The 144179-nt window shown below is 39.5% G+C and overlaps 1 long non-coding RNA gene across 1 annotated transcript; it reads left to right on the top strand.

Moving 5' to 3' along the window:
- The first annotated feature begins 47065 nt into the window (after window positions 1-47065).
- On the top strand, window positions 47066-142709 carry LOC143382608 (uncharacterized). Its single transcript, XR_013089028.2, has 3 exons — window positions 47066-47520; window positions 120238-120334; window positions 142637-142709. It is a non-coding gene; the product is annotated as an uncharacterized LOC143382608 (long non-coding RNA).
- The last annotated feature ends 1470 nt before the right edge of the window (window positions 142710-144179 follow it).

Below are 144179 nucleotides of genomic sequence, written 5' to 3'. Positions count from 1 at the left end.
ACAAGCTGGAAATAAGGGAAATTAAGAGAGTGGTTGTCAGAAAAAAAGAAATAGATTTAAGTGTCAGTATGAAGATCTGGTGCCCTGTCATCTGTCCCCTCAGAATGAGCCCAGCAGGAAGACATAATAGATCCCTTTATTTAAATTTAGGGACTCATTAAAAAGAAAGTCTTCTGATGGGGCAAGGCTGGAAGACATCTGACGGCATAACCTGGAGACATACACACATTCTCTCACACACACTCTCACACCAACCACCATCATTCAGAAGAAGCTGCAGGTGAAACTGGTGGTGTGGTTCACATTCAAGTGACAGCTAGAAAAAATTCTCCTAGTGTCCTGTGGCTGGAGAGGTGAGAGGTGTGTGGAGTATCTGAAGGCTTCCATGATCCTCCACTTGGGGACCAGCATTGTCTAAGAGAAGGGTATTCTAGGACATTCAGCTCGAGGGAACCTCTCATATGAGGATTCCATGTGGACAGCCTTGGCTCCTGGTGCCCACTATCCCACAGGTCCGTAAAAGACAAACAAGTGGAGTAATCTTGGGAACAGTCTCCACCATGTGCAGAGAAAGTTAAAGCCAAAGTAGCCACCCTTCACCTTCCTTCTCCTCCACCCCATCTGAACTAAAGGAATTCAAAATCCCAAGAAAGCACAAAATTGGACTTATTTTACCTAGAAGTGACTAGAGCACATTTTCTGCAGGAAACAGAATAGAAACTTAGTACCAGAAATTTAAATCAATTCTAGTACAGTGATGAGTTCTGTTTGTGTGGTGATGGTACACTTGAGTAGGGCCTTTAAAATTTCTACCTGCTGCCCTCATGTGACCAAAATATCTTTTTAATAAGTTCCTCTTGTCCATATTACATATTGCTGCCAAATTAACCATACTAAATGCATTAATAATGCATTTAATGGCTCCCTGTTGGTCTCACAATGAAGTCCAAACTCCTCATCCCTGAGGCATCGTGGAAGGTCCTGCACATCTGCTCCCCAACTATTTTTTTTTTTTTGAGAGAGAGAGAGAGAGAGAGAGAGAGAGAGAGAGAGAGAGAATTTTAATATTTATTTTTTAGTTATCGGTGGATACAACATCTTTGTTTTTGTATGTGGTGCTGAGGATCGAACCCAGGCCGCACGCATGCCAGGCGAGCGCACTACCGCTTGACCCACATCCTCAACCCCCCAACTACTTTTGAACATTTTACCTTCTGCCATTTTCAATATGAATCATCTGTTTCCAGAAAGTCAGTCTGGAAATAGAAGACTCATATTCTCTGACTTCCAGTCTATATGCCTTTGTTCATCTTCTCTAATCATCTTTACCATATCTAAAATGTTCTTCTTCTTCTTTCTTTGATATATAAATCTTAACTCACCTGTCATCCAAAAATTGTGTTTTAAGTACATCCTTGCTGTTTTCTAGAAATAACTGTCTGCCACAGTCTGGCTGGGCACAAATCACGAGCCACTGAAGCAGGAACAAACTTTATTTTTGAACTCCACCAGCAACTCCTCCCGAACGCCACATGGCTCCTCCAGGAACCAGCCACCGGAAATATCTCCTCCGGAAATCCCTCCTCCTGCACTTCTCCAACCAATGGGAACTCCCAGGGAATCCCCGGGAATCCCCACGAGAACTCCAAAGTAGCTCCAGAACTCAAAAGTAGAGCCAAGGCGGATAGTAATGCCTCGCCTGTCAACTAATACTGTTGGCAAAGTGCCAGGGGCCATACAGACTCGGCCATGGCTCTCAGCATCTCCCCCCTTCTGTTTAATTAAACAACAAGCAATGTGGCTTAGGGACTGTGCCTGTTAGGTTGTCCAATACAACATATGGTTCTTACCCGTCATCGGATGAGCTGACCTCTAGGCCTCAGCCTCCTGTCTTAGGTTGGTACCACTGCAATTGGATCATACCCGTCACTGACTACCAGTCCAGCATACAGCCATACTTGTGGATAGGCATTTGCACCAGTGGGGGGGATGAGGTTCTTTGCCTCACCTCTGTTGGCCCCCAAATTTTAGATCATCACTAGTAGAATGGAGGAGGATGCAAAAACGCCACAACACTAAGCCAATTGAGGGCTCCTTTGAAAAATTGTACCACCGGTGACACCATCAGCAAAGATACTCCAGCACTACCACAATTTGTTGCACCAACATATGTTCACAATGCATACAAGTGATACATAGTCCAGGCAAGTTCTGCAAGCAGTTTAAAGCAGAGGAATCCATCAACATGTCCATTTCCTCCCATAGTAAATCGACTTCTTGATTGAGCATCACTTGTTAAGTTATTATTCATTGATGCATCAGTTTATACAGTTTATTGTGATAACTATTGAAGAAGCTATAGTTTGGTTTTATCTTTGTCTTCAGTGGCACTGGGATGAAGATAGGAATTCTGGTAATGATGCTAAAAAAAATTATGTAACATTGCAACAGGTACTAAGAAAACAATTTTCTGAACAATTTACATTATCCTGAACAAAATTATTAAATATGATGAAAAGGAAAGGTGAAAGTAAACAAACAGATCTGTTAACCTCCTTATTTGTTCACATATTAAAACAATCCTCAACAGCTGTTTACCCAATTTAAATTAAACCACTAAAATCACGTAAATAAAAAAAATTCAGATCCATTTTTTCATGAGCGCTCCTCATATATGATATATGGACATACGCACACACAGACATACAACACCAAACACAAGTGTGCACACAAACGTACAACACATAAGACAATAGTAAAAGCCTTGTAGCTTTACACAGGTGAAATCTCCATTGCAATGTTTAAAACTCCACAGTAAAAAAATAAAACTGATCAGAAAAACATTAACCTAGGTCTGTATGAGCTCAAAAAATAAAATAGAACTTTATGATGTGGGAAAAGGCAATAATAAAATAGATATTGAAAAAAGCATCCTGGTTAATCACTGTCACAGATGTAAAAATAGCCAAGCTGGAGCTCTGGATATCAGCTGTTATGGATTTGAGTCAAATCATCTTCTTTTTGGTCTGTAGCAATCGCTTTGATTAGTCTCTCTGGAATCCAAATCGGCTGTTGTTCTCCCTGTGGAAACACACAAACAGAACCCTGACTCCAGACAATCACTGGGTCAGGACCTTTCCATTGTCCTGTTAGAATATCCTTCCAAAGTACCTTAGGCTTATGTACATTTTTTGGACACATATGCCTTTCTGCAGCACTAAGCCCTGATGAATCCAAATTTAAAAAGTTTAGAGTAAAAAGGTTTATTTTAAGTTTATCTTTGGGGGATATATACCCCTTTCCAATTCCCTCTTTTTGCTTTAATAAGTACATTTTAATAGTTTGATGAGCTCTTTCAACTATGCCTTGTCCCCGAGGATTGTATGAGATTCCTGTTATATGAGTAATGCCAAATGATGAGCAAAATTGTTTAAAAGAGGTAGAAGTATAACCAGGACCATTATCTGTTTTTAACTGTTTTGGAATGCCCACAGTGGCAAAATTTTGTAAGCAATGAGCTATAATAACTTTAGTTTTTTCTCCAACATGAAGGGAGCCCATCAAAAATCTGGAAGAAGTATCAACAGTAAGATGCAAATATTTTAATTTTCCAAATTCTGGCAAGTGTGTGACATCCATCTGCCAAATATGGTTAGGTATCAATCCTCTAGGATTGACTCCAAGATTAACTTGTGGTAAAAAGGTCACACAATTTGACATTGTTTTTATTATTTTTCTAGCTTGTTCCTTAGTTATTTTAAAACACTTTTGTAAAGTATAACATTGACATGGAACCTTTTGTGAAAATTTGTTGCTTCTTCTGGTGTAGAGAAAATATGTATGTCATGTGTAGTTTTATCTGCTAAATCATTGCCCAAACTAAGGGCTCCAGGAAATCCTGTATGTGCTCTGATATGTCCTATAAAGAATGGATCTTTTCTGTCCCAGATTAGACTTTGTATAGTGGAAAACAAAGAGAAAACAGTAGGGGAAGAAGAAATCCTACCAGTATCTTCAAGGGATACTATAGCATTAACTATATACTGACTATCAGAAAATAAATTAAATAAAAAATAAATTAAATCTTTAAACATCACAAAAGCTTGTAAAACTGCATTAAGCTCTACCTTTTGAGCTGATTCTTTGGGTACTAAAAATGTAAAAGTTTGATCAGGGGTAACTACTGCTGCTGTACCATTATTTGACCCATCAGTGAATATATTTGGAGCATTCATGATAGGGGTTTTTCCTGTCATTTTTGGAAAAACTACAGGATGTGAAGACCAAAAAGACAACAAAGGATTCGATGGTAAGTGATTATCAAATGAAACATTAGATTTACACATGATTATTGCCTAAGTATTTAACTCATTAGCTAACTCATCAATTTGATCCATAGTATATGGAGTAATAATTTTATTGGGAGAAATCCCAAACACTCCCTTTGCTGATCTTATTCCTTTGAGTATTATTTGTTCTACAGCCTCAGGATACCTAGTAAGAATAGTGTTAGGAGAATAAAATAAATGTATCCACAATAATGGACCTTCTTGCCAAAATACTCCTGTAGGAATATTTTTGTTGGTAGTACAATAAATAAGAAAGCAAACTTATATCAATTCTATCCAAATGCATTTTTTCCATATATGTTTTAATAATTTTTAATGCCTTTCTTGCTTCAGGTGTTAACATTCAGGGTGAATTTGGATCTGATGGACCATTTAGGATATCAAATAAAGGTCCCAACTCTCTTGTTGGTATGCCTAGATAAGGCCTTATCCAATTTATGTCTCCTAATAACTTCTGAAAGTCGTTAAGTGATTTGAGTTGATCTACTCGTATTTGAATTTTTGGTGGACAGATCATGGTTGAGGATAATAGAATTCCTAAATAATTAATTGGAAAATTTAAATGTACTTTATCTATTGCTATCTCTAGATTATAATGTTTTAATAAATTTGTAAGTGTGGCATAACATTCTAGCAATGTGTTTTTATCTTTGTGTGCTAACAATACATCATCCATATAGTGAAATACTTGTAGTTCAGGATTTTGATTTCTAAGTGGCTGGATTGCTTTGTTAACATAAATTTGACACATAGTTGGACTGTTAGCCATCCCCTGAGGGAGTACTTTCCATTCATATCTCTGATCAGGACCTTCATGATTCAGTGCAGGGATAGTAAATGCAAAACGTGGACTATGCTCAGGATGAATTGGAATTGAAAAAAAAAAACAATCTTTAATATCTATAACTACAACGTACCAGGTTTTTGGCAAAGCAGACAATTGAGGAATCCCCGATTGAGCAGGTCCCATAATAACCATCTCATTATTAATGGCTCTTAAATCTTGCAATAATATCCATTTACCAGATTTCTTTTTAAGACAAAAATGGGAGTCTTATAGGGAGATACGGAAGGTTGTATATGTCCCTCCGCTAATTGTTGTTTGACCAGGTCATGGGCTGCTTGTATCTTTTCTTTAGTCAGGGGCCACTGAGGAACCCATACTGGTCTTTCTGATTTCCAAGTAATTTTTATTGCCTCAGTGACCCTTTCTGAAAACCCAGCCCATGTCTTTTTATTCCTTGATCTATTTGAATTGGTGCTGCTATACCTTGTTCTCCTAATCTTTTTTCTTTCCTGAAACCTTGTCTAGCCCTAATAGTGAGCGCATTTGGATTGATGTTATTTGTTAATGTCAAACCTAATTGATCTAGAACATCTCGTCCCCATAAATTTATAGGAAGGTGATCCAATACATATGGCTGTATAGTTCCATCACATCCTTCAGAATCCTTCCAATCTAATACTTTATGGGGATTAGTTGCCACTCCTAGGCCTCAAAGCATTTGAGTAGCTTGTTGTAACGGCCAATGTTTTGGCCATTTTTGATGAGATATGATGCAAAGGTCTGTACCTGTATCCAGTAGCCCATTAAATTCATGTCCTTGAATATTTATTTTTAGCATTGGGCAAGAATCTAAATTTAAAGACAGCATAGCCCAATCTACCTACACCTGTGGAGCCTAATCCCCTGGAACCTCTTTCTATACTACTACTGGAAAATTTATCATGCAGGCTGGGTATTATTAATAACTGTGCTATTCTATCTCCTGGTGAAATTATTGATATACCCTTTGAAGAACTAGCTATAACTTTTATTTTGCCTTCATAATCGGGATCAATTACCCTGGGACTTATCATAAGTCCTTTTAGAGTAGAAGAACTGCGTCCTAACAATAAGCCTACTGTTCCTTGGGGAAGGGGTCCTTTTACTCGTGTGGGAATGATTTGAACTCCCATCTCTGGAGTTAGTACTGCTCTGGCGGAGGTGCAGATGTCCAACCCTGTGCTCCCTCTCGTTTGTCTGATGAGAGATCTGATGGATAATGCATCCTGGGCACTACCCTGATGGTGTTGTTGGGTTCCTCCAGTGCCCCGTATATTTGTGGTCGTGGGCCCCGGAGCATTGGGCCCCCCTGTCTGATTTTTGGCAATGGAGCCTGATGCCTTTCTCCATGATATTGTGGGTAAACACCTGGTCCTTGTCCGTTTTTTGATAACAGAGTACCTTCTATGGTGGTTTGAGAATGGCATTCATTAGCCCAATGTCTCCCTCTATGGCATCGTGGGCAAATACCCAGTATTCTACTCCTTTGATGCCTAGCTTTGTTAAACCCTCCTCCTATGGGGCAATTCCTTTTAAAAAGTCCTGTTTGTTCACAACTGTAGCATGTTTTTGGCCTGGCATCTAAAGCCTGTTGTACTGCAGCTGCCAAGACTTGCCCTTGTTCATTAATGTCTCTACATAATTTAATATATGTGTATAAATCTCCATGTTTCCATTATCTAATGACCTCTCTGCACCAACGATTTGCTTGCTCATAAGCCAGTTGTTTAATTAATGGCATTGCTTGTTCTGTATCCCCAAAAACTCTGGTAGCTGTTTGAATAAGCCTATCTACAAATTCATTCATTAGCTCCCTGTATTACTTTAGATAATTGACCTTGTAAATCTCCATGTCCTTGTAAAGTCTTCCATGCCCTAAGTGCATCTGCAGCAATTTGTGCATATATAGCAGGATGATATTCAATTTGTTGCCATTGACCCTCATAAGGTCCTTTCCCTAACAACATATCTAGATTTCTTTGAGGGTAACTGGCTGCTGCATTTTGCCTAGCTGTCTCCATGCAAAATTCCTCATTGGCAACCTTCCATAACAAATATTGTCCTCCATTTAGCACAGATTTACACATACTAGGCCAATCTGCTGGTGTTATGTCCATGTTGGTAATGGATTTGACCATGCTTACAGTGAAGGGTGCGTGAGGACCATAGGTTGTTACAGCCTCCTTTAACTGCTTCACTGTTTTGAAATCTAAAGCATGGTGAATTCGCTGCCCTCCTGCCTGCTCAAGTACAGGGCATGCTAATCTTTGAGGTCCTTTCTCAGGATCCCATCTATCAACTACGGGGGTTGAGGGCCACTCAGCTGTCTCCATAGGTGGAGCTGTTGGTTGAATTATGCCCTCTGGTGATAGAACGGTGTTAGTAGCAGCCTTCTGTTGTAGCTTTTCCCCTAATAGCTGTTTCTCCTCTAAGCTCTCTTCCTTTAAATTTTCTTCCTCTGTCTGACTAGCTCGAGAGGCCTTCTCTTTTGCTTGATCTAAAATGTCTTTCTCCATGGTCTGAACCTCTAACAATTTACTTAACACTCTTTCAGTTTGTTTTTTACTAATTTCTAATCTATTATAAAGATAACGCAACCCAATAACACAAAACCAAACCAAAACAGAATGAAACAAAAACAGAACAAAAATTTGTTGTATCAATTTTCCTATTTTCTTGACATGTACATTTGTGATCTATTTCTATCTCTTCTTCAGGGGTGAACAACTTCAAACCTTGAGCCAACCATTTTTCCCAGTTTTCCTGAGAAAGTTCTAGGGATAGGCAGCTTGAAACAAAAACAAAACAAATCAAAACAAGAACACATTGTTTTTTAAAATGGTCACCCATTCTCTCGCCTTTCCTTAGGGGTGAGCAATTTCACTTACCCCCAAGCTTCAGGCACTCCCCGCACAGGCTGCCAAATGCCACAGTCTGGCTGGGCACAAATCACAAGCCACTGAAGCAGGAACAAATTTTATTTTTGAACTCCACCAGCAACTCCTCCCGAACGCCATGCGGCTCCTCCAGGAACCAGCCACCGGAAATATCTCCTCCGGAAATCCCTCCTCCTGCACTTCTCCAACCAATGGGAACTCCTGGGGAATCCCCGGAAATCCCCACGAGAACTCCAAAGTAGCAAGAGAACTCAAAAGTAGCAGCCAAGGCGGATAGTAATGCCTCGCCTGTCAATCAATACTGTTGGCAAAATGCCAGGGGCCATACAGACTCGGCCATGGCTCTCAGCACTGTCCATTTCCCTGCTTCTGTATCATATACAAGTAGCAATGAATCAAGAGAGATGAGCAGAAAGGCAGATTATCTCAAAATAGGACTGTCTGACAGGCACAGAGACGCAGACCTATAATCCCAGAGACACAGGAGGATTGCAAATTCAAGGCCAGCCTCAGAAACTTTGTGAGGCCCTGTCTCAGAGTAAAGAATAAAAATATCTGGTGATGTGGCTTAATGGTATAGCACCCCTGGGTTCAATCACCAGTACCACTGCCTAAGTTCCAAAAGAGATAGGATCCCAAGAGAGCTTTCCGAAAAGTATAAATGTTGCCAGGCCATAAAGGTGGACAAGATTTAAGCATACAAAGATGATAAGGGAGGAGAGAAGGAGTCTACAAGGAAGAGATAAAATTATGAACAAAGGAGTCACCCTCATATTGGGATTGCTGAATGGTTGAAGAAGGCACAAGCTAAGTCCCCATTTTCTTAACTCCTAAATATTTTGAATTTTTTATATTTTTTATATTCTTGAATTTTTATTTTCTGACCTCTAACTTTTCTTGTGATTGACACCTGTATCTGTTCCATATCATCTCTCCATGTGCACCACTTTACCTTAATTATCTATCAGCCTACCTATTGAAATGATTCACATACATGACTTAATTGTCCATGAAGAAAAATCTAACATGAGTGAGGGTGGCATGTCTTAAAGATCACAGACAACTCCTGACTTCTCAGCAACATGTTTATTAACAATAATATGTGCAAAGTTGGATTCTGGAGATTGGCACTGACTTCTCTGTGAAGCGAAGTGACATTTATTTCTCATTAGGGTTGCTAAGGAATTACATATCTAAGGCAACAGATGTATAGATGTCAAGAATCAACAATGACAATTCAGAATCACAATATAATAAAAGCAACAAGAGAAAAGGTAATAAACATGGAAGAGAGAACAAGAGGATCCAACATGGAGACAACTGGTATACCTGCTACAGAGAACTAAAACAAAACCAAGAGAGGGTTCAACCATATTCTGTTGAACAGACCTCATACATGCTAGGCAAGCACTCTACCATTGAGCTATCCCCCCAAAACTAAGATTTTTTTATTTTCTTTTTGGTACTGGGGATTTAACTCATGACACTTAACCACTGAGCAACATGCCCGGCCCTTTTTAAAAAAATTATTTTTTAAAATTTATATATGACAGTGGAATGCATTACAATTCTTATTACACATATGGAGCACAATTTTTCATAGCTCTGGTTGTATGCAAAGTATATTCATACCAATTCATGTCTTCATACATGTACTTTAGATAATAATGATCATCACATTCCACCATCATTTATAACCCCATGCCCCCTCCCTTCCCTTCCTACCCCTCTGCCCTATCTAGAGTTCATCTATTCCTCCTATGCTCCCCTTCCCTATCCCACTATGAATCAGCCTCCTTATATCAAAGAAAACATTTGGCATTTGGTTTTTGGGGATTGGGCTAATTCCACTTAGCATTATCTTCTCTAACTCCATTCATTTACCTGCAAATGCCATTATTTTATTCTCTTTTATTACTGAGTTATATTCCATTGTGTATATATGCCATATTTTTTTTATCCATTCATCTATTGAAGGGCATCTAGGTTGGTTCCACAGTTTAGCTATTGTGAATTGTGCTGCTATAAACATTGATGTGGCTGTGTCGCTGTAGTCCTTTGGGTATAGACTGAGGAAAGGGATAGCTGGATCAAATGGTGGTTCCATTCCCAGATTTCCAAGGAATCTCCATACTGCTTTCCATATTGGCTGCACCAATTTGCAGTCCCACCAGCAATGTATGAGTGTACCTTTTTCTCCACATCCTCGCCAACACTTATTGTTTTTGTCTTCATAATAGCTGCCATTCTGACTGAAGTGAGAAGAAATATTAGAGTAGATTTGATTTGCTTTTCTCTAATTTCCCAGTCCTTTTAAAACACACACACACACACACACACACACACACACACACACACACATTTTATTTAGATATAGGGTCTTGCTGAATTGCTTAGGGCCTTGCTAAGTAGCTTAGATTGGCTTTGAACCCTCAATTTTCCTGCCTCAGCCTCCTGAGCAGCTGGAATTCCAGGGTTGTGCCATCATACCTGGCAACACTAAGATACTTTAAATACAATTATTCAATTAAATGATATTCTTGTAGATGGACACAACACTTTTATTTTATTTTATTGATTTATTGATTTAATGTGGTGTGGAGGATCAAACTCTGTTCCTTACACATGCTAGGCAAGCACTTCACCACTGAGCTCCAACCCCAGCCCCTTAAGTGACATTCTTAATATCACTGCTTCTAGGTAGGACATTGAGTTTCTAACCTCAGAAGTTGGAAAACTTGAGTCTCTTTTTATAGAGATAAAATAAATAACATTTAAATACACTTAAATTCTTTTAAGATTAGTTCTAGTAAATTTTGAGTTACATGAGACTTCATGGGTGGGATTAGGTACAGAGTCAAGGTTTTTAATATTGTTTCTATGTGGGAATATGCTCTGAGTGACAAACTAACTTGGAAGTAAACTTCTAGAACAAACATCAGCTTTTAATTCAGGAACTATTTGTATTTCTTTTGTATTAGCTTCAGAGCCTAGCAGAGCAGGAGTTAACAAATAAGTGATGGGGGAAAATGAATGCATGCAGGTGTTTAATTCTGAGCTTGTTGTATAAGAAAGTAATAGTTTGTGTGCTGGACAGGAAATGTTCATATTATACAAGTGTTAATCACAAGCATAAAACAGTTACTGCCCACTAAAACTGATAATAAATATTATCACCAAAAGGCAGAGAGGATGGTTCCATCATTTAATTGTATCATCTTGGAAGTCACTGATGGGACCAAACTGAAACAAAGTAAAACAAAATAATCAAAGGACCTTAGAGATACAATAGATTTATGATTCCATGTCTCTTTTTGGAAAAGTGGATAACACTTTCTGCTCTGAAATCATATTTAATTCATTTATTTATTCATTTACTGAAATTTAAGGGCTTATTTATTTATTCAGCCAATGAATTAATTTCCTACCACTACAGTAACTGATAACCACAAATTTAGCAGTTGAAATAATACAAATGCCTTGTCTCCTGTATGTTGTTCTAGAACAGGTAGACATCAACATGGCAGCTCTTATCTGGAGCTCTGGAAAGAATCCACTTGGAAGTCCATTCAAGCTGTTAGTAGAATATGACTGACATCCTCATTTACTTTCTGGCTGCCACCGGGGGTCTGCCCTGAGCTTCTAGGTGCTAGTGCTTGCCTGTGGGTTTCTACACAGAGGGGGCAAATAAAGAGCATGAATCCTTTTTGCATTGGGACTCCTTCTGACTTCCTGCTACCCAGATAATTCTTAGGTTAGATAATATCTTAACCTAACCTATAATTAAGGTACCTAAATTTAATTATATCTGTAAATTCTAATTTGCCATTTGATGTAACATATTCACAGAATCCAATAACCAGTACATGAATTTCACTGGGGAGCCCTCTGCCTACCAGCTAGTAATAGTTATTGTTGTTACAGAACTTCTTTTAAAAAATTCTGTTCTCAATGCATAGTATGAAAAAAAGCTGATCATTGACCTTGTTGAGTGATCACCTGATAAGAGATGAACTTAGTCATATTTTTCTTGAATCATCTCATTTATAAACTTAAAAAAAATCATTACAACCCTTAACCATATTACTGGTTCTCCATCAGTTATTTACAAACGATCAAGCATATTTTTATTATGGAATCATCAATAGTGTATGCAAATACACAACAAGGATGTCACCTCTGTAAGTAATTTATTCTAGGTGCAAGGAAATGAGAATTCTCATGCACTTCTGGTGAGAGGTTAACTGTTACATTAGCAATATATAGAAAAGCCTTAAAATATGCATATTGTTTGACACATAAATTGCCCTTCTATGAATTTCTCTTAAAGATACAGATCAGCATGAAGTTTAATTACAAAGATATTCAAGATAGTATGACATAAAATAGTAAAAGATTAATGCCATTTAAATATACAAAAGAATAGTTAAATAAATTATGTTTCTTTCAGCCAACAAAATAGAGTTCTGTGAGGTCTACTCAAAGGGGAACCCCTGGCCCTCAAACAGAACCAAGCCTGGAGGAGCTGGAAATATCTCAGTTTGTCTCCATGCAGGAATAGGAAACAATAACAACAACAAAACATCTGCATGGAAAATGCAGCCACAATCCCAGAGAGCCAGCCACCATGGGGGAGCAGTGTTTTTTTCTGTCTGGGGTACAGCAGTTACAGTTTCTGCTCAAAAATCATATTTAATTCATTTATTTATTCATTTACTTAAATTTAAAGGTTCATTTATTTATTTATTCAGCCACAACTGCAGAGCAACACAAAGACTGTGTGGTCAGAATTCCTTATGGTTCAGAAACTGAGAACCTGGCAGATAGGAGAGAAAAATCTACTTAAGCTCCCTGGAACTTTTAGATGCCAGACCAGAGTGGAGGAAAATAATGCATTGACAGTGTTTTTGCTACCAAGAGAAATAAAAATTAAGCTGAATGATGGAAAATAAAATACATTTCTTGCATATTTGAAATTTCTACAAATAACATATGAATAGAGATTGAAATGGATAATAGTGGCTATCTCTCTAAAAGTTATCATTACATATAATAATAACTCTGAAATTTCCTCTAATTCCCATTTGTTAAAATAATGGAGCAGGTATAAGTCTCCTATGTGGGAAAAATATTGTAAATCTGTATTTTCTGCTACTTACCTTAGCAGAGACTCTAAGCATCTGCCTTGTCCAGCATTAAGGTGTGTGTGTGTGTGTGTGTGTGTGTGTGTGTGTGTGTGTATACAGAGGACAATTAAGAGGATAGTTCCTGTTTTTAGTAATTATCAATCCACACTTGTTTGCATCCATTGTCACTCACTCCGTGGTCCCTGTGGCATATAGTGCTTCATGTTATTCCCTTGTAACCTTTTTTATTTCTGCAAGTACAGTAGCAATAAATCCTATTTTATTCCTAATTTTGGTGATTTAAAACTTATTTTCTCTTTAGACAAAGTTTTACCAATTTTGTTAAACTTTTCAAAAAAACAAATTTCTCATTTTGTTTTCTCTTTTTTTTTTTCCAATTTTCTGCTTCATTTGTTTTCTGCTCTAATTTTTGTTATTTTCTTCTTCAAATTGCTTTGGGTTTCTTTTTTCTTTCTTTTTCTAGTTTCTTGGGGTTAACGCTTAGGTTATTGATTTGAAATCTTTCTTTTGTTTAAAATATACTTGTTTATAGAATACTTTTCTCTTTAAGCACTGTCTTACGTGCACATCACAAGTTTTGGATGTTGTGATTTCCTTCAACTAAAAATATTTTCTAATTTATCATGTGATTTCTTCCTTGACACATTGATTATTTAGGAATATATTCTTTAATTTTCATGTATTTATGAATTTCCCAGATTTCCTTCTACTATTGATTTTGGATATAATTTCATTGCATGCACAAGCTCTCTCTCATCTAGTGAGGAGGTCCATGGAACAGGGTAGAGGAGAGTGTGGCTGCAGAGTCACTAATTAAGAACTCCAAGGACCAAACAGGAAGCAGGTCTGATTTTATTGTGCAGTTACCATGTTTGCATACTCAGGCAGTAGGTAGGCAGATTACAGGCAGCCACCAATACAATTTCTTGCTAACTGTCCTTGCAGTGACCAATCAAGGAGCTGTCTGTGAACCAAGTGCAGGGACTGTAACACATGGCCTCTTGCCCAGGGCTATGCCTACAGGGTAAGCAGTCTGCCACTCATGCGCCTAGCATGAGGAATTTGGCCTGCCACTCAGACACCCTTAACATATGCCATGTATGCAGTACTCCATGCACTTGTCCCCACAATTTTAATTGATGAATATATCATGTATGATTTCAATCCTTTTAAATGTATTGAAACTTGTTTTAAGGCCTAACGTATCATCTATCCTGGAGAATGTTCTGTGTATATTTAAGAAAAATGTGTACCCTACTATCGATGTCTTTTAAGTCTAGTTGAGAGGCAAGCACTCTATAACTGAGCTACATCCCTAGCCCAAATATTTTTTTTTCTTTTTTTTTTTGGTGGTAGTGGAGATTAGAACTCAGGGCCTTGCGTGTGAGAGGCAAGCACTTTACCAACTAAGCTACATCCCCAGCCCGAGTCTAGTTGATTTATAATATTGCTCAAGTCTTATATTTCCTTGCTATTCTTCAGTCTAATTTTTCTATTATTATAAGTGAATTATTGAAATGTGCAATCCTTGTTATTGCATCATCTACTTCACTCTTCAATTATGCCAGTTTTGCTTGAGGTATTTTAGGTCTCTGTTTTAGGTACATATATACTTATCATTGTTATTATTCCTCATCTTCCTTATATGGTACTCATCATTATAAAGCAAACTGTTTTTGAAACCGCTGTTGACCGGTGACGAGTTCTTGCTTCCCCAATGTTGAAGAATAACACCAGAAAGCACACGCCGAGGCAAGGTCAGAGTAGAAATTAGAAATTTATTAAAGGACAGCAGAAAAGACTTCTCCCAGAGGAAGAAGGGGACCCAAGAGGTGGAATCCGTGGAAGTGCGGTTGTTTCCCCTTTTTATAGTTTTGGTGATGGAATGTAGGTTGGAAGAGGGGTGGGACACAGGTGGGCCAAAGAAGTAATCTGGTCAAGAAGGACTTCTGAGTCAGCACCTTTTGGGATGGGCTATCTCCAAGTCTGTTGGGGCTGTTTTCTGAGCTCCATTAACATTTCTTTGAGGTGGACTTTGGCCTAGGGCCTTTTCAGGACTTCATTAACATTCCATGAGTTGTCCTGCCTTTTCCCTGAGTCATTCCCAGCATGGCCTCCATTTTAGATTTCACTCGGTATTAGACCCGATTTACCTAACTACACTGACTACCTAACTTTAAATCTGGCTTCATTTTCACTCAAACAGTTTTTATATGAAAGTTATTCTGTGTAATAGTAGTATAAACAGACACTTTAACAATTATTCATTCTTGTTTGCCTGGGTTTTTATTCTTTAGCATTCAGCTTATTTATGATTTTGAACTCTGGGTTGGTTGGTTTGCATAAATAATTTGCATATATGTACCACAGGTGAGTTGTTCACTATCTCCAGGAATTGGTAGTCCTGGGTGTCAGCAAGGTATCAAAATATCAACAATGTAGAATAAAAGAAAGCATGATTAATATACACTTTCTGTGATTTCCAAGTCACTACTGAGAAGCAGAAGTTTGTGGCCACCCCTCACTATATGTATCATATGGCTTCTCTGGAATCCTATTACCTTCCCAAGAAGTCTCCAGGGCATAGGAAGTGGGTCCTCTTTGACCTGGGACTCTTCGGTCTGTTTCCTCCTCTAGTTAGAGGATGCTCAGCCCTTTCCCCAGAACACAGGCTTTCCCCAGCCCTTCCTGGTCAGCTTTTGCAGCATGTTTGGTGGCTCGTTATATCCAGAGCATGAGTCATTACAGTCCCTGAAACCAGTTTCCCTTTCCTCAAAAGGCAGGGATTTAATTTGCTATAAGAGGAAGGGAAATTTTCCATTTCATGTTTAGAGTGCAGGAAAAAAAAAAAGGAAGAAAGAAACAGAACAGTTCAGTTTTTATATTTAAAATCTTGCCATTTGTATTCTGTAACATATGTACACATACGTTGTGTATATATTTAATGTTAACATTAGACTGACACAAAGATATGTAGTAATTTAAATATCCCCCATCCATGTTAAGACCTACCTCAATTGTCAGCTTTTGGTTTTCTTATTAATTCTGTCCTACCTCCATCAATTTTTATTTCTCCTTCTTTTTGATTAATTGTGTTCATCATGTTTCCTTCATATCACTTTTCATTCTGAATTATTGTTATTTGTAAAAGCATTATCCTTGTGTCTTGTGCTAGAATGTTTATCTATATTTAAAAACTCAATTATTTGCACTTACAGCAAAATTAAAAAGAAGGGATCAGGGCTGGGGTTGTAACTCAGTGGTAGAGCACTTGCCTAGCATGTGTGAGGTACTGAGTTCAATCCTCAGCACCACATAAAAATAAATAAGTAAATAATGGCATTGCATTCATCTACGGTGCTATCATCTCAAAAAAGTCAAAACATTCCATAATATGATAAAAAGAAACCCTTATGGGGCTGGGGTTGTGGCTCAGCAGTAGAGTGCTTGCCTAGCACGTGTGATGCCCTGGGTTCAAACCTAAGCACCACATAAAATAAATAAATAAAATAAAGGCATTGTGTCCAATTACAACTAAAAAATAAATATTAAAAAAAAACCCTTCTTATTTAGTCTTTTGGATTGTCTGAGGGTTTTGAAGTTTTATTAAAAATAAAAAGTCTGTCCCTTGGAAGCAATCACATGATTAATAAAAGAGGAGGGGGGCTAGGGCTGGGGCTCAGTGGTAGAGCGCTTGCCTAGCACGGGTGAGGCACTGGGTTCAATTCCCAGCACCACATAAAAATAAATAAATTTTAAAAATGAAAAAAGAAAGTAATCACTTAGTAGGAGACAGTCAGAAACACCCCTGGAAATGAGGTCTAAATCTAGTTATGCTTACTATGTAAAAGTTTATTCAGATCTAGTAGAAGAGGGGAGAAAGGAAAGGAAGTAAAGAACTGTCAATATCAAACTTGAGAAAAATACAGGTAGGAAGAAGCTGATATATGAAGTGGCAGATTTTTCTCTGTTACTCATACCTGAAACAGGCCCTGAAGATGTATGTCCTTGTCCTTAAGGAGACATCAGCCAGTAGCTGGAGGTACCCGTAAGAGTTCTCAAATCTGTTCTCAGTAAGAGAAAAAGACCCTTTGAAAAGCCAGTCCTATAATCCTGCGCCTATTTCAGTAACAAAAAATGACTTAAAACCACAAAAGATAACTTAAAACAGAAGTGTGTCTTTTATAGGCAAAGTAGCTGCAGAAGCTCAGTTTAATCTCTTTTAATATTTAAACTGAATAGAGGCTTCTTTTGGAACCATGACCACACTCGGGAATTTTTCTTTACATTGCAATGAACTTGTGTCACATATGAGGTCTCCTGGTTTGTAGCTCTGATGGAGTGGTAAGGAATAGATTCTGAGTTAGGGGGTAAAGGCTGCAAGAACAACATAAAGAACAACTGGAGTGAGTTAAAATTCCGGTGCCATTCTCTTCAAGCCTGGGCCTTTTAGTTTTGATTAAAAAGATCACAGAGAATGAATTACTTAGATCCCTTCCTAAGGGGCTTGCTGGCTTAGAGACTGTGCTGATAAAACAAGAAAGATTAACTACACTCTGCTTCTGATATGTGGCCCTGACTCACTCTGGGTGAATGATGAGGCCTGGCTTTGGTGACACAGATCACTGATTAGATTTTTCAGGTGGGGACAACTAGAGAAAGACAAGAATACACTGTTGATGTATCTGATTTTGATCTTTCTTTATGCATATTATTCTATGAAAATAATGACATAAATATTTATATCTATCTTGAATTTCTTTGTGTAAAATGAAATAAAATATAAGAAATATTTAAAAAATACTTATTACTAAATCAAAGTAAAGTTTATAAACTGTGACTTCTATCCACACATCTAAAATAACTTTAATTTTACATCAGGGTGAAGCAGGAAATACACATTCTGCTAAGTATGAGCCCCCATTATGCTCGGTAACTTTTTGGTTCTGTTGGCTCAGTGTGCATAGTGTTTGAAGACTTCAGGAGATAGGGTATAAACATTTGACACTTGGGTCTATTCTGCTGGCTTTAATTGCCATGGATAGGTTCTTATCTGTGCCCTGCAACTGGAAGATCCAGTCCCTCCAGTTACACTCCTGGATTCCCAGGGAACAGATTTCCGTCCAAGATCCTGGCAATCCTCTACCCGCTAAAAAGACAACAACCCAAGGAAACCTCTCCATGGATCAGTCACACAAGTGTATCATCCATTCAGGAGACCTGGACTTGACCATGAAAGATGCTTTGTTAAATCCTGAGGTCTCACATTTTGCAATATTTGCAATACTTCACACAATCGTTTTCTACCCAAAGGAAGTCTTGCCTTTTCAAAAAATATATTATTAGAACTATAATATTATTATCCAAACTCAGAGATAAAATACTTCTGAATATTCTACTCTCTCAAATTCACATGAGATGTGAATTCCAAACACTTCCAGCTATATTTTGAATGTTTTGACCTTCACAACAGAATTCTACTTCATTTAAAAACCCTTGTGTCTAGGTCTCAAGGTGGTCATTAGCAATGTCAGACTCTGAGTATAGCCAAGTGAATACGTAAATGGGTTTTCTTTTAATAAACATCATTGTTGTTCTCATTACATCCCTCCTATCTCAGCTCTGGACTGCAATAATTTTTGGCTAAGACTGGGAATTGACTTAAAATAATAGATTGTTAGCCAAATAATGGGGAAAAAATTAGATTATTGGAAAAATTGGTATCGATTTTTAAAGTGTTATTTCCACAACTCCTCCACCACCAAATGCAAATGTCTATTAAATAAGGGGAAGTTGCATTATACTATATAGATCTGAAATTTTAATTAAACAATTTTGTTATTAGATATATTCCCAGGTTTAACTTGTTAAAAATAATACTATGATATATATTCACAACTATTGCTTCTTAAAAGTTATTTCTTTTTAAATTATTAATCAAAATATTTCATATTATGTATATGATATCTTTTAAACATTGAGGTTTTAGGAGATTTGCCCAAGAAAAAAAGAAGAAAGAAAGATTGTTCATAATCCCATCCGTTTTGAAATTTGGGGTTTTGGCACACAGAATGTATGTGTAGGATGGGTGAGAACTTGTGATATTTGATATGGTGTAAATTATGGATATAAGATGGATAAAAGTCTTCATTAAATAATAAACTTCCTTTATTTAAGTGTTAGCAAACATGTAAATTACATCCATAAAAGTCATCTCTCTGTATTTCATCTCCCTAAGTACCTGAGGCCTAGTTAATATTTATTTTAGATAGGGTTTATAATGTTTGGAATGGTGACTGCCTTGAATAGAATCAGATTTTCCTTAAATAACAAAGGCTGGTAATTAAATGCTCATGAAGGCCCTGCAACTGAGTTCTAGAATTTTCTGGGTAAAGATGGAGTAATATAAACTCCCCAAACCTGTCTAACCTGGTCCTGGATTTCTCAAACATCTCTGGGGGACCCAGAATTGTTGTGGCTTTTCAAGAGGTCCAAGGATTGCTCAGTGATAGAGACTGGCTCACAGGAGCTCCAGGCTCTGCCCATCATGAGGGGCTATTCCCTATAGAAAAAATGATGCTTGCTTTCCTCTTCCCTTCAGCAAAATGCCCGTTAAGGAAAATTATGATTAACTTATATATTAGGGTTTTTTAGACTAAATAATGAAAATACTAAGGGAGAACTAATACATCCAATTAATTTGAAACTTTAGAATAAAATCTGACAGTTTTTCAACCAAGGAAAAGGAGTCATCTCAGGTTGGGGAGGTGGGTGGCACTATTTGGTCATATCAAAGATGCTTATCTTATAAGCATCAAAACTAGTTTTGGAATACATGAGCCAGACACTGATCTTATTTTAAATCAGACAAAGATTCAAGAAGAGGGAGAACATGCTAAAACATCCCATGTGCCCTTGACATCAGGCTCTTCAGCAAACCAACATGGTAAGTCAATTGGAAACTATATGTGGATCTTTTGAAGCAAAAACACATCATTGGAAGAGCTTTGGTGTAGAAAAGAATACAAATGAAGGAATAGTGAGGTAAACTGTGCTTACTGGCTTATGGGTTCATAATGGAACATAATCAGCATCTTTATGCTATGCATTCCTGATAAATGCTTTCACACCTTTTTTTTTTCTTTTTTTTTGTGCTAGGGATTGAACCCAGGGCCTTGTGCATGGGAGACAAGCACTCTACCAACTGAACCATATCCTCAGCCCACTTTCACACATTTTTTTTAGATAATCCTCAAATGGTGTGAAATTATTTGTCCTCATTTTACATATGAAGAAACTGACATTTGGAAGGTATAACTTACTCAAGGTCAGAAAGCCCATAAAAGGCAGAGGTATCCTTGAAAATAATCATCATAAACTACCCACTTAAAATCCAAGAACAGATACTAAAAAATTCACTCTGGCCTAGTTCTTACTGCATCAAGCATTGTTAATACAAGTATTTTTGACATAATTAGAAATATTAGGAAGTATATACCAACTGTTATCCTCTCCTAAGATCTTTGTACATTTATATTTGGATGAATATGTGTGATTGTTATATTTGGATGAATATGTGTGATCGTTGCCATAGTCTGGCTGGGCACAATTCAGGAGCCACTTGTCAAAAGAAACAAACTTTATTTTTAGAACCACACACCAAACCACACAGCTCCTCAGGAAAAAACCTTCAGAGCCCAACTGCCACCACCAGCTTCCCACAAGCCTCTCTACCTCCCCCACTACTCCTGCTCTTGAGGCTGATTGGCTGGGTCACGTGGGCAGAGCCAAAAAAAGTCCCCCAATGAGCAGCTCCGTGGTCTGAAAGGGTGGGGAAACAGCCCAATGAGCATCACCGCAGAGGAACCAATCAGTTGGCAGCTAGAAGTTTGCTGGGGCCGCTGTGAGCCAATCATCAACTGGCAGCTGGAAGTTTGCTGGCAGCTGGAAGTTTGCTGGGGCCCCTTTGGCTGTGGCTCTCAACAATTGTAATACATCGCTCTCCCCACCCCCATAAGTGAGAGATGCATTTGTGACAGCGAAACTAGCACAAATATCTTTTTCCTTCTTCACAATCACAAGGGTAGAAGATGGATTTTTACCAAATATCTTAGAGATCTCAGCATGTGATTTTTTTCTTTTATTGTTATTATTATTTTTTATCAGTTTTATTTATTTATTCATTATATGGTTCTGAGGATTGAACTCAGTACCTCACATGTGCTAGGCAAGCACTCTATCACTGAGCCACAATCCCAGCCCTCTTTTATTATTAAGTAGCAAACTTTTGCCTTTTTACTTAAAGCCTGCACTTTACAGCTTCTCTCTGGCATATCCACATTGCCAGCATCACTACTCTTGCATGTTGGGTCCATTTTTAAATAAATATGGTTACTTGAACTCAAGTACTGCAATACCACGACAGTCTAACTGATAATCAAGATGGCTATTAGATGATTAATGTGTGGGTATCATATACTGTGTGGATACCTAGACAACCCAGGCAGAGCCAGGTGACCAAATTTCATCATACTACTCAAAATGGCATGCATTTTAAAACCTATGACTTGTTTATTTTAAGAATTGTCCATTTAATATTTTTGGACCACGGTTGCCTGTGGGAAACTGAAATCCTAGAAAATGAAACCTGTGACAAGTTGGGAAGGGGACTGCCATGTGCAATATTCTGCACTAACAACCTATCTGCTCTTACCAAATGGTCTCTGTTTTTCCCAGTGTATGCTGATAATATGCTGCTTAACAACACCAACAGAGCTACAAAAAAAAAAAAAAAAAAAGCTCAAGTGCACCAATATTACAATATACTTGCATAAAACTGTTAACTTTACACCTCTCTTCTTTGTTCTTTAGAATAGAAAATGAAATGTATGCAGTTGTTTTGCCCCTTCATCTCACCAGTTACTATTTCCAGTTATTCTTCCCTTTTTGGGGTCTTTCTCCTCCTACTCTAACCCAATCCAGCTACTCAGTGTGCCGTGATTGATTCAGAGTTAACCATGTGACTCAGATTTCGTCAAATCAGTGATCCACATTACCTACTGTATTCATTTCCTGTGACTATTGTAACAAATTACCAGGAACCTGAAGGCATAAAACAACTGAAACGTATTCTCTTACAGTTCTGGAGGACAGAAGTCTCACTGAGCCAAAATCAAGGTGTCAGCAGGACCATGTTCCCTCCAGAGGCTCTAGGGGTGAATGCATTCCTTGCCTCTTCCAGATTCTGGTGGCTTGTGGCTTTCTTTGTCTTGTGGCTGCATCACTCTTATCTCTGCCTCAGTGTGAAGTCTTTCTCTTTTGTGAGGACACTTGTGAGTGTATTTGCTGCAACCTTCAATATCCAGGATAATCTCCCACAACAAGATTCTTAAAGTAATTACAGCTTCAAACAACTTTTGTTCCTTAGAAAGCATTTGCTGCTTCCAGAGTTTAGGACAATATCTTTAGTTCTTCAATTTTCCACACCTGGGCTGATTTAATAAAAGGAAACATTGTTTCATTTATTCTGGACTCCAACTCTGAACGTAGGAAAAAATCTTGCCATGAATACAATACCTGGCTGAGAATGGGACCCCCAGAAGAAAGTGGTTCAGAATGACAGAAAGAGAGTTCCTAGGACATCGTTTTAGGATACAGCCAGGCCCAAAGTTAGGCCACCTTCTGGATTATAAATTATTTGTTAATAAGTTCCCTTTTCCTTAAGCCAATTTTTTACTTCTTTTTTTTTCAGCAGAAAGTCTAGTATAATTACTCTTCCTTCATTAGAAAATAACTTCTAGAAAAGCCTCTCATACTGGGTCCACACGTTAGGGACTTTGGAAACATTTTACTTCAATCCAATGCTCTGGAATACTCCTGTGTACATTCTGTGATCATTTACTTTGAGTGGAAGGTAAAGTCAAGTTGTTCCTGGGAATTCTTGTTCAGATTGTTTCCTTTTTCTATTATCCAGAGATGTTTCTTCGCCTGGCCTTTCATGTTTTTTCTTTCAGTGTCACCTGACTCCCACTCTATTTCTTTTTCTTTCTCACCTCAAAGGTCTCCTAACTGAAATGTGTCAAAGCAATTGAAATGTGGTACCTCCGTGAATTACTGTCAGACATTTCTGCCTCCAGACCAACAAAAATATTGTCATGAAGGCGATGGTGCATGTTGGTGGAAGTTTTGACAAAACAATCATAAGAAATTTCACCTTGGTAAAGATGTTTCTTGAGAAAATTTGAGAAAAAAAGTTTTAAAATGGGGAATCCATCTATTTATAACTAAAGTTTTATATAAAATATTTTGAGCATGTAAAATACACGTTGCACTTACAGAGATTTGGGGTGATGTGAAACAATGTAGGCTTTTAGATTTAATTTCAAGAAATCAGCTTTTAAAGTATTTTTTTCTGGAGTTTCTATTAGTGATCTGGACAGACCTGGGTTGAGCAGTTGGACACGTATGACCAGAGAAAAAAACAGTTTAAAGGGGGTGATAACCAATGTACATGCAGAAGGAGGTCTTGAGATCTGCCCAGGGCTCTCTTTGATGTAACATGTTTATTAATAACTTCAATAAGGCCAGAAGTAGCTTGTTTATCACATGTGTATGACGTGAGCTGGGGGAGACAGATTAATACATTGATTGATAAAATCCAAAATGAACTTGACAGCTTGGATCCTGAACTGAATCTAACAAGACCAGCCTTAAATAGCTTCTGTGCTAGGTCAACATTCAATTTCACAACCAAGATGGGAAAACTATGGCTTATTAGTGCCTTTGTGTGTGTGTGTGTGTGGGGGGGGTGTTTGATCAATATAAGTAAAAATGTGAAAAAGAGTTGTCAAAAGAGTTCCCTGGATCTTGGTTCTCTGACCAGCAGAGGCCAGAACCAGGGGAAGCGGAGGCCCCCTTTAGCTCCAGACACACCTCTGTGTTTTTAGCAATAACCAGGAAAACAGTCTGCGCAGAGGACAAGGGCCAGCTAATGAGTGGCCAGAAATCGTCCTCTCAGGACATCCTGCAAGAACAAATTCATTTAGGATGAAAAATGAGAATTCCCACATGAGATCAAAGATGTGTTTTCAAATTTTTAAACCATGCTGAGTCCCAGGCCTGATCTCAGAAGTTTAGACTTCATTAATTAAGGAGGAGAATTTAGTAACCTACCCCTTTTCAGACATCCCCAGGTGATTATGATGATCAGACAGATTATTTTTTAAAGCCTAGATTATATGACTTTAAGAGTAGCTTCCAACTCATTTTATACTCTTAAAATGTTTCACTTTTCAAAGTGTGTGTGTGTGTGTGTGTGTGTGTGTACAGTCATGTTCTGCCTAATGGCCTTTTGCTCACCAATGGGTCACATATATGACAGTGGTCCCATCAGAGCATATCATCTAGTGACATGGTAGCTATCTTAGTTTTCATAAATAAATACATTACAATGTCCACAGTGGGCAACAAAATTGCTAAGGACGCATGTCTTAGATTATCTTCAAGTGACAAATGACTTATATTCATGTGCACACACACTTTTAAAAAATACTCTTTAAATTGATCCATCCTCAAGTATGTAGTCAAATCCTGAGTTAGATATTTCAGTGACTGCTACTGCTTCCCAACTACTGCCCAGCACCAGCCTCCAATTGCACAAGGAACTCTAGGCAACCCAGGCTGCTCTCTCAGCCTCAGAGGCTCAGTACGCATAAGGTGAGGCCTAGGAATCTGACATTTCTAAACTGCTTCCATGGTAAAATGCTTCCCAAGTTTGACAACCACTCTGATATAAGGAACAGTCTAGGGAGATAAGAGGGATTCGGTCCTATCCTGCCAACCAAGAAAAGCTTTGCTCATCACTGAGTTTGAGATAATTGCATTTATAAATTGACAGGCTTTACTGCAGGGACTAAGAGGGAAGAAAAGATGCAGGTGGAAACAAAGGCTGGAAAGGGAAATCAAAGTTAATTGGCTAATACAATTCTCCCTCTCCAGGTGCAGTGGATGTCAGCTGACCCTCCACACATCTGCATGTGACTCCAGAGACTCTGACCCATTATTTATGCCCCTTAATCAGTTCTTGGACTTCAGTGTGCCACCTCCATTAGTGCTAATGGGAGTTATGTGCAGTCAGCTGGGGAAGAGAACCCCAATAATTGTGGGGTTCTGCATTTACAAAGTGGAATCACATTTAATGCTCCACACTTTGGGGAAGGCTTCCTGGAAGCCTTGTTAATTTGCTATTATTTTGGTAATCATTGTTCTTTCTTCTGAGTGGTTATTTTAAAGTGGGAAAGGAACCTAAGTTAGTATTGTACATTTTAAGGCATAAATTTGCATCCTTCATAGACTTTAATTTATATTTTGGCCAAGTAATTTTAAAAGTTTCTATAAAAACCAGTTATTTAATAATAGTTTTTATGACCATATTGAATGCAGCAGGAGACAGACTTAATAGCCTCGTGTCCACAACAAATCTCCAGCTATTATTCAAACATCCCACATGCCTTTGACAATTCCACAGACCAGTCAAATTCCTACTGATTGCATTATTTGAATCTTGCTAACAACTAGTTCACTACATGCACATGGTAGCTTTTTATTGAATACATCTGTTTTTCAAACTGCAATTTCTATTGCTTTCTTGGATTTACATCATTACAAAAAACTACTATTATTTTCAGTAGAATAATCTCCATACTCATATATGTGCCCTTTCATAGGACATCTGCAATTCAGCTCTAAAGCACAAAGAAGAGAATGTGCAAAAATGAATACTTGTAACATTTATATTTGTAGTAGTAAACATAAGAGAAGATTTCACAGGGAGGGAGAGATAATTTAGACATATACCATGATAGCTAAATAAGAAAATTTAAATTGGGCAATTTGAGAGACAATGGCAAATTAAAATATATAAAAGGATAACTTGCTCTCACTTTATGGCAACTTGCTTTTTTAATTTATGTTCACTTTCTTAATACTATGAACACAGATTTGAATTATTGAAATCTGAATAATCTTGATTATCTAAATTTCAAAAACTCAAAAAATATTAATTCAAATTGTGTTGCTTATTTTTGTGTCTTCTGTAACATCCAATGCAGCACTTTGCACATGGAAATAGAGTGCAATATGTGAATAGATAAAAGGATTTCTTTCTTTTTTCAGTGCTGGAAACAGAGCCCAGGGTTTAGCAAATGCTAAGCAAGCACTCTACCTCTGAGCTACATCACCAGCCCTTAAGAAATTATTAAGTCTTCTTGAACTTGGATTATTGGTTTAGCAGGCATTATTTCTTAACAAATAGAGTGGCCTTCAATCTTCAAAATTTTTCTGTGTCTCAAGTACCATTACTACTATTTGTGTGGCAGGGGGCATCAGGTCTGTTCTGATTGGTGGCTTGTTACCATGGAGAAGATGTAGGCAGGCTAATTAGAAGAAGGGTATCCTATGTGATTGGTGAAGGGTTATATCTGGCTTTCTCTGCTTGGTCCCAAGATGAAAGCCCAGACAAAGATTAGGGAAATTGTCATTTATGATTCAAGTTCTGACTTTTTTAAGCCAAATGTTGCAGGGCTTATTGTTTGATTTCCTGGACAGGTTGCTGGAAAAGTTGTCTCTTTTCCAACAAGCATGACTTATAGCAGGCTGGCTTCCTGGGCTGGTTACTATTGATGGTAGTTTGGTTTCTTTAGATGGTTGCCAAGATCATGGATCATACTTCTTTTTTTATATGTGTTCTTTTCTGTTTATTTAGTATCTCGAGTACTGAGAAATGATGCAAGTTGTATAATCTAATCAATGAGGAAAACAAAATCAAAGTGAGAAACTATTATTTTGTCCTTGTGCCAAAAATACAGTTTGGCAATTTAGCTGACCTTTTAAGAAACTTAGAGTTGTATTTAAGTTACATATGTACAAAATCTCTGCTAGTGAATGCCCTATCCACAACCTGAACACACACACACACACACACACACACACACACTCACAATTTCCCATTCCTAATTTCAATTCTCTTGGCCATTTATTTTGAAAGAACTTTGTTTCCTATCATGTTTATACTAGTAATCTAAGATTTACCATTGACTTCCACTTTGGAAGACCAGGACTCAGCTCTTTCTCTTACCATCCTCTGGTACCTGCTACCAAACCCACATAGCACAGACCCCACACTTCTGTCTTCTTGGTCTGTTGGGGATGCAATTCAAGTCAAGATGGTGCTTGGCAGCTTGCCAGGAGGAGTGGTTTGTGAAGCAACGCCAGCGAGCCATTAAGATGGTGAGGATTCCTTTTGGCTGACTGCTGTACTAGATGATGTTAATTGAGTCAAGCTGTGTTTAATCAGTTGGGTATATATACCTCTGCTGTCCCGCAATAAAGCGGCTCCTGCTATCTCAAGTGCCCTCTACTTTGAGTTCTCGCTCAGTTCCTGCAGAGTTCACTCGCAATAAAGTCGTTCCCGTTTCAACCTTCAAGTTGCTCGTCACCTCCCGGTTATTTAGCCCAGCCGGACTACGGCATTGGCCTCTTAATATAGTTATATCACACTTTGAGGCAGATAACTACTGTCGATGTTATTATGGCAATCAAATGCTCTTTACAGCTGATGCATGATGTAAACTATGATCATATTTCTTTTCCTTCATGTATTTTCATAATTCCTTTCCTTTCATGTATTTTCTAATAATAGACTTGTGTTCTGTCAGGTTAATTTTCTAATCATTTAATTTCTTTATCAATTTCTTCTAAATTCTACTTCTAAATATCTAACTCTCCTTTTGTATGTTTGAACATGTTAATTATTCAATCAACTTCATCTTCTTGGAGACCTCTCTCATGGATTCCTCTTTCTCCCGATCTTCTGTGCACCTGGCATCCTGGAATATCCCTCTACTACAATTCTAGTAGGTCTCTTTGTCTGTATTGTATTGAATCCTTTACATTCCAAATTCTATACCTCTTTAATTTTTTGGTTTACTTACCCCTTTGGGTGGAGAATGTCTGTCAGCAGTTTCCTTAGAAGGGGTTTATTTTCCTAAAATTATGCATATTGAAACGTTCTTATGTTACCCTCATACTTTATTGTAACATGGCTGAGAATAAAATTCCAGATAGAAAAGCATTTTCTTTCAGAATTTTAAAGGCTTTACTTTATTGTTTTCCAGACTCATGATGCTATTGAGACTTTTGAAATCACTGTGCTTCGTGATTCATTGTATGGAACCTTTTTTTTTTTCCCTCTCCAGAAGTCTGCAGTGTCTTCTCTTTGACCCACTGTTCTGAAATGTCATCATGATGAGCTATGGTCTGGAGCTCTTCTCACATGTTCTGAGGGGCACTGAAAGGACTCTTTCAGTCCAGAGATCCCTGATTATCATTTCCATGACAGTTTCTTGGTTTATGTTCTTGACAATTCCTTTCCCATTGTTTTTTCTTTTCTGTTGAAATGACATTTTCTGGCTGATAAATAATCCCAGCCTAATCTTCTAAATTTCTCATCATTTTATCTCTATCTTTATCTGTTTATTTTCTCATTCTCCTTTGAGGAAAATTTATCAGTTTTCTTTTCCATCTTTTCTATTGAATCATTAATTTTTGCTATTGCATGTTTAATTTTTTAGAATTCACTTTCTTTTCCCTAAGACTCTTCCTTTTTTACAGTCTCCTGTCCTTATTTAAAGATGCTCAATGTCATTGCTCAGAGGATGTTACTGGTGGATTTTTTTGAAGTTTAATGTCTTTGTTCCATAGCTGATGCTATTGTTTTTTGTTTGCTATTTGCTTCCTATTAGAGATTTTCCTCAGGTTTTTTTTTTTTTTTTTTTGGTGGTGGTTGCTGATTTCTACTCCTATTAAACAGAGGACATTATTCTGTAGTTGTAAATTATGCCTTAGTAGAATTTCAAACAAATAAAAGGGAAAATAGGACATTATGAAATGAATGGGAAGATTTGAGGCTGTAAGTGGGCTCCTCAACTGTAGTCAGCCACTAGATGGTTTTATCAGGACAAGGGCAACATCAGAATTGAAGCCTTTTCTCTTGTGCTGGAGAGAGTCCTCTGAGATGAATCTTCCCATCTCCTGCCTGGAGAGAAAAAAACTTGTTGACCGCCTACTGGGAGCTGAGGGGGACAAGAGGTAATTGTTTGAACATTCATTGTTTACACATTATTTACATTGTCATTTCAGCTCATTATCAAGAAGATATGCCCAACCTTGGTGGTGCCTGGGTCCCCAAAAGTGGAGATACTGTCTTTTACAACTTTATAACTTTGCCAGGAATTAACTTCTAAACTCCAGTCAGAGTGGGTGGGAGACCTCAGCTCATTTTAGCAAAGTAGAGAGAAGGTGGTTTTGGGAGGGGTCAGTTCACTGCATATTTTTCTTTTTTCCAGTACTGGGCCACATCCCAGCCCTTTTTATTTATATTTTGAGACAAGGTCTCACTAAGTTCCTCAGGTCTTGCTAAGTTGCTGAAGATGGTTTTGAACTTGATCCTCATGCCTCAGCCTCCAAAGCCTTTGGGATTACAGGCATGCACCACTGTGCTGGGCCAGCTCACCATATTTTAAATAAACTTTTAACCAATCTTCCTTTCTGCAGCCCACTTTGATCCCCAATTCCTGAGCTTGAAGACTTTCTGAATCTTTCTGAATCTCTCAAACACCCGTTAAAGATTCACTCTTCCTTATTCTGCTGAGCAATTTGCCATGGTTTTTTCCCCTTTCAATTTCTTTTTTTTTTTTGGCATTGGGGATTGAATTTAGGGACACTCAACCACTGACCACATTCCTAGCCCGATTTTGTTTGTTTAGGGTCTCACTGAGTTGCTTAGCACCTCACTATTGCTGAGGCTGGCTTTGAACTCATGATCCTCCGGTCACACCCTCCAGAGCCGCCGCACCTGGCTCACTTTCAAACTTTTGCTGCTAGTGGGGCGGGAAAACTGGATATCTATGTGTGGAAGTGTAAATTAGATCCCTGTCTCTAACCCTGCACAAAAATTGACTCAAAATAGATCAAAAGCTGGGCATGATGGCTCATGCCTATAATCCTAGAAACTTGGAAGGCTGAGGTAGGAAGATCACAAGTCGAGGCCAATCTTGGCAACTTAGAGAGACCCTGAGACCCTGTCTCAAAAAAATAAAAGTTCTCCACGTGAAGATTAGTGGTAGGAAGCACAAGGTTCAGTCCCTAGTACTAAAGAAAAGGAAAGAAAACAAATCAAAGGCCCAGTACTTAAACCAGAAACTATGCAATTCTAGAAGAAAACATCATCAGTGCTCCAACACATAAGTGAAGGAAATGACTTCCTCAATAGGATTACTAAGGCTTAGGAAATAATACCAACAATCAATACGTGAGCTGTTATCGAATTAAAAAGCTTCCACACAGCAAAGAAAACAATTAAGAATATAAATAAGGGAAATGGGAGAAAATCTATGCCAGTTACTCTTTCAACAGGAGGTTAATATCCATAATATATAAAGAACTCAAAAAACTTAACACCAAGAAAAATGATTAAATCAAACAATAAATGGACAAATGAACTAAAGAGAAACTACTGAAAATAAGAAATACAAATGGTATTATGGTTCAGATATGAGGTGTCCCAAAGCAAATGTGAGAATGTGAAAATACTTAGAGGTGAAATGATTAGATTATGAGAGTTTTAACCTGATTTGTGTTTTAATCCATTGCTATGGCTTAACTAGGTGGTAACTGTAGGCGGGTAGGGTGTGACTGGAGACAGTAGCTCACTGGGGTGGTGTGACTTTAGGGTTTATATTTTGTCCCTGGAGAGCTGAGCTCTCTGCTTCTTGATTGCCACGAAACAGATCACCACGATGTTCTGTTTCACCTCAGGCCCAGGGCTTTAGAGTCTGCCAGCTGTGGACTGAACCTTAGAAACCAGGAGCCAAACCAAACTTTTTCTCCTCTAACTTGTTCTTGTCAGATCTTTTGGTCACAGCAATGCAAAGGTGAATAAAATAAACAGCCAACAAATACATGAAAAAAAAAAAGTTCAATGTCTTTAGCGATCAAGGAAATGGAAATCAAAGCAATTCTCAGATTTCATCTCACTCCAGTTAGAAGGACAATCGAGAACACAAGCAATAATAAATGTTGGCGTGGATCTGAGGGAAAATGAACACTTATACATTGTTGGTAGAATTGTAAATTAGTACAATCACTATGGAAATCAGTATGGAGCTTCCTCAAAAGACTAAGAATGGATGATCAACACATGATCCAACTATAATACTCCTGGGTATTTATCCAAAAGAATTAATGCCATCATACCATAGTCATAGGAGTATACCCGTATCTATCACAGCACAATTCACAATAGTCAAATTATGAAATCAGCCTAAATGTCCATCAACAGATAAATGGATAAAGAAAATGCTAAGGTGACCTGAGATACCATCTGCTGGTATCTCTCTTTCTGATGAGCAATAAGGCCCATTCTGAAAAACCAGAATAGAATTTATTCAACCAAAAAGAGGAACAAAATTATGTCATTTGCAGGAAAATGTATTATGTTAAGGAAATAAATCAAACTCAGAAAGTCAAGGGTTGTATATTTTCTCTCACATGTGAAAGAGAAAATAAAGGAAAGAAGGAGTGGGAATCTCATGAAAATGGAAGAGAAATAGTAGAATAGAGGAAGGGGACCAGTGGGGAGAAAAGAGAGGAGAGAAATAGATATTGGATAATCAAATCAACAAAATTATGTTATGTGCATGTATGACTATGTAACAATGAAGCCTATTATTATATATGATTATAAAGTGCCAATTTAAAAAATGAAAAAAAAATCTCAAAATCTTGTTGCTTTTGGCCTCTCTCCCATTCCTTTTTTTGTGGCTTAATTCCATTTCCTCATCCCTGTCCCCATTCCTTTATTGTCCTTGTTTGGGGTTTGAGGAAAAGACAAAGTTAGAAGTGTGTATTCAGTCTTGAAGCCCTGAGAAGTTATCGGACCATTATGTTTTGAGTATGTTTTCCCAAAAGAAGGAAATGAAACAAAGACTCATGACACTATTTATAAGATAAAGTAATTTTTATTTAGGTATCACTTTATTGTACAGGTTGAACATGCCTAGTCCAAAAATCTGAACTCCCATATGCTCTAAAATCTGAAACTTTTGTGCACTGATGTGAAGTTCAAAAAGGTTCAAATTTCAGAGCATTTCAGATTTTGAATTTTCACAATAAATATGCTTAACTGTTAAGGTCTATATAAATATTCCCTAATATTAAAAAAAACTGAAATCTAAAACATTTCTTGTCTCACGCTTTTCAAATAAGGGATACTTAACCTGCATATAAAGTATTTTTTTCCATACATCTCTTCTCCTTCTGATGCTTGTACAAGCCAACTCTATAGGCTTTGGTAGTCCCTTTAACTTGAGTAGAAAGTGAGGTTGTGTTCTGGGGTCACGCTGCTAGCAAGGGTTGAAATTGGAAGTGTCATACTTCTATGAGCCACAAGGTCTAACAGAACTCTGGGAACATGCAGAAAACAAGCAGATTAGCAGGCATGATTCTGGATGTTGATTAAGTTACTAGGCGTGATTTTGGTTGTTGATTAAATGTCTATGTAATCTGACAAAAATAACAGTAATAGGCAGGAATAGAAGAACCAAGTTTCTACTAAGCAAACAGGTGTTTTGAAATCCAGGTAAATCTATTTGTAGGGAAATAGAATGAATCCTAGAGATCTAATCAAGATTCTAAGACATCGAATTAGATTCCCTGATAAGGATGCATGTGACGCAAGTTTTGATCTAAGCATAAATTCCTGTTTCTTAAGATGAAATACTTTTTTTTTTTTTTTTTGGTACTGGGAGTTGAATCCAGGGGTGCCCAAACTCTGAGCAACATCCCCAGCCCTTATTTTGAGACAGGATCTCACTAAGTTGCTTAGGGCCTCACTAATTGGCTGAGGCTGGCTTTGAACTTGCTATCCTCCTGCCACAGCCTCCAGAGTTGCTGGGATTAGTCTCTGATTTTCTTATACTTGAAGTCTTATGGGAATCTTCTGGCCTTCATAGCTATTCTTCCATGCTGAAGAATAGCACTGGAACATAAGAGTGACCAGAAGTGCCCTAATGATGTCTTGATGTTTCTCTTATCTGCTGAGCTATAGAGTCCATTCTGAAGAAAAATACAGGTAACCTTGGGTCTTATAATCCTTTCCTTCTTCCTAATTGTGTCATTTTTATCTTCATCCCCCTTTTTAAATCAATTAACAAGTACCCATGGAGTGTCTCAGTAGGAAGCTGTTGAGGGGATTCAAAGGATAGAAAGGCCAGTCTCTGCATGGGAGAAATCATCATCCTCAGAGACGAGCAAAATGCCATGTTGTAGTGAGGTCCACATCCCTTACCCCTTCAAATACAGGACATTCAAGTCCCATCAAGGATGGTATATTCATGTCCCAATCAAACATAGAATTTTCTCATTTATTTAATAAAACCTAGCTAGCTACTTTTCTGTGCAGCACTGGAGTTATTGTGGTTGACCTGGTCCGATCAGTGCCATTTGGAACTTGGGGTTTCTGTGAGAGGCGTTCCCCTTTTCAGATTATTCTCTAGAAGTAAGCTATTAACTCCAATATTCTTGGGCATCTCATCCTTACCATGTGACTCCTTCTCTCTACCTTTATTTCCTTTTTGCTTCCAATGTTCTATTGCAGCATAAAGAGGATGAACTTCCACTTTTTATTCTCTTTGATGTGAACTTCCTTAGAAATTCATATTCCTTTGGTGAAAGAAGAGAATCTTGCTCTCTAACCAGGGGCCAGAGTGGTATGCCACAGGCAAGGAGAAAACCAAGTTTCTTGGAAATACAAAAAGTACTATCCCTCTAATCTTCCCAATTGAACTAAGTATCTTGCAGAAATCCACAGGCTGCTAAGAGAGAGAATGAGTAAAGACATGCATTCAGGGGAGTGGTTGGAGAATTCCTTTCTGAAATGATATTTACTGATCCTGAAGGATGAGAATAAGCAAACTTTTATGGTTTATATATGAGGTGTCCCTCAAATGCTCATGTGAGAGACTATGCAGAGGGCTAGGGATATAGCTCAGTTGGTAGAGTGCTTGCCTTGCATGCACAAGGCCCTGGGTTCAATACCCAGCATTACACACACACACACACACACACACACACACACACACACACACACATATATATAATATATATATAATAGAGAGAGACTATGCAGAAATGGTTAGAGGTGGAAAAGTTGAATTATGAGATATAAAAACTAATCACTAGATTGATATATTTTATGGATCAAATAGATCTAAACTACTATACTGGGTGATAACTGTAGCAGGTGAGGTGTTGCTGGAGGAAGTGGGTCAGTGAGATCATGCCCTTGGGGATTAAAACTTGTCCTTGCCTGACTCCTTGTGTACATTCATATTCTCTCTCTCTCTCTCTCTCTCTCTCTCTCTCTCTCTCTCCCTCCTTCCCTCCCTCCCAGCTGCCATGAGCTGAGAAGCTTTCTTCTGCAGGCCCTTCTGCCATGATGTTCTGCTCCACCTCAGGTCCAGAACAATGGAGTTGGCCAACCATGGACTGAATCTCTGAAACTGTGAGCCAAAATAAACTTTTCCTCCTCTAAGTTGTCCTTGTTGAATATTTTGGTTACAGCAACACAAAGCTAGCACACTGACCATGTAAAATGATGAGATTTCCAGGCAGATAGAACCATATATGAGTGTCAAAGGCAGCACAGTTGATGTTGTCCATTAGAGAAAACCATAGGTGGGATTTGGGTCCATTGGGAAATACTAGAGGTCAGTTTACTCAACACCCAGTCATAACCAAGTTCTCCCTAGCTTTCCTCCACTGAAGAGCCTGGAAAATGAAGAACTGGAATTCTCAATATCCACTGAAGTGAAGCCTGGTCATATGGCATCATTTTGGCTGAAGAGCTATAGAAAAAATGATTTAGGAAGACTTCATTTACAAAATAAAAGCCAAAGTCCTCAAGAAGTCATATTGTCCCTTACTGTGCTTAGTCAGCATTCAGTTGCTGTGACAAAATACCTGAGAAAAATCATTTTTTTGAGAAAAGTCAATCTTAAGGAGGAAAGGTTTATTCTGGCTCATAGTTTCAGAGGTATCAGGCCACAGTCACTTCGCCTAACTGCCTTTAGGTACGTAGAGAAGCAGAAACCATGAAAGTGTGTGGTGGAGGAGAGCTGCTCACCTCAGGATGACGAGGAAGCAAAGAGAGAAAGAGAAATAGAAGATGGTCAGGGTCCTAATATCCCTTTCAAATGCACATTCCCAATAATGTACTTCCTTCCACTGGGCCTCACCTCCTGATGTACCCACCACTAGCACCACAGGCTGGCAACCAAGCCTTGAGCACATGAAACTGTAAGGGACACGCCAGATCCAAACTGTAACACTGGCCTTTCCTATTTCTGTCTGGGATGCAGAAGGAGACACATTCTGAAAACCCTGAGAATGAAGTCGACATGCAGGAAATGACAGAGTGGAAGATGAAAGGAACCTGGGTCTTCAGTGGCATCCTGATAGGGCTGTACCACCTGCACTTTTTTTTTTTTAAAACAGGAGAAACTAAAATCCATTTATTTACTTAATAATGGCAGCAAATGGCTTAAATACTTTTTGAGCAATATACATGCATTCATAGTTAATCTACATAGGAACTTGAAGAAGTGGGTACCATGTGGTCCTGCTGTTGTTATCCTAATGTTTGAAAGGAAGTTGAGGCATGAAAAGGTTGAATAGTTTACCCAAGTCACTCACTGGTAAATGGAGAAGCTGGACTTTAAACACAGGTAGGTACTAGCAGATCCTATGCCCTTAATCCTGGTTCTCCATGCCAGTGTTGGCTGGGTTTTGTTATTTGCCTATGTAAGTCAGTCTTTTCACCACTGTAACCAAAATACCTGACAAGAACAATTTTGTAGGAGGAAATGTTTATTGGAGGCTCACAGTTTTAGAGATCTCAGTCCTAGATGTCTAACTCCATTGCTCTGTGCCCAAGATGAAGTAGAACATCATGGTGGAAAGGTGTGGGGGACGAAAGCGGCCCAGATCAGGGCCACTAGAAAAAAAAAGAGAGAGAGACAGGGCTCTGCTCACCTGGGACAAACCATATACCCCAAAGGCACACACCCAGTGACAAACCTCTTCCAGCCACACCCTACCTGACTATGGTTGCCACCCAGTTAATCCTTTCAAGTGGATTAGGTTAAGGTTATCAAAACCAGATCATTTCACCTCAAAATTTTCTTACATTGTCGTACACATGAGCTTTTTGGGGATACTTCATATCTAAACCCCAACACTGACAATGCTCACAATCCTAACATATCCTTGATGGGTGGATATGAATTATACGAGAGCTTTGGGGTCATTACATGGACATCAGTGTAGTATGTGGCCAGAGGATGGCAACTTAGGCAACGATTTGAGGAATAATTTATGGTAGGAAAAGAGAACAAGGTGAAAATGGCAAATACAGCGGAGGGGGTTAAGAAAGGGAGCTCAGGAAAAAGAATATTTGCCTACAAATCACAGCTCTACCAGTTATTGCTCGCTTAGTGACTGTGGCCTAATTATTCTGCATTATCTATGTCGCTCTAGGGTTAAACATGTTTTCTCAACTCTAAAATGGGCGTAATAACCACACATGTCCTTTAGAGTTTCAATCCCTATAAAAATGTTCTGTTCATAACAACAATTCAGTAAATGATAGTTTAAAAAACATTTTATATAATTTTGATTGTTTTCCTCTTTGCCTGTCTCATATTGAAAATAATGCCTGTCTAGAAATGGTTAATTCAAACTGCAACATTGGGAAACTTTAAAATATCAAAGAAGAAGAGAAAATGAAGATGATTTTGACTTTGATGTTAGCATTGTAACTTTTCATATTCTACTGGAAATCCAGCTTTATTATAGATCACTGGATTTAGGACACATTGTTGCAATAATTTGACCTGAATAAGAATGACATTATTAGCACAACTTTTTTAATAGTATTAGTCAAGCTGAGCTTAAGGAATATACCTATCAACTTCAAAGGATTTGTTTTAAAAGAAAGCGAAATCAAAGGAAATAAGGTTGTAGCTCAGTGGTGGAGCGCTTGCCCAGCATGTGTGAGGCACTGGGTTCAATTCTCAGCACCACATGTAAATAAAAATAAAGTTATATCAACAACTAAAAAAAAAATTAAAAAAAAAAGAATCCATGGGAGCATGATAGAGAACCACAATTTCTACCCTGAATTTTGAAAAATCTGACTAACCTCAAACTGTGTTCTGGGAAAAACAGTTGTCTCATGCAAAAGCACAAGAACTCATATAAAATCTTAGTTCAAAGCCTCTGGGCAAAATGAGGGACACAAAGACAGACACTCTCTCCTTTAATGAACCCCCACGTGGAAAGTCTCTGCTGCGTGGTGAGCTGGTGCCTGTGCCTTTGAACTTCCTGTGATTCAAACAGCGAAGTGTCATTTCTCACTCTTGGACTGCACCAGCAGCTCTTGAAAAACTTCCCAGCTCCAAAAAGTTTGCAGAAATCGTTTTCTTCTAGGACTTCTGGGTGTTTTAACAAAAGATGTAGAGTGACTGTACAATGATAGCCTCAGGGCTCTAATCAAATCTTTATAAACCAGATTTTTTCCCCAGATTTTTCATTTTCTTTTTCCATATATGATTAACTAGACTGAAAACTACTGTTGCTATGACTGTGTGCAGGTGGGTACAGCGTTCATGTTGTTGCCACTGCTGCTGGTTGGTCATGTAGATGTGACCTGCTTCTGGGCAGGAAACAGCTTGGCTTGGCCTCTCTTGCTCCAGGGGGCAGGACAGACAGGCTTTTCTGGTCAGAAGTGTGCTTTTGTGCAAGCAGTTGTTTCCCCTAGTCCAGGATGCAGGAGCAAAAGGAAGGAAAGGGTACAGTGTGACCTGTTTTCACATAAGGACATAAGGCCCCTGGGCATCAGGGCAGCCCAATGTTTTGCCTGCACACAGAGCAGGAAGTCACTGGGAGATCCCAGTCATTCTCTCAAGAGCACACAGACCAGCCTTCAGAGGGCGTCAGGTGGGGCCAGCAATTCTCCAGCAGGGTCCTTCTGCAAAGTACTGTTCCTAGGAACACAGGCTTGGACAGAGCGGCAACCATCACATTCTCTGGTATATGGAGACTGCCCTCCTGCTGCTGACTCTACGACTATGTAGGGAATTTTTAAAGAATATCAACCTACACAACTATTATACCTAAAAATACAAAGAGAGAAAAGTTCCAATCAGAAAAAAAGATTTTTTATTAAAATATAACCCATTTGCAAATTGTAAATTTTCAGTGTCATCTGGTAAAATTAAATAGAAGAGCTTGCTTAGTCTGTTCTGTGTTATAACAAATACCTGAAATCAGGTACGTTAAAAAGATAATAGGTTCATTTAGTTTGTAATTTCAGAGGTCCAAGAGCGTGGCACTGCCATTGGCTTCTCATGAAGGCCTCATTGTGGAGAACATCACATGGAAGGAGTGTGAGAATGAGAGAGCACATGGTAAACAGAGGAAGCAAGAGCCTGGGACAGCCCAGTTCACTCTCTCATAAAAATATACTCTGGCACTCCTGGAGACCAGTATGAATCCTTTCACGTGAGTAGACATAATCCAAGTTCCTCCCATGAGGTCCCACCTCTTAAAGATGTCACTACCTTTTCATACCATTATATTGGGGACCAAACTTCCAGCACATGCTGAGCTACATCATATATCCTGTCATATAATAATTTATGATCAACAATGTATATATCACTAATGATGAGCCAGGAACTGTTCTAAGCACTTTATGTTATTATGTCATTCAATCCTCATGAGTCTGTGAAACAGGTACAATTATTATCTTCATTTGACAGATAAGGAAACTGAAACACACAGAAGTTAAGTGAATTGCCCAAGGCTACACAGTCTAACAATATGAGGGGTAACATTTCTAAAAAGTATAACCAGGCACAGTGACGCACACCGGTGATCCCAGCTACTCAGAAGGCTGAGGGAGGAGAAGTGTTAAGTTTGAGGTCAGTCTGGGTAAGACCATGTCTCAAAATACAAATAAAAATAGGACTGGGGATTGTAGCTCAGTGATAGAGCACTTGAGTGTGAAGTTTTGAGTCCAATCCCCACTACTGCAAAAAGAAAAACAAAAAACTATACAAATGCTGTGTTACGCTAGTACCAGCTTTATAGGAAATTAATTATATTCTGACCATAATGTGGGCAAAGCAAAAAAAAAAAAAAAAACTAGCTAAAATCTATTACCTCTCCCTGTTAATTAGGTCACGAGAAGGAATTCCTGGAACATCTAAGACTGCAACCTGGTGATTTAAGCCTTTATACAACTGTGGCTTTGAACTGTGTGCTTGGATGAGCTTTGCCTTTGTCAGTGACAGGTTCTGACCTTAGGCAGGATACGCACAGTCACAGAAAAGGGCACCTGCCCCCATTCTTTCTTCTGTTCAGGTAAAGCCAGGGCTTTGCTGGTGGAAGGTTAGGTGACCTGCTTTCTTCTGGCCCCTGTGACAAACAAGTCCTGTGCTTTCATCTTCATCCCACCCTCCCTGGTTCCACGTACACACATTTGCTGTGGTTTGAATATGATTTGTCTCTGACACTGGGTTGACGTTTAATCCCCATTGTGTGATGTTAAGAGGGAAGGAACTTAATCGGACTTGGTGCTTATAGGTGGGGCCTTTGGCAAGGGATTGAGTTTAGGCAAGGTCATGAGGTTGACTTACAAGGGACACCAGAGGAGACACACATGTACACAAACACTTTGTCTCTTGCCATATGATGACCTGTTTACCTCAGGGCTCTGCCAGCAAGACCATTACCAGATGAAGTGACCTTGTACTCCAGAAGCATGAACCAAAATAAATTCCTTTTCAACTTGACCAGTCTGTGGTAGAATGGTGCCAGAAAGAGGACCAAGACAACATTCAAAGGAGAGTGAAGCTGAGAAATTAAGTTCTGGATCGAATCTTCTGTTTGCTCCTCTTCTATCTGATGTTAGGTGTTGGGGGTGGAGCTGAGTGCTAAAGCTGAGCGCTCATGAGACCCTGGGTCCACCCAGCACCACAAAAATATATAAATACTCGCAAATGTGTAAGGTGTGAGTCCGGGGATATGCATGTCACCCAGTGAAGTATCTCTGTGCTGTCCCACAGCTCACACAGGTCTCTAAAATAAAGAAAATTGGAAGCAGAGCAGGTGGGAGTGAGGGGCACTGCTCACTTAAGCTTCGCTTAATCAGAGATCAACATAATAATAATCACATTTGCTCAGTGCCTGAGTTTACACAGAGCTTTCACATCTAATACCATTTATACAAGCTAGGAAGCCGAAATGAACTAATTTTACCCACACAGTTGGGATTCATTTTGAATTGGACTTTGAATTCAAGCCATCCATCCTCCCTTCCTCCCTCCCCCCGGAAACATACTTTTCTTGATCAATAGAAGAGAATGCCTGGTTGTGGAAACCTACACAGGGGTGCTTATTTCCATTTTCCATTTATTATCATAGAAAACATTTTCATGATCCCAACACACATCTAAAAATGGGAAGTCATAATCTCAGCAAGGCCTAGATAAGAACACATGAGTAATGAAAACAATGACGATCTTTTCCGTTTCCACTGGATCACCACAGTGCCCATTAAGTGGTCTTGGAGGTATTTAAATAATCCTTTCCCTCTATGCTCTCTGGCAGGTGAGGTGATATTTTCCATGGCTTAAGGAACTTCTCTGCATGTGGTTAACCTCCAAATTCAACATAACATTTAGGATATGAGGGATGGGTTTTGGTCAGATCTGTTTTCATTTTTTTATTTACTTATTTTAATGGGTTTGGGATCAAAATCAGAAAAAAGCTACTATTGTCAGAGGCTTTATTACTACATAGGCTCAGCCAGCAGTTCTGCAAAAACTGGGCGAAAGGGGCTCCTGTCGTGGCCTGGGCCTTGGAGAACCCAAGTATCACAAACCTGTAAAAATATTTATTTAGGAACAAATGGTCACCTCAGTCATGTTGATCATAACAGATAGCAAGCAGATAACAAGCAGATCTTATACTTTTAGATCAATGGTGTTGTTTCCAGTAATACCAAATACTCATTTCGTTATTTCTTTTTATGACCCAACCTGTGGTTCTGGAGGAAGTCACATATTAGTATATATTTGTGTTTAGTTGAATGTGGTCATTGAGTATTTTATAAAGTTAAATGATGAACTCCACTGTTAAAATGGTAGCTAGGTAGTAATAACACATACTGATAACTGATTCTTTATATTGGCAGCTGGGTGGACCTAGTGCTAGAATTGCTGATAGGCTTAAGTTTATTTAGACATTAATAAGGTACAATTAAAATTTCAAATATGGGACAGTTGAAGGTTTAACACTTTTTATTTAAGCTGAGCATGGTGGCACATGCCAGTAATCCCAGTGACTCCAGATGCAGGAGGACTGCAAATTCAAGACCAGCCTTAACCACTTAGCAAGGCATTAAGCAAATCAGTGAGAAGCTGCCTCAAAATTAAAAAAAAAAAAAAGCAAAAAGGGTTGCAGATATGGGTTAAGTGCCCTTGGGTTCAAATCCCAGTACAATATATACATTTAAATAATGAAATTCAGTCATAATTTGTATTTTGAATGTGAATTCTAACAGATCACTTTGAATCATTTGAAAGAAGATAAATTTCAACTGTACAAAGTAATTTTAATTTTCAAAATTTTAAAAAATTGACATTTTTGATGAAAATATATGTTTAGATTTTGATCTTTTACATCACAGTTGTGGTAATAAAAATGTTCTCTATCTGGGCTGTCCAGCAGCCATTGGCCATATGTTCTTCCTGAGCACTGGAAATGTAGCTAGTGCCACTAGGTGACAAAACTGAAAGTGGCTAAGTGCTGCCATGCAAAAACACATAGCTTTAAATTCTTGCTATTAATAGAACACATATATGTGAAAATCTTGATTATAACAAATTGGTTATTTCATTAAAATAAAGGATACAACAATTTTCTGGAATATATTATATATATCATAATATACAATTATATATTACTTATGCATATATCCAGACTGTTTCTTAACAGAAAATATAGCTATGCATAATAATATATTTTGTTGTCTGATGTTTTGTTTACTTTCTGTGACATAAAAACTATAGTAGGGGCCAGGGGTACAGCTTCATGCTAGTCAGTACTGTGCATGCTCAAGGCTCTGAGTTCAATTCCTAGCAACCCTCCCTCCTCAAACAAAAACAAAAAACCTCCAAAACTGTTTGCTTAATTTTTTAATTTGATTCATATCTACATGCAATAAGAAGATACACAGTAGTTTGCAAACTTGGTAAAATTTATATATATGGTAAGTCTTCCTTCCCTAACTCTTCCCCAAGGCCCCCCAATATTAGGGACTTACTTGACAGCATCCCTAACTCTGACCAATTGCAATGTAAATGTCACTATTTTCTCCAGATGTCCTGGAGTGACATGTAGTTAGATTGAAATAAGAAATCTCCACTGCTGAAAATACAAGCCAAAGCAAGTGCCCAGTTGGGAGCACCCTACAGTGGCCCTTCCTTAGGATCTATTAGTTTTCTTTTTATTTATTTACTTATTTATTTATTTTTCTAATGTGTTATGTATGATAGTAGAATGCATTACAATTCATATTACACATATAAACACAATTTTTCATATCTCTGGTTGTATACCAAGTATGTTCACACCATTTCTGTCTTCTTACATGTACTTATAGTAATGATGTCCATCTCATTCCACCATCTTTCCTACCCACATGCCCTGTGCCCTCTCCATTCCCCTCCTATCCCTTTGCCCTATCTAGATTTCCTCCATTCCTCCCATATTCCCCTCTCAACCCCATTGTGAATCAGCCTTCTTATATCAGAGAAAACATTTGGCATTTAATTTTTGGGGATTGACTAACTTCACTTAGCATTATATTCTCCAACTCCATCCATTTACCTGCAAATGCCATGATTTTATTCTCTTTTATTGCTGAGTAATATTTCATTGTATATATACCACATTTTTTTTATCCATTCATCTACTTAAGGGGACTAGGTTGGTTCCACAGTTTAGCTTTTATAAACACTGATATGGCTATGTCCCTATAATATGCTATCTTTTAAGTCTTTTGGGTATAGACAGAAGAGTGAGATAGCTGGGTCAAATGGTGATTCCATCCCCAGTTTTTCTAAGGAATCTCCATACTGCTTTCCATATTGGCTGCACCACTTTGCAGTCCCACCAGCAATGTATAAGTGTGCCTTTTCTCCCACATCCTCACCAACACTTATTGTTGTTTGTATGTATTCTTAATAGCTGCCATTCTGATGGGAGTGAGATGAAATCTTAGTTTTGATTTGCATTTCTCTAATTGCTAGAAATGTTGAACTTTTTTTATATGTTTGATTGATTGCATATCATCTTTTGAGAAGTGCTTGTTCAGTTCCTTGGCCCACTTATTGATTGGGTTATTTGTTCTTTTCTTTTCTTTTTCTTTTTTTTTTTTTTTTTGGTGTTTGGCTTTTTGAGTTCTTTATATACCCTAGAAATTAGTGTTCTACCTGATATTCGAGTGGTAAAAATTTGCTTCCAATTAGTAGGCTCTCTAGTCACCTCACTGATTGTTTCTTTTGTTGAGAAGAAGTTTTTTAGTTTGAATCCATCCATTTATTGATTCCTGATTTTAATTCTTGCGCTATAGGAGTCTTATTAAGGAAGTCAGGGGCGGGGGTGGGGGCCTAATCTGACTTGATGGAGATTTGATCCCAGGGGATCAAGCCCAGTTGCCCTCAGCAGTAGCCCACTCATTAAGACCCCCTATATTGATTTCTTTTATTTCCTAGTTAAAAAAAATCACTGCCCCAATTTAAAAAATCACCTGTACTGAGATTCAATGTCTCTGGCTTAATTCCTCAGTCCTTGATCCACTTTGAGTTGAGTTTTGTGCATGTTTTTGTGTGGTTCAAATCAAAAATCAAAATCCCAATGGCATTCCTCATAGAAATAGGAAAAACAGTCATGAAATTCATCTGGAAAAATAAGAGACCCAGAATAGCTAAAGCAATACAAGAAGAGTGAAGCAGGTGGCATCACTATACCAGACCTTAAACTATACTACAGAGCAATAGTAGCAAAAACAGCATGGAATTGGCACCAAAACAGACTGGTAGACCAATGGTACAGAATAGAGGACAAAAAGATAAACCCACACAATTACAATTATCTTATATTAGACAAAAGTGCCAAAAACGTACATTGGAGAAAGATAGCCTCTTCAAAAAATGGTGCTAAGAAAACTGGAAATCCATATGCAACAAAATGAAATAAAACCCCTATTTCTCACCATTAGTTTTCAATAGACCCCTTGCTTAGGGATCAAAGGCTGTTTTGACCAGTTACCTGTAAGAGGGATTAAAAAAAAAAAATAGTAGTAGTCCCAAATTGTAAGGGAAACTGTGGCTGAGTAAACCTTCCTTACCCTTTGAAATGTTAATGGCAGGCTCTTAAGGGCAGTCAGCCTACCATTGTCAAGAAGAGCAGAGAACAGGGACAAATGACATTCAGACTCTTCCCTGAGCTTTAAGAAACTGTAAGAAGCAACAGGATTTTTTCAGGAGTTACTAGGGAAGTCCTGTGGTAACAGCAATGGAATTTCCAAATCCTGAAGACGCCCAGGAGATCAAGCCCAGTTGTCCTCAGCAGTAGCCCACTCATTAACACCCCCTATATTGATTTCTTTTATTTCCTAGTTAAAAAAAAAAAAATCACTGCCCCAATTAAAAAAATCACCTGTACTGAAATTCTAAATTTAAGATCGGTTTCTGAGGGAGCCCAGGCTAGGACAACCTCTGGCACTTAGCACAGTGCCTGGCAAACAGTATTGCCTTAATAGTTATTTACTGAAAGAATTAACATGCTTTGCAAATGAAATCCTACCCTGACATTAACCTCTACGCCCAGTTTAAATAAGTTACTCAGAGGTAATGTGACTAGACTGACTTTTACTTCCCATCTGGATCCTCATTAGTGTACAACTCCATTGGAAAATCCACTACAATTTTTAAAAAGCAAATTTGTGTTCTGGTATATGGCACAATTTCACCAAAATGGAAACTACAGGTTGCAGACTGGATCGTCCTGACTTGTTGATCCTTTTTTGAAATATGAGACTCCTCTTCATTTCATTTTGCAATGAAAGATAAGGCTCAACAGGTACATATTTGAATAAAATAGCATGGTGATGTAAGGTCATAGTAAAATGAAAATTATTAATTTGGAGACATCTTTTAAACAACAAGTCTGTTAGGGACCTAGTAAGCGGAATTCAGGAAGAAAGTGCTGGTTGCTGTACCAAAGGCAAAAGTCCTGAGATTTCCAAATTTACACCGGGAGGATGACACCTGTAAGGTATACTTGTCTGCTGGTTCTGGGTCCCTCTGTAGACCTGTTCAGCATGAATATGGGTCAATATATTTATTAGGTCTTTAAAGTATAAAGCAGGGGAGGAAGGGCTGATTGGAGGATGCCTATTAGAGCTAGCAGGCCAGGAGAGCTCCAGGCACCTTGGAATCCAAAACGACTTGACAGCTTGGCAAATTAGAGAACATTCTGATATTCAGTTATTTTGATTTCCAATTTATCCTTTTTCCAAGCCCTTTTTGGCTGCAGTGGTTAGGCCAGGAGCCTACAGCTGTCTTGAGTTGGTTCAATGTGCTTATTTTGAGGGGGATGGATCATTAAAAATAAATAACAAATAATATGTTTAAAAGTTAGGCTTTACTGAAGCAGTAGAAGTTTAAAAAATTCTCGGTAAGAGTCATCTCAGACTCAAAATGGCAAATTAAAATATTTCGAGACATTTCTTGATTCATTCCCCATCTTTCTTTCTCCCCCCCTTGCCCAGCACTTCGCACCAGCCAGATACAGAAATCACGGTTTATGTTCAAACACTAGTTTCAGTGTGACCGCCGCCTTCCACGACAGCCCTCGGCTCGCACACGGGACGCAAAGACACCATGGAGCATAAAAGCGAGCCCTGCTTCACGAGTGCTGGGGGGCTCAGGGCAGGGGCGACTGTGCTTCATGGGGCCGCCCAAGCGCAGGCTGGAGCGCGGCGGCTCCAGCTCCTTCCCCTGGCCTCCGCCAACCTCTCCGCCGGCGGCACGGAGCAGCACGCAGCCCTCCCTCCAAGATTATCTCGCTGGCCTTTCCGGCAGACGCGGGGGAGCGCAGGCCCTGCGACTCCGGGTGAAACTGGCTCTGCTTGGCGACACTGCCAAGGGGCGCCAGGGACGGAACCGTCTTGGCCGCGCCCGGGGAGCTGCAGGCCGCTGGCTCCGCCCCGCGGCTCTCGTACTACTCACGGGTTTTGACTGGGAACAAACTTCTGACGAGGCGCAGCCCCTTCCACAGCCACCCTCTCGAAGCCAACCACTGAAATAGAAGACGCGGTCGGGGCGAGGAGGGGCAGAGGGTAGCCACCTTGCGGCCGCTCCTCCCCACGCGGGTGACGCCCGCACCTGCTGTGGGGGACGCCAGGCCACCCCCGGCGGAGCTCCGGGAGGCGCCGGGCGCGGGCGCCCACGCCCTCTAGCGGGCCTCAGCGGTGCGGAGTGGCCTTGACGCGGGGCTCTCCTCAGCCGGCCTGCGGGGCCTCGCCAGTCAGGGAGCAAGAGCCACGTGCGCAGCGGGCGCGGGCTCGGCCATCCGCACGCCGCTGCTTTGGGTGGCTTGGGGCTGACCACAGAGAGGCGGCGGGCAGGACGCGCGCGGCCGCGGCTACGGCCAGCGCCGGAGGCTTGGGTCCTGAGTAGTGGAAGGCGAGTGGCGGGGGCGCAGCTGCAGGAACCCAGGGAGGATTTTGGCTCCGCGGGCGCGCCCTCCGTTACCTCTCAGCAGTGCAAGACGCGGAGAGGAGCCAGGAGCAAGGCAAGAGGACCCAGGACGCTGGATTTCGGACTTCTTTACTGGCATTTGGGGGGTTTGGCTCAGGCTTTGCTATTTACGCGTCTCTCCTCGCTGTGTGGAAGCCCCAGCTCCCGTCCCCCCTCCGCCTTCGCGCGCCCACGCTCGGCCGCTTCTGCTGGGGAGCGGCCGGCGCGCACTCAGCACCGTGAGAGGACTTGGGACTTGTCTGGCGACTTTGGCGGGACTTGTGCTAACTGCTACAGGGTAGACGTTTTCAGGTAATCACAGCCGCTCTTGGGGCGAAGGGGTCAGAGCGAGGTATCCGGGACCCCGGCACCTCCCAGGGAGGAGAACTGGAGGAGGCCGTCGGGCTGGCCAGGGACGCGGCGGCTCAGGCACCGTGTCTGCGGGTCAGCGGGGCACAAAGCGAGGGCCCTGAAGGGAGAGCTGGCGCTGAGCACCCGGGCGGGTGGAGAGGGCCCGCCTCTAGGACTAGTCCTGGACCCCGGACCCCCAGCCTGGCCCTCTCTCTCCGCGCCCTGGGCTAGTGCTTCGGTTTGGACGCCCGCCACTTCAACTCTCTGGCCGGTTCCTAAAGAACAACTCAAAACTTTGCCTGAAGTTCTCAGCAGCCGCCGCCGGGCATTGGCGCTGCGCTGTCCCCTCAGAACCAGAGCAGAGCCGGGGAAGGGGGGCGCGGTGTCCAGGTGTGCCTGCGTTGAACACCTGACCTAACCGCAGCTTGGTGGCGATTTGATCTCCCTGCTGACCCTTGCCCGTGGTGTCCGGCGACCTAAGTAGGTCCCCGCGGTCGCGTTGCGTCTTGGGAGAGCCTGGGAGTTTTCCTTGTTGGTTTCAGAGAGGTCTCCGCGGTGGTAGAAGAAGCGACAGCTCCCCATGCCTCAGAGGTGTGGAGCCACAGTGGACACCCGCTCCTAGTTCTTGGCACCCTGGTGGAGCGCCGCGTCCAATGTCAACTTGTTAACCCTGCAAGGGGGCATCTGTTGTCCCACGTGGAGCTGCGGGAGGGACTGGCAGTGCGTGAGCTGACAAGCATGTACTAGCAGGCACGCTTGGGCGTTGGAAGCCCTGGTGGAGACAGGATCTTCAACCCCAGATGGGGGTCAGGGGCGAAGCCAAACCTCGCATGGTGTTCCAGGGTTTACCTCCAGAATTCCCTTTTTGTACCTGGAGGACCCATGTGGATGGACAAATGCTGGCAATATCTTTACTCTTTCCCATGCTTATTAAATGAGCTTCATTAAAGTCTATGCACAGTGGTGGGGGCGGACTTTCTTCTTTTTCTCTTAATAATAATCCTCTACCCCCCCTATTTGGCTGTGTTGGGTGGGGAGGAGGAAAGATTTAATTACCAGCTTCCTAGTGCATAATCCCTCCCCCAACCTTTGGGGGGGGGGTGAGAGCAGGCAGCTAGCAAGGGCAGGACATAATTAAGTGGATGGGTGTGAGAGGAAAAAAAAAAGAAGAAAACAAAATGAGTAGAAAAGAATTGTATACTTCAGTGGGACAAGCTTGGCAAATACTAGCAGTCAAGGAATTCTGCTCTTAATCCCTCTTTGGTAACAATTATGTGGGTAGATCCTGCACTTTAGCAGCTTTCCATGGCTGTGAGGAAGGCTTGGGGTACTAGGCCTGTGTTGATGGGAAACTGGGTTTGCACTTGTGCATCTGGAAACAGTGTACACAAGGATCACTTGGAGTCCTTCCAGATGTTGCTGCTCAGGGCCAAGCATGGTGATTATGAAGTCCTGTTGTCTTAGAGCAGGGTCCAGTAGCATTCCCTTGGTTTGTGTCCATGCTTTGAAGAGCTTTTGTTCTAAAAGTGGAGTTCCTAAAGTGGGTTGCTTGGGCCAGCGACAGCAGTATTACTCAGGATTCTGAGAAATCTGCAGATTCTGTGGTCTTGAGTTAGGAACTACAGGTTAAATTCTTAGCAATCTGTTGAAAAACAATAAGTGAATGAATACACATTCTCTTTTACCCTAGTCCTCTTTCAGCTCTTATGAAGGGAGTCTGATAATAAGGGGTTCAACTTTACAACAGTGTAAACTATCCCTGACTTCTCAAATCCCTCCATGGGATTCTGATGGGCCTGGAAATTTGAGAAGTCAGGGATAGTTTACACTGTTGTAAAGTTGAACCCTTTATTATCAGACTCCCTTCATAAGAGCTGAAAGAGGACTAGGGTAAAAGAGAATGTGCATTCATTCACTTATTGTTTTTTTGACAAGCACTGCTGAAATTCTGGCAATGGCCATGTGGATTGTGCTATGACTGTTAGATGAGACCACTAGTGTGATACTTCAAACAGTAGTCTTCCCTGAGGAAAATACTGATCCAACTAGTTGTGAAACTATAATACAAAAAGTCTCTGGGGCCAGGGTTGTGGCTCAGTGGTAGAGCGCTTGCCTAGCATGTGTGAGACACTGTGTTCGAACCCCAGCACCACATAACAACAAATAAAATAAAAGTATTTTAAAAAGTTTCCTAAAAGTGAATGTAAAATTCTAATTAAAAATTGATGTAATATTTATTGGAAATTTCTCCAGGTTGATACGAGGAATAGAAGATTTTTCTCTTGGTCTCGGGGATTGAATCCGGGGGTATGTATGTAATGACTGAGCCACATCCCCAGCTCTATTTTGTTTTTATTTTGAGACAGGGTCTTGCTAAGTTGCTGAGGCTGTCTTTGAATTTGAAATTCTCCTGCCTCAGCCTCCAGATCCTCTGGGATTCCAGGCGTGTGCCACTGTACCAAGCCAGAAGATATTTTTGGCTTGTTGTAATAATGGTATAACCCAACATGCTTATTAAAAGAATGCCTTTAGTTCAAATTAACATTTCTTTTACAATTACTGTTTGTAAGTCCCATTAATGGTGTGGAAATAGGCAAAGATAAGAAAGATATAGTTAACACACTTTGAAAAGGTGTCCATCTGTTAAGAATTTCTAGATCTTAACTGTAAAGAAACAGAGACTTTCTTAGGAAAGAATGGAAAAATTAATTTATGTAAGAGTTGGAGTTTTAACGTAGAAATGTGAAACTGGAAAATACACTCTCAACTTCCATATGGGGGGAAAAAGGATTTCCACTGTATGTCTGAGGTACTGACAATGTACAGCCTTAATTAGAGCCCAATTTTTCTCTTAGCCCCAAAAGACATTGATTGCATCTCTGTCACTTAACACTCTGGGTAAATAAAAATGATTGAGTTGTTTGTTTAATGGATTTTCCTGGGATGCATTCAGTGAGACTGAGACTTTGAGAAGTACTTTCAGAGTGCTTGACACAGGCCGGCTAGCCTCCTGCTGCCTGTTCCTTCTGCTGTCATCCAAAGCTGATCACTAGGTATAGCTGCATCCCTTAACCCACCTGCCAGAGCCAGGAAAGGTCTGGCCTTTTCCATAGAAGACTTTCTGAACTTGATTCATTAACAGCTAAATAAGGGAATGATAGTGGACCTCAACTGTTTGTATATGTACCTCTAAATCCTCATTATAAAATTAAATTTTTTAGTGAAAGCTGTAGTTCTGTTAGTACTAACTATGGTATAGTTTGTTGTAATTCAGTACTCACCCAAATACAACTTTAGACTGCTCTGCAATAATCTTATTTTGTCTTTTCTTTTTTGGCTGTATGATATGTTGCTGCTAGTCTACAAGACAGAGGTAGAATTAGAATAGGTATTCTTTATTTGCTGACCAAGTAGGAGTTCATGTTCACCTTTGGGTTCTTCTTGTGGTAGACCAGCAAAAGCAGTGGAGTGAAAAGCTCTGTGTAGGTATGGAAATAGGAAGCAGCTTATATATACTGTGTTGACATCTGTAAGAGATTACTTCTCTGACACTGAGGATTTAAGTGTATAATTCAAGAAATCATTAGAATTTGCATGGAAATCTGATTCAGTCATTTTTTTTCCTGCTTTAAGCTCAGAAGACTAATGAGACATTGAACTTTTTTTTTTTTTTTTTTAAATATGGAGCGCAAATGTTGGGCCCTGGCTTGGAAGCAAGGCAAAGTGGAGAACCCTGTGGAAGCAGGCTGTGGTTTACCAGGACTGGGGCTCTGGGGAGGGAAATGGCATCATAGGCTAAAAGACTGAAGATTCAGGACACATAGGAGCAACTGAAGAGAGTGAAGAACTCAGACTAGTCACAACTACTGAGGTTTTAGAATCTTCCTGGAAGGAAAAGGACACCCATTAACAATGATTTATCTCAATGTGCAACAGCCTAAGCTGAAGCAAAGCATTTACTTTTTATGGGCTGCAAAGCATAAAAGCTTATAGAGCATCAGTTTGTTTTCAGATGAGTGAATATTCATTTTAATCTTTTGCTCATATTCAATATGCAGAAAGCAGATTTATTGCATACAATGAAAGGAATGTTTTAGTCTGGGTTTCCCTGGAAGTTAGAGACCTCCTGCATCTCCCTGCTTCCTGCTGTGGGATCACAATGGGTTTGCAGATGGGCCTGGGACAGAGGGAAAAAGGAATTAGATCACACCCTCTGGAAAATCTGTTTTATTGGAGCCTCATATTTGAACTTTCTTTTTGAGTTTGAATAACTTGAGGAACTTTACCTCATGTAAAAATCATATACTTGAAATTGAAACCTCATATTCTGTCTAGATATATGATTGTAGAGATTTAAAGTATTCCTTTAAAAATAAATACTGATGATGTACAAGTCAAATTACTGAACAGTGTCTGGCCTGTAGTACTCAGTAAATATATGTTGAATGAATAAGTATGATTGAATGAAGTTCCCTTGGAGAAGAAAAATATAAAATTACTTAAGCTTACTGCTGTTTTTTTTTTTTTTTTCCTTTCTATCCATTGTAACTTTTTAAAAGCATCTCCAAGAACTTTAACCATAGAACCAGGTGTGAGCTTAGTGCAATTCCCAATTTATGGGTGTATAGAGATTCAGTCATTGAATTTAAAGGGAAAAGTGTTAACTAAATATATAAGCTTGCAATTTTATCTGATAAGGAAATTATAAGTCAGTTACTAAAGTAGAATTTTGATACAATACTAATCACTAAAAGTGAATTTTTAGTGTGCAGTAGATTTATTATGATTCTACTATAGGAGGATTTGATTTAGTTATCGAGGTATTAAAGGAACTGTGATATCACCATAAGAGGGTTCCATCAAAGAGAATAATATATTCTGTCTGCTGCCTTTTGTTTCAGATATAGAGTGAAATTAATTACACCTACACGGAGCTCAGATGGCAGCCTAGTAACACGGGGCTCCTCTTTATTGTAGCAGGCATGCTCTCCTTGCTTTTCATTCAGTGGGTACCTCCCACGTGATAAAACTTAATTAAAAAGGTGACTTTGACAACAATCTCATAAACTGTGTTTCCTACTTCTTTGACTTTTTTTTTCTCCAAAGATGACCTCTATCCTGATCTCTCTAACATCATAGGGGAGTTTTGCCCAGTTTTTGAATTTTCCGTGAGTGGACTCACACAATATATATATTCACTCATATTTCAAAAGATAAATTAAAGCAAAATTTTCAGTCTTATAAGAATTTGTCTGACATACAATTTTTGGATTCTAAGTGGCAAAAACTGTACTAATCTAGAAGAGAGAATTGTGATCCCTATTTTCTCTTTTTTTTAATTTTAATTTTTTAATTTGTTCTAATTAGTTAGAATGGAGGTACTTCCTTGACCTTTTGAAGCTTGACTGCTGAGTAGGGTGTGAAATTTCCCAAGTGAGTCAGGGCACCAGCATCCATTGGCAGGGGCAGAAAGGTGTGGCACCTTTCTGTGCCCACCACTGGAGCCATGTTACCTCCATAACTAAAGACATGTTGACAGGAAAAGAGCATCACACATTTATTGACTTGTAGTTTGAGGGGAAAGAGAGCAATGAAGACCCAGGGGAAACTTCCTGTTTGTTGCTGAGGAACGGTCGTCATGTAGAAATGCGTTTGGATGGAAGGTCTGATCCAATGGTAATGGATAGTGAGGAGAAATGCAACCGGGCCAGTCTGTTCAGATTCTTCTTGGCCTGTGTGGCATTCCTTCCTACAGGCATGGGGCAGGACCCCTCTGGAATGACAGTGGAGAAGGGGGAGAGGTTCCAGTTTCTATGTCCCACCTTGGTGAAGAGGAATTCTGTTTTCTCTGACTCACTTTGAGGGAGAAAGGCAGAAGGCAGGAGAAGATCAGAAAGAGACCCCACTTCTGAAATCTAGGCCTTCCATTATCCTTCAGTTAAAGTACTCAGCAGACCAAAGCACCAGATTTTGAGGGTATCCTGTTCTGAGCACAGACAATATGTTATGGATGGGAGTTTTCCCCCTAGTTTCATACTCAGTTGCCATTTGCATCTTGTGTGGATTTTTAAAGAGCTTCTCCTTTTCTTTCAAGCAATGCTCAGGGGGCAGGGAGCCCTAAGAGGCTGACTGTTGGGGTTCCTTTGTTACTGACCCTTGGCAGATTGTGAGTGTGGCCTCTCCAGGGAGAGACAGATAGGAAGCTGTGGGGTCCAGGCCATGATGTCAGCCATGGGGGACCCTGGGGCACAGACAGAAAGACAGAATCTCCTGATCTGATCACTTCTTGGTTTTTAGAATTGTTTCCATCTGTGAGTAACTGTGTGGCCTTGTTGTATTATTTCATTTCACTGAGCTTCAGTCATCTTTTCTGGAAAAAACACCTTTCAGATATAATATAAATACTGAAGCAGAGAACCAGTGGGTAGCATCGGGGGCTTCTTGAGGTGACTGGCTCTGCGTGTTTAATGGTCAGAGTAAGAGGGGATCCGCCTATTCTCCCATCTTCCAAGCAGGTTGTAGGTTTAACTGCATGAACTCAGTTTCTATGAATCCCAAAGTGTTGAATATTGATAGTAATTCATGTGGTTCACATTCCTGGATACCCTTCTCTAGGTCCAAGACTTCGATGGTTGGGGCACTGGGAGGTTGTAGAAGTGACATAGATGCATGCACGTGTAGTTACATACATATGTAAGTTATAAGCATATGTAAGACCTACTGAGTGGGGAAGTCTGGAGAGACCACAGAACCAACTAGAGAAGCACCCCAGGTGATGTTGCTGTTCCTTCAAATTGAAAAACTACAGGGACCCTGCCCTTCTGCAGCATTAGGTAGTCTTCTCTAACTGATGTTAAGAAAGCATGAGTGTCACTCATGAATTTTTACATACTGTTTGACCTGAGAGTTTGAAGCAGAGACTTCTGGTGTCAGAGAAAATTAATTATGAAAGGAAGAGTTTTATGTTTTATCTTCCAACTAATTGACCTTTAGTAAATGTGATATGATCTGGAATTTGGGGGGATATAATGAAAGAATAAGGACAATTTAGGGTAATCAGAACACTGATGATTTTAGATCTCTAAATTTGCAGGTCTGAGTTGCATCTTGAAATGACTCAAGGAAGATCATGAGACAAGATAATCTGCAAAGTATTTGGGGGAAGATTATTTTCTTGCACTTACTCCTTTATTTCATGTCCAGTGAAATATATGGACATTGTGGAATCATTTGCCTTAGGGGCCCTGTAAACATAGATGTTTTGATTTCCTAGAAGTCTCATAGACCTCAAAATGAATGTACCAGTCTATAAGCACTTGAAATTTCCATTTCCTTATCATTTTGGTCAAGGAAGAATGGTGCTTGTCAAAATGCAGTCTCTGGGAAAGGTGACTCATTAAGTATTCTTTCATATGACATCTCTAACAGGATGTCACTTTGATACATTGACATCTTTGAATTCAGATTTCTCACTTGTAAAATGAAGACATTTGATTCAAGGATCTATAAGGGTCTCTCTAGCCACTTAAAGAGCATGAGGATTGTCAGGTACTTATATCTTAGTTCAGATGAGTTTGTCAGAAATCATGGTTCAAGAGAATGGTACCTGGATCTATGGGTCCTTTTTGCTAGGTGACAATGGGAGAACTGTCTAGAACATGGGGAACCATCTGAGAGTTTACCTGACAGCATAAGGTGGCTTGCTAAGAGGAAGTGGGTGCTGAAAGGCTGTTTCTAGGACTTTTGATGCTTGGCACATTTATCGTAGATTAGTTCTGCAAAGATGCCTGCAAGAAAAGTTGACTCTACCTGAGCTTGATAATGTAGTCACCATTCACACAACCACCAAAGGTTTTGCAGTAGCAGTAGTGGAAGGTTTTGATTCTCTATGTAAATTTTGGCAACATAAGTAAGCCATGTTTCAGGGGCCTATAATTGATAGTAATAATTTTTTCATCAGATATTGAACACTAATTAGGTGCTAGGTCCCATGCTATGAGGATACGATATTCTCAAATTTATTGCTGCTCTGTAGCAAATAAAAAATTGGTAGAGTATCCACACAGGCTTTTGAGAGGTCAGGTTGTCTGCACCTCTGACCAATTCAGGTCATCTGAGTACTGTTGTGATTTCTCCCACCCCAGAACAGACTTGCCTTTGCCCAACTTATGCTTTGCTGTGATACTATCTGCTTATATTAAGTGTGCTTTAAGGAAAAGCATTAAAATGTAGTATCATTAGCGTGTTGTTGAGTGATGTTTTATTGCATAATTTGAAAAAAAAATCTGTCTGATGGGTTCTGGGAAGGTTTCTTTCTGGACCTTAGTTCCAAGGAAAGATGTCATTCTCTTGAACTGTTCCTTCTCAGGAACACAGTGAATGATGCAACCTACCAATTCTTCCCTTTTAGTGGGCTTGTAGAAAGACAGTTTGAAATGTGTGTTTTCATAACTAGAAAATTATTTTTAAATAGAGCAGCAAAATTAGCACAGACAGGGAATAAGACAGGGAAATATCAGACAGAGAATGAGTTGGCTTTTGTAAGAGAGAAGGTCAAGGGCTAGCGGGGCTGGTCCCAAGGGTTCAGCACTGTCATCAGATTGCATCATCAGATTCTAAGTCTTCTTCTCTATTCATCTTTCCTGTCTCCGTGATATTTCTGAGGAGTTCCAGGCTAACTCATCCACGTCCAAGCCCAGTGGGAAGAGAGATTCCATTCCCCAGAGGAACACATTGCTCCTGTGAATGAGCTCCAAGAAAAATTGGCTGCTCCCCCTGCAAGAGGGTGGGTAGGCAAAAGGGCAACGAAACATTCCAGGCAGTCATCCCTCTATAGATCCTGGTTTCTGGGTCCTTTTTCCTGCCTGATTCTTAGCCTCCTCTTCACTTCTCTCACCTTATTCTAATATATCTGCTGTATTTTATGCATGATTATAAATGCATTAAATATTTTTGGAACTGGATGGAGATGGCAGAAAATAATTGAGTTCCATCTCTTGCCATTTGAGTCAGAGTTCCCCCAGTAGGACTTTTGTGTGTATGCGTTTCTTTTACTACTTTTAAAAAAATTTTTTTTTGGTTGTAGATGAACACAATACCTTAATTTAACTTATTTATTTATTGTTATGTGGTGCTAAGCATCAAACCCAGTGCCTCATACATGGCAGGCAAACACTCTACCACTGAGTCACAACCCCAGTCCTCTTCTTTTTTTTTTAGGTGGATACAATATCTTTATTTTATCTTTATGTGATGTTGAGGATCGAACCCAGTGCCTTGCACATGCCAGGCTAGTGCGCTACCACTTGAGCCACATCCCCAACCCCGCTTCTCCTTCTTAACAACACCATGCAACATATTCATCACTTGTTAAAGATTAGAACACTTGAGTGGGTACAGAGATTCTTATAGCCTACTTGAAGAGTTCCCCAATTTATTGTTTCAAGTGTCAAAACCTTTGGGTTATGCCAAATTTTACATAGCTTGAAAAACATAATTTGTTTAAGCAGCATTTTATGTGAACAGATTGAAAAAAGAAAAGACTCTCCAAGTCTTTGTAACTTTATAATAAGTTTAACTATGAACACGTTATATTAGCTATTGCTACGTAACAGACCATCCCTGAATCTATAGACTTAAAGCAATTTACTGCTTTTCATGTTCCATGGTGTTTCTGCTGATATAAACTGGACTTGGTGTACTTTGTGTACACCAAGCATCTGCTCAGCTGATCTTGGCTGGGCTGTCATGAAGTTTTGGGGTTGGTTGGCTGGGATGGCCTTGGCTGAGCCATCTGGGTGCCCCTCCATGTGCTCTATGATTCTCCACCTGGCAGAATTTCCAAAGAAAAGAGTAGCAGTGCACCAGGGCTTTCTGGCTCATGCTTGGGAAGGGTACATTTTATCTATCCCTCCTTCTGGCCAGAGCCAGTCCCAAGGCTAGCCTAGAATCAAGGGTGGAGACAGACCTCATACCTTGGTGTGTGGGATTATAGGATCACATGGTAAAGAATGTAGGTGCAAGGAGAGGTGGAGACTTGGGTCCTACACAAGGATCTGTTTGATCTAGTGCATATGATCTGAGATGCTTCTGCCTTATAGAATATGGTTCAGAAATTGCTGGCAGGATGAAAAGCAGGAATTTGGGGTCCAAAGATTTGCATTGAGGGGTCAACATTGCCACTTACTGTCATCTGAAGGGGGAAGTTGTTGACCCCCAGTGAACCTGATTGCTTATATACAAATAGGGTCATCCAATGCCATGTGGTTCATGGGTTTGCTCCAGTGACTCTTACAAACCTTGTGTCTCTGGGGCAGGTGAAGGTGTGATAATAGCACGATTAAATCTAGTTCTCCTCCTGGATGTGCCCATTTCCTGTTGTGAGTCACATGTTCCTGCTAGACTCTAGGCACATTTGTTCATCTGTGAAATGAGAGCAATGCTTACTTGGCCATCCTGTGAAGAACACAGTGCATGCTGTAGCACAGCTGCTGTTACCACTACCAGAGCCCTGTGACCACAGGATAACTTTGAGTCATTGCCTTGTACTTTCCCTATCTATCTGCAAGCCCCGGAGGGTATGGTTTTCCCCAGTCACAATATTCTTATATTTGTAATTCTGATTCATAAACTTGCTACTATTTTTCCTCATATCTCTAGAGCAAGGGAAAAGAAAATATGACAGTTGTATGCCATGCTAGGTCCTTCACATGTCATTTACTTACTCCCCCAAAACTATCCTATAATAGGACAGTAGCATTGCAGGGTTTTATTGGCATTGTAGGGTTTATGGAACTGAAGCTCCAGCACATTTCAGGATGTTTTTCAGAGAGTGGGCACAGTTGATTTCAGATCCCAAAGCATGCTTTTCTTTCTGGCTTTTGATCCTGTCCCCACCTGTTGAACCCAAATGCACATGTTGTAATTTTGAACTATGGCTTTATATTTAGTGCAATTTCTCATGTCAATGTTAAAAACAATTGTAAAATTGTCATAGCCCAGTATTGCAATGTACTTACTGCTGTTTTACAGCCCTCTGAGATAGTAAATTTGAAGGAATAGTACTTAGTTTCTTAGGAACTTTAGTAAAGTTAATTGAATTGAGATTTATTCATATTTTGTATGTGTAGAGGAGCACAGATGTTATCTTCCCTTTTTATCTAGATAAAAGTGGATTTTTGCAATTTCGTGTGTTTTGCATCTGAATCTCTGATTAAGGTGAAAGGTGTAAAATTTTGCATTAGTAGTTATGGGGGCACAATGCTTCTAAGATCAGGGATAATTTATTTAAGACCTTTCTAGTGGAGGTGAGCAGGGCCTAGGAGCCTGAAGATAGCATCACCTTCCTTAGGGCAAAAACGCATGGTCTTTTGAGGTTTGACAAAAGTAAAGAAGCATGTAGATCCCTATTTGAAGGATTTAAAAATAATCCATTATATAGTGTCTAGCTGAATTCACCAGGGGAAAGAACTATCTGATATATATACTTGTCTGCAAAACTTATTTACTTTGCCCATTTAGATCACTTTTTGGGGTCAGCATCATTTGGGAGAATTGTATCAAGATAAACTGTGCATTAACAAACTGCAGGGCTGAGCCTCTGGCTCAGTGGTGGAGTGCTTGCCTGCCATCTATGTCGGCTTAAGTTTAACCATCAGTATCAAAAAAAAAAAAAAAAAAGTAGAATAAGTGACTATGAAAAAGCATTTGGCATTTTTTTCAGAGTGAGTTTTAAAACACATGGATTTAAACTCTTTAAAAGTATTTGATCATCTTCAACAAATGCAGATTTATATATAAGTACTTAGATTTATGACAAGATTCTTAATTGTGTTCTCTGTTTTTCTACTCTTTTCTTTTTCTGCAGGGCTAGGGATGGAAACCAGGACTTCACACATGCTAGGCAAGTGCTTTCCCTCTGAGCTATACCGCACCCCCAAGTTTCTTAATTGTGATTTTTGTCTTAGAAGAGCAAAGTGGATGGATATTATAATTTTAAGTACCTGAAAAGTTTATGCAGATCATGTAAAATTATTTGAAAAGTTGCTTTCTCAGCTCTCGAGCACTGACAAGGTGTGACCTGCCGAGGCCACTGCACACTGTCCTGGGCCTGGCTGCTTAGGGTTTCAGCTTTGAGCCAGCACATGTGCCCCTCATTCTGCCCTTCCCACCCTCTTCCTAAGCCTGTGTTAGTTCAGATAAATAAACCAGGAGCCACCAGGTGCTTGTTCTCCATTTCATTATAAATTGGAAATTGCTATTGAGTTGACATTTTTTTTATTTTTTTGGTTCTATCCTGGGCCATGCCTTCTACCTTGAGGTTGTTCTTCCATACCTCAGTTTAATAATCCAAAACTGAACACAGTGGTAAGAAATCTTCAGTGATGGGAAGAATATTCAACATTTGTGGGCTAAGGGTGTGGCTCAGTGGCAGAGTGCTTGCCTGGCATGTGTGAGGCACTGGGTTTGATTCTCAGTACCACATATAAATAAATGAGTGAAGCTTCATTGACAGCTAAAAAAATTTAAAAAAAAACAATTTGTTTGCAAGGTATATTCTCTTAAAAAAATAATACTTATCTAAGGCTAAGAGTGAAATGAGTTAGGACCACATCCTCCCACCCTGAGAGGTGCCTGTGCCTTTTGCAGGCAAAGACTGGTTTATGAATCCTTTGTTGAGGTCCATAGAAGCTTTTGCTGAGTATTGAGGATGTAAGGCTGTCCCAAGATGACCCTGTAAGACGCTCACAGAAAAACATATGTCAGGGTTGGTGTTGAAGCTCAGTGGTAGTAGCATGTGTGATATACTGGCTTAGATTCTCAGCATCACATAAAAATAAATAAATAAAAATATTGTGCCCATCTACAACTAAAAATATTTAAAGGGAAAAAGTGCCTAATTACATTTAAAGAAAAAATGTCAGCTGAACCTTCTATTTTTAAATAAAAATACTATGAAAACTAAAGAGGGAGGGGGTGGCATCTCCCTTTCCAGGGCTGGCTTGTCTAGGGAGCTTGAAGTCCAGTCTGGAGGAAGGAAGCCTCTAGAAAACTCGAAGGAGGGCCTTCTATAACCCCTATCTCTCACCATACACAAAATTAAACTCAAATTGGATCAAGGACCTAGGAATCAAACCAAGACCTTGTGCCTAATTGAAGAAAAAGTAAACCCAAATCTGTATCATGTGGGTTTAGGCCCCAACTTTCTTAATAAGACTCCTATAGTGCAAGCTTTAAAACTAAGAATCAATAAATGGGATAGATTCAAACTAAAAAGCTTTTGCAGGAAAAGAAACAATCAGTGAGGTGAAGAGAGAGCTTACAGAATGGGAGCAAATCTTTACCCCCACACATCAGATAGAGCACTAATCTGTAGGAAATATAAAGCACTCAAAAACCCTAACACCAAAAAAACAAACAAACAAACAACAACAACAACAACAACAACAAAACCCCACAAATAACCCAATCCATAAATCGGCCAGGGAACTGGACATTTCTCAGAAGAGGATATACCATCAACCGACAAACTATGAAAAAATGTTCAACATCTCTAGCTACTAGAGAAATGCAAATCAAAAATACACTAAGATTTCATCTCCCTCCATTCAGAATGGGAGCTCTCAAGAATACAAACAATAATAAGTGTAGGCAAGGATGTGGGGGAAAAGGTACACTCATACATTGCAGATGGGACTGCAAAGTGGTGCAGCCAATATGGAAAGCAGTATGGAGATTCCTTGGAAAACTTAGAATGGAACCACCATTTGACCCAGCTGTCCCATTCCTCAGTCTATACCCAAAGGACTTAAAAACAGCATACAGGGACACAGCCAAATCAATTTTTATAGCAGCACAATTCATTATAGCTAAATTATGGAACCAAGCTGGTTGATGATGAATCAACTTGGTTAATGAATGGATAGGGAAATTTTGGTATATATATACACAATGGGACATTACTTGGCATTAAAAGAGAATAAAATCATGGCATTTGCAGGTAAATGGATGAAGTTGGAGAATATAATGCTAAGTGAAGTAAGCCAATCTCCCCAAACCAAAGGCTGAATGTTTTCTTTGCTACTAAGATGCTGACTCATAACAGGGATGAAAGGGGTGGAGCATGGGAGGAATGGAGGAACTTTAGATAGGGCAAAGGGGAGAGAGGGGGGTAAGGGGGGAGGAATGATAGTGGAATGAGTTAGACATCATTTCCCTAAGTACCCCTATGAAGATAGAAATGGTGTGAAAATATATTGTGTATAATCAGTGACTTGAAAAATTGTGCTCTATATGTGTAATATGAAGTGAATTGCATTCTGCTGTCATGTATAACAAATTTGAATAAATAATTTATTTTAAAAAATGAGATACTTCTGAAGTGGTTGAGTTTTTGAGGGTAACAATCATTTCCTTAGATAAAATATAGAATGGGAAGGCCTAGGAAACTGGAGGAAGGGGAAAATTTTAAAGAGCTTTCACTTAATTTTTAAACTAGAAGATGGCATTGTTGGTGCCTTGGCTTCCTTTCCTTCTGTCCCCAGGGAGACATATTTTCTGCTATACTAAAAGACGGCTGTGCACAGAATGGGAATTTGGCCAGAAGTTGGAAAACTGTGCATGGTTTTGTGAGGGGTTCCTGAGTTAAAAACTTGATTGCTCTTTTATTTCTATGCCTTCTATCAAGCTCCTGGGCTTTCATTTTCTCCTTTCTTTTCCTTCCTCCTTCTTTGTGTTCTGTAATAGTTGAGCTTTAAACAGGTGCGTTCATCCCACTGAACCACTGCTGCTTGTGGTGGAATTATCAGAAGACAGGCTGCTTGTCACCACCTTTCTCCTCTGCAGGATGTGGACGGCACAGGGAGTGCTGGTCCAGATGGAGTGAGCTAGAAATGGGAGACCGACCGGCTCACGCTCTGCTTTGGTTTTTTGTTTTGCTTTGTTGTTGTTTTTTTTAATTTCTTACATACATGACAATAGTGGAATGCATTACGATCATAATTATCCATTCACAGCACAATTTTTTTTGTAACTCTGTACATAAAGTATGTTCACACCAAATTATGCCTTTATACATGAGCTCCCTTATTATTTTTTTTGCATTACAATTCTTAATACACCTTTATACCACAATTTATCATATCTCTGTTTGTATATAAGATATGTTGACACCAAATTCACATCTTCATACATGTATTTTGTATAATGATGAGGGTCTCCTCTGCTTTGTTTTTAGTCAGCACGGCAGTCCTTAAACATAGCAGTGTGACATGACAGAAGAGCAACTGATGTTCTGAACATTTCAACATTTCAACATTTTCAGGCACTTTCTGAAGTGCCTTTCAAATACGTATTGCCCGACTTAGTACTTGTGACAACCTAAGGTACCCCCATTTTATAGGCCTGGAAATAAGCTCAGAGGCTATGCAAAGTGACCAACATCAGGTACATGGTAGGAGGCAAAGCTGAGTTTGGAACTTAATTAACATGATTTAGAAGCCATTAAATCATGCAGCTCATTGAGCATCTCAAATGCCAAAACCTGAAATCTGAAATGCTCCCAGATCCAAAACTTTTTGAGCACTGACATGATGCCACAGTGCAAGATTTTGCACCTGGCCTCATGAGGCAGGTTGCAGTCAAGTTGTAGGCATGTGAAAAGTAGTATAAAAAACTATCTTCAGGCAGCATGTTCAAGACACATGGAACAGACATGAATTTTTTGTTTACACTTCATTCCCATCCCCAAGATCTCTCATTACATGTATGCAGATATTCCAAAATCTAAATAAAATTCAAAATTAACATACTTCAAGTTTAAGCACTTTGGGTACAGGCTACTCACCCTGAACATAGTACTTTGTATCAGACAGAGTTAGCATTATGATGCATACCCCAGGAGCTTAACCTGATCCTGTTTTGAGATCCTAGACCTTTTTGCCTGCTTCCATTTTGATTGGTTAGGCAGGAGTCCTGTAAGGGTGAATGGATGACTCAGCTGCAAGCAGCATTGTCACCCCAATAGCAGGACTAAGGACTGAGGGACACCAGTTCTCAGGATACTTATGAAGTTGGTCTCTTCATTTTGGAGGATGACTTTCAAACAGATTCAGTGGATAGGTTTGCTCATTCTGGAGACTGTAGTGCATTCTAACAACATCAACAGAAATAACTGTGATTGTCAGCAGCAAAATGGAATAGCTACTGCTGTATGGAACCTTGCTGTATGGCATCTTTCAGGGAGCTGATGGCCAAGGCTAAGATCTGAGGTCTTTGGGCAGTGGTACTGGGTAGGCTTCTGACTTTCATGCTTCTGTATTCTATAAAAGAATTTTTAAAAACTAGGCACTTTCTTGCCCTTTGATAAGTTCACATCTGAAATTTTTATCCTGTTTATTCAGTTCAGAAGCAGAGAATATATGCTCTATAGTAAATATTGCATCTTAAAATAAAACTTTTACAAAGATGTTTTAAAGATATCTATCAGAGAGAAAAGCTGGGTATCCATGGACTTGATACCATCCCATTGTCCATTTAAAAATACATGAAAAAGCTTTTATTTTTATTTTACCTCCTGAGTTTTTCCTCCTTGAACAGGTATTTTCTTGTAATTTTTCCATAGAATTGTATCATATTATAACATGTTTAAGCTTGAAATATTCTACTTATTATTTACCAAATATTTCTGCAGCAAGAGTATATATAAAATGGAAATTTCAATTTCACTGGAGTATGAAGCTCTAAGTGCTAAATTTTATCCAGTTGAATGATCACTCCAATTATTGGTATACAATTGAATCATTGTTAAAATGTATTGGAGAAGTACTTCAGAAATCGATTGGGCTTTGAAGAAATTAGTTCATGTGTCTGTGGATTGGTGTTATTTACTGCTAGAATTAAACTGAATGAAGTGCCGATTCTGCTTCCATTTTTCATTTCTACGAATATGTGCCAAGAAACTTTGTTTATATAAATAGAACTGTAAGGATTTTTTGCTATGGCAGTGCTACTTCTTAAAGTACTGTCCAAATTGCATGCCAAAATTCACACTTGATTTGGCATCAAAAATTATTTTTAATGATTTGTGAGTTGGTATTTGATTAGGTTCATTCTCCAAGTTATTAAAAACAAAATGTGGGAAACTAACTCATCTCTAAAGGATTCCTTGTCCAGTCATGCACCTTCTCATTTGCTGGGAAGGTGTCCAAGAGCTTTGCCAAGTTTCCTCAATTACTGTTAATTCTACCTGCTATTATTCAGCTTAAAGACACTTTGTTTACAAACACAGGAATGTCTAGAAAGGATTGTGAAAACAAAAATAATGTTAATTTCTTTTTATGTTAGTCAATGCAAATTTTAAATATGCATATAAAATGTGTATATTTATAATGCTATTATTTATATTGTTATAATAAATCATATATGCAAAGAACAATTCAGGCTAATCGGTGAGTGAAAAATATCTATTGTATGATCTGGTTAGCAAAGAGGTCTTCATCAAAGCTGTCATTCAAATCAGCCTCACTTGCTATCAGAAAATGCTGTTTTAAATGTCAAATAAGCTTAAGTTTGCATTTTGAGGAAAAATTTTTAAAATGCTAAAAAGAAGTGACAGATTACTTAAAGTGGTTAAGCCAATTTTAAAATGATGTAGATTTAAAAGAATTATATTTGTAATAAGTTATAAAACCATGAAAAATCTATTCTATTTTCATTAATTTATCTAAATACAATAAAATGAACAACTAAACTTACGAGTTACTGTAAAGTGAGGATTAAATTAGAAAGCATACTAGCTGGGTGTGATGGTGCACACCTGTAATATCAGTGGCTCAGAAGCTGAGGCAGGAGGATCACGAGTTTCAAGCCAACTTCAGCAATTTAGCAAAGCCCTAAGCTTCTTGGATGGAAACATGGAAGAGGTGAGAGCTTTTGAGAAAGGGGCACGTGGGAATGAAGAAACACTGATGTACCTTGACCTTCATTTTGTGTACTCCTGAATTTCCTTGCACCCACACAGTATGGCCCTGTGGGGACTTTGACACTTATGCTGGATATGAAAAGCAGGCCCTGTAACTGTGGGGGCTGTAGCCTTGAACATTCTAGATGGAGATCTTAGTGTTAGAAAAGTGTGACCTCCAAGAGACAGAAGTCAAGGTGAACTCCGCTTTACAGTAACTAAATTCTGGTCTTGGTCTATGACTTTGCAAATATTTTATGCCTCTCTGCCTCAATTATCCCTTCCAAAATCAAGACAGGTAATTGCAATTTAAAAATAATTTAGATGTCAGACTTTGCTTATAAGTTAGCACAGGGGACTGAGGTTGTGTGGCTCAGTGGTAGAGTGCTTGCCTCACATGTGCAAGACCCTGGGTTTGATCCTCAGTACCATATAAAAATACATAAGTGAGGGGGCTGGGGATGTGGCTCAAGTGGTAGCTTGCTCACCTGGCATGAGTGCGGCCGGGGTTCGGTCCTCAGCACCACATACAAAGAAAGATGCTGTGTCCGCTGAAAACTAAAAAATAAACATTAAAATTTCTCTCTCTCTCTCTCTCTCTCTCTCTCCTCTCTCAATCTTTAAAAAATAAATAAATAAGTGAAATAAAGGTAGTGTGTTCAACTACAACTAAAAAATAAATATGAAAAAAATAAGTTATCATAGTTAATTCTCAGTATCTGTGGGAGATTGGTTGCAGGACCCAGAGGATAACCAAAGTTAGCACATGCTCAAGTATCTTGTATGAAAGAGCCTACCTAGTATTTGCATATAATTCTATGCACATCCTCCCATATACTTGAAATCATCTCTAGCTGACTTTTAATACCTAATACAATGTATTATGGTATAAATGTGGTATTTATAGGGAAAAATGACAGGAAAAAAGAATCTGTGCATATTTTCTTTCCTGAATATTTTCGACCTGAGGTTGATGGTACCCATGGGTGCAGAACCTGGAGATACCAAGACTGACTGTATTTAGATGAACTCTCAATAATGGTGTAAACTCTTCATTGGACAGGAAAGAATTCTGCAACACACCGAATTTCTCATTGTGTAACTAAATATGGACAGTTGAGAGGTTCACGTTGAATTCTTATTCTGTTCCAGGAAGCAGCATTCTGAGAGAACAAGACATACCAGAGCTCTACAGATACTTACAATGTCCCCCGTGTCCTTGTGCCGCCTATTATTTGGGATTCAACTCTTTGTTCTGTGTGGTCTTTCTGCTGTTTCTCTCTGGGAACTGGTGGTGGTGGTGTCTCATTTCTTGGGCCTTGAACACTGGTTAAGTGGTTTCTGCAGGCCCTGAGGAAAGCCAGAGCTCAGGTTGCTGAGAGTTCTCAACAGCAGTGGCAGAGCTTCTGTGTGGCGCTGAGGGAGATGAGGAAGCACTGGGAAGGGTGCTGACCCTTCCTGCTAGTGTCAAGTCCAGTTAGTCAAGTTCAGTTGTCTTTCAGGAAATATAAAGGTAGCATCTAGTGAGTATTGTAGTAATTTTTGTTTATAAGGATATCTTGATGTATTTTAAAGGTGGTGGGTCATCGAGGGCAATCCAGTGATCAGTGGTTGTTTCCTGGGCAATGGGTCATATAAAACAGAGGTCCTGAGAGCACACACACCTGGAGAGTGGAAAGATGCTCCATTAGGATGCACAAAGAACATAGTGGAGCCAGGCATGGTGGCACAGGCCTGTAATTCCAGTGGCTCAGGGAGCTGAGGCAGGAGGACTGTGAGTTCAAAGCCAGACTCAGCAACATAGCAAGGCCCTAAGAAGCTTAGTGGAATTTCATCCAAATATGATAAATTTATCTCAGGGAAATAAGAGTGAACATTGTATGAAGAATAACCTGGAGGCATCTTCATGAAGGCATTATTTGAAGAAGTAAAAAAAAAAAAAAAAAATTGGAAGCAACCTAAATATCCAACAATAGGAAGGGATGAAATCGGGGCATGTTCATGTAAGACTGCCACATGGCCATTAAGAATGGTGACAAAGCAAACGTGTAAGAACGTGAGGTAATCACAGTACAGTGGCGCAGGGTAGAACTCGTGATGGAAGCCATGGGCATAGGGCAATGCCAGTCTTATTGAAATGTTTATTGACGGATCTGTGGCAATGCCTAGAAAACAAACCAAAATACTAACAGTGCTTATTTCCAGACAGTGTATTTGTTGGTGTTTTTGCTTTCTTTTGACTTTTCTGTGTTTACTAGAGTTCTTCAATGTGTTCATATATCCACCTTATGATGAAAGTTATTTAAAACAGTTTAATAAGCATTGAATCTGTGAGTTTTTAAACTCAATAAAGAGCTGGGATGATTTTGCAAAATGAACTGGCAGAGTGACACTCAGTTCCTACTTTCTGAAGCCGAACAGTAGCAGAGGGAGATTTCCTGATGTCACAATTTACCTCCGTTTCTCTTTGCTCTGAAAGGTATAAAACATACAAAGGTGGCGTGAAAGTGCGTCCCAGCTGTTTTTTTAAGCAGATTGTTTCCTTTGCCGGTTGTCTTCTCATCCTCCTCTGGCTGGCTCTTCCTCTAGAATTGTTTCTTTGCTGGAGTGTTAATGGATTGGTTAATTTGCGAGCAACACTCCTAATTCTATTAAATCTCCACAACCTTATTAAGTGTTGGTGCAGAATTAGATCCCAGAGCTCCGGGAAGCAGCGTGCCAGGGGACAGAGGGAGGGAGGATCTCAAGGCTAACAAGTGACCCGGGCACTAATTAAGACCTCTGCTCCCTGACCCCCAAAATTAGACAGTACGGATTGAAAACCTCAAGACTAGAGGCTCAGAAGTATCCTAAAGCACACAAAACCGTTGCTGTATGTCTGAGTGCTCTTCAAGAATATACAAGCCAGCCAGTGCTTTTTATTTAGATCTGTTAGGATTTACTTCTTTTAAAAAAATTTTTTTTAGTTGTAGATGGACACAAAATCATTATTTTATTTATTTTTATGTGGTGCTGAGAATTGAACCCAGCGCCTCACACATGTGAGGCAAGCACTTTACCACTGAGCTACAACCCCAGCCTAGGATTTACTTTTATTTGGGGGAAAAGAATTAAGCAAGAATTAACAAAATCGCAAGAGTGCTAGTTTTTTTTTTTTTTTTAAATCTGGATGCTTGTCATTATATTTAGGGACCAGACTGGGGGTATTCTGTGCATAAATAAAGAGAGAGAAACAATTTCAGAAAATGTAATTGGACTGTGTCTATTTTGAAAACTGCAGATAATAGCCAAAAATATACTGATTTTTAAAAACTGTGGCTGACAGCTGCTTTCTTCCACAAGTAAGGAAGATGAGTTCAGCATCTGACAATCTTCACTGTGCCTTGAGAAGAGGAGGCAGGGAGAATGGGGGAGGAGACATGAACACCACCCTGTGGGTGCTGTGCCCCTGTGTCCCAGTGCTCCTGTGAGGGTCCCTCTGCCTGCTACCCCCACCTGCACTCATAATCTTTATTCTTAGCAGGTCCCAACAGCAGTGGAACCCCAAGCTAAGTGCTTAGCACCCTGCTTCTTGATGTAAACTTATTTGTTGTATTATGTCTGTGCGTGTTTTTGAAGAAACACTGACGTACTGTTAAGAATGGAAACCTATTTGTACCCAGAAGGAGTCAGACTTTTTACCTTCTCAGCAGATCCTACTGTACCTCACTGGGAGCGTTTCCCTTGTCATTGTTGTTTTAAATTGGATGGTCCCAGAGGTTTTCAGAGTCACCTGGAAAACAGAAAAATAAAGACTGTGATTAATTTTTGAAGGTGACGTGGGCTTTGGGTATGGTTTGGGTATCTGCTGAAGGCTCTTGTCCTGGAAGGTTGGTCCCCAGTGCAGCCACGTTGAGAGGTGGGGCCTAGTAGAAGGTGATCATGTTATTGTAAGGGGTTAATGTAGTTCTCAAGGGACTTTGTAGTTCCTGTGAGAGTGGGTACAAAAAAATAAGTAAATAAAAACAAGCCTGGCTTCAGAGTCTTTCTGGATTCCTGTCATTCTCTGTGACCATTCTGCTGTAAGCACTGCTGTTTTCCTTCCAACTTCTCTCTGCCATGTTGTGAGGCAGACAGGGCCCCCTGATTTTGGACCTTGACCCTTCCAAATTGTGAGCTATATAAACCTCTTTTCTTTATAAAGTATCCAGCCTCAGGTATTTTGTTATAGATATACAAAATGGACTAATACAGTGGGTAAAAACAGGGAAAATGAAACAAAAAAGAAAGAGAGGAATAGATGATATTGCCTTCTCAGTTCTTTGGTCAGTTGGATAGGGATGCTCTCACAGCTAAGGATGTTTTCAAATGTGTTCCTCTCATTCACAATACTGATGTTTCTTCTTCAAATACATCTGCCCATTATTGCCACAAAGGTTTGACCCAGAAACTATATGCCACTCTTATCGGGACTTTTCCTGATTGTGAGCTGTCAAACTCTTGCCTGTCTGCAGTTCCATGGTGCAGAACTAACTTACTTTCTTTCTTTCTTTCTTTCTTTCTTTCTTTCTTTCTTTCTTTCTTTCTTTCTTTCTTTCTCTCTCTCTCTCTCTCTCTCTCTCTCTCTCTCTCTCTCTCTCTCTCTCTCTCTCTCTCTCTCTCTCTCTCTCTCTCTCTCTTTCTTTCTTTCTTGGCAGTGGGGATTGAATTCTTGGGCACTCAACCACTGAACCATATCCTCAGCCCTATTTTGGTTTTTATTTAGCACTGAGTTTGTTAGTGCCTCGCTTTGGCTGAGGTGAAATTGAATGATCCTTCTGCCTCAGCCTCCCGAGTTGCTGGGATTACAGGCGTGCTCCACCATGCCCAGCTGGTGCAGAGCTTCTTGATGCTGCCTCAGAGACAGTGGAGGAAGTGACTCCGTAGGTCACTGTTCCTTTGGTTTGGGGTTATTACTAGATTGATGTGACTTTAACAATACTCAGGGTCCTAGAATGGGAGAATTAAGACTAGAATATATATTATTTAAAAATGGGTTGATATTGATACCATGTTTAAGAAAGAGCAATGTTGCAAAGATTTAATTGATAAATAAAAAAATGGCAAAGTGTTTGTGTATTAGTCAGCCTTTTCTTACCATAACAGAATACTCGAGATAATCTACTTAAAAAAGAGGAATAGTTACTTATTTTGGCCCACAGTTGCAAAGGTCAATTGGTCCTATGGAGAGGCAGCATACCATGGTGGAGTTTGCATGACAAAAAATCTTCATCAAAGGGCCTGGATGTAGAAGAGAGATGGGAAGGGCCTGGATTCCCATAGTTCCCTTCAAGGATACACCCTGGGTGACTAAGACCTCCTGCTCTGCTCCAACTCTTAAAGTTTTCCTCACCTCCCTGTAGTGCCATGGGCTGGGGAGCAGGCCTTCAACAAGTCGGCCTATGGGGACCACTACCCAAAGCGTAGCAGTGGGAGTCTAACTGAGAAGATAAAGTTCGCTTTCTTGGGGGTCTTCTATAAAGGGTTGGAGAGAGCCTCTGACGGCCTTTTTCTGTTGGTGAGAGGTGAGAAAGGTATTCCTAAGGCTTCCACCATAACCTGGACTTGAGAATTGTCTGGACCTGGACAGCAGCTTCCTTCTGTTCCTTTGAGCTTTTCGAGGTCCCTGGGATGCTGTAAACACATTTCACATTGTTTCCCAGTCAGTTCAACCTATAGGATGTTTCCTCAAATAAAATCTGTGGCCAGGCAAGCGTGCAGGCCGGCTCCTTGGTTAATAATTGCTGGTGTGGAGCACTCTCTGACTTTGCTTTTTTCTCTTAACTGGTTGAGTATTAATAAACCATGGTTTGTTTCAAGGGCACAGCTAGTTTTTAATGGTCTTACAGAAATTTCAGGAAGAAAGCTGAAGAATTAGCATAATAAATAATTATTGCTTGCAGAGTTTTTTGTTGTTAAGATAATAAAATGTTAAGCAGCAGCCACTTGAGCAGAAAGTAATTGCCCTGACAAGTGCCACACAGGCAGCATTCACAGTACGGCAGCCCTTCCCTAGGCGTCAGTTAGATTTGCACTTCCTCACCTTATGGAAATGTATTTTTCCTGTCAACAGAATCTCAACAAAACTTCTAATTAATCTTGGCTGACATTTGATTTCAAACCCAAGTTAAAGGCAAGAGGTGGTGGAGCGTCCCCTTCCCCATGTCCATGACTAGGGGCAAATCTCTCCATTAATGTCACATTGCATCTGTGTGTCTCATGGTGGCTGCCACATGTCAGTCATTAATGCATTAGCAATCACTTACGTCCACTTTCTACCTGCTAGTTCCCTGCTTGAGAAAATGGCATTGCAGGATTTTTACTTTGCAAGCCTCTAACCTTGAACCTCTGGATTAGTGACGTAAAGAGCTTATTCAGATATAATGCTTTACAGATTTTTAAATGGCCTCTCTCCACTCTGCCTATCTTGAATCTCAAGAGCTTGGTGGGAAAGGCCACACACTCAGTTTACCAAGGTGGAGACTAAGATGCAGAAAACCTCTGTGGCTTTGCAGGGAGTAAGTGGTATGGCTGGGATTTTAATTCAGAATTTCTTAAAGATTTGAATCCAGAAATTTTCCTAAGTGGATTAGAGTCTCTGAGGATAGAATTAAGTGACTGTTTCTCTCTACTCTCCCCATCTTCTTCCCCAGTCTAGTTCTACAGATGTTAGGGAGTGTAGATACAATCAAGTGACCAAAGGGAAAAAAAATCGAATTTATACAAAAAATTGTGTTTTAAGTTCCATTTAGCTTATTTGAAGTGGCTGATGAGATTATAAGAACATTACTAAAATCAGGGCAAAAAAGAAGGTGTATATACCAATAATGTTTGTTTTTAGCTCCCTGGAAATCCTGCGAAGAGGGAAATGCAGGAAATCTTTGCATGGGAAAATTTTCTGTTTGCTGCTCTGAGGTTTCCACCCAATGTTTTATGGAATGAATGATGTTCTTCTGGTTAGCAGTTTTGTGGTAGCAAAATGTGTGCAGCTTTTTTTTTAACCTGGCCTTCAGATTGAAGGAATAACTTGAAACAGTTTAGTCAAAGCAATTTTGTGGAAGCCAGAGATGATCTACAGCTTTTTTGATTTAGGGATCAAAATGGGTACACCCAGCAGGGTGAAAAATAGCTTCTTTCTTAAATGATCACCCTTCAAGTCCACTTCTCCACACTGAATCTTGACAGATGAGAGTGGTGGTAAGAACTTGGGCACTGTAGAGTTCTAGGGTCTTTGCAGCTAAGGGTGACTCAGAAGCACCATGATGCTCGATTTTTTTCTCTGAATGGCTCATTCAGTGGCATCTGCTGGGCTGGATGTAGGAAGAAGCCAGACTGTTCTAGGCTCAGTCAGGGCTTGGTTTTGATCCCAGAGCTCCCCAATGTTGATGATGACAGGCATGGTTTTTGCCTGGAGTGTTTCAGAGCAGGTATTGCCCAGGGAGCTACCTTTGTAGGAAAACCTTGGGAAGGCTCAAAATCTAAACCACTTTCTTATGTGCCTCTGAGGAGGAAATGGTTGCAAAATGCACCTCTAATTAATGAAACAGATTGACCCAAGGATGGAATGCCTTTTTCTAATTGGCTATTTAAGTGTAGGGGAATGTCCATCAGACAGTGATTTTGTTCTGGCATAACTTTCATCTATTTTGGGAGGGAGCAATAATGAGGTGAGTTGTTTAGAAACATCTTGTGATAATGCTGTCCTAGGAGGCTTGGCATTGCAAGAGAGCCCCCGCATGTAGACTGCATGCTGTCCTGTGGTGAAGTCTCAGGTGGCTTCATTAAAGGAAGAGTAGTGGCAGGAGACGTCAATAATAATGTTATTACTCTATTTGCATTTTAATGTTTCCTGTCAGTAATAGATAAGATCTTCATATCCATTACATAATGAATACTTGGGGCCTCATTTTGGGGTCTTTGCTCTTCCATGCTCATCTGTGAATATATGAATTTGTTCATGCTTTTTACGCTGAAGCCATGGAGGCCTCACTCATCAAGATAATAATAAAACTTTACATGCAGGTGGCTTTTTTTCTTCTTGTCTCAAAACATTTTGTCCTCAAAAAATGATCCCCTGAAGTTGGCAATGGCTTGCATATTTAATAGAGACATGGACTGGGGCCTGGAGTGGCTGGTCATAGCAGAATTCAGGATGTGAACGCTGACCAGCCTTCAGGGACCAGGCCCAGTATTCTTCCCGTGGCACTGCAGTTCCTCCCCATCTGGAACAGAATATACACCTTTGAATGTCATTTGCCCAGCTGGGCTGGAGCAAAAGAGCAGTGTGTTTCTTTGAATGAAGCCAATTAACTCATGAGAGAATTTGGGGACCGTAGGTTTTAATAAGCTGTATCTGGGTCTTCTCACTCTGAGAACATCACGGCTTTTACTTCCCTGATATTTTTAGTTTGTGAGTACTATACATTGGGGGTTCAGGAATGAGCCAAACAGGTCAGGTTGCTGGCCTCAAGGGTTTGCATTTCAGTGGAAGAGAAACACAAAAATATATGTGTAATGACACACCCAGAGTGTTGCTAATAAGAGAGTAACATCATGCCCTGAGAACAGGTATAATTGGAAAACCTGAGCTAATGATGGAAGGCTTCCCAGCAGAAGTGACTTTGGGGGCTAATATTTCTTGGTGCACAGCAGAATGTGTCAAAGAAAATTGAAGGAAAAGTTCCCCCATATGTCTGTTTGATAAAGACTAGGAGAATAAATATTGAAGCATTATATGTCAAACATGACCTTTTATTTTTATTTATTTATTTTAAATATTTATTTTCTAGTTATAGGCGGACACAATATCTTTATTTTTTAATTTTTTTGTGGTGCTGAGAATCGAACCCAGTGCCTCACGCATGTCAAATGAGTGCTCTACCTCTGAGCCACAACCCCAGACTGACTTTTTATTTTTATTTTTTTAAAAAGAATTAAAGATATTGGAATGAAGATTCAAAAAATGAATCAAGCATATTAAAATGTAATAAATTATTTTTTGAGTCACTTTTTTACCCAATTATATTTCCTTTTTACATTTTCTGTGTTGAGAACTTTTCCACAAAATATGTAGCTGAATTGGCAGTAAGAATAAATATAAACTCTATAAATGAGGTCAGCATGTTTGTAAAAAAAAAACAACAGAAATGAGTGATAAAGTTTGCTCAGTAAAACTCATTTGTCATAATTGCCATTTTTAGAAGACAACCTAACTTCTCTCTTATTTGGGGGTAAACACTGCTGTGTTTTCTTTTTCCATCCATAGACTTATTCTACAGTGTTTCATCTCCTTTGCAAATAGGTGCTCCTTGACCAACCATGTGGAGATTCCACACCATTCAGATATCTAGACTATAATTAATTTTTTAAAAACTAAATCTGATCATTTTGTGTCTAGCTTTTTGAGAATGGAGGGTATACATATCAGATACTAGTTTCTTCAATAAGAGACTGAAATTCACAAATTAGAGCATTGAAGTGGCTTGCCCTTACCCTAAAAAATCAGTAGCAAAAATTTCATTATGTGCGTAACTATTTTAAAAGGATTTTGAACATATATTTTTAATTTACATCTTTTGGAAATGTTTTAGTAGAAACATTGCTTTATAGTTCCTTTTTTAGATTATACAATTTCCCTTTAGCTCTCTTTGGATAAAAATAATGTTTATTTTTTTGGTAGAGTAAATTGGGAAAAGGTAAAAATATAAAGAAGAAAGAAGATCTTGCCACCTAATGCTATTACTAGTAGTTCAATATACTTCCTTCCAGTTTGTTTTTAATTTGTGTATTTTTTTAAAAAATGAGAGGACTGGGGATATAGTTGGTGACAGTGTTCTTGCCTAGCATGTGCAGGACCCTGAGTTTGATCTCCGGCGTGCATACAGTTATCAATTTTTCTTTTCTTAACCTTAAATTGTGATCTTAATCTTAGATAAGCCTAAATTATACTTTTGCATGTCCTTAATATGTAGAAAGCCATTTGAGAACATGATTTCTGTCGCCACAGAAATATTTTTTGCATAGAAGTGCATGTTTCTTTCATTCTGCTTTCTCTTAGGCTGGATATTCTTTCCAAGCTATGGCTATTATGGTAAACACTACATTGTGATGTGTTTAATGACTTTACCCACATATTACCTCCCTGCACATTTCTGATTATTTACAGAGGAGAAGTCACCATAAATGTCTGAACAGTTCAACATCTCTAATTGAAAATCGCAAATCCAAAATGCTCCAAAACTGGAAACTCTGAGTATTATGTTGGTGCTCAGAAACTTTTAGATGTTCAGATTAGGGATGCTCAACTTGTAAAGTCTATACAAATATTCCAGAATTCAAATATCTGAAATACTTTGGGCCCTAAGCATTTTGGATAAGAAATATTCAACCTGTGGTGTATTTTTCCACAAACTGCCCTCTAGAAAAGTTGCATTCATTTATATTCAGATCTCTAGATGGATCAGAAACATTTCAATTTGTGCCCAGTTTGTCCATAAAAAAGTTTTTCTTTAGAATCACAGTGAAAAAATCTTGGTAAGGTTTTTGATCATTTGTGTTTGCTTATTGACCTGTCATTCACATTTTTTTCCTACTGGAGTTAGTTAATGTTACTAACTCCTTTCCTTGTTTTTAAAGTATTTTCCCATATTTTGTTGGAAACATTTTTTAACTCATAGCATTTTCATGACAGAGAGAAGCTTAACTTTGTCTAGTGGGGGGATTGGGGAGGGGATGAAAGGGCATGAGGAACTGCTTCTGTGATCAGCAGAGGCCTTGAGAGCTGCTGAGGGAGAGGTCTAGCGTGGGCTGGAAGGCGCCTGCAGCTCTCTCCCTGCTCATTTTCCCTGTCTCAGACTTGGGTGCTCATCATGTCTTTATCCATCCTATTAATGTTACATAAGTAGAAGAAATTCTTTCCGGCTCTCATTTGCTTGGACATTTCTGTATTTTAAAGGGAAAATGTGGGTGGGATGGAATTAAATTCAGGTAACTTAGCTACTGTGGCAACCTGAGCCAGCAATCCTTTTTTTTCCAAAGTCATTTTTTTTGTACTAAAGTCTTTCCCCTTCCCAAATCTGTCCCCTAAGCTGCATTGAGCTGGTTAGACAGGAAGGGAGGAGAACCACAGGGTTGGGTATGGCACCTCCAGTAGACCAGCATTGACTTCAAGTACCCACTGATAGCCTCTTGTTTTAGGCAGCTTTGTTGCCGCCATGACTAAAAGACCTGACCAGAACAATTGTAGAGGAGGAAAAGTTTATTTGGAGGCTTAGGGTTTCAGAAGTCTCAGTCCATAGAAGGCTGGCTCCATTCCTCTGGTCTCCAGGTGAGGCCTAACTTTAGGGCAGAAGAGTCTGGCAGAGGGAAGCAGCTCATGTGGTCATCAGAAAGCAGATAGAGATCTCCACTTGCCAAATACAACTATATACCCCAAAGCCACGCCTTAATGACCTCCTCTTCCAACCACACCATATCATTTCAGTTACCACTCAGTTATTCCATATCAGGGGATTAACTAATCATTAACTAATCATTTCTAATCTGTATTTTCTTGCATTGTCTCACTTTTGAGCTTTTGGGGGATACCTCACATCCAAACCGTAACATCTGTATTCCAGTTTTTATGCAAAGTGCTAGTTTAGATGTTTGTAAGCATTAAACTTTGTATAAGGATTTGAGGGCTGGGGATGTGGCTCAAGTGGTAGCGCGCTCACCTGTCATGCGTGCGGCCCGGGTTCGATCCTCAGCACCACATACAAACAAAGATGTTGTGTCCGCCGAGAACTAAAAAATAAATATTAAAAAATTAAAAAAAAAAAAGGATTTGAGAAGCCACACCATTTAAAAGACAACGGGCTGGGCATGGTGGTGCACCCCTATAATCCCTATAATCTCAGAGGCTGAGGCAGAGGATCGAAAGTTTAAAGCCAGCCTCAGCAACTTAGTGAGGCCCTAAACTTAGTGAGACCCTCAATCAATCAATCAATCAATCAATCAATATGTTGGGGATATGGCCCAGAGGTTAAGTGTCTTGGGTTCAATCCCTAGTACACCTCCTAGTCCTTAAAAATAGAAAACCGCTTGTAATGTCCAAATGACCATTTTCCTAGACTACACAGTTTATCAACAATTTCATGGATATTAAGTCCAAGCTCAAGTTAGGTTTTCCTCCCCTGTAGGAGTTCCTGCAAGAATACAAGTGCTAGCTGTGAAAATATGTCATCCCCCTTTTATTTTTTGCTCCATGAATCACACTACTCTTGCCTGGTGTGTTAGTTTCCTAGTGTTTTTGTAACAAATGATCATAAACTTGCTGGCTAAATGTAACAAATTTCATAGCTAAACTCATGTGGGTCAACTTTAATCTGACTGCTGCCAGAATATAAACAGAATAACAACTAAAGACACAATTTTTGAGCCTTTATTATGCTAAATATTGTTGACATCCAGCATCTTGGCTCAGGAGAAAGGTGTCACCATTGTCCCATTTTTACTGATGAGGTGACTGAGGTTTGGAGCTATTTAGTCACCTGTGAAGGTCTGCTTAGCTAGTTGGAAACAGCATTGAACTCCTTGTTGCCTGTACTCTTCAAGATGATAAGACTGCAGAGTGGTGACCTTAGGTCAGGGCTGGGCAGGGGACTTTGCAGCATTAGTCTACTTCTATGAATTTGATCCCATCTAGCATAGTGAAAGGACTATGGAGAGGGAATTAATAGGGAAAAATCAAAAGGCCATGGAGAAGGTTTGAACAAAGATTCTGTTGGCTTTGATTGAATTTAACATTGATGTTTGGGTTATCTGGGAAATTCGATTGTGGCAATGCTTTTACAAACGCCAAGTATACATAGTATAGTATAAAGTGTTAATTATACCATTATTCCCCTAGTTCCATTTCCCCTAGCACTGTGACCATGGAACTTTAAAAATAAACTTGTTAAAATTAAAAAAAAAAATTGCTAGTGTTTCATTGAGTTTATATTTTAATACTTAGCATTGAAAGTATTGTGAGAAAAAGAGAAGGTATTGTGAAATATCTAAGAAATATTTCTTTGGAATCATTTTTATAATCTGCCCCAAGAATGCCTACTTGCAACTTGCATCTCAGGAGATTCATTTTATTTAAGTCTTTCTGAAGTGTGTTTGATTTGGATGTTAAGTGCATGTTTGCTTAGGGCTTAACCTTCACCAGCCCTTTGCCATCTTGCTTCTGCTCTTCTCCTGACCTGGGATATCACCTGCAGAATCTGGGTGAGTCCAGTTGCTCTCCACAGGAGGGCCTCCCACTTTTTTTTTCTTCCCTTTCTGCTTTGCTGTTAGGAGGATCTGTTGTTTTTTTTTTTTTCCCCCTGAGGCCCACTGATACTCTCTGTTCCTACAACTTTATTTCTATAACTGTTGGTTAGCTCTGGCTTTCAAATGGGCAAACCTGCTTTCTGCCTCAGAATTAGTGTTTTTTAATCTTTTCAGGGCTCATGGTGTGGCATACACAGTGGCCTGTGGAGTCTGCTTAGCGCAGGACTCACAATGGAGCATTGATCCCTGCTGCCATGTGGCACCCCAACTTCTGCAGCAAAATGTGCTCTGGCCAGCCTGTATTTCAGTGCGCTTTTAGATCTGACTCACTGCCTTTGGTTTGTAGTTCTGGTGGTTTTCATCCTCCTAACCTCATTCTTCGTAAAGGTGTGTTCAGCCACCTTATAGACTAATGATGCCAACATAATCATCATCCCTCCTACAAGGAATGATTTTCAACTGATGTCTTGATCAGTCTAATTGCCAGGAATTATGCTTGATCCATTTATTCTTTTATTTGAGATTTACTAGAATCGCCTCTCTTTTTGTTGAAGAAGAAATGCTCCAGGTTGTGAATGAGTAGTTCCAATTCTTTTTTTTTTTTTTTTTTGCCAAAGCAAGGCATCAAGCTAAATTTGGGACCTCAGGAGACAGATTTAAGATCTGGAGGGTTAGGAGTGAGACACAAGGCTGCTTGGCCACATGCCAGATGCAGAAGGTAAGACCTGAAGATTTCTGATGGGGTTTAGACATGGCTGCTGCTCTGTTAAAAAAAAAAAAAAAAAAAAGCAACAAAAACTTTGTGTGGAATGTGTGCCCAAATGTAGAGAAAAAAGAAAGTTTCTCTGGTGTGGAAAATCCGGGAGTTTCAGCATTTGTAATTGCTCCTTGAAATACTTATTTCAATTCCAGTGAATCTGAAGGGGGCCTTGTAGGGGCTGCATGGAGGAATTTGCATGTGGTACTTGTTTGGGGAATGTGAAGTGTCAGTGGTGCCAAAGTTATGAGCACAGAAGGAATGTGTGCACTCAGGAGGAGGAAGCAGACGGACTTTACCTTTTATTTCGACATTACCATCCTGTGAGATGCACAACTGGCAGAAACTGTACACCGAGGCCACAGAGGATTTGGTTCCTGAAGGACATACAGGAGCACCCTGTTCACCTGGTGCCACCCTCACTTCTGTAAAAATTCAGAGAGGGTGAGGCAGGAAGCCAACAGGGACTTCAGCTGGTGGGACCAGGCTATTTCTTCTAATCTATTTGGATGGCATGGGACAATAATTCTGATGCTCACATTTTTCACTTGTAGGACACAGTGATTTTCAATTTACATTAAAGTGTCATAATTTTCCAAAATAGAATTTGGGCTTTTGTCTTTTGGTGGTGACACTTTGGTACCATTTGGAATGCTGAGGAAAAGTTCCACTGGAACAGATAATTTGGGGAGCAGGGGTTACTAGAGAATGAACTTAGGGACACCCAACCACTGAGCCACATCCCCAGCCCTATTTTGTATTTTTATTTAGAAACAGGGTCTCACTGAGTTGCTTAGTGCCTTGATGTTGCTGACGCTGCCTTTGAACCTGTGATCCTCCTGTCTCAACCTCCTGAACTGCTGCTCCCAGCCAGATAAATTTTTAATGTGATCCACTAAGTAAGTCAGTTTTACTCACTAGAATCTTAATACATATTGTGTAGTAGAAAGCTATACTTATGTGAAATTTTGATGATAATGTCTTGGAAGTTAACTGTATTATCACCCTGTTATTTTTTATTTTAGACATCAGCAAGAATGTCACACCCCTTCCCTCCTTTTCTATAGCATGCTTCCTAGCAAAAAGTTTTCAGAACTGAAAAGATATACATAATGAACTAACATTCTTTTTACTTTTTAGTACATACACGAGGGAAGGCCAGGTGAAAATCAGTGGGTCTTTTCCCGCCCTTAATGGATCAAGTTGAATCTCCTCATTTTAAGGATTAGTTCCTCAGTTACTCTGCAATTTCAATTGAATGGAGTGAGTTGACGTGAACCATACACAGTTCACGTGTGAAGTTACCCATTAAAGATAGCTTCAATTCTATCCAGGTGTGAGTCATGGGCCCTCTGACTGCAAAGCTGAGGCCATGGTGCTGATTTGGGGAAGGGTCTCCTGTGTTGCTGTCTGGCTCTCCAAGGCAGATCATCCTCCCCTACTTGGACATAGACTGTGAGATGACATGGGGGTAGGTGGTGTGTGTGTGTGTCTGGTTCTCATGCTGGGACAAGTCTTTGTAGAGCAGATCAGACAGGAAGAGGCTGTGGTTTGGAACCAGGGAAGCATTTCTGGCTAAGAGCTAGGCCTTGGAAAGGGAAGGCAGGAGGTTCTGGAGACCCCTCAAAAAGCCATTCCCTTTATCTGTTCTTATGACTCACTAAAGAGGGAGGGTGGAGTGGTCCTGAGTCTCTTCCCAAAACCGAAGTGAGGGTTGGCTTCTATGCTCTTTCCCCCCTGTGTTTGTGGATTGATTACTGAGACCATCTCTAAAACTCCAGTGGATCAGGGCTGAGTGTGCAGCGTGCTTAGCATTCTTGAATCCCTGGGTTCATTTCCAGCACCTAAAACAACAAACCAAAACAAAACAAAAAACAATAAACAAATAGTCCTGGGGATCCAGTTTGAAATTTGTGGGGAAGACACCTCTGGCTAATGGTTTCAAGCTGGAGAATCAGGCAGCTACCACCATTCATTTCCTGGACACTGGTGGTTTAGGAGTCTAGAAAGAAGAGGCTATGGTTGCTTCTGGGGGCTGTTGCCCTGGGAGGAGGAACTGACGCTTACTCAGTACTCAGTGTGTGCCAGGCTGTGGGCACATTGCTGCCAGTGTTACTTCATTAAACGTTCACACCAGCTCTTAAAGGGAGATGCTGGTGATAGCAGTGTTTTGATGGTGCAGAAACTGAGATGTGGAGCTCAAAGGAATGGAAAGATTGTAAGCATCTTTACTACAGGAATTCTCACTGCAGACTGTTATTATCCTCATTGCATGTGAAAAAGACTGTTTATAAGTGATGTAAAGAGCAATTGGCTGCTCTGTGTGCTGAACTGTCTTCTGCACACATCTTGAGGAGGGAGCCTTGCCTCAGTTCAGACCAGAGCTTACACCTAGGAGCCAGCTTTCTGGGTTCCAATCTTTTCTTTCTTTCTTTCCTTCTTTCCCAGACAATTCTCAACTCCTGGCTTCAGGCAATCCTCCTGCCCCAGCCTCCCAAGTAGTACTTGGGATTGTAGGCAGGTTCCACTGCACCTGGATCTGGGTTCCAACTCTGACTATTCCCCTTCTGTGTCACCCCAGTGAAATTACTTAACTTCTCTGTGCCTCACTGTTTATAATATTTATTAAATAAATTAAGCATTGAGTACAATTCTAATCATCACTTACCCCCAAAGGAGTAAGGCCTTTTCCCCTGCCTGTGCCAGCCTGATCTGGTAGAGGCCAGGGTGGGTTGTCCCAACCCCCTCTATGATAGCTCTAGGCTATTCAGTATCAAGTTAAAGTTGCCTTCTGAGTTGTAAGATGTCAGTTTCCTAAAATAAGAATCCTGGATGCCTTAGGTAAGCTGCTCATGCCTTGCTCTGATCATCCTCAACATCTGTCACAGCCCCTGGCACTGGACTCGATTTCGCTTCTTCCATGCCATCTGCTATTTAAAACTCAGTGGTGAGGGGTGGAGGTTGAGGCCACTCAGTAGCTACTTATTATAATTCTCACCTCACAGCTGCCCAGAGGATGGCCATTTAGGGACATGGAGCTCTTGTGCTGGACAGGGTCTTTCTCTCACCTGTTGCAGTAATGAGTGAGACCTTGACAGCTTCTACTCCCTAGTTAGAGAAGACACTGGACAGGCAAGAGTGCAGGGAGAGGCATCCTGTTGACTGATGGTCATGTTTTTTAGAAACTGCAGGCTGAAGTACCATGAGAAGATGGAGGCAGCTTGGGAAGGGAAGGCATGGATAATCTGAAGACACAAAGAACAGTTTTTCCTGATTCAAGTTTCATGTCAAGAAGACATGCTTCTGCACACTCCTGACTTCATACTGATCGAAACCTAGCTTGTCCAGGACTAGAAGGTTCCTAGTATTTTTTTAACATTACATTTTTATGAAACATTCTGCAGAGTTCCACGGAAAGGACAGTCTTGTTTCTCTCTGAGATTACAGTAAGAAACTTATAAACACACTTCATTCACAGGACTATTTTTCACAGGTTTCATCCAATTGTAAAGAAGGGTGATCAGTGTGTAACTGTTTCCCTCCTCTGGGTGAGACTGGAGTTGAGAATTTACTACCCCCCCACCTACTGTCCATCTTCTTTCACACCTACAATATTATCATAAGACTGAACAAGGTTCTTCTTTCTCTGGTTTAAAATTTTAAGTCTGTGTTCCAAAAAGCTAAAATTGGGAATTTTCAGAAACTTATCTTCAAAATCCTTTGTTATTTAACCCTAGTAAATTTTCAATGGGGGGGAACTGGTTTGATCTTGTTAAAGTAATAAAAACTTAATCATTTAAATATGATTGTTTTAAATTATGCTTTTAATGTAACACAAGGCAGAATCTGGGAGTGAAAACAGTCACCCATGATCTTATTACTAATGAGAGCATTGTCATCATTATTGTATATCTATTGTGATTTTTTTTAAAATTTTTAAGCAACATGTCTTTGCCTTCCCTCTGCCCCTCAGGTTTGTTCTAAGTGATCAGACATCCAGCAACAGGATGTGGAGTGAAGAGAGGTGCATTCCTGCCCCTGTGGATTATCTGGTGGTGCAGGGATGATGGCGTGGTGGTCAGGACCAGGGGCTAGCCCAGGTGGAGATCATCATTCTGCATGGTGGATACCCTGGAAGATTATATATCCCAGAGCAATGATTTTCAAAAATTTTTGCTCTCATAAAATAATCTTGACGTAAAAATTTTCACTGTGTGTCTAAAATATTACCTGTCCATTGATAATTGTTTTAAATTTATTTTCTTTCGTCACCCTGTAGCTGCAGGACCTAATTGGCAAAACTAGTCCTCATGGTTCAACCAAGTAGCCAAGTCAAACTTAGTCTCTTTCAGCAGAGGTCTGCTGCCATGTGCAAACCTAAGATACATGTTAGTAGCTGTCTCCTTGGCAGCACCCTCATGTCTGAATTTTAATTCTTTTTTTTCTTTTTTTATTTAGTTTTTTTTTTTTTAATGTGATGCTGGGGAATGAACCCCATTGCCTCACGAGTACTAGGCAAGTGCTCTACAACTGAGCCACAACCCCAGCTCTCTGCAATTTACTTCTGAAGAAGAAAATGAGGTGTGGGACTGGTTAGGAGTTTTCTGGTCCTTTCCTGGTGTCTCTCTCAAGCTCTCTTCCCTTTGCACTCTACTAAGGGTCCTCAGAAGGAAGGGATGCACTTCTGGATTTTCACATGGGGTGGAAGTTGATGTGGACTGACGGGACTGTGATACTAGGGATAGAGGGAGGCTGTGTGGAGTAGGGGTTGGGGAGATGGTGAGAGAAGGTATGGCCAGGTGGCAGGGAGGGCTGAATGCAAGCTTCAGGTGGCTAGATTCATGTAAGTTTTATTATATATATTGTTATAATAGTTTTCATCATCATCATCATCATTATTGCTAATTTTCTTACTCTGCCTAATTTATAATGTAAACTTTATTATAGGAAATGTTTAGGAAGAACTTAGTAGGTACAGGATTCTGTATTATCTGACATCCACAGGGGTCTTGGAATTTCTCCCCTGTGGATAGAGGGGGGGTGCCTGCACTTCGAGATGACTGGATCTTCCTAGAGTTGATCTTTATTCATGAAGCCTCATCCTTTATTTCACTAGCATAATAAAAATTCTGTTTATTAAAGAAAGACATAAGACCAGCAAAATCACTGTCACGGAGGCGCATGACAAGGTTCAGTTACGGATAGCATAGCACAAATTAAAAGCCATCATCACCTCCATTAAAATGAAGAAGGACGTGATGGTCCCCCCGAGTTTTAAAGACAGCCATTCTAGAAGGGACATCTTCATGTTTGGTGTATCTTTTATAGGAACAGTTGGCTTCTGATGGGAAGTAGGGAAGGGTCGGTTTGTGCCTTGTATATCAGGACAATTTGTTGCAGCATAGCCTTCTGGCGGGATGGACTTGTTTTTTCTGGTTCACTCTGGGCCTTATAGAGGTAGGTTTGGCATGAGGAAAATGTTTGTTGTTGTTGTTGAAGATATTTTTTGTAATGTGAGTTTAGATGGAGGCCATAAGTAGACTGCTTATTGGAGTCCTTCTGGGTGCTGAGGATGCATCCAAGCCTCAAAGATATCTGTAGTTGCAGAACATCTTCAATGATGGCACCCGGTTTCCAATGTGGCCCTCAGCGGCTGGTGTCCTTGCAATGACAAGAGTAGCAGGGCCTGCCTGTGACTTGGTGGAGTCTGCTGGGAAGGCTGGTGGGTGTAGTGGTTTGGAATGTGGGAGGGGGTGGCCCTAGAGTTCTTTCCAAAATCTGGGTTGTGTTTGGATAGAACCTGGAAACTAATGAAGAAACGTTGTGTGTACTCAAAAGTGGCAAACTTTTGGACCAGGGCCTAAAGTCGTGTCAGTAGTTGAATCTTACCTCCTCAGTGACCTTGACCTTGGGAGAAGTGGAGGCTCTTCTTTTGGCCCTAGGAGCCACCCGTGTCATATAAGAGGTCTTCACCTGTCATCTGTGGCACGGAAACAACAGGGAGGGAATGGGACCATGCCTATCTCTTTGGGGAGCTCTTGAAGAATGCTCCCCTCCCTTCATGTAAGGGATGTCAGGAAACACCCTGTGTATACATGTGTGCAGTAATGCTCTACCACAGATCTCCCCAGACAGAGCTGACCCAGAGTTACAGCCAAAGGCCTTGGGGTGACTTACTCATTTCTTTTTGGTTGTCACTCTCTAGCTGAGTTTAGCTGCTGCTATGGTTTGGACGTGGATTGATGGGGTTCCCCAGGGGTGTACATGCTGAAAGTGTGGTACCCAGTGTGCTGGTGGTGGGGTGGTAGAACCTTTAAGTGGTGGGGCCCACTGCAAGGTGAGTAGGTCATAGGGCTGCCATCCTTGGAACAGATTAATGCTGGTCTCATGGAATGGACTGTCATAAGTGAGGCCACACCCCTGCATGGGGCCCCTTCTGCTTCCCTTTCTGTTTCTCTGCCATGTTGTGATGCAGCCCGAGGGCCCTGGCAAGAATGCTAGCAAAATGCTCTTTGTAGTCTCAAGCATCAAAATTGTATGCCAAACAAACCTCTTTACTTTATAAAACACCCAGCCTAGGTGCTTTGTTAGAGCAACAGAAAACAGACCAATACAGCTGCCTTTGGTTCTAGTTCTCAAGAAACTTTTTCATGATTCTGCAGAGGTTGGGTCCATCCACTGGGTATTAGCCTGGCTATCCCTTATTCCATGGGCCCTGTTCCTCTTTGTGTTCTCTCCAAGGCTGGATTTATGGAGAAATGCCTCAAGAGAGACAATAGCTGATTTGTGCTTCTGAGGGAAGCATGGCCCTCAGAGTGTGTTCTCTGTGCTCGGAACTCCTGCCTTCCCTCCCACAAGAGCTGAGCTGGTACTGGCTTCTGGGGTAGACTTTACTGGTGGGAGGCCTGGAGAGATCCACCTGTTCTCACTCACAAGGCCAAGTTGATCCTCATATCTTTCATTTGTCTGGTCTGCTTTCCTGGCACATGCCAAAGCAGAATTTCTTAGTGCTTCCACATGTTTCCACATGTGGCTGGGCTATTTGACACTGTTCTCACCGTTAGAACCTCTTTGACCAAACAAGGTCAGAGAGGGGGGTTCATATTCACAAAAAACAGGAGGGCATTAAAAATAATATAGTTGAGTAAAAACCTTAGAAATAGACTTCACAGCTTAACGACCCCTTCAGTACAAAACATTTAGGGTTGTCTTGCATTGTGGGCTTGCATGTTGGGAGATACCCAACCTCAGTGTCCTTGGAAGTGCCAACTTCACTATTCACAGGATCTTTTTCTCAGGGGATTGGGTTTGGAAAAAGAGACTTGGGAAGTCGAAGTGATGGGACAGATATTTCTATTTCAGTAATCAAAGTCCTCCTTGATCTGGAAGTCCCAGAGACTTAAGTGTCCTCTCTTCTTGTTCATCCCAACAGCAGCTAGTATTGCTCTGCTTGAAAATCTTGTGGTATCCAGGATATATGACCAGTATATGTTGCAAACATATTTGTTTAAATGACTTTCTCCTCTATTACTCTATAAGCTGTTTGAAGGCATAACCTCCCCTTTTCCATTTTATTTCCCTGGAGTAAATATTGAATACTCAATAAAGATTAATTGAATTGAATCAGAATATATCAGACAAGGCCTTTCATTCCTCTCTCTGTTTTTGAGAAAAATGCTGTTTTCCTAAGTAAAATTACAAGTTCTTTGCCTAACTGGAAAAAAAAGCATAATCAAAAAGCTTAATTTTAATTATAGATTTTATTTATTTATTTGTTTGTTTATTTATTTATTATTTTGGAGTGCTGGGAATTGAACCCAGGGCTTTGCACCATTGAGCCACATCTCCAGCCCCTAAAGTTTAATTTTTTTGTGGGGGCGTAGACTGAACTCAGGTGGTACCCTTGACCACTGAGCCACATCCACAGCCCTATTTTGTATTTTATTTAGAGACAGAGACTCAGGAGTTGCTTAGTGTCTCGCTGTTGCTGAGGCTGGCCTTGAACTCATGATCCACCTGCCTCAGCCTCCCTAGCCACTGGGATTACAGGTGTGAGCCACTGTGCCTGGCTCAAAGCTTAGCTTTACAGAGGGTCTGCATCCATCTTGAACACCAAGGGTATGAGATATATCTGTATATCCGTATCTGTTTCTCCACACCCAGTGTCAGCTTTTCATGAGAATGGAGTCATCGTTAGCCACTGGAGTGTGCCAGAGCATCTGGGAAGCGGGGAGTAGCGGAATGCATCATCCTTGAATTATCTGTGAGCGTTTCTGGTTTCCATTTGGTTTACCTTCCCTTGGTCTGGGAGATCTGGAAGACTGCCCTGGACTTTCAGTTCTGTGTGAATGGGCTCTGAGGAGGAAGAGGAAAAATGCTCCAAATGGCTCTGGGAGTTAGGAGCTTCAGAGTAGGGGATCATGAGAACTAAGTGCTCTGGAATCCCTCCTCTAAGATGTTGCCTTGAGTCTGAGCCGGTGATAACAGTACACATTGGAAATAGTCTTCCACTGTTGGGAAAGATGTTCTGCTTTTACATGCAGCCTCTTAAATATGTAGCCCAAAACCCTGAAACAAAACCAAACCTTCCCTTCCCAGAAAAGAAGAAAACAAAACCACCACCAACAACAAAACCCTCCTCTGAATGATCCCTTAATGGTGCATGTTTCATCATTTCATAGACAGTTGAATAAAACTACAATAAAGAAAATGTTGTCTTTCCTTCCTCAAAGGAAATGACACAGGTTAACCCACTTACACATACAAAGATGTCACGTGTAGTTCTGTAGGTGATCAGGTCTGTGTCTTCCCCTTCCCTCTTCTCATGACTTCACCTTCCCTTATTCTGTACTGATCATTTATTATTCTTAAATAATACATCTATAAAGAGTATTTTCCTCACCTTAACTTGCATTTATCAATTTTAGAAAGTGTGTTTAATGTATCAATAAAATTACCTTCAGCAGGAGGAGTAAATTGGGGATGTGACAGGTATATAAGTGAAAACAAAACAAAAAATCTTGAAAGATAAAAAAACCTAAATAAGAACCCAAGCCCTGTGCCTCATAGCTACTATCTTTCAATACCAAATAAGAAGAATTTCCGTTCTGTAATATCTTCTCTCATTCTTTTTATTATTTGCTGCAACCTTTGATTTGGGATGGTTTTTCCCAAATCACCCTTACCCCGGTGACATTGAAGGTGTACACCACATAAGACATGGTCCTTGGCTAACCAGCTCCATCACCCTAGTTAAGCTTTTTCCATTCTGTAAAGGCAGTAGCTTTGAAATACTGAAATGATTGCATAAATTCTCGGCTGGCAATTTTGTGTGGATTGGGTATTGAAATGCAGCAAAGCAAATAATGAAGGCATACTTTACCTACAATTCTTTTTACCTTGGGAGAAGGATTAAATAGGAACAGTTTGGATGTTGTTAAATTCTTAACAGTTGCTTTAGCATGAAACACTTCCCTGGGCTCTCGGAGGATTTACTTAGCAGTTTGAATAGAGAGATCTTTCCTGCTAATGGAACCGAGATGGCAGGCTTAAGCAATGGGGTGCTTTATAGCCTCTTTAGCCACTTGAGAAGATGTAACATCAAATCGCTGCAACCATCCAGGCCTCCATCGGTGTTGGGGAAATCGTGAAAGGATTGGTGAATAAATAATTCAGGGTTGTACGAATGTCTGGATGCCAGGAGTGTTGAGAGTATCTGAAAGCTTGCTTCACAGAGGGCTTCATTCTGGGAGGAGCTCTGGAAGCCTCCGTGAGGTTGGCCCCAGGGAACATTTACAGAGGATGACATTTTCCAAGACAGAAAGAACCCACACTTGGGACTAGCTGTAAAGACATGATCCTCTCAGGAGTCCAGTCCTGCAAAAGGGTGATTCATAAAACAAAGAGTATTTTACTCTCAATACGGACAGTTGGCAGTTGCCACTTGTGTAGGTATACCCGTATACTCTCCTTGGGCTGAGTGGAGGAATTCCTGTTCCTAGGAGTGTGTGTGTGTGTGTGTGCGTGTGTGTGTGCGTGTGCGTGTGCGTGTGTGTGTGTGTGTGTGTGTGTTTATAGTACAGGATGGTGATGACTACTTACAGTCTTAGGTAACCATTTAAGCCTGTACTATATTTAATGATTAAGCCTTAAGAAAATATTTGAAAACTTAGGAGGGATGCAGTCACAGTTTTCTAACAGTAACCAGCTGAAACTTCTGTTACCTTCTCTTGTCATCTGTTTCTGACTTTATTTGGTAAATATGTTTCTTGAAAGCTTTCTCTAAGAAGCAGATAAGTAATCAGGTCTTGGAGACCTTCCTGTTGGGTGGATGGATATTCAAAAATATTCTGACTATCCTTCTGGGCAAGGAAGACTATTGTACTTCCCTGTTCATTTGGATATAGGCTGTGTGACTTGCTTTGGTCAATTAAATGTCCCACTTGGAGTCAGTGTTTGCTTTGTCATATCTTGGGATGATTTGGAAAAGAGCCCCAGCTGACAGAGGCAGTGGGCATGAGGCATGAATAAGAAGTGGTTTGTTTTTTTGATATTTGGTGCCTGTTACTGCAGCACATCTCAGCCTAACCTGACTGATGTAACCCACAAGGGGCTAGATTCTTTTTGGGGAGCAGAAATGTGTTCAGGAGTCTCATTGGCATCTCCTCTCCTAGGGCTGGGTGGAGGAATTCTGAGGCAATGTGAAGAATGGTAAGTGAGAAACACACTCTGTAGGCTGCTGAATAAGAACAGTGAACTGGGGGATTGGCCTTTGTCTTAATTTCTTCTTTTCTCTCTCATAGGTAACTTCAACATTTTTTATTTTCTTCCTTCTACCAATGAAGTCTGTTTTGATCCTTTGGATGATTTCTTGGTTGGAATCTCAAGTTCACATAACCCAAAGTGGAAAGCAACTTATCTCCCTCACATACATGTCCCTGAGTGACCTGGCCCCTGGCACCCTCCCTCTTCCCTGTGTCCCAGAGCCTGCCTAGTCCCTGTCTGCCAAGCAAGGGAGAGTCATAGACATTCACAGAGCCAGAGCGCTGGGTGGGTCACTGCCAGGCCTGTTTTCATTTGCTACATCTCAGAGCTTTGTAAGTCTGCTTCTCACACATTCTTTACCATCTGTAGGACTCTAGGAGGTTGGTAGTCAAACAAGTGTCTTGTTCATGGGAACTTGAGGTTCAGAGAGGTTAGGTAATGTGTTCGATTATCCTTGTGGCTATCACATGGTTTGCCCAACCCTAGAGCTCCTCTTCTTTCACAAAGGACGTATTTGTACTGAATTATCACGTGGTTTTTGAGTACAATTAAATAGACTTTGTTGAAAAAGGCAGAAATTCTTCAAACTATAAAAGGCAGGTTCAATAATGACAATAAGACAATAATAATAAACAATACTAGCAGCTAAAACAAGATATATAGTGATTACTGTATACTGGCTGTACTGTTCTAAGAGCTTTTAAGTTTATTAATGCAAATTATCTTCATAACACTGCAAGTAGGTATCTCATGGGATGAGGTAGTAGAGACACAGAAAGTTAAATTTTCTCAAAGTGGCACAGCTAATCAGTGAACTGGGATCTGAACCATGGTCCTAGAGAATCAATGTTTTTTAAAAAACATTGTTTGAAACTCTTAAATGAAGGCAAGGTGATTATTGCTTTGTGTTTTGTTTTGTAACAATTATTATTTTTTATTTTAAAAATTTGTTCTAATTGTACAGGATGGTAGTATGCATTTTGACACATTGTACACAAATGGAACACAACTTCTCATTCCTCTGAATGTACATGGTGCTGTAACAATTATCTTTTAAGAGCAATTTCAGGTTCCCAGCAGAAGTGAGAAAAAGGTACAGAGATTTCCCACATATCCCCTGCTCCGACACAATCTCAGCTTTCCTCATTAGCATCCCCCATAGTGTAAAAGAAATGACCCTACATTGTTGCATTATCATCTCCCAGAGTCCTCAGCTCATGTTAGGGTTCCTGCTCAGTGGTGTGTGCTTTCTGTAGGTTTGTCCAGTGACATGTCTCCACCATTACAGTGTCATGCAGGATAGTTTCACAGACCTAAAAATCCTCCAGCCCCCCCCATCCAACATTTCTTCCCCCCAGCCCTTTGGCAACTGCTTATCTTTTACTGTCTCCTCAAGTGTGCCTTTTCCAGAATGTTGGATAGTTGTAATCCATTTCAGATGGGCTTCTCTGACTTAGTAATATACATTTAAATTTCCTCCATGTCTTCTCTTGACTTGACAGCTCATTTCTTTTTAGCCTTGACTGATATTCCATTGCCTGGGTGTGCCATGGTTTGTTGATCTGGTCACTTGCTGAAGGACACCTTGCCTGATTTCAAGTTCTAGAAATTTTGAATAAAGTTGCTATAAGTTTTTGTGTGCAGGTTTTTGTGCACACAACAGTTTTCAGCTGCTTGAGATAAACACCAAGGACTGTGATTGCTGGATCACTGGGTAACAGGATATCTAGGTTTGCAACGAACTTCTGAAGTGGCTGTGCAATTTTTGCATTCCCACCAGCCGTGAGGGAGAGTTCTGATATTCTCCATCCTCACCAGAATTTGCTGTTGTCCATTCATGGATTTTGGTTTTTCTAATAGGTGTGTGAGAAGAGTATTCTGAGTTAAATTTTTATAAATAGTACATAGCCTGCATTTTCTATAAATGATCTTTTTTTTTTTTGGATATGTATTATGTTTGCTTTATGTTTCAAGCTTCTGGCCCTACCTCCCTCCTCCCTCACCTCCCTAATCATTGTAACCTGGGGCTCATGGTGTCATGAGCTGTCCATGGGCTATGTGTTTCAACTATGTGCATAGTAGCCATGTGAGGGGATAAGTCTGGCATTGCATGCTGATTGGGCTGTGTGATGCAAGTGCGCCTTCCCTTTGCTCTGCCTGTGATCCCATACAGCACCTGAGATGGGTGTGATTTGCCAAGATTTCAATCAATCTGTTGACCACAAGACATCAGGAAGCAAGACTCCATTCTTGAAACCTTATCCCCTGCCTCATGGAAACTCCTTTGTGTGTCCCCCTATAAAAATAAAGAGATTCTTGGTGCATGCTGTCTTTTCCAGTGCTCTTTCCAGCATGGAAGCTGACCCTTAAGGTCACAGAGCCATTCTACCCTGGATATAAAAATAACTTCTGTTTCCCGTGCTGTTTCACCATTTTCTTAGTTTAATGTTGCAGCCAGCTCTTTTGATCCCAGCTCATCTTGTCTGCGTGGGTCCCTGGAGAGAACATGGTAGGTGTCAGGCTTCTTATCTGTTATGGGAGGAACTGACACTGGGCTCCTATGGGTCTGTCCTGGGCTGCCAGTGATCTATACTGAGTTCCCTATGGTTTGTGCCAGGCTCCCTAGTTGATCTCTTTTGTTCTTTCAAAATGACTGTTAGCTGAGGCTATTTTCTATAGGAAGAGAACAGAGGGAAGATACACTAATAAACTACCTGAGACTTGCCAGTCACTGAGGGGTGCTGTCACCTGGAACCTGATGGGCACACATGCAGTTGCCGCAGGCTTGAATGCCACTTTGGCTGTGGGTGGTGGTGTGGCTTGGCTCCAGGGGCCTAGGGTGGTTAGGAAGAGGCCAGCCCCAAGACAGACTGGTCAGTCTCTGTTAGAATGGGGGCAGGGGCAGTGAGTGAAGGGCACACAGGAGAAGTGGCCTCACTGCCAGGTCCCTCTCAGCATTAGGAGGCAGGAACATGAGGCCTTGGGGAAGCTAGACTGTTTTTTATTTACTTTTTAAATCTGAGGTCAAGAGTGAAGTTGTCATTAGGCCTGGCACTGTGTGCCTGTGTGTCTGTGTTGAGTGGACAGAGAGAACAAAAATACTGGGCTGTTGAGCAAGCAAGGTCCAGCCAAGTTCTCATCTAAACCCATGATCCCTCCAGGACTTTTTTTTTCCCCAGGTGATTCTGGGCAGTCAAACTTGTGTAATTTTTATGTATGATACTTTTTAAAAAAATGTATAAATCCTCAGTCTGTTAAACTCACATATTTTAATGCCATTTGAATTTTTAGAAATTCTCATATTTCTATTTTTTTTCTTGGTGTAAGGTAATTACTATTGGGTGATATTTTAAATTTAATTACTAAAAATGATTTTGCTTTTAGGGTAAATCTTACTTTTATTTGAAAAAAATGTGCATTTGTCCTTTGTTGAATCACTTTGTTTTCAACTCTTAGACTCCTATGTTGTTGTTGATGGAAAAAGTTTAAAATACAAAATAGTATCAAAGGAAAATAGAACATAATCCAATTGCTCAAGATTATTAACAATTTGTTTTGCTTTTCCATATTTCCATGCATGTATATATGTGTTACACATGAGTCTTACATTGGTGTATAATAGTGAATATGGTGTGTATGCACTTTTTACAGCCTAATTTTTTTTTTCACTGTTCAAGATCAACCTTATTTTTCCAGGCTGGAAAGTAATCTTGGAAAATGTGATTTTTTAAAAAGCTGCATATGACTTTCCATAATTTATACATTCTGACTTTTTACCTTTGGGCCATTTAGGTTGCTAGCCATCTTTCATTATTTTTTTTATTTTTTATTTGTTCTAATTACTTATACATGGCAGCAGAAGGCATTTTGATTCATTGTACAGAAATGGAGTACCACTTTTAATTTCTCTGGTTGTATATGATGTAGAGTCACACCACTCATGTATTCATATGTGTACCTAGGGTAGTGATGTCTGTCTCATTCCACATCTTTCCTCCCACCATGCCCAATCCGAAGTTCCTTCCCATGCCTCCATCCCTCTACCCCATTTTGATTCAGCATCCACATAAAAGAGAAAACATATGGCCTTTGTTTTTTTGGTATTGGCTTATTTTGCTTAACATGATATTCTCTAGCTCCATCCATTTCCTGGCAAATGCTATACTTTTATTATCTTTTAATGTTGAGTAATATTCCATTGTGTATATATACCTCAGTTTCTTTATCCATTCATCTATTGAAGGACATCTAGGTTGGTTCCACAGTTCAGCTATTATGAATTGAGCTGCTATAAACATTGATGTGGCTGCATCACTGTAGTATGCTGATTTTAAGTCCTTTGGGTAAAAACCGAGGAGTGGGATAGCTGGGTCAAATGGTGGTTCCATTCCACGTTTTCTAAGAAACCTCCATACTGCTTTCCAGAGTAGTTACACCAATTTGCAGTCCCAATTTGAAAACCCCTCTCCACACACACACCATCCTTGCCAATTCTTATTGTTGTTTGTATTCTTGACAACTGCCATTCTGACTGGAGTGTGATGAAATCTTAGTTTTGATTTTCATTTCTCTAATTACTACAGAAGTTGAACATTTTATATATTTCATATATTTGTTGATTGATTGTATATCTTCTTCTGAGAAGTGTCTGTTCAGTTCCTTGGCCCATTTATTGACTGGGTTATTTGTTTTTTTGGTGTTGAGTTTTTGAGTTCTTTTATATATCCTGGAGATTAGTGCTCTCTCTGATGTATGCATGTGGTAAAGATCTTACAAGATTAATAAATGTTGTATTGAGCATCTATACTGCCGAGTCTTCATAAGGCTTAAGAATTTAGGTGAGAGATGATTAGATTTAGTGTCTGATTTATAAACTGTAGAAGTTTATTTATCTCATGGTTTTGGAGCCTCTCAAAGCCGAGATCAGTGGGCTACATTTGGTAAGACCCATCTTGCTGTGTTATAACCTGGCAGAGGGCATCAAATGTTGAGAGAGCAAGGGTGGGCCAAACTCACTTTCATTACAAATCTTCTCTTGATAATGTTTCTACCCTAGCGATAATGACCCTAATCCATTCATGAGGGCAGAACCCTCATGACCTAACATTTTAAAGGTCACACTGTTGACACTATTACATTTGAGATAAAATTTCCAATACATGAACTTTGGGGGACACATTCAAACCACAGTATTTAGAGTAGTAAAAATAACTTACCCATGGGACATTTAGGAGAAACTTCACTTGGACCCCAAATAGCCATGTGAGGTAGCAATGACCCTCTACAGCAAGTCCAACAAACCAAAGAGGTACCTGTCTCTGGGGGGCCATGGAGGTGGGCATAGGATCTGTAGACTGCACCCCAGCTCTTCACCCCATCTCCCTGGCTCCAGCACATGTGGAAACCACATGGTGAGAGAAGGGCTGTTGCAAATCTTGTGGGAAAAGCATGAGAACCTGCCAATTCTGGTGGATCTGAAACTAGGTGAGGCAGGCATGGACTGACAAATGATCCTACAGATTCTTTTTACCCAGCTTCTGGTATTTTAGATTTTTAAAAATACAGTCTCCAGCAATAAACTGATTTGCCCAAGACTTCCTGACTATTTATACCTAGGAGTGGAGCCCTAACCCTAGCAATTTGTCTTCTGTGTTGTTTCCACTATACTTCCAGCTTCCTGAAGGATGAAGACTCCTTACTTTCCCATTACATCTTTAAAAAAAAATTTTTTTTGTAGTTGTAGATGGTCAGAGTGCCTTTATTTTATTTGTTTCTTTTATGTGATGCTAAGGATCAAACCCAGTGCCTCACACATGCTAGGCAAATGCTCTGCCACTGAGCTGAAACCCCAGCCCCTGATTACATCTTTGAGCGGACTTCTCCCCAGTGATCTATTTTGAAATCATTGTATATCTACTAAACTGTGGACTGGTTGGATTTGACTCCTAGAGATCCCTTTTCCTATGTGTGTAGCCTGGGCAAGTTACTCTGCACCTCAGTTTCCTCTTCTGTAAGGAGACAACAGTAGTACCTACCACATGGGGTTGTTGTGAGAACCCCAGGAGCAAGCTCCCGCAGAGCCCTGCAACAGTGCAGGGCCTGTTCCCAGCACTGTGTACCCTGAGCTGCTCAGGTATGAACCAGGTATGATTCCTTCTCCAGCTCCTTCCATTAGCAACCATTTTCAAAGACCTTGAAGGAATCATTTTTATCTCTAACAAAATGTACCAGAACTCTACAGGAGCTTGAAATGCACCTATAGCTGACATTTGAGAGTATATATTTAGGGAGAGTAATAAGATAAAAGCTTTTGTGGAAAAAACAAAAGAAAAGAAAAGCTTTTAGAAGTCTAAAACTCCAAGTTCAAAGTAGGCACTAAAACATCATCTTGAATGTTTCCTTTGTTTCCTGATAAGTAAGTGATTAAAACAAAATGGCCTACTAGCTTATCAGCAAGTCAAAGGTTTCTAGATTTCCTGATTTGGTTTCACTTATTTGTAATCTCTATTATTATCATATTAAATACAAATAAATATTTATAAAAGGAATTTCCCACACTATTTGATTCAATTTGCTATTTTTGGCCTAAGAATGAAGAAGGAATATGGCCTAATCCTTGCCCAATGGTGAAATTATATTGCAAGGTCAAAGAATAGAAAATAAAGCCTTTCATTTTAATCCCTCTAGGGCTTCTTGAAGGAAGAGACTGGGTAATAGCAGGGGTTTGGGAATCAAGATACACTTACTCCATGTTTATCAGGCACTAGAAAGGTTCCACCTAAACCACTGATTGTAGTCAGTGCTTGACAGTCACAGCCAGGAGCCTGGGTTTGAAACTCTGGTACCCAGCATGCAGCTGAAACAGGTCACTCACACCTCCCAGCTTGTTTTTTCCCCCCCCCAAAATAGAGATAACACTTCTTACTCTGAGGATTGAATGAGTTAACATCTGTGAAAGTGTCCAATTCAGGGTTTTTATAATTTTGGTGTTGTTTCCTCTGATGCTTACAGGGAAAAGGCTGCATCCACCAATGCTCAGCACTTAATGCTCTAGAGCAACATGTTATTCTGGGGTTGTTTTTACGTCATCATACTGTCTAGTCAGTAATATGATTCAGGAAATGCCATGTCCTTTGTGAGACATATATTTGGTTGTTCCCACTTTGATTTAAAAGAACTCATCAGGGGTGATGCGGTCTCCCAGCACCAGAGACCCGACTCCCGATCTTGCAAGATTAATAAATGTTATATTGAGCATCTCTACTGCCAAGTGTTCATGAGGTTTAAGAGTCGGGTTTGAGGTCGCCACAGGGTGCTGGAGGCTGAGCGTGGGAGGGAGCTGGCCTGGTGGCCTGCCCAGCCCGTGGCACCAGACTCGGTTCCCCTCCTCCTTGGTGCTCCAGTTAGTTAGGCCCTTAGTCTGTTGGGGGCCAAAGCATCCCCAGCCCTAGGTGCCTTCGGACCCCATCGCTGTGCCAGGAGCTGCTCTGATCTCAGCGTGGCCTGGAACCTGGCCTTCGCTGAACTTGGGGCCCCCCAGCGCCTCGCAGGCTCCGCTGACCTCAGCCTGGGAGGCTCAGGCCTGCGTTGCCCGCTGCCGCCGCTGCTTTCTGCGGAGCGCTCCGGCAGATGACCGGCTCCTCCGGAGCAGCATCGGGGCAGAGGGGCAGCGCCGCATTCCTGCCGGGGGCCGGTGGCCGCCCCCTCGTTGTCCCGTGAGTTGCTTCTGGGATGTGGAGTTGGCATTCCACCGCGTCCTCGGGCCGGCATCCAGCGCGGCTGACGAGGCCCCCAGGCCCCGGTACCAGCTCGCCAGCCGCCCGCGGGCAGGGTTCCGGAGCCGGCCACTAGCCCCCGGCCCGCATGAGGACCGCTGCATGGGGACGTCCACGGCCCCCGCGTGGGCCCTCCAGACAGAGGTGCTTGTGGTTGTCGGGGCTGGGCTCCCGGGTTAGCCTTGGTGTAGTTGGACACTTTGTAAGAAGTTGTGACAGAAGGGGGACGGAGGCCAGCTCAGGGCGCCTGCCCAGACTTCCATAGACAGTAGCATGGCTTTTTACAACAGGTCCCACTCCAGGGCTCAGACTCCCTGGAGCCCAGTCCAGGTTGACTTGGAGCTGCAGAGCTGCACTTTTCTTGAGTCACATGCCTGCTCCTAAAGGCAGCAGATCCACCTGCATTTCCTGTGGGCACTGTGCTGTGCAGAGGCTTTGATAATCAGTGTATTTAAGGTGTTGATAGTTGAAGGTGTTTGGGCTTGCTAGATTGTCCAGGAACCTGATTTTTCTTTCCCAGAGATCAGTTTCTCTGAAGTACCGTGAATTAATTGCAGGGACTGTCATTCACAGTGTGTATGTTCTTTTAAAGACAAATTGATTGTGGTTGGGGATGTAGCTCAGTTGGTAGAGTGCTTGCCTTGCATGCACAAGGCTGTGGGATCAATTGGGATCAATCCCCATTAATACACACACACACACACACACAAAGACAACTGATTGTTTAAAGTGTATTTAAGGTTGCAGTAAATCATATAATCCAGCACATGTTCCTACTTTAGAAACTTGAACTTTTGAGGAATTGAAGAACATAGTAATGACTTAATAAAAGTATGAATCAATATTACAATTGGGCAACATGCATTTCCATTCCTTTGCAGGAACATTGCAAAGGATATGTTGTCTGATACCCTGGAAGTTCTAGCCAGTGCAATAAGACATGAAACAAAGATCAATGAAGTTTTTCAGAAAAGGAAAGACAATTCTCATTTCTGTGGATGCCATGACAGGGCTACTATTTTGAAAACAACAACAACAACAAAAAAAAAAACCCACTAAATTCAGTAAAGGGGCTAATTACAAAATTAGCATACACGAGTTAATCTTTCTGTTTTATCAATAACCAATTTGAAACTAGCATGGTATTTTGTTTTGGATGTATGGTATCCCCCAAAACTCACATGTGAGACACATAAGAAGGTTCAGAGGAGAAATGATTGGATTGTGAGAATCTTAACCCCATCAGGGATTTAATCCCCTGATAGGGATTACCTGAGTGGTTATTGAAGTGGTAGGGTATGGCTGGAGGAGGTGGGAATTAGGGCATGGCTTTCGTATATATATTTGTATCTGGAAAGTGGAATCTCTCTGTTTCCTGATCACCTTGATGTGAGCTGCTTGCTTCTCTCTGCCACCCTCTCCCCACCTTGATGTTCAGCCTCACCTCCAGCCCTGAGTAATGGAGCTGGCCTTCTATGGACTAAGACCTCTAAAACCATGAGCCCTCAAATAAACTCTTCCTTCTCTACAATTGTGCTAGTTGGGTGTTTAAGTCACAGCAGCAAAAAAGCTGACTAAAACAAATGGTTAAAAAGGATATATTCACAATAGCAAAAAATATATACAGTTCCTAGGAATAACCTGAGATACAAAGGAGGCTGGCTTTTTTTTTTTTTTTTTTGCATAATCAGTTGAAGTCTTTTAAGAGGAGTGATTTTGTGAATAGAATACAAAGAATAATTTTCAATTCATTAAAGTTGAATATTTTAAAACAGCTGTTTTTACAAATGTTGGTTTGTTTTATTTATAAATCTGAGAACGTGTATGTAAATCAAAAATACTTGATTTTTTAGTAAACTTCAATTAAGGCATCAGTTTAACACTAAATTCCTTGAAGCAATTAAATATTTTTACCAGATTAATAAATTTCTTATTGTTTATTTATTTTTTATTTTTTTGGTGGTACTGAGGATTGAACCCAGGGGCACTATACTGGTAAAGTACATCCTCAGTCCTTTTTATTTTTTTATTTTTGAGACAGAGTCTTGCTAACTTGCTTCAGCTGGCCTTAAATTTATCATCCTCCTGCCTTAGCCTCCTGAGTTGCTAGAATTACAGTCTCGAGCCACTGTTCCCAGGTTCCCTTAAGTGTTATAAACAGCATTTAATATTTTTTATTCTTTCAAATTTCTAAGGAGGTGACCTTGTAAATCTAATAGTACAGTCTTTCTAATAACTTAACATTTGTGAAGTCTAATAGACATGTCAATGTAAGTCAGGTTCTTTAAAACATGTAAATACTTAAACAGTCCAAATTAAGATTGTAAGTCGAACATTTCATTCTTTAATATATCTGATACTTGCCTGGTGCAATAGTGCATGACTGTAATCCCAGTGATTTAGGAGGCCAAGACAGGAGAGTTGCAAGTTTGGAACCTTAGAGAGACTCAAAATAAGAGTTGGGGATGTACTCAGTGGTAAAGCACCCCTAGGGGTTAGCGGTTGGATTCCCAGTACTGGGGGAGTGGGGAATATATATATATTTTTAAATATGAATATATATTTTCAAATATGAATATATATGAATCAGATAATCTATACACATATATCTGTATAGATCTATATATAGATAGATAGATATGTAGAATATATATATATTCTACATATCTATTTCTATTAAATGTTTCAAATGACTTAAAATAAAAGATAGCATGTTGTGATGATCATAAAACAATCCTGAATCTAACTTGTGTTACTATACCATAAGTTGATTTACTTTTCCTCTAGTTCTGTTAATTTTCTAGTTTCTTTTCTTTGCAGGGCTATGGATCAAACCCAGGGCCTTGAGCATGCTAGGCAAACACTTTACCACTGAGTTCCATCCCAGCCCTGTCCTCCAGTAAGTCCTGCTTTTATACTGTCTTATGCTTGCACAGTTGCTTTTGCAACTAAGAGGAGCAGGTTTACCATCTAGGTAGATTGAAGTTGCAGTCTCTAAAACTTGGACTGAGATGAGGTTATATTTTTAAATTATCAGCTGTATAAGGACATTAGGATTGGGTTGCCACCTCCAGGATGGCATCGTTTTGTGGTACTGAGGATTGACCCAGAGCCACTTAATCACTGAGCCACAGTCATAGCCCTCTTTATATTTTATTTTGAGACAGGATCTAAGTTGCTTAGGGCCTTGCTAAATTGCTGAGGCTGGCTTTGAGCTCCTGAGCTGCTGGGCCCCTGTGCTCTGCTAAGGATGGCCTTTCTTTATCCCATTGAACATCCTGCTGACTCTCCTCTTAAGTGGGACTGTGCCTGCTCTCTCAGTGAGAGACCTATAAGCCTTCAGCTTTCAGCTGGGGCTTATTTTCACAGTCCAGGATGTCATACAAGAGCCACTATGCTTTTTCTAAAGGATTTAGAATCATGAAGGATTTTCAGATGGCCACATAACAAATATATTAGTTCAATTAGTAACATAAAATATATATATCAGAATTCATATTATATGGGCCACTAATTTCTGTGTACCAGACTGGATTTTTAGAGGTGTCTGAAGCATTCGCTTTTTTTTTTCACTTTAATATCTAAGCACTAACATATCAGAAACAAAAAATGATAAGTAGTTTAATGATTCTACTTCAAATTAATGCAACTAATTTAATGTATTTCTATTATTCCCCAGGGTACTCTTATTGCACAGCAGTTATTGTCTTTGAAATGAGAGCTTAGAAAGCTAATATAACTGTCTGAAAATTGCAGTTATGGTACAAAAATTTGATTCTAAATTATACATGTCTCATGCTATTTTATTTAAAAGAATAGGATATTTAAATCACTGTGTTATCTGTCAAAAGCATTAGTTGACATTTTAAGAGTCACTTAGGGAATATGCTTTAATTTGAAATAAAAGGAAAGCCAAACTCAAGTTCCTTCCCATCTGTCTTTTTTAAAAAACTGAATTCAAAATTTTAAAATTTGTTAATTTTTGCCTGTGTCACTTAATTATTCAATCATTCGACAGATGATTGAGTGCCCACTAAGTCAGATGATGTTCTATCATGAAACAAAAGAGACAAGAAGCCCTGTCTTCAGGGAACTCACATTGTCTTTAAAAGTGCTTCTGTGGGCCAGGCACAGTGGCACACACCTGTAATTCCAGTGGCTGGGGTGGCTGAGGCAGGAGGATTATTCTGTTTATTAAGTTTATTTAGCTTCTGCCTCAACTTGTAATGATCCAGGTCTTCAGTAGTAAGGCAGCTCATTCTCATTACTGAACACATAAAAATGATGGGCTGTCCTGCTGCCCATTTCTACTACCTAACCTAAGTCCTTGGTAAGTCCTAATTGACTCCATCTCTGTAGATTTGCTTATTCTGCAAATAAACCTTCCCTATAGATGGAATCATATAACACATGGTCTTTTCTGATTGACTTCTTTCAGTTACCATCATTTTTTAAAGGTTTGTCCATGTCTTAGCATGTATCAGTCTGTACTGCATTCCTTATTATGACATAATATCCCATTAAGTGATTATACATTTTATTTATTCATTTATCAGTTGATTGACATCTATATTGTGTTGTTTTTGAATAGTGCTACTACAAACTTTGTATGGAAGATTTTGGATAAATGTTTTAATTTCCTTTGATCATGTGAATAGGAGCAGAATTCCCAAGCTATATGATAACTCGTTTATTTTTCTGAAGAAATGCCAGAATTTCCCAAAGTAGCCAACAGTGTATAAGGGTTCCAGTGTTTCTACATGCCTGCCAATGTTTGTTATCATCATCATTTTGATTCTAGCCATCCTCTTAGGTGTGAAGTGGTACTTGCAGATTTGAGTTACACCCCCCTCCCCCATTGATGCTGCAGAGCATGAGCATCTTTTCATGTGCTTGTTTGTGTTTTGTATGTCTTCCTTTGGGAAATGCATTTTCAAATCCTTTGTTTCATTCATATCAAGTTTAGGAGTTATCGGACATGATTTACAAATATTTACCCTTATTCTACAAATTTTTGATTGTAGCATTTAATTTTTAATTTTTTAGCTCTTACCTCATATGAAATATAAAGATTATTAGTCTGTGACTTGCATAGTGCTGGAACCTAGGTCTTTAGTAGACGTTTATGAGTGAAGGGATTATGTATCTTGACTTTGCTTATCAATGTACTAAACAACCTAAATATATTTAGGCCCTCATTGAATCTCATGTTTTGTCATCACCTTTTTTTTGTTTTTGTTTTTTGGTTCCAGAGATTGAATGCAGGGTTGCTCTACTATTGAGCCACATCCCTAGCACCTTTTATTTTTTATTTTGGAGCCAAGGTTTTGCTAAGTTGCTGAGGCTGGCTTTGAACTCCTGATCCTCCTACGTCACTGGGATTACAGATGTATGCCACCAAACCCAGCTGCCATCTCTTAAGAGTAGGAATGAATATTTTTTGGAAATCAGCTGATTTTTCTATTGTGTTTTCTTGAAGAGTAGTGCTCCAAATTGAATTCTTATGTGGTATTCTATTTTGGGTACACTGGCGCTAGGTTCTCCTTTGAATGCAACACTATTTTTTATTCATTAAGCTTAAGGTTTCAAGACTTTTGAAGCAATTTATATTTATTTGTTTATTGCAAGTAAAAGAGTTATTATGTTATTTTGAATAATAGGTCAAAGTCATACAAAGCTTTACATTTAGTTTTAGAAGGATAAGTATGTGAGTGAAGAATAGAGGATATTGGCTTTGACAGTGCTTTGTATAAAAAGACCTTCATTTTTTAGTCAATTGCTCATTCATACATCAATGGCAGGACAACCTTTTTTTAAATTGATGATGGGAGTTTCTTGGTGGTTTCATTTGTTAGGGAAGAGCTTCCTATTAAAACAATGATGCAGGTAGCCTTTGCTAAAAGCAGTGACTCTTAGGCCTGCAGACATGTACGTGATGGATAAAACTTGGCATCTCTGCCTTCGTTTTTTATTTTTCTCATGTATTAACTTAAATTTGGGTTCCCTGCTCATCTCTGCACATAGGCATGCTAATCATTTAGGAATGTTCATCTAAAAACTAGTAATGCAAGGTTTATTAGCCCTAAAGTTGGCTAACCTGTCTCTTCCCTCTTCAAGACTGAGGCAAGTTTTGCAGCATCCTGTTCGAGATCCCTGGAGTGGTGCCTAGAAGTCTCCAGTCCCTCATCCAGGATCACAGGTCTCTGGTAGACAGACATCCTGAGCAGCAAATGAAAACTGCCCCCTCAAGTGATAGGAATACTTTAGAAGGAACTCCTTATAGAATCAGAACTGATATCATGGTCCACCAGACAACACTGTGACCAAGACTGCTTGATTATGCAGGCCTCTTACCCCTGCCCCAATTCTTCCTTTAAAAAAATGTTCTAATTAGTTATACATGACAATAGAACACATTTTGACACATGATACATAAATGGAGTATAAACCCTCCATTATTATTGTGAATTAGCATCTGCATATCAGAGAAAACATTCAGCCTTTGGTTCTTTGGGATTGGCTTATTTCGCTTAATTTGATATTCTTCAGCTCCATCTATTTACCAGCAAATGCCATAATTTCATTCTTCTTTAAGGCTGAGTAATATTCCATTGTGTATATATACCACATTTTCTTTATCAATTCATCTATTGAAGGGCACCCAGGTTGGTTCCACTGTTAGAGTCTGTAAACAAGTCAGGATGGTGCCTGGCATTTTGCCAGAAAAATGTTAGAGTCTGTAAGTAAGTCTGGATGGAGCCTGGCAAAATGCCAGAGGGAGTGGTTTGTGAAGTAAGGCCAGCGAGCCATTAAGTGTGGAGATTCCTTATTGGTTGACTGCGGTATCTAGTTTATGTTAATTAAGATAAGCAGTGTGGAATGTATAAATACCCCTCCTGTCCTACAATAAACGGCTCCCACTCCTGCTGTATCAAGGTACACAAGTTGTTCGTCACCCCCCGGTTATTTTGCTGCAGCCGGACTGCAGCATTCCACAGTTTAGCAATTGTGAATTGAGCTGCTATAAACATTGATGTGCTGCCTCACTGTAGTATGCTGATTTTAAATCCTTTGGGTATAGATGGAGGAGTGGGGTCAAATGGTGGTTCCATTCCAAGTTTTCTAAGGAATCTCCATGCTGCCTTCCAGAGTAGTTGCACCAATTTAGTCTTATCAGCATTTTATGAATGTACCTTTCCCCCGAGTCCTCACCAACATTTGTTGTTGCTTGTATTCTTGATAATTGCCATTCTGACTGGAGTGAGATGAAATCTCTGCGTAGTTTTGACTTGCATTTCTCTAATTGCTAGAGATATTGAAGATTTTTTCATATATTTGTTAATCAATTGTATTTCTCCTTCTGTGAAATATCTGTTCAGTTCCTTTGCTCATTTATTGATTGGGTTATTTGGTGTTTTGGTGTTGAGTTTTTGAGTTCTTTATATATTCTGGAGATTCATCCTTTGAGATGTTCATGCAGAGAAGATTTTCTCACATTTTGTAATATCTCTCTTTACATTATTGTTTCCTTTGCTGAGAGGAAGCTTATACTAAAGAGACATAGTAATAAAAACGGCATGGTATTGGCACCAAAACAGACATGTAGACCAGTGGTATAGAATTGAAGACACAGAGATAAACCCATATAAATATGGTTATCTCATACTAGACAAAGATGCCAAAAACATACATTGGAGAAAAGATAACCTCTTCAACAAGTGGTGCTGGGAAAACTGGAAATCCCTAGGTAGCAAAATGAAATTAAACCCCCATCTCTCACTCTGCACTAAACTCTAAGTGGATCAAAGACTTAGGCACTAGAACAGAAACCCTGTACCTAATAGAAGAAAAAGTAGGCCCAAATATTCACCGTATCAGCTTAGGAACTAACTTCCTGAACAAGACTCCTAAAGCAAGAAGAAAAATCAAGAACCGATAAATGGGATGGATTCAAACTAAAAACCTTCTTCCTCTATTTATACCTATGACTCCTATCAGTACCAAATAACAAGGCTGAGGTGCTGAATCTCACTTTGCCTTCCTAATATGACCGTATTTATTAGAGTTATTTTCCTGCTTTTAGTATTACCTTTTCTGTTTGGTGTTTGGGGTGAATGGCCGGTACCTGCTGGTTACTTGGGACTCTTTCCCCACCCTGCAGTCAGGCCTCTGACCTAGGATGCTGGTAACACTTCCAGAGCTATGAAACAATGGAATGGATGATTTGAAGAGTAGTGACTTCCCTGTCATTGACAGGATGTTAGTAGAGGCTGGAAGAACCATCAGAGGTATGGTAGAAGGACCTGGTGACTACAAGAGACCATAACCAAGTAACTTAAGAATAGCTGTTTTCTTTTTAACCTCTAACTCTATTATATGCCTCCATACTTCACAGAAAAGGCCAGTGTTTTGTTTATATGTGCAATGAGGTTATATTTTCAATTTATTTTTTAATCAAGTAGATACTTGTAACCTTGAAAGATTGCTTTTATTCTTCACTAAATTATTTTGGCTTGTAAAGAATATATCTCATCTTTAGTATTAATCATTTATGATTTTTTCTTTTTTTGTGATGCTATAGATTGAACCCAGGGTGTCAGGCATGCTAAACAATCACTGTACCACTGAGTTACATCTCGACCCCTCATTTTCACATAGTTATATATTCTTATTTTTGTTGTTGTTGTGAAGTTTCATAGCTAAAGAGTCTTTTGAGAGACAGCAAGTAACTGATTTTTTTGTGGCAAGCCAATGGTATGTCAAATTTGAATCTATGTTAGACACAGATTCAAATACAGACACAGAAGGCCAAACAAACAGCCAAATTATCATTTTCCCTCAATTTGGATGTGGGAAAGTGAGTATGTGCTTGACTTTTATTTCTAGAATAACTTGAAGATGGATAAATAGGTTTTCCTATGTGTTGTGTTAAGTGTTGGCAATTTTGTAGCAAGTCCAAAAGGGAGAAATTTAACCCCAAAGAATTATGCTAAGTATTTGAAAAATATCTATTATTTGGGATCATCTACTGTGTGCCAGGCATGAGGCCAGGTATTTTACTAATGTTATCTCATTTAATTCCCCCAAATAATGCTATGGTATTATTATCATTTCTAAGTTAGAGGCACTAAAATTGAGGGTATCACAGCTTAAGGAAATTTGCTCAAGGTCATAAAATCAGTAAGTGTGAATAACAAATTTGGGATTAGAACCCAGATCTTCTTGTCTCCAATCTCAAGCTTTTTCTTTAAAGTTTTACTAAGTTCTTCCAGTTTTATTTTGTAGCATAATACAAGAAGTTAAATAATATTCGGCTATTTTGATATTTAATACTATGTCTTTTGATTCATATTATGGTATTTCAGTGTGTTCAGTTATTCTAAATTTTCGTGTATGTGAACAGAAACTGACCCCAGGTCCTGTTGCATGCTAAACATGGATTTTTCATAACTCTCTAAAACCTAAAATAGCACTCTCTCTATATTTTAATTGGTAGAAACAGGATTAGTCAATTTATATCTTAGGCTATTTGTGAAACCCACCCCAATGTAAATGTATTTACATAAATGAAGTACTGAAGTAGTGTCAAGAATCTGGTTATTATTATTAGTTTGGTTTTTTTTTTGACAGTGCTAGGGATTGAACCCTGAGCCTCACACATGCTAGGCAAGTGCTCTAGAACTGAGCTACATTCCCAACCCTAGCTATTCATCTTTTTGAAAGTTATTTCCTCTCCAATTTTCTATATGAGGTGTTCCTGAATTAAATACCTTTGTCTTCCTTGTACATCAGAGTTAATAGAGAAAAAAAAATGCTCCTCACTTAACAGCTTCTATTTTTTTTTTTTTTTTTTTTAGAAACTGAGAAATTTGCACAGATGACTGTGTGTTCCTGATACAGCACATACAAATTCCTCTGTCATGGTCTCAGGATAGATTATATAGTATGCTCCAGGCTAGAACTTGAGTTGCATATTATCTCTATCCCTGTTTTGTAAATTTTCTGCTATAGGCAGAACTGTTGCACTTAAAATTTGCATTTATTTTGTAGTAAGGCTGAAGAAAAACAAACAGTGCTAAGCACTAAATATAGACAAAGTAGACTTCATGTCAGAATGAAATTTTAATATCCAGTTAAGTTGGACAATTAAAAATAGTCTTGGGACTCTTAGTTTTACTTACCATATTGCCAGTTATAGAGGCACTATAAGTGATTGTTTTAAATCATTCTAAAACACACATTTGAGTTTATCATTTCAGTTATTATCCTCATTAACTACTTTCTTTTTAAAGTATCTCTAACTTGTAGAATTAAAAAAATAAAATCATATAGAACCCTCTAAAGCTAACCTAAACTTAAGTCTTAGTTTCATTTTTATCATAGTAATAAAATAATGAATTATGATCAATCTTTTGAATATTTCTGTATTGTTGAAGTTGTCTCAACTGTATTCCATGAATGAAAAATATATTCTACCTTTACTTCAATGCTTATATAAAATTCCTTTCAAGTGTAAAATATTATAGAAAAATTCTGCTTTCACTCTAAGTTTTTGTCAGACCTGGAACCTATAATCATCATTCTTGGGTTGTGTATATGTAGAAGGTCCAATTATTGCACATATTTGGTGCTTAAGTAATAAAAGTTTGTAAGGGCCAGAATAGACTCTGGGAAATGAAAGTGGACTTTTACCATTATGATAAAACACATGGTAACTTGAAAGACTCAGCATTCCTTAGTTTTCAAAAAGATGTCACCAGAGGATATGTGATTCAGAAAATGAGATGTCATTTTCTTTTTTTTAATTCATATTTTAAAAAAAATAAATGAAATTGGAATGCATTAAATTCTTATTACACATATACAGCACAATTTTTCATATCTTTGGTATGTTGACACCAATTCGTGTCTTCATGCATGTACTTTGGATAATGATGTCTATTATATTCCACCATCCTTACCAATCCCCTGCCCTCTTCCTTCTCCTCCCACCCCTCTGCCCTATCTAGAATTCATTTATTCCTCCCATTCTCCCCCTCTCTACCCCACTATGAGTCAGCCTTCTTCATTTTTTCTCTGTTGAGGAAATTTGTTTATAAATTTGTTTATGAATTTGCTTACAAATTTGGTACATAAATTGTTGCTCAGTGTTTAATAGCCTGGCATTTCTATGTTACAAGGATATCTTTCTGTGCTTTTAGGGTTCCTATCTTCCCTCCCCACCAAGTTGTAAAGCAACTTCATAATGTGGCAGCAGAGAATGTCTACATTATCGTAAACTCAAAATATTGGAAACCTGAATGTGCTCAGTGTGGGTAGCACTCAACAAACAACCTGGATTGTTACCTAAGCACAGCCTTTCTCCTGGACTATGCAGTTTAGCTGGTGTGTGTCACTCTTCACTCAATTTGGAATGACTAATTAAAAGTCATTTATCTGTGGCTATTGTATTACTCAGGAAATGTGGAACCTGAAGTGTGAAATTTCTGTATCAGTGCCTCATAGTAAATCCCTTCCCTAAAGGCAAGTAATTATCAAGCCAGAAATATTTTTTCTCTGCTGGAGAGAGGGTCATGTAGGAAGCTTCCTTCAGCGTCCAAAATACTGCAAATTTGTTGAGACAAATTTGACATGTTGATTGCACTTCCCATCACACTGAATACTAATGACTTCTTTTGTAAGGTTTCTGGAATTCTCCTTCATCACAATTGCAGAGTGTCAGTTTGGTCTGATGGAGATGGATGTAGAACAACTGTTGATTGGAAGCTCTTGATACAGACAAGGAGTTCAAACACAGCCTCTGCCTGGAGATTCAGCAGTGAGCATCACTCATCAATCATAATTTTTCCAATGGAAAAGATCAAGACTATTTGTCATCCATCATATCTATTTAACTGTACTCCAGAGTGAATTAAATTGTATTTAACAACTTTTATCTTGCAGTATTTACTCACTCTAAAAGGGAATAGCAATTCTCCATCAAGCTGTTGTTTTGTTTATGGGTTTAAGATTATGACACTGGCTTGAAAACATTCAATATCTAATAAATTCTTTTCAAAGTCTTCATGGCCCCTTGATACATACCCCCAAGTTTTTTTAATTAATGATAAAAATAAATTTCAAATATAGTAGCAGAGCAATAGAAATAATATTGTGAGGATACCATGGTATAAAATTAGTAGCTTATTCCTACATATGGATGTTCTGAATTGAAGCAATCTTGATTGTTATTGCAAGTATCCATAGATACTAGAGCCCTTCAGACACTTTAAGAAGTATTATTGTTGGACCATAGAATCCTTGAGTTAATATATAAAGATCTCATCAGTGCTGTTCATTCGTAGCTAAGAAAACTAGGCTCTAATATGGGTGTATGAAGTCACAACAAGGCCATCTAAATGATCTGCAGAAAAACAAGAATAAAAACTACAGGTCTCCTAACTTGGGAATAGCTTTCATTTGATTTCACTATTTATCTTCATATAGAGGTTCTATGTGGTATCTGTGAACCTCTAGTATCTTGGGAGATTTAAAGGAGAAGAGAAAGACTACATGGTGAGAAGTTTAATTGGCTGTAAAAGTTGATCCATTGATTTTGAGTGATGAGAAGTGATATGAGGAAAACAGGGAAAAGGAGACCACACTCCATTCATGCTTCTCTCCAGCTCATGTAATGTCCGGCGGTTGCCAAAAAAATTGACTCAAGAACTGTCCTGATAGAGTTGCTGTATGTTGCCATCCTGGTTAATTTATATATCTGCAGAGGCAAAGCACGCTTTTTTTTTTCTTTTGTTTTGGAAACTAGAAAATCCAATAAGAAGATGTATTGTAATGTCTTTATGCAAATTATTAGTATAAAACTTTATGTATTAATTAGGATTAGATGCAGCCCAAGATGATAGAGAATACAAAGTGAGAATGGTGTAGGCAAGTAGAATATATTTTTCATTCAAGTAAAGAGAATGCAGAGGTAAGTAGTCTGAACATTCCTTCTCTCTTACTCTCCCTATAGTCTTATGTTGTCAGCTTTCTGACACTGTGACAGAATACCTGAGACAAATGACTTTTAAGGAGGAAAGATTCAGTTTGGCTGACAGTTTAGTCCATAGTCTCTTGGTCCTATTGCCTTGGGCCTGTGGTGGCACAGTAGAACATCATGGCAGGAATATGGGAAGAAGTCCTGTTCATTTCATGGTGGCTGGGAAGCCAAGAAAGAGGAAAGGGGGTGGGGGGACAAATCTTCCCTTTAAGGGCACCCCCACACACACTGACATAACTTCCTCCCACTAGGCCCCACCTCCTATATATTCTACCACCTCGCAGTAGGACCACAGTCTTTTCAGATCCAAACCCCAATATATCCCAGAGTGGCATCTGAGGGCCCAAGATGCCTGCTCAAGACCCAGCTGTCATGTCTTCTTTTAGCTGGCTTGGAGAAGTATGTGATGAAGGACAGAAGTGGGGAGAAGAGGATGGGGCAGTATGAACTGGCGTGTGATGTGGTGTCGGGAAGCAGTCACATAATACTTCATTGCCATTGACCAGAACTTAGTTATGGGAACGCTTCTTGCTTGAAGGAAGACTGAGAAATTCAGTCTATACTCTAGGTAGCCAGGAGTCTAGCTAAAATTGGGAGAACATCACTATATTTGATCTTAATAAATGATGATATTTGAACTTAAAGATTTAGTGAGCATTTTTTTTCTTGGCGTGAAGACTTTGTCATTTGTGTTGTATAGTCCATTAAAGACTTGATGGCTGACCAATCTTCACCTCACATTCTCTCTGAAAAATCCATTTTTTTTAAAATGTATTTTTTAGTTGTAGCTGGACACAATACCCTTATTTTATTTTTACATGGTGCTGAGGATTGAACCCAGGGCCTCACACATGCTAGACAAGTGTGCTCTACTGCTGAGCCCCAACCCCAACCCCTGAAAAACCCATTTTTTTTCATCATTGAATTCTCTTTACCAGTTATTTTTCCTATCATGAGCTGAAAGACTGAAAAGTGTAAATGCCCTAGAACCTTCTACCATGGCATTTATTTTAGTACCTATATTTATTTCTCTGTTGCCTTTGATGTTTATTACTTGAAATGAAAAGTCAAGTGAGAAGTTTAATTGGCTGTAATAGTTGATCTGAAGGATTTCTGGGGTCACACTCTTCTTTCAGAGAGCCACTGGGACTCTGTCAGAAGTGTCCCTGCCAAGGAAAAGATAGATAAAATGAAATTCTTTGTTTTGGATTTGGACTTAGTGTGTTTTCTGAGCAGTGGCCCCATAACACAAAGACATTGAAGTACACTTTAATCTTAAGCAGCTAGTAGTATGAGAGGTTTGCAAAGATTGATTGTGGAAAGAGTAAATTAAAAAAAAATGTTAATGATCTCCTAAATGTAAACATATAACTTGAAAATAGGAAATTAAATTGATTTACATAGAAGATATTTGCCTTTGGGCACTATATATGCTTTATCTGATTTAATTCTCAGAGCCAGGTGCACACTTAAAGTCTCAGCATCTTGGGAGGCTAAGGCAGGAGCATTACTTAGTACAGGAGTTCAAGACCATTTGAGGCCCAACGGATGAGAAAAGAGAGGGCCAAAGATGTTAGAAAACATGTATATTTGTCACATAACCATTAAAAATTGAAATGTTGGCCTGAATTGAGTAGAGTCTAGTGCTTAATTAAGCTTCAAGGTGTTCTGAACAGCCTAAGGGTAAAGGAAAAGGATCCAAGCATCCAGTTGCTACCTATGCCACTTGCTACCTGTATGGTCACCAATTGTGATTAAACTTTTCTTTGGCTGGTTTTTCTCAACTACAACAATTGCAGTGCCTGTCTTACCAAATTTAATACACTGTCGTGACGATGTAATAAGATAATCTGTGTGAAAATATTTGGTGTACTGTATCATGCTATATAAATGAAAGTTCATATATTCCACTGCATTTTTATTTTTTATTTTTTAATATTTATTTTTAGTTTTTGGTGGACACAACATCTTTATTTTATTTTTATGTGGTGCTTAGGATCGAACCCAGCGCTTGGCGCATGCCAGGCAAGCACGCTACCGCTTGAGTCACATCCCCAGCCCTGCACTGCACTTTTAAATGAAATTTTTCACAACAGTCTAAAAACCTAATGTCTAAGAGTTGTCTGTTTACCAGTTGGTAATTGTGAAATACCAAAACAGTGGATATAGAGAGACAGTTGCATAACAAAATTTGAATAATACTACTTTTTAAAAAGGGAGACTGGCTAAAACCTAGTATTTTTAACAAATCAGAAAAATGGAACTCTCACTTCATTTAATAAATTGACTACATGATATAAGTATGTAGTTGACTTAATGTCAGTGTATTGGCCTTTAAATATTTTGGACATAAAACCAAAAAGGAGAAATGTATATATAGTGTAATTATTTCTTGCCTGCTTTGGTTTGTGGAATGATTTTATAGAGAAACCTATGCTCTTTTAAATTACAGACTAAGAGCATCCATACAAATTATCAAAATTAATAATATGTGTATTTACATAAAAGTAGAATGCATTATTTAGCAGCTCTTATTATGGACTTAGTGTGCGCTTATCTAAGAGGGTTTATGAGTATTCTGAAATAACTCAAAATTCATCAAACAAATGGGAATGATTGCCATGAAATCAGGCTTCTGACTTAGGTTTTTCTGCAATTAGTGGGAAAGCGTCACACTTGGGTTTATGTTATTTAGACTGACTGGGGAGAAATCCTTTTTAAAGCCTAAAGGAGACTGTACATTTTCAAGAATTACTCAGTAGAGCTTCTTAAAAGGGTCTTGTGAAAAATAAATAAAATCAAGTTTGGAAAAAAAATCAGATTATACATGCCTACAGATTTGAAGATCAAAAAGCCCAAAATCTGTTGGAGAATACTGGATTCTGTTATAAAGGAATTAGTGTATCTGTTTGCCTGTAAGTCTTAAAGGCAAGATGGGTACTCAGAATGAATATTGAGTGCTAAAGGTTTTGTCCTAAGGCATTAAGAGATGATAAAATTTAGGAAACTGAATTTTCAGGGGAAGAAATCTTTTATTTATTCTGTAGATAAGCATTTCTTCAAGAAGCCCAGTGTTGGAGTGAGGTGTAATAATTATCTGCCATATTTCAGAAAATCTTACATAAAAATAAAATAGTGCAACTGCTCCACACTCCCCAGTACCTATGATAGGGCTCTGCCATCCCTTGGCCCCCAGCAGAATTTAAGAACCATATAATTGGCATATTTGTTATGTTTATTATTTATTTTGTCTCACCTATTAAAATACATTCTAAGAATCCAGAACAAACAGTGCTTGGCACATGGTAGGGAATTAGTAAATAGTCATTGGATGAATAAATGAATCAAAAACTAGTTTTTTTTTTGTCACAGTGGCCCTCTGTTTATTTCTCTAAAATTGAGAACTGTATTGGACACTCCTTCCCTAGCAATTACGAGATGACTGAGTAACTAGAGCTACTATTAAGATAATTTTGTTCAAAGACATTATCTTTTTTCTATTCTCACCCATTCCTGCCCCATTTCATAGCTGGTGATTGAACCTGGGGCCTTGCACATGCTAAACTTGTGCTCTGTCACTAAGCTACAACTCTGTCCCTCTTAGCCCATTTTCAGGTCATTTGTTTGAAGTTCAAATGTATGTGTTCTCCCCACCCTAGGAAATGAAAGCTAAATCCATTTAGAGCTCAAATTTTAGTTGAAAGAATATCAAAGTACTGGGATTTTGAAGTCAGAGTAGTGCTGAATCCCAGAATGCCAATTTCTTTCTTCCTTAGATTGTGTAAAAGATCAAATCAGAGAAAGTTTAATCTCTTGGGGTTAAAAGAAATTAAGCTCTGGAATTTTATTAACCTGGGCTCAAATCCTTTGTCTTTTGGTACTGAGAAACTTGGATTAGTTTGCCAAATTCTCTAAATGTTCTTCTATGCTATGAAAATTTCAATAATAAGTAGGAATTTGGGGGGTTGTGAAACTGCTGTCAATGCCCCGTACGCTCCCGGGAAAATTGCCGACCGACCCATGGGGCCTTCTTCCGCATCCCAACAGGAAGTCCCTCCTCCGGAATTCCCTCCTACCGCACTTCCCCAACCAATGGGAACTCTCCAAGAGTCCCATAGCAGGCAGAGGTGGACAGCAGGAGTCTACTATCCATATGAATGCAGATCTTAACGTAATCATATCATCTCAATGACTTGCTGGCATCACCTTTCAACCAAAAATGCGATGCATCATACTACTTGGCTGTGGCTCTTAGCATCTCCCCCCTTCTGTTTAATTAAGCAACAAGCAATGTGGCTTAGGGATCGTGCCTGTTAGGTTGTCCAATTCAACATATGGTTCTTACCTGTCATCAGACGAACTGACCTCTAGGCGTCAGCCTCCTGTCTTAGGTTTGGCGGCAGTTTCAAAAATAAAGTTTGTTCCTGCTTGAATGGCTCGTGATTTTGTGCCCAGCCAGACTGCAGCAGGGTTGTTGCAAGGATTACATAAACTAATAATGGAGATAAAATTGATCGGCCTATCAGTCAGTGACAATAAGACTAAGTTATTTTAGGTCAACCATATGGCTGAGAACAATTAACTCTTGTTTGTTCCCATGATGTTTTGTCTTCCTCCAAAATCCCAGGCTAGTAGCTTTTTTTCTGACATTTTTTAATCCTAGAACAAACTCTGAATCCTTTGAAAGTTTTCCTTTGTTCTTTAAATCTATCAATTATTTTACTGGAAACATGTAAGGAGTCAAAACACTCCTCCTAAACATATGCATTGATTGAAAGTATAGGGGTGTCTGGGATACTGATGTAGAATTCATTCAGCTGCATTCTAGAGTGAATGCCAAGTGTGCATTGTGTAGGCACTGGAGGAGGTATGGTGCCTCTGAGCCTCCAGAAGTGGAAGAGGGGAGGAAGCCAGGAATTCTTTTACAGAAAAATGGAGTTTACGTACCGTCTTCTGTGGCATATGAGTAAATTAGGCCACCATGACAAAATGCCACAGACCTGATGGCTTAAAAAACAGAAATTGATTGCCTGTTTTGGGGCCTAGAAGCCCAAGATCAGGGTTAATTGACTCTGGATTAATTAACTCTGAAGGCTGTAAGGGAGGATCCTGATCTTGGCTTCTGTCCTGGTCATCTTTGCTGCCCCTTGACTTATAGGTGCATCTCTGCCTTCATGTTCATTTGACATTCTTTTTGTGTGTGGCCTCTGTGTCAGTTTCCCCTTTGTATGAGAACATAAGCCACATTGGATTAAGGGTCCACCCAACTCCAGCGTGACTTCTTCTAAACTGCTTATATCTGCAATGATCATCTTTCTAAATAGGACATGGATCTTGTGGGAACACATTTGACCCATAACAATTGGCATTTCCATGTGTGCTATTTTTATGTAAGGATTGCTTGAAAGTTTAAAAGTCCACCTGAAGATGGTCTTTTTGTATGTAACACCTTGAAGCTTCTAGGAGAGACTGAAGTTCTTGCTGTTTTCTTGTCTTCTTTATAGGACAGGATTATCTGATTTGGTACATGGTTCCCCACCATCAAGACTGCACTTCAGAGCCCCTCTTGCAGTGGGTATAGCAATGTGATATTTAGGCTCCAGAACCAGAACTGTCCAGTTGAGCTCCTGTGGTGATGGAATTGTCTAGTACAGTAGCAAATCAGCATATGAGTTTGCTGAGCACTTGGAATATGGTTACTGTCTTTAAGGAATAAATGTTTAAATGTAACTTATAACCCTGTGTTGAACAGTGCATCTGTAACTGGGGTACACGTGGACATGCTATGCAGAACACCCACCACTGGCCAGTTGAGGATGAAATGTCCCCTTCTTTACTCCATCCTTCTACATGGAATGGGAGTGTGCTGACTAGAGCCCCAGCCTGACAGGATGAGGGCTGTACAATGATAGACTGGAGGGGTTTGAGGTCTCTGGGGACATTGTGAAGTAGAGCTGCCATATCATTCCTACCTATGCCCACATACTGTAGCTGGGAGAAGAAAATTCGGATAAGGTATCTTGTTTAACCAAGGTACATTTGAGTTCTCTGCCCTCTTTGGCTAATCTAATCCAAAGTGATTCCAGAAACAAAACCAGGTGTAAATCCAAGCATCATTCATGAAAGAGTTGGATTAATATTTAATAGCACCCCAAATCCTCATTGCCACCCTTTAAATGAATGACTTGAAAAATAGGAGGTAGAGTCGTTGACATAGGAACCCACACCTCTCATTGCCGTCACTGGAGAGGGGCTCTTGAAAAACCTCCCTGAGAGGCTAACCACCAACTTCTTCTGGAAAAAAGTGAAGACCAGTTCGCTGGTGTTTAGGATGATTTTAGAATTCCTCTGTTGATCTTCTTGATTACAACTTAAAAAGTCTAAATTTGCTTAGGATGAGACAGTCATATCTGAGAAGCATTTTCACTTATAAGTGACATGGTTTTAGGTCTCCTTGCTGCTTTGACAGTGGCCTTGGGAATTCCTAGCCTAGAAAAGAACCCCTGCTCCCCGTGCAGTGGCCTTATGAAGAACTGGTGGGCTGTGCAGCCACAGGATGGGATGTGGGCTGGCTGTAGCTGCTGGAGAGGGAGTTGGGAGGGACAGTCGTTCTTGTCCTCACCCCCATACAGCACCATTTTAGCTGGCAGAATTACCACCCACTGTTTTTGTTGGCAGCACTACTGCAAGCTGTGTGTGTTAAAAACCACCATTTTTTTTTGTCAAGCTGTTTTGACAGGGATTTGGTCTTTAAATATTAATAGCTCATTAATTGCCTTTCTCCCTATGATCCAAAACCTTCTTGGTCTTCTTGTATATTTTGGAATATCAAAAGATATGAGCCAGTAATATTTTTATTTTATGGGATTATGATGTGTGTGTGTGCACACGTGTGTGTGTGTGTGTGTGTGTGTTTAATTTCTTGGACCCATGAAGGAAGTACATGTCTTGGCTGCAGTAGGACTTGGAGCCCTATTTAAGTGTAATTATGGTCTGACCCCATGTGCTCTTCATAGTTTGAGCTCTTGTGAGGCGGTGATGGACAGGTTGTGTTTATAGGGGTCATGTGCAGAAAGGTGGGCTTGCTGGCAGACTTGCTTACTTCAAAAATAATTTTCCTGAATCTAGTGCTTTGTGGCTTATACATCATAGATATGCCTAAAATAAAACAATCTTTTGCTGAAATACCTAAACAATTCTGCTTTTAAGTGAAATTGTATGCCTCCCAAGGCCAAACCTGTCTCTGCTTTGTCAAGCATATAGAAAATTCATAGTGAGTCTGATAAAAGCCTGTGTTTTCAGATGGCTTAAGAAATCTGCTGTCTGCCACTATAATGGCAGTCAATGTTGGTAACTTACTTTTTGACTTCTTACCCAAGCCCTTTTTCACTTTAGGCCTTCAGACCTGGTATCCTACTTGATAAGGATTTCTGTATAAATCCCCAAATCATGATGTTTTTCCAGGTTTTGCTGGGGAAATTAGAATTACAGGATAACTTTAACTTTTAACTAAAGCTTATTTTTCTTTGTTATCGTTCTGATAATAGTAGAAGGAAATACGGTGGGGATAAGTTTAAGTTCTGATAAGATAAATTTAAATACAAGTCTGATATTCATCTTTAAGTGTTTGTTGTTTTTATGTTTTAAGAAAATATTCAAATGATTTCTAAACCCCTTAGTAAAACAAGCTATTTTGTAACATCTTTTAAATCGCCAAATCTCCTTCCAAAGTGCTTTATGGAATTAACCGTTTTTCCTAATTGTGAAACTACCTGTGTGCTCAGTGGATGTCCCTGGCCTCTTTATTGTGATAGATGCTATTTAGCTTCAAATAGGATAATATTCCTTGTATCACCAGTCTCTGCTCAGGGGTCCAGAATAGCTCTTTATTGGCCATTACATCATGGAAGACTTTCTGTTTTTGTATTTCAGATCTTCTAACCCCTGACTTTCTTATCTCCCTTTTGCTATATCCCCAACTTATCCTCCCCTCCTGTTGGTCAACTTCAGCACAAATCTGTACAAAATATCTGCCATCTCATGACTGCGATTGATTTCATCTAATTTCTTTATTTTTGAGTGAGCACATGCCTACCTAGAATTGCTGCCTTCTCATCTTTGACTGGAACAAAACTGAACTGTGCCTTCAAACATTCATAGTCCAGTATCCAAGGCCAGAAAAGATAAGATGAAGCAAGTTCCCTTGTGGCAGGAATGATGATTGCATGTTCTTAGTGCTATGGCAGAGCCTGGCAGCAAGCAAGGCTGTTACGCCCCAAATGGGTATCGTGAAACTGTCCATCCAGAAGGATAGACTCTTGACTTCACACCCACTGACCCCAGGGAGAAGTGCAGATTTGTGTTCTGTGCACATGTGCTATGGCATGAGGAAGGCTGGGGAGCCTTGGCTTAGAGGAAGACTAAGTCTTTGCTTAATTAACAACTAAAGCCAGTACCACTTTGTTCCCAGCTTACCTTTCCAACATGATCTACTGACTCCGCAAATGTGGGGCTGTACAACTTGGCTCATACCTTTCCTTCCACACCTTCAAGATAAATCTGCCATTTCTAATCATCTGCCTGATGTGTCTCCTGTCATTTTTACCTATATCCTCTCCTGATGCCTCTCACCGTTGTCAGTTGTCTAAGTTGTTAGCATATCATTGTTTGTTTGTTTTTATCCCACCACCCCTGTATTTATCTTGGCTGGGTTTTCATTCCAATGGATCTTCAGTTCTGATTTCTCAATTTTGTTGCCAGTGCTGCAGTTTCCCTTTATTGATCATGCATGCCACTCCAGGAAAGCGATTTCATGTCCTGGGTTCTTGATTCCCTCATCTGAAAATGAAGGGAGTTGGAATCACATTTTTTTCCATGTAATTTTGTAATTGAACTTGTATCTGGAAAGCCAGTTACTTCATATACATGTCATGTGACTTTAGGGAGAAAGTGTATTATTTCTAAAACCCAGTTTCTTCATTTGGGAAGTGAATACAGCTGGTTCCTATGGAGTTACTATGAGAATTAAGTAGATTAAGTGAGACCTGTCTTTGTTTTGTGACCCATACAGTGCCGGACACCTAGTAGCCATCTGGGAAGACCTCCATGCTTCACATTGTAGACCTTGGTTCTTCCTCTGTGAACACTTTCGACAGCTTCCTCTGCAGGTAATAGTAATCTCTTTCTTGATGTTTGGTGCTTCCTTGACACTGAATATACAATGACAAATGTATTGAGTGCTGCCATTGTGGGGTGCAACTGCTATGGGGACAGGGAGGGACCTTATTTGGTTGGGGTGGGTTGGGATGGACACAGAAGCCTTTGCTTAGGAAGTGATGCATGAGCTGAGACATGAGAGTCTCAGGAGCTTGCTCTGTGAAAAGAGGTTTCAAGGTTATTCCAGGAAGATGGATTAGAGAGGAAAGTGTGAGGCTTCAGAGTAACAACTATGACATAGTCTAAGGAAGTGAAGGGCCAGTATGGCTCCCTCCAGAGAGGGTGACCCAAAGCAAGTGACAGTTTTCTGTCCCTTCTTGAATTTGGTATCTTTCATTATCCTCTGGCCATAACACAAGCTCTCTGCTGTATGTTTTTTCCCCACAGAGATTGTACACCTCCCAAACACAGAGCCATATGTGTGCTTAGTTTTCTGACCTTTTGAGAGTAGGCCAGTCTTGTCCACCAGGTGATAGATTCTTGCAGTAAACCCTTCACCTCTTTGGGAGCAGATATATCCTTGGTCAGCACACAGCCTGGCACACAAACATTATTAATTATAATTATATATTTATTATATTTGTTGACAAAATGACTTTTCTGTCTCGTATTTTCCAAATTTAATAGCACTTAGAATTTTTCCCTCCCTCCTGTTCCCCCACCAATTTTCACACACATTTATAATTAATCTAATATATTTTGATTTCAACACTTACTGAAAACTTCATAAAGATTACCCAAATTTCCTGTCTGAGTTAATAAACCAAAGTGAGTTTTATTGAATTTTTTTTTAAATTTCAGGATCTTATAAATTTTACATTATGATTTCAAACATCTCTTATGTTTGTCCCTTATGAATTTTTTTCTTTTTGTAAAAAAATATTTCTGTGATTTCTAGAAGTAGGAAACACAGTAGTGCCTGGCTTAAGGTTTTATGAATGTTTGATATGAGCTTGTGAAACATGGAAATAATACTCACAAAACTACCTACTCAGCTTAGATGTCCTTTGGCTTCTTAGTGATAGTCACTTGGTAAAAGAATATGTATTCCATGCTTTTGATAACTTGGATGGATACCCTTGGTTTAAAATCTATTGTGTCTATTTTTTTTATTAATTTTTATTCTTAATTTTATGACCCTTCTTTGAAGGAAAAAGTAATGCAGGAGTTTGACGCTTTGTTGGGAGGGGCAGATTCCAGAAACGTGGTGATGAATAAGATATTGTGGAGCAGTCTTATAGATCTTTGGCTTAGTAGAATACCAGACCTAGTTAGTTTGGAAGAGGTTATAGATGTTTGTTTAGCCATATGCATTTAATTGAAAATGTTTGGAATTTTTTAATAATTGTGGAATGAAAGTGTAAAACACCAATTGAGAATTAGCCAGTGATCTCTATCTTTATCTAATACTTGTAAAAAAAAAAGTTAAGTTGGATAAGAGTTCTCTTTTTTATGTGGGTCTATATTATTTTGAAGGTGTACTGGCAGATATTTTCCTTTATATGCTTTGCTTTTATACATTTTAAGAAGCACCATAAGGGGCTGGGGATGTGGCTCAAGCGGTAGCGCGCTCGCCTGGTGTGCGTGCGGCCCGGGTTCGATCCTCAGCACCACATACAAACAAGGATGTTGTGTCCGCCGAGAACTAAAAAAAATAAAAAAAAAAAAAAAAAAAAAAGAAGCACCATAAGTATGAAATAAGCTTTGAAAACATACACATCCTGATTTGATTAGTGCTTTCTGTCATTAACTAAAATAATCCTGAGAAACTTCTGTTACCTCTCAAAGTTTTCATGTGCTCACCAATTAGATGAGCACAGTACTTCCTGTATAAAAGGGTTGTTGAGCAAGAGTATTGAGAGAGGTTTGGTACAGGCTACATAAGAACATGATCAGTAAGCTTCAAACTTTGTTCTCATTCTGTCTCCCTAACATGCACAAGGTTGAAATCCACAGGATTAATTCTTGTGTATCTGCACACTAACTGTAGTACTTCCCTCAACAAGTTTTAAATGAAAAATTGCTTCTCTTTAAAATGCCCTTAAAAAAAATCTCAGCATTTCATTTTGCTTTGACTGTAGTTGCTAAAGTTTGTGGTGGAATTCTATCATTCTCTGTGGCTTCATTTATAATTCTGTTTTCTTGTTGGCTGCATATATACTATTTCATTTTGGGACCCATTGCACAGTTGGATTTTTGGCTTCATTTACCTTTCCCCCTCCTATTTTGGCCCATCTCCTTCTATTTTATTTTGGCATCACTGACACATATGCTATGGGTCTGCCCTGTGCAGCTTTCCTGATGCAGTATTTCTTTACTCTTTTTGATTTTCAAAATGACAAGTTTATATTTTAGGTATGTGAAAATGCTTTAGAACTTCTGGTAAAATATAGATTAGTTGACATTTTAGGTCTTAGCCTCTGTTGTGCAGTTCTGTTTGGTTTTCTGTTTCTTCTTTATGCTGTTGTAACATACCTCATAGTTTTTGTCCTCAATAAATAATTATTAAGAATCTTAATATGCTCATCTCTGTGCTGAAACTTGTACCAGGCAGTTTAAAGAGATCTTGTGCAGTACTCAATATTTCCTGTGCTTATTACAGGCCATGTTTCAAAGGATACAAGTTGTCTTCTTCTAGGTACTTAAATGTAAAACACATGTGGACATAGAGTCCAATCACTTAGTTGAATAGTGTGTGAGTGTGTGAAACAGGCATGAGCAAGGTGTACCACAGGCCAACCTCCTGGCTCCCCAGATATGCCCTTCCATCCTGTCTGCATTGTCTTTGAAGATTGAGATGTCAGCCTTCTTTCCACGTTGCCTTAAATAATTGCCAGGTTGTTGTGCCACTTGTAAAGCAGGTAGATTTGATTTAGTTGGCAGTCACACTACCTCTTTGCAGCTGTGTGGCTTAGTTCTTTTGGTCTGTTCTCTTCAGCAATAAGAAAAACAAACAAACAAATCAACCCCCCCCAAACAAAAACAAACAAACAAAAAAAAAAACAAAACAAAAAACTCACCACCACCACCAACAACAACAAAACAAAACAAAAAAAGCAAAACAAAACAAAACAGGAATGGTTTGGGGAATCCCAGGCCATGCTCTTCCGTTTGTGGAGGCCAAACAAACCTCTCCTTGGCAGTTGGATGCATATCTGTGACTTCTTGCAGCCACTGAGAAGCTTAATGCAGGTAATATGGGGTGACCACATTGCATGAATGACCAAGGGAATCCAGTGATCCTGAACAGACTACTCCAGTGGCCTGTAGTAGTCTGAGCATGTTTATGCAGTCTGCCACTTACATTTCCTCTTTGATGAAGTGCTCTTCTATTTAAATTTACTATTTATTACTTTGTGATATTTGGGACTAACAGTCTGAGGATAATAATCAGACAAATCAGCCTGAGGATGCAGTTCAGTGGTAGAGCACTTGTCTAGCAAGCATGAGGCCCTGGGTTCCATCCCAGAACTGAGGATTGTGATGGGGAGGGGAAATACTAGTAGATGTGAGTGGACACAGCCCTACAGGAAGATGGAGAATTATTAGTGAAAACACAGACAAATCAGAAATTTCCCTACAAAAAGACTAGCCAGAAATATCCAATATAGGCACTTTTAGAGGGGAGTATGAGAGATTAGGGTTGAATGGAGAAGTTACATTGAATTTATTTTTTGGTAAATAAAACACAAAAATTATACATGTAAATGGGGTACCCTGTAATATTTTGATACATGTATAGATTGTGTAAGTAGGTTAAATGTATCTACATTCTCAAACATTTAGTACTTCTTTATGGTGAAAACATTTAGAATCCTTTCTTAGGATTATATCAAACTAAATGCACAGTGAGAAAATCATCGCAGTGAAGAAACAACCCCAAGAATGAGAGAAAATATTTGCAAACTATATATTTGAGAAGAGGATGACATCTAGAATATAGCCAGGTGTGGTGGCACACACTTGTAATTCCAGTGACTCAGGAGGCTGAGGAAGAAATACTGCAAATTCAAAGCTACTTTAGCAACTCAGTGAGACCCTGTCTCAAAATAAAAAATAAAAAGTGCTGGGTATCTTAGCATAGTGGTTAAATGCCCCTGGGTTAATCCTTGGTGCAAAAAAAAAAGAAAAAAAAAAGGAAAAATCCAGAATATATAAGGAATTCCAAGAACTCAATGGCAAGAAAATCCCTTAAAAGTCCAATTAAAATGGGAGATGAGATATAGCTGGGGATGGGGCTCAGTGGCAGAATACTAGCCTTGCATGCTCAACACCCTGTGTTTGTTCCTTAGTTGTGTGCGTGCATGCATGCTCATGCACACACACACACACACACACAGATACACAAAGCAAGAAAAATTAGGTTGTAGATCTAAACACTCATTTCTCAAAAGAAGACAGAAATGGCTAACAGGTATATGAGAGAAAAAAAAGCTAAGTATTATTAATCAGTGCAAATAAAATCCATATTGAGATAGTATCTGTTATGCTCGAATTCGGGACCCCCAAAGACCACAGGAGACCCAAGATCCATGTAAGCAGCAAAGAGGTGTTTATTGCGAGCTAGCTCAGTCCTCCACGCGCACACACAGCAACTGGTGATGCTGAGAGGCCCCGAGCCCAGGGTTTGCAGCAGTTTTATACATTCTTTGGAGAGGGCAGGTACTTCACATACATCATAGCATCCCTTAGCAAATCATCACACACCGTGGGAAAATCAAATAACAACTCTAAAACATGATTAGCACATTCACTGGCGGGAACAAGTTGGGTAGGGGTGATTGGTCAGTACAAAAGGGGTATTCATTTGAACTGATTGGTTTAAGCCAAGAGGGGTGTACGTGCTGAACTACATGGTTTCCCAACTTGTTATCAACCACCATAAACTGGGAGGGTCATCTGACATCCCAGGTATTTCCCTGTCTCATGCTGATTGGTGGCTGCTAGGGGGTTGTATGGGTCTCCACCTAGCCTGACTGAGTCAGGGACACCTGGCGCAGCAGATCTCTCCTGTTATTTGTAGATAAACAACTTAGCAGGGTGGGAATGTGCTTAGGAGTGCTCTGTGGGTTTTTCCAAGGACAAAGGTGATGTTCCTTCCTTGGACAGGCTTTGCTCTGAAATAGAGGCTGGTTTTTCACATCTAACTCTAGTAAGAATGACCATTATCAAAAAGACAAAAGATAACAAGTGCTGGCAGGAGGCAGAGAAAAGGGAACCTTTGTACACTCTTGGCAGGACTGTTAATTAGTATAGCCATATGGAAAATAGTGTGAAGGCTCTTTAAAAATTAAAAATAGAACTACTCTATGATCCAGCAGCCCCCCAAGTAGATATATATCCAGTGGAAATGAAATCAGTACATAAAAGAGGCATCTGGAATCCCATTTCATCTCAGTAGTAACCAAGAAATGGAGACAACATATGTTCATCGACGCATAAATAGATACAGATGTGGTGCATATATACCATTGAATACTATTCAGCCACAAGAATGTGTGAAGTTCTATCATTTGTAGCAACATGGATGGAACTGGAGATCATTATGTGAAGTGAAATAAGCCAGTCCAGACAAATACCACCACCATCGGAATTCAATCATATGTTGAATCTAAGAGTTGATCTCATAGAAGTTGAGAGCATTCTTAGCAAAGGTTGGAGACAGCAGAGGGGAGGGAGATTGATTAATGGGTACAAGTTACAATTAGATAGGACCAAGAAGTTCTGGAGTGCTATTGCATAGCAGTGTGAGTATCGATAGTAGGTATGTACTGTGTATCTCAAAAAAGAAGAAGAAAGGACTTTGAATGTTTTTGCCTTAATGCAGTGATAAATGTTTGAGGCTTCTCATTTTGAAGGTCCCTGTAGGAGTTGGATATTTTGATTTGTTGACTCAGCATGGCTTTGTCTATATGAGAAGAGGAATGAGGAAGTGGTGGCCCAGCCTCTTGGGGTGTGGACAGGGAAGGCCTTCCTGCTCCAGCAGAGGACAAGGACATTCATGTGACCCACATGGAGGAGTAGGTGCAGGCTTCATAGCTCATTGAATGTGGGTTCAAAGTAAAAGCAGGATTTGAGAACAGGTACAAGAATTTAAATTCTGCTAACTGTGCCATTTGGCTTTTGAACTGATTGGAAACACAATCTGCCTCATCTCCATGTAGCATTTCATACATATCACTGGCCCAAAGTGTGACCAAGTCTTCACAGAGTGGTAGGTTACTACCATATTTGTGTCTTCTTCAGACTTTTGATTTGTGCTGGTTCTTCCATTTGTACAATTTCCTTGCTGTGCAGGAGGCTAGGGCAGAGGTTTGAATAATATGAAATTGTAGTCTGAGGAGCTCCTGTTGTCATACACTTTTCAATACAAAACTGCCGCAGTCTGGCTGCAGCAGAATAACAGGGGGGGGGGGTTTATGTACATAAGTACATAAACGTACTTATGTACGTTTGATGCAGCAGGAATGGAAGCCGTTTATTGTAGGATAACAGAGGTATTTATACATTTTGCACAGCTTATCTTAATTAGCATAAACTAGATACAGCAGTCAACCAATCAGGAATCTCCACACTTAATGGCTCGCTTTTGTTACTTCACAAACCACTCCCTCTGGCATTTGGCCAGGCGCCATCCAGACTTGTTTACAGACTTAAACATTTCTCTGGCAAAATAACAGGTGCCAATCTGACTTGCTTACAGACCTTAACACAAAACTTCTTCTCTCCCTAATCTTTCCCTTGCCCAGGGATAATTTGCACAACTTTGTTCTACTTTGAATTCTTTGTAAGATTTGTCTTCATTTCCTCTGTTCTGTGAGACTTCTATATTTCCTTGTACTGTTGGGCCAAACACCATTGTCTCCATCATACTGTGTGGGACAGAAGCTGCTGTTCCAGCTTTGATATTAATTTCCTTTCTAGCACAGCAGTTCTGAGATGGGGTGCATTAGCATTTCTTTTCAATTTTGAAGAGATTTTGATCTCTGAGCACACTTGCCATGTGTCTGTGCGTTCTTTCTTTCTTTCTTTCCTTCTTCCTTTCTTCCTTCCTCCCTCCCTCCCTCCCCCCTCCTTCCTTCCTTCCTTCCTTCCTTCCTTCCTTCCTTCCTTCCTTCCTTCCTTTCTTTTCTGCTTGGAATGAAACCCTGGGCCTTGCTCATGCTAGGCAGGTGCTCCACCCCTGAGCTACTTCCTGCCCCTGAGAGCTTTTTTGATGGTTCATGGTGATTGCATTCAATGTTAAGTTAGGTTTCTTTAGTTATGCTTCTGATTCGAATTGAAAAAGCAAACAAGCAGTTAGTCAGAGGCATCTATAAACTTGCCTGGTGTAATCCATTGCCTCTCCAAGTGCTCTTGCTTAGCTTAGCTCTTGTCCAGGATCGATTCATTCAGCAGCATTATTGATAGTTGATCCTAGAATTGCGTTTTCTGCGGTATCTACTTGAGGAAATTAATCTCACTTTTCCATGCCTCTCTTTCTTTATCTCCTTTCCGTTATTATAAATATTCACTTAAATAAGTTTATAAAGGCTCTTTAATGGTGTTGAGATGTCAGTGCTCTTTGGCTATAAAATTCAAAGATGACAAAGATGAGTGAAGCACTCACTGGGTTTGATCCTCAGCACCACATAAAAATAAATAAATAAAGATACTGTGTCCATCTACAAGTAAAAAAAATTAAAAAATTCAAAGATGACATCTAATGTGCCTATTTTAATAAAGATGCAATTGCCTTATGTAGTAGATACATAAGGAGCATTTGTGAAATAGTCATCCTGGTGAGGTGTTATACAAATTATACCAAGAGGAAAACATGCTTCTTTGTGGTTAATATGCCAAGAGTCATGTTCCACTTCTGCCTTGTCTACCTCCGGGACTACAGGCCAGATACTTCATTCCAAGACCTGTTCTTGTCTGTAAGAGAAAATAACGATTCTGCCCTCCTTTGATACCAGGCTGTTATGATGGCCATGTTGAATTATGTATGTAGCAGTGTGAAAATTCCATTTGTGCCAGGGTGGACCCCATCCTAGTACAGCACACTCCCAGCTACCTGTAGTCTCATCTACAGCCACTCTTTGATATTATTTGTGCTTAGATAAACATTTATTTCATGCCAGCGTAGAGGCTTCTCACAACACTCTGTGCTTTCTAGAATGTTATATCTGTGCCTCAAAAGTCGACCTAGCTTGCCAGACACACCTTAAGTACCTTCTCACCTGTACATTCTCCCTCGTCTCTCCTCATTTGAAATAGCCTCAGCATGTTCTTGTCAGTGTTGAATTCTATTTGGTCATGTATGTGTCCTGTATTCCTAACTAAAGTTGAGGGTCAGGATCCTGGGCTTCGGTATCTCTTCCCACACTAACAATGCCCTGGTATGCATCAGGAGAGACTGGATGTTGACTCCCTTGCTTTGATAAGTCAGGTAAACCCCCAGGCCTTATTTTCCATATTTGTATGACACTTTGGGCAGTACCTAAGGTCCCTTTGAGCTTTGGCATTTGGGATGTTCCCTTGTAGATAGCCTTCATCTCAGTACAGACAGGTAAGGTTTGACACCCTATGGACCCAGTTGCAAGTGCTGCTTCTGTTGTGAGCCTTGTTGGGAAGCCAAATGCTGTACAGAATGGTGAGAAGGACAGTCTCCTCTATATGAGAATTGTGGGAATTCAGTGAACAGCTAATGACCTGGGAGGAGAGATGAAGCTAGTACTTTCTATGGCAGTTGTCTCAGTTTTCTGGGAAGTGCCTCCAGGTAAATGAACAGGATAGTCCAAGAAGAGTCCAAGATCCTGATGTGCATGGAGTGGGGCTGCATGTGCAGGGTGTGGGTGTGTGGAGAGTTGGTGGTCTGCACAGTATACCAGTGGAGATGCCCACCAGTCATGCGGAGATGGCAGAGTTTGGGCTCCTCAGAGAGTGGAGAGAGTACTGGGCACTAATCTGGGAACCAGATGATGGCTGGAGAGGATACAAAAACAGCCATAGCAGAGGATCGTCCTCCCTTCAGCCAGCTGCAGCATCACTGGGGAAGTATCCTAAATTCAAAACCTCAGCCCTACTCCCAGTAACTTTGGTTCTCTAAATCTATACCGGGGCTCAATATCTGTATAGTAATAAATGGTCCCAGCAATTCTGATGCAGGTGGCCAGTGAACTTCCCTTTGAGTAAATGCCACATTGTCCATGAGTTGTAACCCGAGGAATTGTAAGGTTTGCACAGATATACATCTGTGCTGGGGAGACAGATCATGGCCAGCTCTTTTCAGTTTCTCCAGGAGGTCCATCAGCTCCCCAAAGTTTCAGAATCACTGAGCTCAGAGAAAAGCATGCAACACAGAATGAGAGCAAGAGCATGGCAGGACTACTGAGGTCACTAATCTTTAAGGAAACATGTGGTGAGAATAGGAAAGGTATTTTCAGGGACTCTCCTGTAAACACATGAGGGAGGCAAGGGCTTATCACTCAATTTGTAAGTCAGGATTATGTTTGGGTTAATATTTCAGTGTTTAGAGTTTATACTGTTTAGTGGATTTACTGATTTAACAGCTTATTTATAATAGATTTTTTTTTCCTCCTCAAGAAACAACTCAAGTCCACATTTTTTTTTTCTGACCTAATTAAATTTTCTGATTTCCCTCTGGGTTTTATTTATTTATTTATTTTTAATTTGGAAGTTAGCAATATCTAGAAGCAAAGTAGAATGAAGGTGTTTATTGAGAATTATTAGTAATGGAGCCACATTTTTCTCTCCTGTGGTTAAGGTCATCTCTGCAATTCTGTGATGAACATCTCTGTGAAATCTATAGAGCATGCGGGAAGAAGCTGTGATGGATGCAACTTAGTTTTTACTCCTAACCCATGAATTTTTACATCAGTTAAGGATACTGATGAAAAGTGGTACATGTTCCCTCATTTCTCCTAAACCCAGGGTAAAATGAGCATGCTGTTGACAGTGGAAGATTCACTCCTATAAATGGGATGCAGCGCCTCTAGCAGAGGGACTCTGTGGTGGGACATTTGTCTCTCAGCAGTAGCTGTGTTGGAGCTCTCTGCTGGTTACACCAGCTGGGAATTGTGGCTTCCAAAGTACTACATTTCATTATTGGTTTGAACATTTCAGAACTTGAGCTGGTCTATGAAGCTTCCTCTAGACAAATTTATGGCCCCATGAAAGGTTACTGTTCTATAAGACTGATCAATCTTATATTGATCTACAGAGGTCTCTATACACAATGTGCCTACACTAGGTTAGATACTGTTAAAGACGAAAATCCAATGTGGCCAAGGCCAAACACAAGCTTAAGGAGCATTCCATAGAAAGAAAGATCCAGGCCATGTATAATGAACTATAAAATTACACTGCGACTGGCCTAGAAGTAGCTCAGGGGTAGAGTGCTTACCTACCATGCAAGAGGCCCTGGGTTCAATCCCTAGTAGTGAAGCAACAGCAACAAAAACTAAACTCAGAATGTTAAAACTAATGGTGTAGTGGCCCTGTGAGTCACTTATCCCAGGGACTACAGCTTCTCATAGTTCAGCCATATGAAAACGAAGGAAGTTTCATGATAAATGGAACTCTCACCACACACCAGACTATATGTTAATTATATCCTAGTGAATCATTTCTGGAAGCATATAGGACTCATCCCAAGTGGGTCTCATTCCAACAAGCTTATTATGAAGATACTGAATGATTTTTCTTCCTCCTCCTCTACTTCCCTCTTTACCTGCCTCTCTTTTTTTTGGGGGGGGGGCTATTCCTCACCCATCTTTTATATGTCAAATGTCCTTAAGTAGCTTTTGTCAAAAGTACAAAATACCTAACATTTAGTTATTTATATTTGTGGGTTGTTTGTGTGGACCTACACTACAGCTCTAAATAAATACTTTCTGGAATGGATATGGTTAGAGGACTGACAGTTTGAATCCATTTATATGCAGTGTTTGAGTTTTAGGTATCTAGACTCTATGCTGTAGACTGAATTGTATTTGTTGTTGTTTTGCTAACCAAGTGCTCTACAGATGAGTCATACCCCAGCCCCCTCAAATAACTTTAGATGTTAGTAGTGGGCTAAGAAGAATGCTGTTGAAGTCATATTAGGTGGGTTTTATTTCTCTCTCTCTCTCTCTCTCTCTCTCTCTCTCTCTGTCATGGGGATTGAACGAAGAGGCGCTTTACCACTAAGCTGTATCTCCAGCCTTTTTTATTTTAAGAAAAGAGCCTCATTAGGTTGCATAGGGCCTTACAAAGTAGCTGAGGCTGGCCTTGAACTTGTGATCCTCCTACCTCAGCCTCCTGAGGGATTACACATGTGTGCCACCACATCCTCCTGTGTTAGGTGATCCTTTCAGTATATGTAATTTCATCATTTCAGATTCGAACAGTCACCCCAACTAGGTCCCAGACCACATAGGTTTGAAATTACTGGATACTTTGTCCTGTGACCTTGTAATCTTCGCTTTTTCATAGATCAGGAGCCTGGCCAGTCCTTGTCTAATGTTTCTGTCAGTGGAATGCCTTCTGTCTCCTCCTAATCATTGTCTTCTTGGTTGAACATTGAGCTCAGCCATCTTTTTTGCTTATATTATTTATCAACTTTATTCATTTTGTTTTTATATCATACTTAATATACAACAACACATTTTAACCTCCATTGTATTCTTAATAAAGAATCATTAAGAGAAGAGAGAAAGAAATGACTGTGAGGTCTTAGGATAGAATTTTGAGATAATCTAGACATGAAGTTGTCAGATATTGACAAATACTAACTTTTTTTTGTAGCCAATGGAATCTTCTGCCAGGCTCAGTGGTGGATGTTGTAGTCCCAGCTACTCAGGAATCTGAAACAGAAGAATCACTTAAGCCCAGGAGTTTGAGGCCAACCTGGGCAACATAGTAACACTCTATCTCAAAGAAAGGAAAGGTAAATGAAAGTTGAATATATCTATAGAAGTAGGGTTTTTGAAGGGCTTGCAGTGGTCAGATATTCCAAAAGTGGTCAGAGGGTTCTGACAATCGCATTTTGGAAAAACAATGATATAATACACCCATGCTATTTCATAGACAGGACACTGGGCTGTAAAGCAAAGAAAACCTTTACTAGCTAGGTAAGTGGATTGGTAGGTAGGTAGGTAGATACAGTAAAAAATGTATGTATACATAAACACTTGCATAGATGTAAAATCATTCAATCCTTATTGTTTATTTCTAAATATTTTTTAGTTGTAGATGGACACAATAACTTTTATTCATTTATTTATTGTTATGTGGTACTGGAGGATTGAACCTAGGGCCTCACATGTGCTAGGCAAGCACTCTACCACCTAGCTACAACCCCAGCCTTAATCCTTATTCTTGAAGGTAGTTCATTCTATAGATGAAAAGATGAGGAAAGCTTTTAAGTAAACGGGGTTGGGACTTCTTTGGTCCTTTCTGGTGACAGGTTACATTCTTTCCATCACATTTCCTCTCTGGTGCCTGGTTGCCTACTTGAAGCGACATGCAGGCAGGGGCAGGTCTGGGACCCAGACTCCTTCCTGGTCCAGGGCCATTTCTCAGATGGCTTGCTGTCTTTAGTCAGTGGTAAAATGCCCGCTAAAAGGTAAACAGAATATCAAATAAACACTCACTTAGAACAAGTAATACTCTCCAGCCACATTGATCTTGAGAAGGGTTAATGTCCTTAGTTTCCTGTATTTTAGCAACTAATTGGTCATGTGAAGTAACTTCTAGGAAAGCTGACTCATGACAGTTTTTATGCCTTGTGAGTATTGCTCTAAGCTTGGAGAATTTTGCATGGAATCCAGCTTCCTAATTTTAAAAATTATATAACAAATTATTTTTCTTTAAAGTGTTCTTTCTTTGTGGTGAGTGGAGACATTTGATATTGAGTAAGCATTAACTACTTTTATGTTTCATAAACTTGAAAGATGCATAGTATGTAATCATTAACATTCTTTTTATGTTTAAAACCTAAAACCAAACACAACTGACTGAGGCATTAAACCAGGGCTTCAGTAGGATACACACAAAATCTCTGTGCTTTTCGTTGACTTATGCTGAGGTCTGTCAAATGGCAGCCTCATTCTTAGAAGAGCAGGCCATGGGTATCTAGTAAATTCTTATGTCTAGTTGCTGACTCTCTGGTTTTCTTTTTATCTGGATCATTTAGGAAAAGGAGACCTTCAGAATGAGTTTTTGTTCTTTCCCTTGGCTCCTGTAGTAGTTTGAATTCCCTCCCCTTTTAACTCCACGTGTTCCCAGAGTTAATTTCCTTGAGGACAAGGACTTCTTTTTCATCCTCTGTCTCTCTAGTCCACTCCCCTTTAATCCCCAGTGCCTGACCTAATGCCTGGCACCAAGTCCTTAGGAACCTTAGGGCTGAGAGAGGGAGGGGGATGCCATAGTCAAATCAAAGAAGAGACTGAACTCTAGAATCAAGATTTCTTCTTCCATTGGTGCAACCTGAGTATTTGTTAAATAGAATAATTTGTCAAATTAGATGCTTCTTCTTCAGTGTTTCTTTCTAACAAAGAGACCAGTAAGCAGTGTTTGTTCTTACCTGTATTACAAAAACACTTCACACAATTCTGTTAAGTCCAGCAGGTATTTAATGATTTGCAAGTATTTTTCTAGGATTGGGGATAGGGATATGGAGATGAACAAAAAACCTTGTGCTGGTCTGTGGAGCTCACAGTGCAGTAGAAAAGACAAACATGTCCAGTTCTGTGGCCCCACAGTAGAACTCTAAGAACATCAAGAAGATGGATATATTTTGCAGTGGTGGTCCACAGGAAGGAGGATTGATTTTATCTGTTAAAAGATATCCTATGTGAGGTGGCCTCTGAGCTGGGATTTGATTAGTGCTTGAGAGTTTTCAAGGTAGACTCTGGGCTCAGGGTGGGGAAAACCCTGAGTAGGTGCAGGAACTGAATGAGCATTTGGCAGCACGGTCATTGGAGGTGAAGAGATAGCTGGGAATTACCAGAGTGTAAAATTAAATGGAAACAGTAGTAAGAATAGAAGATGAAAAGGTAGAAGGGATCAAATCAGAAAAACACATATGTCACATGATAAAACTTGAGTGTTATCCCATGGGCAGTAAGGAGCTGATGAATAGATTTAAGTAGGGGGAGAGTATTTAAAGCTATGTATTCATAAAATTCAGCTTTCAGGGAATGTGTGGGATTACTAGAGGGGGCAGACATGAGGGAATGGTTCAAATCAAGTGGATAGCTGAGCTGAAACTCAAATTGTGGGGGAGAATGGGAAACTGATAGGAGACACAATGAAGGGCATAAGATGTTGGGCAGAGAGTTAGGTGAGCCAACCAATGCAGTGTGGATAAAGACACGTCTATTACTCTTTCTTCCTGTTTCATATCAGATGAAACAGGAACTTAGCTGTGACTTTCTTTGATTCTTATCATCTTCTATCAATGACCACACTTTTACAGAAATCGCCAAGTTTAACCTTCCCAGTTTCCCAGGCAATAGGTGATAGACGTTATGAAGGACCCATATATTCTGTAGGGCGTAAATCCTCGGAGATTTTCCCATGGTCAAAATTATCCCTGAAAACCCATTAGGGAAATTCTGCATTGGTGATTAACATACTGTTTCTCAGTAATTTCAACAGGGCCACTCTAGGGTCCCCTTGGCATTGGAATATATTTTCCTGTTTGAACACAGAATTAGGTGATTTAGAGTTTGGACCCATGTTTTAGTAAAACATTCACAACTTAACACTGAGAATGAACACTGACCCCAACAGGATGCCATGCTGAGAAAGGTATGAAGGAATGGAGACCAACTGGGGGAGATGGAGGAAGCACCTGTTCAGTTCCAGCTTTTCTGGGACATATGACTATTAGGCTCCTGGACCAAGTGCATTGACTTTTCTCTATCTCACACTCCTCCCTTTTCTTCACTGAAATCATCTAGATAAAGTGCATCTCCACTGTGAGGACTGCTCATCTCCTTCCTGTTCAGGGAGCAAGACACATATAACTGGCAGATCCAGGACTTAATATACCCCAGGTCCCTGATCCCCGTCAGTACAGTCAGCTGTACAAGTTACCTGATGTTAGATGAGCAATTCTCCTAATGATAGCAAATTGGAATGAATGTTTTGCCAAGAGGATATATGAAATTATGTTTATTTTTCCTTATATGTTGATTCTACTCAGTGATTGTAAATGAGTAAAAAAAAAAAAAGTTCAGTGAATCATTGAAGCTTTTTATTTAGGTGAGCTTAGGTCAATCAGCACCTAAGAAACACAAATAATTGGCTTGCTGTTTTAAATTTTGAACATAAATAATTGACTTGATTGCATCGCCCATTGGTGAATTCAGAACTTTATCAGCTGTTCCAAATAATGATTTATGCTAATAAATCATCAAGCGATGGATTTGTAAATCATATTAAACTGGCAGGAGTGTATTAAATGAAATTCTGTTTTTCATTAATTTCCTGGGTACTTCTGACCAGTACCTGGGATCATTTTCCATGTAGGATATTGAATAGTTCACTTAGAAAAATGACAGATTAGGGCTTTCTTAGCAGAAAATTAGAGTAATAACACTTTGATCCAGCTCTGCTATTTTGTTTTCCTTATTTACCTGAGAGATATTTATGACTAAATTATTAAGTTAGCTCAAGCACCAACCTCTAAAAGACTTTCTACTTCTTGCCCTTTTGAGGAATATAATAAAATCCATTGATGAATGAAAGAAAATATCTGAATCTCATGTATATTTTCCAGTAATTCTTTAAAAAGTTAACTACAAGCACACTTGTCATAATCAGCATATACAGAGTACTACATGTATACAATTTATAAATAAATATAGAATAGTCATTCTTTTGGGAGGGTACTTTAGCACTATTTTTTGATCTGTGTTCTCTATGAAGAGAGACTTTTAATAGTTTGTGCATTTGATAAAAGCTGCCTTAAGTGGGGTCATTCTTTATTTAGAACAAATGAGAAAATGTTCCAGAAAACTTTTCAAGGACTCTTACAGTCTTTTTAGAAAATAACTTTAAATGGACTATAATTACAATGGGAACGATTGCCTAGAGTATATAAGTCATTTTAACCTGTAAAAGAACAATTCAAAATGTGTGTTTATTTTACAAGTTTATGAAATTAACATTTGATCGTCTTCCACTGCTTCTTAGAAGCAGTACTTTCAGGAGCTTATTTACAATGCATTTTATTTAACAGTCAGTGTGTTGTTTACTTATTTCATGGCTGTAGATGAATAATAGACTGGAAAGAGTATGGACTTTACATGCAGACCTTGGTTGAACCACTAGTCCTGAACTGAAATTTGGGGGATATTTTTGGGGAGATATTTGAGCATCCAAAACTTCCATTTGTAAAAATAGGAACATAGTGGTCAGGATCCAGTCAAGAGACAAAAACAGTACAGTGAGATGAATAGGGAAAATCTAATTTACAGAATAATAAACTTATCAGAACTGGTGGTGTATACCTGCAATCCCAGTGACTTGAGAGGCCGAAGCAGAAGGATCACAAGTTCGAGACCAGCCTAATCAACTTAGTGAGACTCTGTCTCACTAAATATAAAGGACTGGGAATGTAGCTCAGTGGTAAGGTGCCCCTGAGTTCAATCCCAAGTACCACCATCACCATAAAAATAAATAAATAGATAAATAGATATATAGATAGACAGATAGATATTGAACTATAATGAGGGACTGGAATAGGAGAGATTGGGTAGTACAGACACATGAGTGCTCTGAAGAGTAAAGGAATAGTAGATACATGGGACAGCCTCTGGCTAGACATCTTGGCACACATAGACCCAAGCAGGAGATCCAGGACAGGATGTAGCTTACTGGATGGCAGAGTAGTCACTAGAAGGCTATACCTGCAGAGCTTGGAAGGAATGTGCCTTCTGGAGAGAAAGCAGGGGGCAGAGAAAACTGTGAATGGGATGCATTCCATGGGAGCCCATCGCTGCAAACCTCAGGAGAGGTGCAGGGCAGGTTGCTGTTGCTGGAGGAGTCAGTCTCTGAGAAAGCTCCTGCATGGTGTGCTGAGGATCCTGCCAGGGAACTGAGTGAGGCCATCCCTCCTTCTTGCAGAGTCTCTCCCACACCCTTTACTGAGAATCTTAGCTTCTGGCCCATTAGGACAGGTGGTTTAGATAAAGGGCACGGACACATTTTTGCAGAGCGAGGGACGAAAAGTGTATATAGACCTGAGAGGTATAATATACGCTGATAACTGGTACACAGGTCTTTAAGAAAATTCAATGAGATGATACATAGAAATTTTTGCATGGTTTTGCTAGGCAGTGAGTTCTTTGAATCAGACTTCTTGAGACAAGAGTCTTCTACTGGTTGTGAAGAATAAATAATAATCATATTGTCCCTTAGACAGCATTTAGATAAAGGGCCTGGATACATCCTGTAGATGACACTTAGTCCACATTGAGGCAATAGTGGCTGTCAGTACCAGAGTATCTTAGTTGTGTACTCACATATTGAGGGTTGATTAATAACTTTGAGCTAGATAAATATTCTTAAGTAGTATCTCTCACTCCCAAATCTTAGAGAATGAAAGTAGCAACTTTTGAAGAAACCCTGAAGTTAGTTTAGTGAGTCTAGAGCTCCCTTTTGCAAAACCAAGTGGAACACAGTACAAAATATTCACACTCTCAGTAGAGATGCATTTGGTTAGTGAAGAGTGCACGTAGGAGGGCTGGGTCAGGATGGCGTGACTGGCTCACAATCATAAAACATCTTTCAATGGTTGGCCCTAATCTTTGTCAATTTGTCTTCCTTTGTCTTTTCTCCAGGCCTGGAGTTTCAGTAGGACATAGAATCATGATGTGAAAGATCTCAGAGGGTTCCATTTGGGGTAAAAGCAGGCCAGTTCACATCTTAAAGATTTCATACTATTGTTGTAGTCACTTATGCTCCTCCAAATAAATAAGATGCAAATGACAATAAAATATTGTCATTTTATTTTAATAAAATATTTTATTTTAATAAATTAAGAGTGACCCTTATAGGCAACTCGCCTTGCCATCTAAATATTGCCAGGATAAAAAATGTTTCAAAGCCTTAATTTGTGGAAACTTCATTAACATTTAACTGGCTTATTGTTTTAACCATAATAAAAAGTGAACATATTCAGTGATTAATCATCTTTTGCAGCTGTTTTATCTTGGGATACCCCAGAAGAATCAGGCGAGCTATTTTGGGTGGCTATATGAAGATTGTTTTCATTATTTAGGTGGATGTTACATTACACTTCCTTTAAAAATTTCCAGGCAAAAATTATTGCAGTCATATCCTATATAGAATTTGGGGGAATTCTTTGCCTCTTCTTTTAAGAGGTGTTCACTTGGTGCTTAGCAGGTGGCAGCTCTAGGGAATACTAAGACAAGAAAAATACAGTTCGAATCAGTATTGCTTTTGAGCAGAATTCCTACCCTGTTCATGGCCTTTCAGATACCTGTTCTTACAGCCTGCAGTTTTCATGAAAAGATATCTGGGGGTTTGACTCCAGAAAGTGTATACTATGCTATTATACCAATTTCCATGAAAATCAAAACCAAAACATTAATTTTGTTCTCTCTTTCATTGGTTGTTTCAATTCTTTTGTCACTTCCTTTAATATTGTTTTAACTCAAAAAAATCACCTTTGCTATCTTCATGGTCCTGCCAATAAAGGTTGTTGTGCATGGGGATATATATATTCTAGGGCTATTGGAAATTCTATGGTTGATTCTATTTTCAAAGGGCTCAATAATCAGACATGGGCCCAGAAAGAACCATAATATAATTTTATATTTCCTTTCAAGTGATAAAAACAGCTTGTATCCCCTCACAGGCTTTGTATTGGTCTTCTGGGTTTGCTGTCAGCCACATGTGCTATTGCCTTGGTATCTTCAGTGCCAACAACTGACTTGTGCACCGGATCTTTAACCAGCCTTTGATGTTCAGTGGATGTTTATCTTTATTTCTGTTTAAGATTGCACAATAGAACTTTCACAATTGTACTGTTTCTGCTGAGGTCTCTTTTATATAAAAATTAATGATTATTTCATTCTTGTAGACTATTATTCATGCCACTCTAGTTGGGGTTATCCCTTCAGTACTGAAGCTATTCTCTATATCAAAATTAGGGATTGCAACTTAGGTAGGGGGAAATACCATAAGGATTTGTGTAATCTTCTAACCTTTCTTAACCCAAATTGGAAAATTGTTAGCATTAGGCATTCAATGAATCCATTTTGCATTTGAACTTATTAAAACCTAGTAAGAGGGAAATACAAATGATTGATGGTTGTCAAGGTAAAACTTTGAGTTTAATGCTCTATCTTTTATAATGAATTTTCTGTTTCCACAAGAAAGTTTAGTTGAAACTAGAAGTGTTAGAGATGTTACTGAAGTCAGTGAATGGATTTCAGCCTCACGCCTGAAACTAAGGACTAAGAAAAGTCTAGAAAGTTGGTAGAGATCATTTAAAACAGTTCAAAGTTTCTGGACTCTGCCCTATGTAACATTTAATAGCATATCAGAAGCAAACACTGAGAGCATGCTTACTTTACTTTCAGATACAGAGTGAGTATCCTTTTCAGAAGTGCTTGGGACAAAAAATGCTTTGGATTTTGGATTTTTTAAAATTTGAAGTATTCACATATACATAGTGAGATGCTATGGGGATGGGACCCAAGTCTGAACACAGAGTTTATTTATGTTTTACATACACCTTATATACATAGCCTGAGGGTAATTTTATGCAATATTTTTAGTGCACCCACCTTTTGAATGTGACCCATCATCACATGAAGTCAAGTGTGAAATTTTCCACTTGTGGTATCATATTGATACTCAAAAATTTTCAGATTTTGGTAGACTTTGGATTTTCTGGTAGTCATGCTCAAACTGTAATGTAAATTTAGGTAGGATGACTAGTAGCTAAGCAACAGGGTCAGTATGTTGAAAGCTCTCCACAGGTGACAGTGATGCGATGACTGTCCTGTGTTTGAATTCAGAGAAATCACCTCATTCCAGAAAAGGAAAAACAACTCAGTGGCCGAGGTATGGAAAGGATGGATGGTTATGAAGGCTCCCAGCAGTTGAGAAAGGACCAGCACCTTGTACAGGCTGTTGAAAGAGCAGAGGTCAAGGGAATGAGCTGGCTGAATTCTGGTCTTTTGGACCAGTGTTCAAAGAACAGCTGTCATGCTACTGAAACCCATCAAATAGGAGGAATTTTAGGGGAGCAAAGCATGTTTTGCTTGGAGACATAAAGACGTAGAACATGACAACTCTTTTCAGATGATCCTACTTCCCATGCAAGAGCTGAGATTTTTACCATTTCTTCATGGGTGGAGCTAAGATAAATGGGTTTCTGCCGGGTTTCTGTTCTCACAACTAAAAGGCTCAGGGGTCACTCTAGTTAAACTGGGCTGACTGGGCTGCACGAAATAACCACACAAGAGACACAAATACCTTCTTCTTTGGGGTTGCTGTGACGGCTACTCTGATCTTAAGGGTCCGCAGAAAGAGACAGAGAGAGCACGTGCTGACCCCTTTTATTGAGGAGAAGCTATTCAAATGAGGCAAGGGGTCAGGTTTCAGGAGGCTGAGTCTATCTTCATGATGTCCACTGTCAGCAGGTTGACTGACACCTGGGTAGGCACACCCAAGGGCACAGTGAGAGAAGGAGACACACACAAGGCACTTCCATGGAAGATTCTATCCTAAACAGGGAAAGGGGTTATATTACAAAGGAACAGGTGAACATAGCTTCACCCATGGGGCTATAGCAGGACACACCCATTTCTGTGACTGAGCGCCTCAGCACCCAGCTGAGGAGTGTAACTCAGTCACCTGTAAGGTTGGCCTCCCACAGGTTTCCATCTCAAGAAGCATATTTGGGTCTTTTTAAGGGGTTTGTTGTTGTTGTTATCGTTGTTGTTGTTTTGCTGGGGCAGAACCCAGGGCCTTGTGCATGAGAGGCAAGCACTCTACAAACTGAGCTATGTCCCCAGCCCTTAAGGGGAATTTTCCGTGTGATAAGTATATGTTACAAAATTCTGGGTGTCTCACCTCTTCAAAGACTGTCTGCATGTTCAGGAGAATTGACTTGAGCATTTGTAAGGAAGTTAGATCAGATGATCCCCAACACCTGTTTTCTTTTTAATTTATCTTTTTGAGACCAGGGAGACATTACATACATAATGTAATAATATTCTTAAATTTGTATTTTCTTGACCCAGATCTTAATTCTCATTGTCAAACACTTATAGTTAATATTTTTTAATTCATGTAATTAGTATATTAATTATTGTTAAGTAATGGGTTACATAATAATATCAATTATCCACTATATAATGTATAGAATTTTCAGAGTCATTAATATGGTTGATATAATTACTCGTGTTACCCAGGAAATGTGGATAAAGATCTGATGGTATAATAATTCAGAGTAATAGACATTTAAGAGGATGTGGGGTGAAATCTACAATCATCAATGTGCTGAATGCTTTTGATGCTGAAACAGATGAACTGCTCTGCATACACTGCATTTTCTATTGTTTTTGTTTCCTTATTTAAATAGCGTCATTCCTAGTAGCAAAATTAAGCAAATGTTTAACACATGTTTAATCTTGAAATTCTTTTTGACTTTAAAACTTATATGGACTATAAAGTAAGTTTATGATCTCTTTCTATTTTGAGATCCTCCAAATCTCTGAAATATTAAAATGAAAGCGGTTCCTGTATTAGATTTTAGAATGATCCTTTGAAAAATATTTTGTATTTTGTCCATAATTTATATTGCATCTTGTCTTCTACCATTGTGCCAATGTTTTGCTGAAAACATTTCTTTGTTTTTTTGGACAAATGATATTGAAAACATTGAATGCTAAGGGAAGTTCTATTAAAGTTTTACATGTACAAAGAATTTTTAAAATTCCTATACATCTGGAAAATGTGAATTTTAAAATTTCTTAGATCTTCCTTTCAGTTGTCTTCTATGGATGTTAGATTCTTTTTGGAGAGCAACATGATGTAGTGGTGTGGGCAAGGCATGGTTAATACTCAGCCAAACTTAGCAAGTGTATGATAATTGTGAAATCCACAGATCCTGAGTAATAAAGGCTAAATCAGATCCAGTTTGGCATCAAGTAGGTGTAATTATCACAGCTGATTGAAGAGATCTGGTAGTCATTACTTTTCATTCTCTCACATCTTAGGTGATTGCTTCTTTGACAAACCATACAGCACATGTGGATATATTCAAATTGAAGATGATGACTTCAGTTGGTGGTAAGTGAAACACCTTGACCAAACCAACTTCTGATCCATGAAAGCCATCACGTTAGCTGTTAGTGTTAAGTTTCCTTTTTAAAGTAAATGGAGCCCGGGGTCTTAATCATTGTCAGTGTTCACTGGATAGTGTTGAATGATGGAGGGTGTTTTCTTTGATTATGGCAGTCAATGGCTGATTAGCAGTGAGGGTGGTATAATTAAGAGAACTGATTACAAGAGTTTTGACTTTATATCTCCCTCCTTATGGTCTACTTACAGTTTATTTCCCTTATCTTTGGGTGCACCTTAGCTAGATTAATTGGCTTCACCCAATTGATCATTTCCCAAGAAGCAGATATGGGAGATGGATGTCTTTTCTGGAAAATGTGACTACTCATGGATGGAACTTTACTTGGAGAATCCAAATATCAAAGTCTCTGTCACAGATAGGAGACCTTGGAAGTGACTAAACATCTCAGCTTCGGGGACTCAGTTTATACCTGGGAAATATCAGAGGATTGCAAGTGGTCTTGAAAGCATTCAGAAAATATATGGCAATACATAGATATGTGCATAATTTTCCCAGTGTGGAAGTACTTAGTGAATTTTCTGCTGAAATAAAAGACATTTATTTCACTGAACACCAGCAAGAATTTGACTTGTTTTTTGGGAAAAAAGAGTAGGAAGATGGTGATTGAAGAACTCTATTCATATTGCAGCCTGACCATTTTACTGGATCCCTTTTTAGGCTATGACCTTGAACATCCCTTTAAAAGTTCAGATTTGCAGATTAATTCTTCAAGTGGAATGATGGGCAATGTTTTGGTGAAAACATTTCTTTGTTTTGTTTTTTTTTGGACAAATGATATTGAAAACATTGAATGCTTAGGTAAGTTCTATTAAAGTTTTACATGTACAATGAATTTTTAAAATTCCTATGCATCTGGAAAATGTGAATTTTAAAATTTCTTAGATCTTCTTGTCTTCTATGGATGTTAGATTCTTCAGGAATCAAACTAGTAAAACATGTTATTCTGATTTGTATTTCAGATACAACACAACTTTCATTCCTTTTAATGAATTTAAGTTTTTCATTAATGTACCTACATGCAGCAAAAATTATGTTCAGTGAATTAATCTTGTAAAGGTAGTTGAAACATGTGGTAGAGTCTAATGCTGTTCTGTGGTATCCACCACAGTCCTGCCTGCCTTTCCTTTAACTTCTTATAATTTAAAAGAAAGGAGCACTGAGTTCTTTAGTACTGTGTCTGTTGCCTTCTCACTAGATCAAAATTTGTAATTATTTTTCTCTGGGAGAACCCAACAGCCTGCATGGGCTAGGGAAGGGCTTACCATTGAGGTACCCTCCCGGCCCCCAGATTTGTAGTTTTTCATGTTAGGTAGCTGATTTCATTATTTCGCCCTTTAGATTGACATCTTATTTGTAAAAATTAACTTTAAAAAGAAGCCCAAACATTTGGGTCTTCT

Source organism: Callospermophilus lateralis, chromosome 17 (assembly GCF_048772815.1).
Source record: "Callospermophilus lateralis isolate mCalLat2 chromosome 17, mCalLat2.hap1, whole genome shotgun sequence".
NCBI classification, from domain to species: Eukaryota; Metazoa; Chordata; class Mammalia; order Rodentia; family Sciuridae; genus Callospermophilus; species Callospermophilus lateralis.
Note: the sequence above shows the minus strand (reverse complement) of the source record. Positions and strands in the feature narration are given on the sequence as shown.